The sequence below is a fragment of the Melanostigma gelatinosum genome (genome assembly GCF_949748355.1).
Source record: "Melanostigma gelatinosum genome assembly, chromosome: 7".
NCBI classification, from domain to species: domain Eukaryota; kingdom Metazoa; phylum Chordata; class Actinopteri; order Perciformes; family Zoarcidae; genus Melanostigma; species Melanostigma gelatinosum.
Window position 1 is genome coordinate 18620156 of NC_136640.1, and position 144179 is coordinate 18764334.

The 144179-nt window shown below is 41.9% G+C and overlaps 4 protein-coding genes across 8 annotated transcripts in view; 1 reads left to right on the forward strand and 3 right to left on the reverse strand.

Annotated features, from left to right (window-relative positions):
* Positions 1-5422, reverse strand: part of LOC306779403 (uncharacterized protein) — a 5937-nt gene extending 515 nt beyond the window's left edge. The window contains exons 1-12 of one of the 2 annotated variants that reach the window (XM_079271298.1): positions 5339-5422; positions 4288-4834; positions 3435-3496; positions 2652-2754; positions 2439-2524; positions 2252-2352; positions 2076-2146; positions 1878-1985; positions 1696-1766; positions 1492-1609; positions 1237-1401; positions 1-1152 (exon numbers count right to left, since the gene is read on the reverse strand). The exon at positions 1-1152 is cut by the window's left edge and continues 515 nt beyond it. In XM_079271298.1, the coding sequence (XP_079127424.1) occupies positions 1-1152; positions 1237-1401; positions 1492-1609; positions 1696-1766; positions 1878-1985; positions 2076-2146; positions 2252-2352; positions 2439-2524; positions 2652-2754; positions 3435-3496; positions 4288-4647 (2397 nt within the window). In that variant the 5' untranslated portion in view covers positions 4648-4834; positions 5339-5422. Of the gene's footprint in view, positions 1153-1236; positions 1402-1491; positions 1610-1695; positions 1767-1877; positions 1986-2075; positions 2147-2251; positions 2353-2438; positions 2525-2651; positions 2755-3434; positions 3517-4287; positions 4835-5338 lie in introns of those variants that run through there. The other variant, XM_079271299.1, reaches the window with a different exon arrangement.
* Positions 5423-6823: 1401 nt separating this feature from the next.
* LOC306780198 (arfaptin-2-like) lies at positions 6824-12538 on the reverse strand. 3 transcript variants are annotated; one of them, XM_079272457.1, is made up of 10 exons: positions 12310-12538; positions 12092-12200; positions 11428-11536; positions 10906-10968; positions 10323-10409; positions 10085-10188; positions 9774-9995; positions 9533-9690; positions 9240-9414; positions 6824-8247 (listed from the first exon to the last, which is right to left on the reverse strand). In XM_079272457.1, exons 2-10 carry the CDS (start codon positions 12188-12190, stop codon positions 8092-8094), a joined length of 1173 nt encoding a protein of 390 aa, XP_079128583.1. In that variant the 5' UTR covers positions 12191-12200; positions 12310-12538; the 3' UTR covers positions 6824-8091. The 3 variants fall into 3 exon arrangements, with proteins under 3 accessions (XP_079128583.1, XP_079128584.1, XP_079128585.1); XM_079272458.1 differs by lacking the exon at positions 10323-10409; XM_079272459.1 differs by lacking the exons at positions 10323-10409; positions 10906-10968.
* An 18671-nt stretch (positions 12539-31209) lies between these two features.
* On the reverse strand, positions 31210-100127 carry LOC306779915 (protocadherin-16-like; the record flags this gene model as incomplete). Its single annotated transcript, XM_079272013.1, has 20 exons — positions 31210-35536; positions 36012-36153; positions 36283-36569; positions 36862-36992; positions 37136-37287; positions 37568-37779; positions 37861-37974; positions 38082-38948; positions 39067-39276; positions 39461-39586; positions 40229-40468; positions 42944-43790; positions 45159-45316; positions 45673-45769; positions 45859-46046; positions 46971-47999; positions 48412-48648; positions 48793-49024; positions 49728-49916; positions 98328-100127. 20 exons carry the CDS (start codon positions 100125-100127, stop codon positions 32943-32945), a joined length of 9852 nt encoding a protein of 3283 aa, XP_079128139.1. The 3' UTR covers positions 31210-32942.
* A 21810-nt stretch (positions 100128-121937) lies between these two features.
* On the forward strand, positions 121938-135572 carry urb1 (URB1 ribosome biogenesis homolog). Of its 2 annotated transcripts, XM_079272068.1 has the most exons (39): positions 121938-122130; positions 122323-122462; positions 122549-122700; positions 122807-122936; positions 123024-123120; positions 123198-123283; positions 123369-123494; positions 123594-123724; positions 123810-124005; positions 124117-124254; positions 124377-124550; positions 124641-124767; positions 124875-125000; positions 125118-125230; positions 125354-125473; positions 125769-125885; positions 126021-126159; positions 126253-126411; positions 126625-126824; positions 126924-127142; positions 127223-127408; positions 127526-128363; positions 128489-128693; positions 128776-128962; positions 129042-129100; positions 129207-129394; positions 129500-129610; positions 129692-129755; positions 129842-130007; positions 130145-130247; positions 130345-130505; positions 130594-130705; positions 130899-131005; positions 131196-131339; positions 131474-131583; positions 131695-131901; positions 132044-132285; positions 133634-134212; positions 135060-135572. In XM_079272068.1, the coding sequence occupies exons 1-39, from the start codon at positions 122007-122009 to the stop codon at positions 135248-135250; spliced, it is 6774 nt and encodes a 2257-aa protein (XP_079128194.1). In that variant the 5' UTR covers positions 121938-122006; the 3' UTR covers positions 135251-135572. The 2 variants fall into 2 exon arrangements, with proteins under 2 accessions (XP_079128194.1, XP_079128193.1); XM_079272067.1 differs by having other exon boundaries at positions 125118-125473.
* Positions 135573-144179: the final 8607 nt, after the last annotated feature.

Consider the following 144179-nt stretch of genomic DNA (forward strand, 5'->3'; position numbering starts at 1 on the left):
ACTTTTCGGGGGAACAGTTTCACTATTCCTCGGCGAGGGTTTGTCCATGGGCTCCACTGATTTGCCCACTTCGTTTTGTTCCCCAAGACCATCATCTGGAACATGGGTTACAGAAACATTTGGCTTGCTTGGCTTTTTTCCTGACAGAGAATTCTGGTCTTGAGCACCAGATTTTTGAAAGTTGTGAGACGTGTCAGTAAAGTCAAACACATGTTTTGAGGGATTTTGTTCAGCGCCTTCTACTGGTAGTGTCCCTTTTTCTCTTGCCACAGAATTAGGAGTTCTGACTGGAGGCGTAGTGAACAGATTGTCTTCCTCTGCTTCAGTTTTAGGGAATTTGGTAGGTAGAGTACAGCGGCGGCCAAGGTTACATTTGGAGGACTGAGGATCTAAAAGTCTTACTAAGTCCTTATTGGTGGGGTCTTTGGGATATCTCTCTGTCTCCTCATCGAAGGTGCGTTGACGAGGCAAGGTGCGAATTGGACCAGGAGATTTCTCATTGTCCCGAGAATAGTCATCAGATGAGACACTGCTGAGGCTGTTCTGAAAGTGCAAAACTTTTTTAGATGCTTCTCGCAACCTTTGAGCCTCCTCCTCGTTATTATCCTGTAGATCTTCCTCACTATCATCAGTGGCAGCTGAGAAAGATCTGCCTGTGGAGGAAATGTCAGTGGTCCTATTGACTGGGTGTATAAAACCTTTGGAGTCCTTTTTTATGGAAGTTTTCCCCTCTTGTTCATAAGGAATACCACATTTTGCCTTGTTTTCCTCGCCATTAGACCGATCTTTATTTAGTGAAAGGTTCTCTGTGAGTTCAACCGCTGAATTCCACTCTTTTCTGCACATGTCCTTAGCTCTTAAAGAGATTCCTCTTATTTCTTTTCCAGTGGGGAGGTTCACCTGAATTTCTAATAGGCTCCCGTTGTTGGGGCTGCCAATCGTGGGGCTTCCATGAGTGGATGAGGGCCGACTTCCGGGTCTCCTCCGAGAGACACCCTTCGTAAGGAAGTTCTGTAGTATTGACTGCAACGCAATTCCATCCATTTCCTTGTCTCTACTGGAGCAGGTAGCTGTGGACCTACGTTTGGCGACGCTCTGCAATCTGTCTCTGTGTCTCCGCTGCACCTCTGCCACCTCGCGAGCCTTGTTCTCCTGCAGAAAATCAAAGTTAATAGATCAAACAGGACTTTTTTTTAATACCTCAGTCAAGGACAAAATAACAGTACACAGGATTACCTGCATGGCCCGCATAAACCTCTCACAAAAGGAGTTGAAAATGGAGAAGCACTCCTCCAATTTGAACATGTTTGGGTTTTCACAGAAGTACTCTGCCACAGAGTCACTCACTGACTGCAATTCCTGAAGATCAGACTGTATTTCTTGCAAGCAGACCTCAGTCTCCTAAATGGAGCCCAAATCAAAAAACATTAGAACATCACCATTACAATTCAATACAACTGGGCTGAATTCCAAGACAAAAGGCTTCCTCACCTTCAGATAATCCTCCATCTGTGCCTTTAGGTCTTCTTGCTTCAAGGTGTCAGCTTTGGCAGCTTGAACTTTCCTTACCTGTTTTTCAAACTCTGCTTCAATTTCACCTTTATTCATTCTAAGAATAAAAAAAGATACATTGTGACGTTACAGCAGATAAAAAGAAAGATTATGAACATATATGCGGAGTGCCAGATTGTTTACCTCGCTGCAGCTTCAAGGTGTTGGAGTTGGTCTGTAAATTTAAGCAGGTCAACATCTGCCTTCTGAGCTTGCTGTGGTGAATATCAAAGTTTGTATAACTTTTTTATTTTTAAATCATCATCACAAAGATTTCTTAACATACAGAAAAACTCAAACAGATTAAAGTAATAAAAGCTACTTGCCATCACAACATAATGCATAAGATTCATTCCGGGTTTGTTTGCTTTGGTGTCCACAAGCTTTAACAAAGAAGCCATTCGGAAGCCAATTGCACTGCCTGCATAGCCACCCTGTGATCAAACAAACAAAATCAGACTCAGAGATGAACAAACACAAAGGAAAGTTATCCAAGACTCCACCATCCCATATTATACACTCACAGCATTCATGTAATTGCCAGTCTTCAGCACCAGCCGAATGACAGAATGGAGATTCTCAGACTCCAACAGCTCTGAAATAAGACACACATGGTGAATTCAAAGTCGAAATTGGTTTACAACTCTGTTTTTGCTCAAAATCTGTTCCTAGTCCTATCAATTAAAAATCCGAACGTTACCCTTTCCAGCTGCTGTCAACGTGCCAATGCATCCTTTCAGTTCATCCATGAGGGGGAAAAATTCCTCTTTGAGCACCAAGCTGCTAAGACGCTCTTCATAGCTAACAGACACACGTTATCCATCATTAGTGAACGACTACTGACATTTAACACTTGCAATACATGGAATTCCAGTCAGACAGCTTACCTGGGAATCTTAACCAGCATTAGCATAAAGAGATCCGCTTCAGGGAGAGTGGAGGAGTCACCCTTAAAACCGAGCAGCTGCTTCCCCTGCCAAAACAAAAAAAAGCCAAGCATGAATCTTAAAATAAGAAGGTGTTATTGCGATTAAATCACAAGCAACAAGGTTGTCAGAAGACAGACATGTGGGGAAAATATAGACAGCTGTCACACATACCTCCCCTTCATCTGGCAGCAGCTTGACCAGCTCCCTCAGCTTTCCAGAACCAAAAGTGAGACTACTTCCGGATTTGATTTCTTCAATCATGTCTTTTACAGGCCTGCGGAGTGAGAGGTAGAGAGAGATGGGGTTGCAATTATCTTGACGTTTTTTGTTGAGGGTTGGGACTGCTCAGGAGCAGTCCACACTCGTTAATTCCACACTTTTGCATAGTTGGAAAAGTTGGGCTGCTGACATCAACAAGCCTCTACCTGCTCAAATAGCTTTGCGAAATAGCAACACTTCTGATGTCTAACCTCAGAAAAACACACACGCTGTACAGGACATTAGAATGATGCACTTTCTTCGACAAGAAACATATTTGGAACACAAAGACACACACATATGACACTTGTTTGGAGGGAAATACAGGAGACAGAAGCTTGGAATAGTTAGATGATTGTGTTCGATACATATGCTGTTGCGGTTTGTTTTTTTGTCAGTTTACAAATGCTTGAGGATGTCGAGTATGTTTTCCATTTCAAGTACGCCAAATAGCCTGAGGCAGTACATTTACAATACTTCTCTATAGTGTATCCGAGTGTTACTAGGGAGGCAACCTGCTGGAGCAGTAGAACAGTGTTGATCAGACCTGCCAGGACATGTTGGCTTCCAAGGGTTAGTGAGTATGATGCAGCCGTGTTGCAGACTAGTCTGTCTGCCTCATCCTGTGTTTTACACAACATGACGAAATAATTGTGCAAAACCAATCACACCTTAAGAATACCAACACTGACTCACCGCTTGAATTGCTTTAGGAAAATTCCAATGTTCATGCTACTCTTGGAGTTGAGGATGGAAACCTGGGAATGGAAACACAGACCTGGATATAATCAGCTTCTCAGTCGCTAAGATAGTTTCACTGTCTGCCTGAGCAATGTGTTTTTGTATCTTATTCCTTTAGCTTTGCAAACAGACAGTTGATTCCAAAGGTTAAGGATTCTTGGAGTTGACTGTATTGAACAATGAGGGCAAAGGTACCATTTTGCATCAGCCAGACATTTTGTCAGTGTCTCTCTTAGAAAATGGGACACAGGTCAAAGCAAACGTTTGGTAACAGAATTTAACCAACTTTTGTGAGACAAACGACCTTGAGTGTCCCATAAAAGGAAATGACAGATGAAGGTCATGAATGGTCATGTTTCGGCTTAAAACTTGCCTTTAATTGAATGGCAAAGCAGTTTATCCTAAACAGCAGCTTGAATGCAGAGCACAAGTAGGCTACAATACAATACTGTGTGAGGACACAAGTATACCTTCCTTTAGTAAACAGATATGAAGAATAGTGAGACTCCACCCATGTATTGAGGGATTCTAACAACACATGTTCAGAAGACAAGCAATACATTACTGTGTTACTATTCTGGTGATGCAATGTACAAATAAATTGATAATTTCTCTGACCTCACAAGGGAAGAAATTAAAATGTGATGTTTCTAAAATATAACTAGTCCCATTCCCTAAAAATCACATGTGATTAATGTCATAATGGAGAACATTTCAATATATTGCTACAAACCCTTGGGGTTAAAGAGTTAAGCCTACTCTGATACATTAAAGTGTGGCACCTGAATCCTGACGCTGGAAAACTCACCATTACGCCTCCTGAGGCAGCAGTCGGCAGGCCCCTCAGACTCTGGCGGTTCAGGGCCTTGAGTTGTTGCTGGCCCTGCTTGTGGCTGAACAGCTCCTCCATGTGAACAGTGTCCAGCTCATATTCCCCATCAGCCTTATCTTCCGTCCAGATGTTGTGCTTTCCTACCACACTGTGTTTAGGAAGGGTTTCCCAGTTGAAATTGCGCATCCTGGAGCGCCGGTGCTCTCCCTTGGCAATGAGGCCAGCGCCATGTAGGGATGGAGGGAGGCCAGGGGCTGGAGGTGGTGGAGGAGGTGGTGGAGGTGGCGGTGGTGGTGGAGGTGGCGGTGGTGGAGCGGGAGGACCTCCTGGTTGCATTGTTTTTCAAGGAGCTCTCAGCAGGTTTGGGATGCAATCATCTGAGTCACACATACAGACAGGATTAAAGCTTATAAAAGAAGTTGCCGTCAACTGTAAACTACTCTGAATGTCTTTACGGGATTGTGCTGTAGTTGTCGTGCTGGAGGGACTTGTTCAAAAGGTTGTCGGTTAGGATAACTCCAGACTGAAAGAAACACAAGATGGTGGACAGATTAAAAACAAAAAGCCTCATGTACTATGACTTTGACCAACAGTGATTAGCAATGGATAAAGCATTCACTTTCTCCACAGTACTTACAATAAATGACTGTAGTGCTTCAAGGGTTGACAAAAGCATAACAATAATATACAATACACTTTGGAATCATATTACAGAAGTTACTCAAAAACTATCACAATACTCACACATTGTTATGGGATTATTCGTGGCAGTTTATTATAACATTATACATAAATATCTATGAAGCATGTTAAATGTATCCCCTTAGTCTCTCTTGAAGAAAAATATGTGAATATACATGGTTTTAAATAATAAAGGCTTCTTGTTGCTTGTAAAGACCTTGTGTATTATTCAGTATCCAGCTAAACGTATCCACCTTAATCGATAAACTAACCGAACCACCGTTTGTTACAATGTTTGTTTGTTAATACACCAACGTCATCATCAGGAAGTAAACACACAACATACCTTTGTTTTTTATTCAGCCGCTGCCCCGTTATCCTAATTTGTTGATTTGCCTTCTTTTTCCGTTGACTTGTTGAAGCTTTGCCATACAAGCAGAGAGTGGCAATGACCTGGATAGCGCGAGGGAAGAGTGTCGAAACTACCTGCGTAAACGACACGCCCAGACGTCATGGCAGCCCACACCTTCCCAGCAGGAGGAACTCTGGGATTTCACCCACACATTGTGGCTTGTTGGCTTGTGTTTGTGGCCACGTTGTTTTCTGTCCAGCTGTCATGAACTTATGTGAGGAGTTCACTCTTTGTATAGACTCTTCTAGCGTGAATAAAGTCCTGACTGATAGCGACATTGATTTGTTAAAGGTGTTTTGTTGTAGGCTATGATTTTACCACGAAGACCGAAACTTATACCGTGAAGAAAACACTTCGTCCGTTTTAGAGCTGGCGTGCTGGACTGCCTTGTTTGTTTTGTCAGCAATAATAAATAAAATAGTAAGTGAATACATGAGTGAAAGGAAACCACATGCTTTAGTTAAACATTAAGCCATTCCACCAGGTCACACTGCAATTTGTTTGCATGTGGGCTGGCCTAACTGTTCACAGTGGCGTCAAGTAGCAGCAAGCACTTCAACTCTGCCCCAGACACGATAAGTCCGAAGAATGACAACTGTAAAACCCTGAATGCTTTTGTATGCAAATCAGTGGTTGTCTACAATCAAATACTGAGGGCAAGTCAAACTGTTTCAAATAGACTCATCTGCAGTATACCCAAAGGAGAATGCGGGATCTGTTGAAGAAAATGTGTGCCTAAATAAGTCAGGTATTTTGGGAAAAAATAACAAAACTGCTATGTGCCATGTATAGCAATTTTAAACTTACTTCAGTTAAAATCCCATACCTCTAAGATTAATGCTTGTCTTGAAAGTTGCAACAATAGCAAATAGCTAGCTGTTCGCCACTCGTAAACAGAAGTTACTCATTCAGCAGGAATGTCAGTTTCACTTTTGTTTGCCCTTTCTCCCTGCAAATGAGCACCAAATGAAGTAATGAGTGACAACAGGGAGACACTAAATCAGTGAGGGGAAACATGATACACACAACAGATAAACCCAGTGACTGCATACAGCAGGCTACGGGATGTGATGTGTATTTGTCAAACCCATCACAAAGTCCAAGATTGACCAATTAACTGCCTGGATGGGCAACAGCTGAAACTAACTGTGCAACGTTAACTGATACTGTTTAAATGGTATATTTTCTCAGACGTTTGTTAACACTGGTGCAGTAAAGGAATCAGCTCGGTGTGAATAGTGCTGTAAACTACATGGTCTTATCTCCAGATTGTATTTCTAACTTCATATTTGGGCCAAAATAACCAAAAAAATAGATCAATGTGCTTCACACCTTAAACAATTTCGTATAATTTCATGATTATGAAATAAGATAACAAGTCATGGAAAGCATGTTAGAGACATATCAGATTGTATTATCATGTACATAATTAATGGTGCAAACATAAAACATATATTGTGAGCTTCTCATATGAAACTGACAGACGTGTCGACGGCACAGTTTGGTGAAAACAAAACATCCAGCAGATTTTATTGGAAATGCAGAAAAAGACAAAGATAATCAGCTGACTAGAATGGAAAAGAAATGTACATAACATACATTGCTATGTCACAAACAGATTGATAAAAATAAAATATGAAAAATGTGCGGGTACATTCCGTCCTCAAAGACACTGAAATTGGAATCGTATCCTATAACGCATGTGGTATCACATGTATGCGGTGAAATCATGTTTCAGAATATGAGACTTCAAGAATGAGTCCCAGAGGTTGTTTTTTTTAGATACACACAGGCACCTCCAAATAAAACATAAATCAAACAGTGTGTTGCATTTTGATTTCTTCATGATAGTCCAGATGTTTGTATTTATAATCAAAGGATCCAATATATTAACCGCTTGATGATGAGTTACCGAGTGTAACATCTGTTTTTCAGGTTTCTGAGTGTAAACACGACAGACACTTCATCAGGACAAAAAAATAAATCTAGAAGAACAAATAATTATGGATTGTATATTCAGTTAGAGAAAATGACTATATTCCCGATATATATTTTCCCTTCTATGTGTGTAAACTGACCATTAAAGCAGGTATACCACAAACCAATATTAGAAGCAAGTGGGATAACTTTGAAAATCATGCTGAACCCTGATGTCTTTGATCTAAATCTGTAAAACTAAATTTGAGAAATGTGGTTCAGTCATGCACACTCAAGAAAAATAAATACAATTCCGAGGGTTTTGTGTCACGATTTTTGACATTATCCCTCCAACTTGCAAATCTGATTTGTGGAATTCCTCTAATGTGATATACTCTGAAATATAAGAGAACGCTTTAAACATTTAAAAACAAAACATAATAATGCATGTGCAAAACTGCCGTGGGATCGCTCACCAATAGTAGACTATACTGTACATGAAAAGGAAGTGATATGCACCTAAAGAATAAGTAACAAAAGGTCATTTTGTGACTAAACCAAAAAAACAATCTCTTGTTGTACCATCTATGTAATACAGGATAGTGAAAAACAGACAGGAATATCTCATGTTTTTCTTCCACCACTGACCGTAATTGATCCTACTATGTACTCCTTTATTTCATTCTTGTCCATCTAACCACAATGTCAGGATCTTCACGGACCAGCGCGTCACTGTACATGTCAAGACTGCTGAACCCCCCGGGCGCTCTTCACTGCTCCTCCAGCCAGGATGGCTTGTCTGATCCCGGGGGCTTTAACTTTACATTGAACTGTATTAGAGTTTGTTCCAACTGCTCCTGGTTGCCAGCAAAGTAAGCTGAGATGGCATTATGGAAGAGAAGCAGCTGCTTGTGCATAACCTTCACCTAGAAGAAAAGGAGAGGGAAATTCTGCCATTACAGTACAAAAACAGTTTCAAGTGTTGAGGAAAGTACAGGCCATTGACATCTATCACGATGACATTCACTAGCTGCCCAGAATAGTGTCTGGGGAATCAGTCTGAAAGCAACTTTTATATTCTGCTAAGATGTATTCCCAAGCTATTTTAGGCATGCTAAGTCACACAAACGGTGACTGTTGTTTTTATCTTTGTTATTTTCATTAACTTGGCAAAACTGCTAAAATAAAACACACAAAAAAATGATGTTTTGCTTTTCAAACGGTGTGGATCATGGGTCTGTGTTTAATTTGACAAACTGAGGCAGTCTCTCTCTTTAGCGTAATTATCGACAGCATGAACGTGCTTGTCTCTGTAGGTGAAGAAGTCAGCCTGCTTCCTTTAGTTTGAGCTGGTCTGCCTCAGCAGATGCTTAAGGGCAAAGGAAGAGGTGCATTTTCGACCTTAATGTGGCAAATCAGTCCTAAACCACTGATGCAGTGTGCGCTACTTCAAAGCTCAGGACTTACTTGACACTTAAATTAGGCATCATTTAACAAATCAATGTGCAGTGAAAGCAACAACAAATCAGAATGCGACACAGCATGCTCAATCTTTTCTGAACATCATTGACTGCACTGGTATTCTCCCCCTTCAGGATGCTGTCCAAAAGCAATTTTGAGTGAGTGCTTTTAAGGAGTAATTGGACACCCTGCTGAAAAGCAGTGTTTTACTGGTTTTCCCTGATTGACAGTTTCATGCCTGTTTCACCTCTGACCACGCCCACCAACACTGATACCTGGGGTCAAAGGTGAACATGCACCTGTGACCACAGGGTCCTGGAGTACATCTAAACATCCCCGCAGCAAAGGGAGAAGTTAACCCACTGGAGATTAGCAAAAACAAGATTTCACGAGGTATTGAGTTTCTATTTATACAGGCGGACATTTGAAAGGAAATAGAAAATTGTAAACCACAAACCTTGTTTTCCTCCAGGAATTTGAGCTTGATGGTGACATCACTACGCAGCCTTTCATATTTGTCTCTGTAGATCTGGTAATCATGCTGAGCCATGTCAATGCGGACCATGGTAGCTGCATCTCTGGGGCCCAAACTCAGCTCCTCCAGATCAGAGCGATAGGCATCAAACTCAAGTCTACATGCAAAACAAAAAAAAAAAAAAAGGTTCAGGCTGTCTCACTTTGCAGGTTTTCACCCTACAGGAATTAAGATCATATTCCTCAACTCCTAACCGGGATGTCAGGGTTTGTTACCTTGTGTTTTCATACAGCTTAATAGTAGTCAGAGTATCCTCCATTGTTTTGTTGACCAGGGTGTCGACGCTGGACACGAAGAAGTTGACGGCACTCAGAAGAGCCTCGCCATTCCTGCACAACAGCTTTTGTGTTTCTGCATTATACCCAAACTCGTCCTGTAGAGAAACAAATTGGTTTCACCTGCTAACTTCAGCTCCACGTCACATCACACAGGGAGCTTTTTTGTACTGTACGGTACCTGCAGCTCTGGGGACTTCTGGCTGAGGTCGGCGAAGGTGTCTCCTAGAGCCTGTTGCGTCTGCACCATGCTTTGAAAATGACTGGTGAGTGCAGTGGCCAGTCTGAGGATGTTTTCATACTTGTTCTTGGTCTCCTTTAACACGTCGATCTGAGCCTCCAGTTCCAAGTCTACTGTTCTTGAACCTCTGCCAAACCTCTCTGAGAACATCTGCTTTGTACACTGCATAGTGGATATAAAGACTACATTAATAAACCTAACATAAAGACAACGTCATGACATTATGGTCAGCTCGACTGAAGACACAATACCTTGTATGTGTTTATGCCCCATTTCTTTACACTGTCCAATTTCTCCACTGCCACACCCCGAGAAACTTCTTCAGTGGAATTACCACCGTTATTGTTTGAGGACCCTAACAAGAGACAAAAAAAAAGCAAAATGTCCACTCTGATGCATGTCATCCTATCAAAGTTTACAGAGGGCAGAAGTTGCATGGGTCATGACAATGAGTGAAGAGTGTGGACATGGTGATGAGCCATGTGATACCTGGATGCTGGTCTGTGTGCTGGGCAAGTCGACTAGCTGCAGATTGGCTTTTAGGTAAGCCAACACCCCTGGATTTCATGCGAATGTCTGAAATGAGCATGGTGATGATAAAAAAAAAAAAGCGAAGATGAGAGGAAGGTGTGAAATAGGTATCAATAAAAGTGTGCCGTTGAGATCGGCAGCTGAATAGCAGACTGAAAGAAAACAATGTTCGGCACTGTGGTGAAGGAAACATGCAGGTTTCTCATGCAGAATAAAAAGATTTACAAAAAGATGAAAATGGACTTCAGGGGATGAGAGGTCACTAACGAGCAATGTCAAAACAGTCGCCAAAAATGCATTTTACAGGACAAAATAGGACATTCTTGTTAGACATCAATAAGTTAGATCCCTGTAATATCAGGTTAGTGCACCACTAAGTTTGAAAGCTGCCAAAACACTTGTTGTTGCTGAAGCTGTGAGTTGAAGAGGTACAAGCAAGGTTGCATGAAACTCCCTCAGTCAGGCAATCTCTTATACAAGGCCAAACAGCAAAACATATAGAGGAAAACCAAAAAAAATGGTCGTCAGACTACACGGCCACCTGGTCCTGGTGCTGGGGCTCGTCTTCTGTCCAGATACTCGGGGTTGAAGCGAACTGCAGGCCCTATGGGATATGGATGTTTGTAATGTGAACCAGCAGCCTCTCTCGTGACACATCAGAATACAAGGAAGAAAAGCTCTCGGTACGGCTTCTTTAAGGGGTATTGTTGAGTATCAACCTCTCTCAGTGATTTAGGGATTGCAACAACATTGACAGATCTCTCACATGGCAGTCTGCACAGCCTGTCGGGGGGAGTGGAGGGGGTCAAAACAGAGAGTGGAATGAACAGGGAGCTGTGTTAAGCCAGAAAAGTCAGCACTCTGCAAAATAATTGCAGGGTGATTTGTATTGCTCAACAACCCTCCTATACTGATGGAGAGTTCTCAGCATGACTTACGGCTTTGGTACAGCAAGTACTACGCAGAGCTCCATTCGTGATGTCTTTGCAGCACAAACTGTATCTGCACTGTGAAGAATAAACAAAAGAAGCGAAAAGATGGCATTCAGTTGTTCTAACAGCACCTTTGATGCTGCTGGTAGGAATGATGCCCCCTGCAGGTCCTCCATAACCTCCTGAGACAATGCTGGTTTCATTCAGGTTGGGTCCAGACACCATCACCTGCTGCAAATCCTGATGGATTCACAACAAAATACAGATAATACATGAAGTTAAAAAGGCAATAATTATCATCACATTTGGGGAACCAGAAAGCTGAAACTTCCAAGTCATCCTGAACACAGACCACACAAAGAAATTGCTTATGTGGCATTGTATTATTCCACATGATGGCCTTCAGTACTACTTTCCTCAGACAGACATATTGTTCATGTAGGACCACTGATACTGTTTACCAGAATGAGACCAAAACAATGTGCTAGTTACGAATTGAATTGATTGCTGCCGATAGTATTCAAAGGCTCGTATGACTTAAGCATTCTACACAGTAAACCTACTCCCTCTCCAATGTTCTCAACACATCATCCCCAGTATCTGGTGCTGATGGTGGTAAAACGCTACAGCTACAGTACATAGCAGCAGGCCTGTGTATGATAGGTATCTGCTGGCCTGGACAGCCTTAGTCCTAGACTGTGCCATCATGTGGAAAAGGATAGAGAAACAAACACAGAGTACAAAAAAACAAAACAGATGTAATAAAAGGACATTGAATAAATGTGACTGACTGACCTGCTCCAGGCTGTCATCCTCCTGCAGAGTCCCTGTGTCGCCATTGCTGTTAATGGGGATCTCCATGGTGGCAGCCTTGCTCATGATGCTGTCTGCCATGACTCAACCTCTGCAAGACAGCACCAAACACCGACACATAAAGATGGCATCATGTTTGACAAAACAGTAACCACACAGCCTTCTACTCCACCTCGACACAGAGATAACGCCTTGCTTACATGGATGCTAACGTGGCTGGCTAGTCTCAGCGGTGCTGATGTGGCCCCAGCTACAGTAGCGACCCGAGGTCTCGTCGTCCGAGGGAGAAACAAGCCGTTGTTTGCACAGACAGCAGGCTTGAAATGCAAACTTGTTTCAGCGGGAAACCACCGTTGTCTTTAATACTCATTTAATGCTAAAAGTCCATGATTATTTTTCCTGCAACGGTTATCTGCCTTGCCACGTAATTCAGCCAGCAAATCCCTGCATAAAGCTTGCTGACAGCTTTAGTGGCACCTCTTCGAAATAAAAGCTTCTGTGATTTTTATTCAACTCCAAGTCACATAGCTTGGTTTTAATAGCAAAACACTTCGAGTGAAATATATAGTATAAACTGTTTAGTGTGTGTTACTTTACAAATGAGAGGCTTCAAGCGTATACTGTGAATATATGCTCTTATTTTGAAAGATAATACCTTTAACGTAGCATCATCGTCAAGCCTCCTCCCCCGCTACATCTTCCACGTCGTGCAGTGCTGACGTAGCTTTATTTATCCCCAAACTGCAGTACCATTCTGCTCCTGAAGATGTCCCTAACAGCCCACGGACAGTATACAGTAACTCCATCAGTAACGTCATTAAGGCGCTGGCCCATCAAATGCTGTGATTATTAATCATGAGAAGGAAGGCTTCTGCGTCCTGTTACCTTGATTGCAATATCTCTTCAAATCAAACTGTATAAATACAGTCGTTTGTTTTGAGATGTGAAATGCCTCGAGATAGACCTCACCCTGGTAAACTGACCACACTTCCAATTATTTGCCTCATTTGTTTCAATCAGGGATGCGAGGGAAGTCCACATGGCCTCCAAATGTAGTTTGTGTAATTACTCCTGGTCTGAACAGAGAACCAACCACTCACACCCACAATTCCTACAGTAAAATGGCTAATTTCCTTTGATGTGTTGATTTTCTGCAAGTGACATATTTTCCAAACATCTAAAATCTCATGTTGAGAATACCTTTTCCTCCTAGTTTCTTTCCCTTCATCATCGTCCCCCTCCTCCTCCTCCTCCTCCTTTTTCAGGCTTCTGCATATGACTAGATTTTTCCCCTTAATCAACAAATCAACGTGCCAAAGGTTTTTGGACCGGCATAATACATGCTCTGCTTTTGATCCTGATGTCAAAATTCACAGAATATTGCGTTGAACAAGGTTCATATGTTGATGTCACATGTAAGTTGTTGAAGTCAACGTTTACCTCCCTGACCTGTTTATGTATCCATTTGTCGCCATCATTTGTATCATAGAATCAACCTATTTTGTTTTATAGTTATAGTTCATGTAACATTGCCTATTATCTCTACATTACCTGATTGCAAATATGTCTCAATACCTTCAATGCAGGATACCAGTCTACCTAGTAAATCCCTAGTGAACTGGTGAAAAAAGGTATTCTATATGCATACTACAAGTCTTGTCAACAGGAAGTGAGGTCACAGCAATGTAAAGATAATGAGGTTGTTGCTGTTACCATCATCTAAACGTTAAATATTCCAGTGGTTTGCTGGCTACTTTAGTTCCAGTTTGGTGAGTGAATAATTGTATGGGTATGTTTTGACTTACTATTTGAAGAGAGCGACTGACTCAACATCCTTTAGCTCCGGTACCTTTGACCTCCACATTAGTCTCTCATGTTTCAGCTTCATGACAGTCAACAGTTTTAAGTTTTAACAAGAGCAGCGGTGGAGGGGGGGGGGGGGGGGTTGTACCACTCTCTACTCTAGTCATTTTAGAACACCAAATTCTCACACAGGATAATGCACATTTTAGTGTTGCCTATAAATTTAGAACAAGACCAAATTAAATTTTAAAGGTCTCAGGCGCGGCCTCCTCTGAGACTGCACTGCATGCCACAAAGCCAGCATGTGAGGGGAGCGTGAGATTTAGACCACAGTACACCCCTCCCGCTGTCATTTGAGATAATAGTTCATCTCGTTTTTAATGATCATTAAGCAAACTTCCAGATGTTGGGAAGTGAATTGTAATGTATCCTCACACAGCAAACAAGAGTACTGGAGTTAGAAAAGAGGAATCCAGAACAACACAGCAAAGCAGTGCTGCCTGCATCCTTACTGCATGGCAATTACAAACGACGCTCAAGTTTTACATTATACAGCAAATGGAAGTTATTCTTTACAGTTCTTTACAGTTAATGTGCTGTTTCAAACGATCTGTCAACATTGTATTCCCAGTTGGCGTTTCTATCAATGCTCTCTCAGAGAAACAACAAGTCATCATCATGATGGATCCTCGGATGCCGTGAATTTCAGTTGTAGAATGCCTCAAAAGACGACACGTAATCAGGACAACACATCTTTATGTGCTTTTCCTTTAATGAACAGCAGTATGAAAGGTTTAGATTAGGATCTGTGTGAAATAATGCATGAGGGGAGAATTACATTTCTAATGATAGTAAATACTATTTTGACTGGCAGATGTGTTTTCAAATGGATCACTGTTGACGTAAAGACTCTTTGTTCCAGTTTCTCTGCTATCCTCTTCATATTGAAAGCTGAGCAATAAACAAAGAGCCGACAAGAGTATTTATATTATTTAAATCAAGTCGCAAACACTGAGGAAAGTAATATCTTAACACACTAAAAGAAAAACAATGACAAACTTCAGGGTATTATTTAGTAAGTCTGATACATAAAGCATTGTTGAAGTACAAGGTATTTTTGTTTTCAAGACAGATTTTTAGTTTTATGCATACAACCTCTGTGGCAGTGAGCACAGTAACCTTGAGTATATCTTGAGTGTATGGCGTGAGAGCAACGGCCTCCAGAAAATACAGGCTTTGCTATTGCTCTGATGTTTCCACTTACATTCACCTGCATAATCAGAGGGACAACCAGTCAGAGGCCGCAAATAAAATGAGTGGCCAATTTAAGAATCGTAAATCCCACAAGAGCTTGTTGGCATTTTCACTGGTGTTAAAGTAGTTGTTAATTTTGTTTTCATGAACGCTAACTTTGGTTGGCACACACAGGCTGTGGTCAGGATATGCACGAAAGGGCAGTTGTTTAGTTTCTTTCTACTGTTTACTTACTCGGTCATGCAATTTCTGTTTTGCAGGTCTCCAATTTTGCAATCTCATTCATTTTAGTTTCAGGCATTTTCTCAAACCATGAATTACTGTGGGACTGCTACCTATGTGAAGAGATTTGAACTCCACGTTAAATATAACAATATATACTGCTACAATATAAATATAACTCACACGCAACAACTTTTGAGAGAGGCCATCATAAGGAGTTTTAGTGAGTAAGGAAGTATGTCTTGAAATCAAACTATGTGAATGAAATCTTGATTTTGAGCCAGGAGGTACCCCTTGACAGAACTCACCTCAATAAACTGTGGACACAGTCAATTGGCCAACAAATGCAGAGCAATGTCCATGGTTACCTTTCATGTCAAATAGAGTCCTCCTAAGTCTATTCCTCTCTAAAATGTTTGAAACTTTAATTTATGAGGAAGATTTGTTCAGGCTGCTGCATGCCTTGTGCTCCTCTTCATTAAGTAACCATGTAGCTTCTCCAAGGGTGGAAAATATCTATGGCAATGCAAGAAATGCGAGGGTGTCTTAAAGTTATTCAACTTCTATGCAAAAGAGAGAAAAAAAATGGTTGAAAATCTGGACAAGGCAGGGTGATTTGTTTTGACTGAAAAGTAGTTAGGAGAACTTTTTTTAAAAGTTTTGACAGATTTAATTACCATCATGTGAATATGTTGCTTCTTGGAAAATACATCTGAAACCTAGATTACATGTCATTAACACAAATGATATGAACATTATGAGCAAAACATGACAAATGCACCACCGGAGCCAATGTTTTTTTCTCCAATTGTCTATATCCAGGTCAGGGTTCCAGTGGCAACAGTATAGACAGTATGAATTATGCCCTATTCTCCAGGAACTTCCTCTTTTTCCTCCTGAGGGATCCCAAAGTGTTCTCCAGGTCAGCTGGAAGACATATTCTCTCCAACATTTCTTGGATCTCTAGCAGGTCCGCTTTAAATCAGACAAGCCCGGTACCTAATATGCATGCCTCTTCAGATGACGACTTATATCTGCATTCTCATTTTTTGTTCACAATGTAAAGCCTGTGAGCGTATGGGCACGCAATAGAGATTGAATAACTGGTACCAAAAGTGGGTGTTAAGTCCAATTTAGAAATAATAAGCTTGCAGGTTGAGTGTGGGGGTGTCCAAGATACAGCACTTTGGTGGGGTGGGGGCATGGTAGCCTGAAAGCCTCTTGATCTCACTTACCTTCACTCATGAGAACATCGTAGATAACCTACTGTAGCAGTTGTTCAACCCCCACCTGAACAAGACATCTATATCAACGAGTTTCTTGGGGGCATCTAGAGCTCATCTTTGGAGATAAACATGCAGGGATGTCAAAACAAAGTGTTGTCTGCAAACAAAGAAATACCACCTGAGTGGCAACGATTTGGACCCTTGTAGACTTCAAGTGAGTGTTGCTATCTTGTCCGTGATTAAATTACAAGTAGAGGCGTTGACACGGAGCATTTCACTGAAAGCTTAATGCTCACATTGAGCAGGTCGTAAAAATGCTCAAAGAATCATCACAGCTCTGATACAGGAACCAAACAGAACATCTTCATCACTCAAGATACTTTGGGGAACTTGGTTGCAAGCTTTTTCCAAATCCACAAAACACATGTAGACAGGATTAGCAGACTGTCATGATGCCTCAGTTAGCTGAGAGGATAAAAAGATCACCATCCTGCAACCAAGAACGAAGGAATCCAAGTTGTGACTCCTGATAAAAGCTTAATTACATCTTATCCACTTGTATTGACAGTCTGCCCCCCCCCCCCCATTCATGTTTGCTAATACAAGGGTGTTTTAAAAAGCTGTGTCACACTGACTGAGATCTACAGCATCCAACAATATTTAGAGCATTAGTATTTCAGGTCAGCTCCAATGTCTTGTAGAGCTTTGTTTAACTACATCAGGGACATCTGCCAAGGATATGTGTTCAGACCCTCCTGAATCGTTCTGCTCTGCTTCCTGAGCAGAAAGCATGCCTATTGCGTGTAATATAGAGGATTAAAATAAGACTGATGTCTTATCACCTGAAATACCATAACATATCATAGGGATTTTTAAAACTTTTAAAAACTTTTTAAACACCATTGTTCAAATAGGCACTGCACAAAGTGTAAACGTTTATAATTTCACCGACGGCTAAAATGTAAAATATATTGAATGTTGTCTTCCATGTCTGATTGTCATGCTCATATTAAGCATGACATTAAACAAAGCCATCAGCTGAAGTTTTACTTCATCTATTCTGAAAAAAGAATACAGCAAGCGTCACACAAAGAGCAAATGTACCGCACAGTTGTATATCTGACCTCTGTTATTCTTTCTTTTCTCAATCACATGGGACATGATTCCTCCGGCATGCAGTAAGTGGAACAGCACCTGTAGGCGTCCTGCCCACTAAATCACAGCAACAGGCGAGATGTGATAAAGCAGATGTGGAGCTGAGCGACATGCGTCAATTAAGATCTGTTTTCACCCTCTGTCACCATCAGCTCAGACCTCTGAGTCCCTTCAACCCGGTTCCCTTTCCGAAGCCTGACACACCGAGCTAACTCTGTCACTCATTAAGGTACAAGCTGCTTCACAGATGTGCCTGTGTTGGTTAATGGCTCTACTACAGACCCTATCTGCACTGCACGAACAGCTAAATCCAACTTTTGCCAGGCGTCTATACTTTTTACGAGGTACAATACATACTGACTGGTGTCCTGCAGTGTTCAAAGTGGTATGTAAATCTGTTTAAAATTAAGAATCTGAAGCCTGATACATTTCGAAAGAATCCACGGCAGAAGAGACATTTCAAAAGGTCACAGACACTGGTACAGTAACTGTAGTAAGCTTGAATATTTAACATTTTAATAATAGTGGATAATGGATTAACTACGGATAGAAAGGTACTTTATGTTCATTATGGTCCCCATGAATACACCCTCTTGTTTCCTAAAAGCGGCAAAACCAATATGTGAGACTTTCTTGTAGCTCTGCTTTGTACTGATATATTCTGAACTGCATGTGTTGCAGCACAGGGGAGACAGGTGAATGAACCAGTTTGTTTGTTTGTTTGTTTCTACCCACACAGCACTTTTGGCAAGGACAAAAACCACGTCACAAAAGAAAGAAAAGAATTTGGTTTCTTTTTTTTCTGGCATTCAACACCATCCCATAATCGACATTATTATTTTCTTGGAAACGGTCCAAAACCTTGGTAACGGAAGAGCCAATTACATTATTTTCCGATGGGCTTTAAGGGAAGAATCATGATTCAACCCCCCCCCCCTCTGTGAATACCAGAGGATACTCTTTGAAGTTTTGAAGCAGACTGGCAAATCAGAGCACCACTTTCTCATCAACACCATCCAAGAGAGGATCACTGAGGCCTTAACAACTTTAGGAAGTTCAACTCTAACTCTGCTCACCCCAACGTGGGTGTATAATGCACCCACGTTGCACCTAGATTGATTTAGCATTTTTCGATACAATAATCTGGGCCTTCTTTCACAGAGGGATCACGTACACGTTTTAAAAAGGGTTTTTCGATTTGATCATCTTCGACACTAAACATGCATTGACTGATTAGTTGCTAAGCAAAGTAAAAGACGACAGACAAAGAATCGCAGTAGAGGCACAAAAGAGTGCTGCATTGCAGTGTCCTGCGATACATTGTGCAACAAAGAAGATAATTTAAAATGATTAGAAAACAATAAACAGGCTTTTAAATATGACCTGAAAAATGAATTATTCTTCTGGTTTAACCTCCACAGCATCTTTAAAAATGATCTCATGGTGGCCAGAAATAGCTGACCATGCAGACAAATATTCTGCAGGCAGACCCCTCCACAGACAGCCTGTATTGTAATAAGCAATTCAGAAAAGATCTTGAATGTAACCTTTTCAAGTCTGCCATCGCCAATTTACATTACAGTACATTATTTATGATTTTAATACATTATTTTCCTCACATATGCCTTTGATCTGTATCTTATGGCATCTGGGTCGTGGGCTGAACAGCATCAGTACACTGGACTTCTTTCATGTCTTGCCAAATAGACACGATAATTAAACCTGACCCAACCTTGAATATGTACAGGTAGCAACCATCTCACACAGTGTTAAATCCTACCAGTCACCTGTGAGACTGAGTTGGCTGTAGGTGGTTTGAAAATGTATTGTAAGGGTGATACATGTCTCCGATTCAGTCACAAACTCATTTTGTGTAAGACAGCTGGAAAGATCTTTCATTTCTACGAGTTCAGGTGCAGAACAGAGTGACAATCCACTTGCCCTGAAGTACACAGTAGCATTTGGCAATATTTCCTGAGTTACATTTTTATACTAATACATATTTGGGTGGTGAAAAGCTAGGGTAAATCTCAGGGTTAGCAATGATACCTGCCGCAACAGCACACCATAATAGAAACACACACACACACACACACACACACACACACACACACACACACAAATGATTAACATTGGGCCTTATTCATATGTATAGGCTTATGTGTGTAAGATTAAACTTCACTCCTCATGTGGCTTATTTTGCTCTGAAGTCTATTTTATGTATAGGGAACAATTTCTGAGGATATCAATGACATTCTTGTCTGAGTTTAAAGTTTCAAATTTAATAGTTTCCTAAGAGCAGTAAAAACTTTTGCAATTATGAGCCATAACTTTTACGAGATGTTGAGTGTGTTACTTCAAGATCCAAGCAGACCCTGCGCAGTGAGCAGCTCATGACCATGAGAGAAAATCTCCATAACATCAATATTTTTGAAGTGAATTGCAGCGTAAAAAACACATAATCGTCCACATGCACATAGACACTATCTATTTAGATGGGGAATTAAAGTGAAAGCAGATGGGACTGTAGGCCAAAATACTTTCCACTTGAAGTAGGCCGCTCTTGTTCTGAGCTCTCTCAGTAGCTGGGCTTGTTCCAGACGCCTGGCTGGAGAAGGCTCCCTCCACTCTCACCACACTGTCGCTGGGTAGAGCGTTGATTTACGACACAAGTCCTCCTACTGGACTGGACAAACCCAGGGCAGTGATGAAGAATGGCATCCAAGAATCCAGACACAACAGTGATTTTCTTTTTTTTTTGTGCGTATTCCAGTATTGTCGCATGTTATACTCGTATAACCTACAGCTGCCTACAGGAAAGTAAAGTACTTACCAAGAAGGAATGCACAGAGTTTAAAAGTATAAACTGAGACTAATGACATGTTGGTGTATGTTGTTATGGTATATATGTATGATTTCCATTTCTGACTTCATACAAATACTTATTTAAAGTATTTATGGGCCTTTTTCACAGCAGACATTTGGACTTGTCATTGGAAGGAAAAGCACAGGTGTTACTAATAACACTAGCTATGGCTCTGTGCTTTTCAAGTGTTCAGGTGAGAGTGACAGTAAATCAGCATGCACGATACCATGGACATAAAATTAAAGGAGCTCAATGAATTTCACCCCTCATTAATTCATTTATTTACATGTGCTTTTTGTACTATGACGAGTCAAAATATCTTCTATGAAAAACGCCTTCAATAACATACACAGCTTTTGATTACTGTCGTCAAAGCTCTGCATGTCAACACAGATGTTTTCACTTATTCTGACTAATTAGATCTCCGTTCAAGTTAAAGTTAGGCGGCACATTGAATTATAAAACTTTTACAATTTGATGTTCGTGCAGCGCCTCTGTGACACATGGATTCTTCCCATAAAGCGATTGTTTCGGTGGATTTTTCTCGAATGGAGATGCCAATATAGCACAGTCTGTACACACACACACACACACACACACCTACACACACAATAAATGAGGTCTAATCAGCCAAAATAAGCCAAAACACCTGCGAGACATGTGTGGGGCCTTCGATAGGCTTCGTTCAGACTGCAAGTGTTTCAGTTTATCAAGCGACTCTGTTAAATGGCGACTTTTAGCCGAATGCGTCTGTGGTTGTTGTAGTTACGAAAGCTGTCGAACATATAGGAAGTGAACTTGTAGCTGTCCTCTTCAATGCCCAATTGTTAAATTTTTCACAGAAACGTCAAAACATCACACTGTTGTAATTTGTGGACGTAGCATACAACTACACATACAGACAGGAAGCAGCCAGTTCAATTTGTGACCAACCTGTACGTGTAGCTGTACTTGAGCCCATTTTGTCATCTCTGCGTTCTTGGCTGGGTTGTAAGCAGCAGTCCATGGATGGACCTCTACTCTATCCATTAAAATACCAAAATGGAAATCAAGGTCACAAGTTGATCTGGCGGCCTTCTGCCGTCAAGTGCGACTGCTGACTGTTTGTTGATTTGTTATATTGCACATCTACAATACAAACAAACAAAAATGTGTGCATCGTGGCATGCTGGGATAGTTCCTCGTGACCAGTTCACACTGGCATCTGATATTGGCCACATTTAAAATAACATAATGTGAAAAGCCAAACAAAAAAAGGCTTGCAGGCAATGTGTAAACTCTTGCACATCTCCCAGAAGTTGCATGTCCATGTCCATGTTACAGCTGTTTCAGCTGCGCCTTTTATTCATTTTATCAACATTCATTCCTTTACACACACTCACATTTGCCGTCATTTGAATTGAACTCTTTTTAAATGATTATTCATATCAAAGCAATAGGTCATGTTTTAAGTGTTTCTATGTGCAACACTCAAGCACAGTATACTGTGACCTTTAAACTCAGCCAACCGCTCATGGACAAATGAGGTGCTGGAAGCATGTGGAAAGTGGTTTTATGATGGAAACTGGAGACACTCTTTGATCCCTATCTGTGATACCCACATGTGAACAGCTATCAGAAAAAAGATCAGTGCTCCTGACCCATCCACAAAGTGAGTGCGCAGAGGGAAGGGCAGTCTGTGTTGGGTAAGATGGGACAAAAAAAAGCAGGTATTAAATGATATTTCTGACATGCTATTGATGAATTTGCTTTTCTTTTCAGCAGCTAACTTTATCTTCTGCTAGAGTATTGCTTGTTTAAAGCTGTTAATTGCAGCGAGTTGCATTCACCTGGCATCCCAGCTGTATCTCAGTTCTTGAATTAGAACGAAAACCACCAAAGCTCTTGTTTCCTATGACAGGTTCCAGTAGTCACTCTACAGTTGTATGTGAAGTTTAAACGTGGGAAAGTTAAATGAATATTTTTCAACAAAAGTATTTGAGCTCCATATTTGGTGTTTACTGAATGAAAATGATCATGAAAATAAGGGAAATGTCAGAGCTTTTACTGAGGAAGGCTCACAAATCATTAACTTCTGTGTGACTGTGCACCTTTGTGCTAACATCCCCATACAATGTTAGCAATCTCACCACTCATTGAGCTGTGAGGATAGTGAGCCATAGGAAAGAAAATTTAAAAAACTCTTGGCAGTTAAGCACTGCCATATGTTCTCCATTCATTGTGTGCACCGTAATAAATCCTCAAAGCGGTAGAGTGTGTGTATTTGATATAAACATCATCGGGGATCATCATAAATTATTGTTGCCCATTTGGCTGCAACTTTATTATTGTACTTCACCTTTTTCCCACAGCCAAGTATCATAATATGCAATGAGAGAAAGTGTGCAGTGACTGATGAGGTTAAGTATGTCAGTACACTGTTCAAACCTCAACAATCGCAGCGATACTCATATATGGTGGGACCGTGCTGGAACCCCTGTGGCTCAAAGGAAACACAAACACAGCCGTGCTTCACTGTGCTCTATGCCATCAACACAGCGCAGAAACACAATTATTAAAAGCCAGACCCTTAAAGGCAACGGGTTTAAACAAAGATCCAGATATCTGTTCATCAGCCGGCTTGTCGGGTTTAAATCCAAATTGCCTGGAAGTCCCTTTCAGGCCTTCGCGTATGTTGATGCCAAGAGGTTAATTAGCATCAGAGATATTTCTTTAGTTAGGTGGTCGAGTGGAAAAATATTGAGCCTTTAATAACTGTGTTTGCCATTGGAGCCAGGCATGGGAGCTTTTTTATTAACTTTTAAAAGTTACTAAGCCTATTGTCTGGCATCAGCCAATTAATATATATTTTTTATCTATATTTCTCATTTTGTTTAAAGGGTCATCCGTCACAAATGGGTCAATCTGCCAACAGTAAAAGTTCAGCATTTATGAAGCTCAGAATACGCAATACTACAAGAGTCTGACTATAACCGTGAGTTATTCCCAAGACTGTGGAAAGTTTGTACTGGTCTGTAAAATAGCCGTCGGAGCAGTCATGATCATATCAAACATGTCTTGTATTTACAACGGTTAACCAGGAAAATCTAAACACAACAAGGTTTCAGCTGGTGATCAATGGAGGTCCAACTGAGGCATGTTTGTCTCCAACTGTAATTTAAAGAAGTCTCTTTTTAAATGAATGAGACAAATTGTAGTGAGGAAGGTTCCAATCGAAGCTCAAGGTGTTCGCCACATTTAGACAGATTATTTGAAATACACAGTTTGTTCTTTTTGTTGTCAGTCCTATATAAAACTGAATGAAGGATATTAGGACAGTCATTCTGATACTTTCCAAAGGAAATATGCACAGTTTAATATATGATAGTTTAATGAGAAGAAAGATGAAAATGAGTAATGCCTTTTATAGTCTTCTTACTGCCAGTCAGCGCATGTTTTCATAGTCCCAGATTTATGTCCTTTAGATGGATGGTGCTGGAATGTAGATATGTCTGTTGAAGCAGGTGTTGAGTGCTGTGTGTTTATGTGCCACTACGAGGCCACTTTTCCCCCTGGATGATTTCTGATCTTTCTCCCTCTGCACCTGTACACTCTACACGAGATGCAGGTTGGCTGATGATTACCTCCATATGGGGATAATTTGGAGATTTCTATATTTTCAAAGTTTTTCTCTGAAATTGCCTGCGGCCGTTATTATAGCAGAGGTGTATACTAACCACTGTTTTCTCTCCATGTTTCTATGATTCACTAAGAACAAGGGAGCTGGAATCTGTTTGCATTCAGTCAATCAATCTTACTCTCCTTGGTTTTGGCCAACACAGAGCCAGATTCCCACAGAGATAACAAACTAAAGAAAATAATCCCAACTCGCACGAACAATATCAGATCAACATGGTATGTTCTCGAGCTACAAATGGGACAATACAACAATTTCTTTCAGAATATTATGCAATGTTGTCAGGTTGAAGATTTGATGAAAAATATATTTATGTTTGGTTTATTATTTGGTCTGACTTGTGACTGCTTGTGCTTGCAGTAGAGAGAGAGAGAGAGAGAGAGAGAGAGAGAGAGAGAGAGAGAGGACATAGCGAGGAGGCAGTGGTGCTACTGCTTCATCTTTTCCCAAACTTTATTCAAAGCTTTGTCTTTCATAAATCTTACCAAAACACTCCTAAACAAGTCATTCTGACTTTGATTTGGACCTTGCCATTGACTAATTAGCTTATTTACCAATATACAGAACAAGGAAGCACTCAATAGACTGCAGACATCGAGTACTTGTTTAGCCTGAAAGAGGTGCCAGAGAAAATGTCACAGAGTCACATGAATCAATACTAACATCAATACATGTTTTCTGTCTGCTCGGGGCATCATCATGCATAACAACTGCTTTGTGCTTAGGAGTTACTGGTCAGGAGATACAGGCTTTTGGAAATTGAAGGTTTGGCCTGATAGATGTGTATCTAGAATCAGTAAGGTTCTTTGGTTTGGCAGTGTGTAGGTGCACTAAAAATGTATCTTAGACATGTACATACACTAACAACTACAATGTTGTATTTGAGACTTTTCAAGTGGATAACAATGGAGCCATGGCACTGAGCTCGGATAGTTTAAACCGATATTCAAGATATTCAGCCATGTACTTTACAGTGTATTGAAATAGGAAAAGAGGCTTTTCTTTTGACTGAATCAGTTGAGGGCACAGCGCTTTTCTTAAGTCTCTACAAGAAATTTCCCAACACGGAATCAGTGATGGGAAACACTTCGTCATCAGCGCAGCAGCACACTGCTGTAACTCATTATACTGTACAACCACAAAGCTCTCCATTTTCATTCATGCCATCATGTTTTGGCACGTCAGACTGCTGCATCTTTTGCCTAAATTGGTGTAATTACAACTGTTGTAATTTTAAAGTCAGATTAGTTGTCAGCCTTAATGGCCCTTTATTAAAGTCTAAGAAACAGTTACATCATCATCGTTTTAATTGATTACAGTGTTTTTCAGACAAGATCCCGTGTCATTTTGTAGCCTCCTCTTAACAGAACAAAGAAAAAGTCAACTTGGCATCAACAAACATCCTCATCAAGAATCAAAGAGTATAGCATATGCCAGTTGTAAAACAATGCTAAAAAGAATGCGTTGCTGTCAAATAAATTAAGGGCTGGATTTTTTTGAGGGGTATTCACGGTGCCGGTGATAATTTTGTTGCTATCCAACAGCATCATCGCTGTTTTGCAGTCGCAACAATTGCTTCATAGAATAGAAATATCAATGTTACATCAAAACACTGACTGAAGTTAAATGCACAACATTCAGTGCTGTTGTAACCCTCTAATGTAAATGTAATGCTCTACCAGCTAAAACACCAAATAATACATTCACATTCATGAAACAATAAAAGCCTCATACATCATTTATTGAATTTCTAGCTTATTGTCTCCTCTGCAAACCGCTGTACACAATAACTGCAACAAATCACAGAGGCAGAGTGGAGTTAAGCCATGCGCTGCATTGCAGTAAATGCTTCTGCAGCAAGGCCTAATGCACAATGCCTGATGAAAATGAATAAACAATGAAGGACGAATTTAAATGCAGTAATTTAATCATGGCGAATTAAAGACAAAAAGTTAAAAAGGGGCGAAACAAATCAAAACAGAGTAAAGCCTGAAACACAAGCAGATGGCCTTGTAATGGGAAGCAGGTTGGGCTGGTTACCAAGTGAAAAGGGCTAAGATGAGGTTCCACAGTTTTGGCCGTGGTTTTGCAGGAAAAACACTTCTCCTCCCTAGTCTGAGCCACCCTCTTTCCTCATAGTGCTGTGGTTGTGACGCTGGCGGGAAAGGACAGGAGGCAGGCCTGGCCAAATGAGAAACAGACCCCCTTCACCCCAGTATTGCCTATTTCTCCCTGTGGCTTTTTTGTTTTCAAAGAAAAAAAGAAGGCTCTCCAAAAATAGATTTGGGGCTCGTGTGCCAATGGGTTTCGAAACCTTTTTTTTCCACTCCCTCTAGTCACGCAAGTAGCCTGTCAAGACCTTGAAGAGAGAGCGGGGGGAAAAAACAGAACTCGTAAGAGACAAGAGGATCGGAGGGGGAAAAAAGTGTTTGGAGAAAGGATTGTGGTAAGCTGAGGATGGAGCATCCCTGGAGCCTGGCCCTCTACTGAAGGAACAAGCGGCCGAGACTTCCGTGCAAGCTTCAGGTATGAGGGGTTTATGGGTAATCCAAGCATGAGCAGAGAGACCTCTCTCTGGTCTGGCCTCATTTTAGCTGGACTGTAGCCTGGGCTTCTCCAGAGAAGAGTCTGATCCTTACCAAAGGGCCTGCAGACAAAGCAGCTCACACCAGAATGCAAAGATTCCCATTCCTTATGCCCATAAGCCCACAGCCGTCACTCTGATTCCTTCCCTTATTGACTGATCTCCGCAGCTGGTATTCATCTTTTTATCTGTCACATATGTCATCAAGATGAGATCACTGGCTAGATTATAAAAAAAGAGAGACATTATCTTGCCCCGGTTAACTATACCTCTGAAAGTCGGCCTATTTTGGTAGCTTCATTATAGAAAGTGCTTTTGAACATAAGACAGTGTGAAGGACCCATGGCACAAGCTCTTCTGCAGCAGCCATGTTAAAACCATTCTATCCTCCGTCGTTAAAGTCATTATGCCTTCAGGGATCCATAAGTCCTCCACTGCTAAAGAGAGTCAACGTTCTCTGGAACATCTGAGTGAGGGTTCACGTTTTGGCTGTACCTTTAATGTCAGGTATGGCATGCTGCAGGAAACTCTCGGCCCTCTCTCTATGTGACACCGTGGACCTCATCCTGTGTTCCAGTGCCTTTATTAATTGGCAACTGTACAGAGGGATTTCTATAGAATTTGTCTCAACAATGTAGTAAATTCCCTCATGTAAATGATGTCAGTCAGACAATTAAAGCACAGTAATTATGCTAATGGTTTCGCTGTAGTTACACATCCCCGAAGCACAAAATGATTGTGATACATGCATTTGCAGTCTATTGGTATGTTTATTTTATAAAGAGCTTTGGCTCAGTATCTCTGTTTGGGAATTGAGATTCCCACCGAGACATGTTTAGCATTTCTGTCTCACCATATGTTTCACCAATGTAAGAACACAGGACAATGTCGCAAGACCAAAAAAGGATAAAAGGCCAATTTTTTTAACCAAAAGTCAAACATATATTACATTATACATTACTAGTCCTTTGAGGAGAACGGTACGCATTAGATCCAGGTCATTCGCTAGTAATTCCAAGTCAACCACATTTGACTGCAGGTCTGTTTCTGAAAGGAGACCCAAAAGATTGTCATCTTTCAGGTTGATTAAAAGGTCTGACCTGTTGCACTCTTGTTAGCCAATTACTGTTTTAGTCACCTGCCAATGCCTGGTAACATGAATAAATCACGATAATCACAATTTTTCACGAGTTCAATTAATCTATCATACTTTTGGTAGAACTACATTGCTGCACCCATTTCCAGGTGGTCTATGATGTAAAAGGTGATTCAAATCTGGTGTTGTGTCTTGAAGTTAAAATTGCTTACTCAGTTATATAATGGATCGAGTTTGTAATTCATCATGAAGTGTAATTGTGCATAGCCAGACCTCAATCATGTCAAGCTCACAGACGTCTAGAGAAATTCAAGCTGAGAATTTATAAGGGTTGAGACAAATACTGTGTCCCAATTCCATACTACATACAAATTGAATGTAACATGCAAAACAACAATACGATTTGCACCAACGGACAACTTTTACTGATATCAATCCCTTAAACTATAAGCTAGAATGCTACCATTAAATAGGATTTAAAAAGAGAAAACAAATGATTGAAGCGCCGTTAGTGATTACTGATATGCAAGGCATGACAGTTACAAAGACAAACATTAAAATCATCTTCAGACATGAATTCCTTTTGTTTAGAGATGAAGAAAATAAAACATTATGAGACTCATCAGATGTTTACCAATGTGGCACCGTCAGAAAAGGTAATCGTGTAATTATGCCAATTATAGAGCTTTCTGCTTGCACATAATTCAACTGAAACAAGCAGCACCTGGATCGTGAAGCCAAAAAAATGCTTCAAAGATATTGCAGTCAGTGAACAGCATGAGCGGTAATAACTCATTCTCTCAACGAGTTGCAGAAAAAAGAGAATATTACATCTATTCCGAAGGCTGCTATACCACTAACAAAGGAAAATCATTTGACAATGCATGAATTGAGTTGATTGGCATATTCTTTGATCAAAGTATGGAACTGATTAATATGAATAACAGCACTGCTGTTCCCCAGCAGGTTTCGTATTTCAAAAGCTGAATGCTCCATCCGTGAAACGCAGCTTTAAGCACGAACAGCATGAACACAGGTAGCTTAATGGCCACTGAAATAGAATACAAATGAGCTTTCCAAGTTTAAAATGGAAATGATGCTGTTTTTCAGCCTGAATGTTCTTCTCATATTCATGTCCATTGTAACTATTAGTCATGATAACAAACAACCTCTAGTGTAGAGATTTGGGACATGTGAGCAGCAGGGGTCATGTTCATTTGGTCAAGGGGTGATAGCCTCTTATAGTTTCACAAAAACTTCAAGAATAAAAACCTTTTTCTTTGCTTCCAACTGGAAGTAAACACAGAACGTAGTCCCCTGGTAATCGTGGGTTGTGGTTCACGTTTTATCAGCAAAGGCAAGAAAATGTTTTTCTAGTTTCCAACTAATGCATGACAGCATTGACGACTCCATAAGACACACAGGTTGAAGGGAAAAGGGCACCCTGGCACTGAAGATTGCACATTAACAGAGCAGCCTCCTGTGTATGCACTTTGCGTTGACGGGGAAATTATAGATTTCATTTGGTTTACTCACAGCCTTTAATTTAAGTTTTGAGTAATGACTTGGCTTTTGCCCTCTTACTCATATCATCTGAGTTCTGTTGTGTATATACTGGCCTCCGATCCAAGGTGCTCGATTTGGGTCAAAGCATTCGTCTCATAACCTGACTCTGCTATGACACTCAAGCTAAGTGCATCATCAACGGGCTGTCCAATTCAGCCAGCGCCGCCCATATTTCCAGTCCTGGGACAAAAAATACACACATGAATTCACCTCGGAGAGCGTGTATGTGTGTGCATGTGTGTGTTATTTCCTAGAATACCACAGGGTTTAGGTTTCAGCTCCACAACCAGTTAGAGGCAGGCCGTGGAGCCGACAAACACCGCTGTTTCAGCTCTGTTTCATCAGGCAGCAGGACTGCCTCGGGCAATATGAGAGTGATGCAATGAGCTCCCGTGACAAGTGGGGTTGGATACTAAACAAATAACACCAATTACTAACATTGTTGACTTGCATTAATTCTAACATGTTCAAAAGTTCAAAAGAGCTTTGACAAAAGCATTTCTAGAGAGAGATTATTACACTATTGAACTTTCTGCTGTTCAATGAACTGTTTGTTGGGATAAGACAAGTGAAGTTAGTCTCTTTGATGTTTGTGTTGTACCATTATATAATTTGAGTGCTAGTATTAAGATTTAAAAATTTAGATTTTATGTAAAATCTGAAAATATTGTCTTCATACTAAATCCTGTAGACACGTGCCTCAACTTTGCTTTACTTCAGGATGCTCTTATCTGGGGAATAGAAATTGAGGGCAATTAGTATAAACATCAACCCAAACATTTGTAAAGTAGCAAAACAAAGATAAGTACAAAGACAATAACAGAGAAGTAATAATAGTTTAAGAATTGTTGAACACCAGTGGCCTACGCCTAAAGATATAAATGTGAGATCTGACCTGGGAATCGGTGTGGTCAGTGTTACATCATGTGAATGAGATCTTTGGCAAAGTAGATGAATGGGCATCAGTACACAAAAGCAGAATAGAAATAAGTAAGGCTCCATGATAATGTGCATGGTGCTAATTTGAACAAAGAAATAAGGCTGATCTGAGAATTGAATGCGAAGGAACTGAAGATTTATTTATGGCTTCGCCGTGCATTTTTTTTCTCATTTCAAAGTCTTGTGTTTTGTCGTCATCCATGCTGGAAAAGCTTCAGCAAACGCATTAACTGGACTAAAGGGAACATGCTGTTTTTGTTGTTCAAAACAATGTTTGTTTGTGTCAAATAAAGTGTATTTGGTATTGTGTTTGGATTACATCATACATGCCTATCAAGTTCTAAATAACACTTACTGGCTATCATTAAGCCAGATATTGTACATTTGAGATAGGTTTTCTTAAGATTGGGACAATACTGCGACTGAACTGGGCTGTTTAAGGCCCACATTTGCCCAACTCCTGAGACAATAAGGAGTTTTGAGTTTATACAAGGTATACGCCTGAGGTTACAGAGTAGTGAAGTGACTGTAGCTGTATTTACAGCTTGGAGGTCTTGACTTGTGCTTTGGCAAATGTCACATCACTGACTGCTTATAACCCATATTGAGTTTCAAACATTGATTATTTGTGGGACCTTTCACTTGCTATCCAAAATCATAAAGCTCTGAATAATAACTGCTAACAGCTGAGAAATATGTGACAGAGACAACAATGTGTTCACATAAGTACTTTATTCAGGCACTTTTTGCTCAAAAACATTTCTATGGACGAGTCTAGAACATTTGTGTGAACATTTGGAGGAATTTCTCTTCTATGGCACTAATATACTCACAGTTTGGACAAATATGAAACTGAAATGGCTGGTAACACTGTTCAATACAAAAAACAAAACAACAACAATACCTTTTATCAAACAGGTAGTGTTCATGTATATTTGGCTATGGTCAAAATAGCATCCTTGTAAATAATTTACCATGCCTCTCATTTTCCGAGGTCTACCTATATAATAAATACAAATACTTCAGAATGTTAGTGTTGCTTATATAATGTTAGAAAAGGGTCTAAGACTGGTGATTAAGCAAACAGAATATGTTTTTAATCATTTGAAAGTGAGAGGAATCCACATTTAGGCCACAGTGGGGCTCTATATGTACTTGTACATTATTTTATTTTATAAAGGCTGCCAAAACACAATTATGATCACGAATGTATCTATGGTGTCGGCATTATGTGAATTATGGCATGAATTTCTTCTCATTTACTAGGAAACATTCTCTGGTGGTGTTTGAACATTCATAAACATGTTGTTTTTGTAACATTTGTTAGTATTACTCTTAATTCATATCATATTCTTTATAGCACTATTAAAAAGAGAGGGCATATGTGATCCAAAACAACATTCATTACAGTTTGTCATTAAATATATACAAAGAAATCTGGACAAAAATGAGAAAACCTGTTGCATTTCAGTGTCCGGATGGCACTGATTTAGAGCTTAAGTAATGACTGAGGGACATTTGATCAGTCGATAAATGACCAAGACCTGCTTACATTCTCTGGAAGGATTAGGCTGCTAGCAATTTACCATTAACCATGTAGCTGCTCAATGTTCTCCCTCACATTAATTATTTCCACAATGCAAAATGAGAGCAGTAAGGCTCGTTGTGAGAATTAAAGCATGGGCACCTGAAGGATGAGATCATTGGATGTCATGTTCTGTTTTCCTCTTGCAGAAAATGAAGGTATGTGTGTTGAGGACAAAGACAACTTTTCACATTCATGATTACCTTTTGATGTGAGATCAAACACTGGACAACATCTGATCACACAATAATCTATTCCGACCGATGTTTCATTTGTTTAAGCATAGATGTCTCGTCCTCTATAAATATTTACAATAATCTGTTCAAAAATCCCAATCGATAAAGCATTGATGAAGAGCTTCACTTAAAACCACAAGGTTAAGAATTACAAGAGATAAAACCAACTTACAGTACAAACAAGTATACAGTACAAACTACAAATATACAAATATAGAAATATATTCCGAGGTTTTAACAACCTTTTGACACTTTAATGCCATTTCTTGTCAGAAACCACATGTGAATATAAAAATATAGACAATGCTTTTGTACAAAATATTGACATCATGTATGAATCTCCTTTCGAATGTGCAAAATAACACTGATCAACAGAAAAATGAGGAGTTTCTTAACAAAAACACACAAAAAAGGCAAAGTCCATTTTGGCCTGTTCGGCGTATAATCGTGTAGTTTAGTTTTTCTTCAGTAAGCAACACAATGTCAGCTATTTGGACTTCTTAGTGTAACCTTGTGTACTCTGAAAGGAGAGAAAATAGCTTTGACTCATTTAAGGTTGCAGCTCCTGTGGTCATACAGTAGAACAAGTCTGGGACAGCAATGACTCAGTTTTAAATCACCAATTTTAAATCCTCAGCTCTGCCTCCTCACTGTGTTCTAAATTGTGTTCAGTTGTGCTGATCACTGACGCAGAGGGGCCCTGTGAGACACTGAAGGGTGTGATCGCAGGAGAACGTGCTGCCAGTGGCGAGAGAGAGGGAGAGAAACTTGGAGACATGGCGACTGAGGAGATGGATCCCTCTGCGCTGAGGGGAGACCTTCGAAAAGAAGCCAAGTGGGGGAACGTCCTCCCCACAGCAGGCTTAGGAGGTACAGTTTTGGCCCCGGGGTGGGCCACAGATGTTATGAGAGGCGGGGGGTCGATTCTTGACTCTGCCTTCGCTTTGTGATGAAATGACCTGCGAGGATGAGGAGGAGCCGTCTCATCTTTTAAACGTGCTATTTCAGTAAAAACGTTAGCTAAAGGCTGGAACTGGGGACACCAGTTTAGCAGGTAGTCCCAGTTATAGCTGCCCCTCAGCTCCTCATCACTGGCCACGATGGCTGTCTGGGAGCCATCTACAGCAGGCTTTCCATCCTCTGGGAAAGTATAATCTTTAGGGTGGGAGATGCTGAGTCCCCGTCCCACTCCCACATACCCACCCCCCTCATCCCTGTAAACTGGCACCTGGCCAGCTAATAAAGTACCATTCAGACTGCCCAGTTTCTTCCCTTTGAACCAATCGATGGAAGGCTCACAGGACACGTCTGACAGCTGATCTGCATCCTGCTGGATTCCTGAGTCCGGACCTCGGGCAGAGATGCGCTCCTGCATCGAGGAGGAGATACTTGACACCCGAGGGTATTCATTAATCATTCTGATCTCATCATCCTCTGCTGCCTCTGCCTCCGCAGAGCCACGCCCACTGGAGTGGGAAGGATCCAGGGATCCTCCACGAGTGTATGGACCCCCGGAGCTGCCACTCTGATCGGCCGTGTATCCAGGAAGGGCCTGATGGTAAATCATTTCACTTGCTGCTATCTTTGTTTCCTCAAACTTGTGCAGCATGGTGCCTGACTTGGCTTGAGTTCGTCCGTGTGCCTTTCGCTCCTTTCTCTGACGCCTTAATTTAACAAAAAAGAGCGCCACAGCAATTATTATTAATATAACTATGGTCCCAAGTGAAACTGCAACCACGCTGACAAGCAGCATATTCATGTCTGTGGTGAGACCAAAAGATGTATGGGTCACATCTACGGAAACTTTGACCACTGCTACGCGGGACGTCTCCAGAGGGCTGTGAGCGGTCACGTTCAGTGTCATTAGACGCACCTCTCTTTTAGAGCGACTCATATGTCTACTGTAGCTGTCCATCTTTAAGGAAATTGCTCCTGTTGATTTATTGACTTCAAAATGAGGTGAACTGTCTGCTAGAGAGTAGAGGACAATGCCATCCATGCCTCCGTCCTCATCTCTGGCTTGCACTTTGCCAATGATCTGACCTTTCTTTGCTCCCTCAGGCACTTCAAATGAGAACTCTGAGGAGGTGAAAACAGGATCATATTCATCTTCCCCTGTAACATAAATCTGCACTGTTACAGTAGCCGAATAGTTGCCAGCATCCATGGCAACAGCAACAAAACGGAAGGAGTTTACCCTCTCAAAGTCAAAAGTAGAGCGAGTCCGTACTTCTCCTGAAGTTTGGTTCATGAGGAAGGCCTCTCTTCCCTCTTTAGGGTTGTCTAACATGTAATACCTCAACTGTCCAAAAACACCTCTGTCATGGTCGATCGCATGCAGCATGGTGACTAAGGCATTCTGGGGTTGGTTTTCCCTGATGCTCGCAGTTATTAGTTTGAGGGGAAAGAAGGGCCGGTTGTCGTTGATGTCCTTCACCTCAATACTGACTGTGGACAAAGCATAGTGACCGTGACCGTCTGTAGCCTGGACAACAATCATATGGGACCACTGTCTCTCATTGTCCAGAGGCCTCTGCAGCCTCAAGGCTCCGGTCCACTGGTCCACCTGGAAAAGGTCTGTCTCGTCCCCGGAGCTTATGGAGTACTGCACCTCTCCATTGGGAGCAGAGTCTGGATCTGTGGCAGACAGATGCAAGAGCTCTGTCCCTGCTGCCGCACCCTCATTCAGTATGACACTGTACTCTGCTCGGCTGAAGGCTGGAGGGTTGTCATTGGCATCTGTGACACTGATGAGAATGGGAACGCTGGAGCTGCGCTGAGGGATTCCTCGATCTGATACCACAACAGTCAGGTTAAAACTTGGCACTGCTTCAAAGTCAAGCTCCTCCACCAGGATCAGAGTCCCGACTGTCTGGAAGCCCTGTCCCTCCAAGAAGTGCACGCTGCTCTCAATCTGGAAGGTATTACCTGAGTTGCCACTGGCAATGGCAAAATCAAAACCACAGTTGTCCCGCGACAGGTCTCCGTCCACAGCTTCTAAGGTCAGAACAGTTGATCCGGGAAGCCCATCTTCACACACAGTGGCTCTGTACTCTGACTGGTGGAAGATGGGGGCGTTGTCATTGACATCGGAAACGTGTACCTGGACAGTGGCAATGGATGAATGGGATGGAGTGCCCTGGTCCCGTACCTCAATTACCACCAGGATGGAGGGATTCTTAAAATCAAACTCTGTTCGTTGGTTGACAAACAGAGTACCTATAACATCAAAAGAAAGTGGTTATTGAAAGAGCAACTTCATTTTAATCTTCTGTCCAAAGCGCATCATTTAAATCGTCCGAGTTGGATTTGTGGCTCATTGAAATAAATAACACTGTAGCAGGTTTGGGCACATGCTGTTGAATGGGACAGTATTAAAGGCAAAGGTATAGTATTTGAGAATAGGAGACAAAATGAGGCAAACAACTTTTATAATGGACTTATATGTAGATGCTATCTCAAGCAAAACATCTGAGGCAAATAACTTTAATAAATAAATAAATTTGGCTTTGAATGACTTTTAATGAACAAAATCATTAAATACATTGCCAAAGCCTGTTGCAAATATGTCCAAACCACAAATGTGCATCCAAGAAGAGCCTTAGGGGATAACATTTTTATGAAGGGTAATTAAGGGGAGCTCTAGCTAGAGAACAGTTCTGAACAACTCTAAATGTGCACACAGTAATCTCACCATTGCTTGGGTCGATGTAGAAGACTCCCCTCGTTGATGACATTACTCTGTAGCTTATCTTCCCGTTCTCCCCAGAGTCACGGTCAGTGGCTGTTACTGTGATGACTGCACTGCCTGCTGGGAGGTGCTCCGATACAGTGACCTAATAAGAAACACACCATACAGATTAAAACAGATTATATATCCATTACAAGTATACTTCAACAATTTAACAAACATGTTAATTATCAAAAAGGTGGTGGTATATGCATGTGTGAGGAGGTAGCTGTACCTGATACAAGTCTTGAGTAAAGGTGGGTGCGTTATCGTTCACATCGTCCACCAGCACAGTGATGTTAGCCTCGCTTTGATGTATAGAGTCGGATGAGCGGACAGTCAGAGTGTACCACGTCCTGTCCTCATAGTCCAGAAGGCCAGTCAGAGACACCCCTCCCCCATAACGATGAATCCCAAACATGCCTTGAATGTTTGTATCCAGGTGTAGTGTGTAGGAGAGGGCTGGCCCTGAGTCTACGTCATTTCCTGTTACTTGGGTGATAACTGTGCCAATCATAGTATCTGTTTGATAAAGAGTTGCAGAGGCAGAAGAAGAATACATTTAAGTTGCAGCCGAAATAAAGCACAGAGATTCTAAGTAAATAAAAAAAGACGTTTTCTTTATGAAGAAATATCCTGTTCTTGAGAGCCTTGATCTAATAGACAGGAAATGAACAGAGGAACTTGGCAATAGCCTGTTTCATAATAGGGTCCGCCTTTTCCCTCTGAGCCCACTGAGTGAGCTGCCAGGGAGTGTGATGTGAGGCGTTATGATAAGATCACTGGACTGACTTCCACTGTGAAGCTGACTTACCCTCGGGCACTCGGATCTCCCGATGGAGAGGAATCATGGGACTGTTGTCGTTGAGGTCGATGATGAGCACAGTGAGCGTGGCAGAGCCAGCCAATCGCGGGGTTCCCCGGTCTGTTGCCGTAACAACAAGCCTGGTGGCAAATATACAAAACAAAGGATCTTAACCATTAAGTTATCACAGTAACAAACATTGAACAGGCTCTTGTCACGGGCAGAGATGAGTCGAGAGGAGCCACATGGCAGGATGTGATAACAGACAAAGAGAAAAACTCACTTTGTTTGCGTCCAGATCTCTCTGTCCATTATGGCTGCAGTGGTGATGCTGCCGGTCACTGGGTCGATCTTAAACAAGCCACTCATGGATGATGACCTGATAGAGTAGGTCACCTGACCATTTTGTCCCTGGTCCAGGTCATCTGCAGCAACCTGAGGAAGTGACCAACCCATTTTGGAAATTAAAATATGGAAGTATGTGCAGCAGCTGTTTCAGTGTAACATGAACCAGAGAGCAATATTGGATTTGGAAGTCAAGAGTTAATAAAAATGGCCCTGGCTTCATGCCATAAATGATTCTCTAGTATATTCAGATGGGACACTGACAACACATGCAATTGAACAGAGTCATTTCTTTACGCTGCTGAAACAATCCAGGTTTCTGAAGCACGAGTTACTTTTTAATAGACGTGTAGGGGACAGGCTACTGTACCTGAATAATGGGAAAATCATAACCCTGTGCCTCTTTAATGTAGGCCACATAGTTCTGGAGTTGGAAGCGTGGCAAGTTGTCATTGACGTCCTGCAGGATTAAGTTGACAGCCATGTAGGAGGTGGAGGATGCTGTCTCAGCTTTCACCACAAGGCGGAGTTTCGGGGTCTCCTCAAAGTCTAGTTCTTCAGATTTCTGGACCCATATTTCACCTAATTCACAAAAACTACAATGAGTCACTGTAGGTTTGGAAAACATTGTTTTACAGGGTATGCTGCCATCTCTGCACTTACCAGTAATGGAGTTTATTCCAAAAGATTGCATTCTGTTTCCACTGAAAATACTGTAGCTGATACCAGTTCGAGAACCTTCGGGGTACTGGGCCTCAGTCTGTGTTACTACTGTGCCTGTAAGGTGAACAACACACTTGGTTGAAACATTTTACTTCCAGTTATTATTTCTACTACACATTCACAAATTCCCAAGTAAAAACATTGATCTCTAATATCAAAACCTTTTGCAGCGTTCTCCTGCAGACTGACGTCTCGAGCCTTGCGAGAGAAGCGAATCCCTCTGTAGCTTTGTTCCCTGATATAAACGATAACCACCCCCAGGGAAGATTGAGCGGGGTTGCCCTGATCCATGGCCTGAACTATCAAAGTTCTCTGGCTTTGGGTCAGAGTCTGTAGCTTCTCTGTGGCCTGGATGTCTCCCGTCAGTGAGTTGATGGTGAAGCCCCTCACAGGGTTGGCGAAACGATAAAACACAGAACCATTAGCCCCGAAGTCCTTGTCCTCCGCCCTCATGGTGGCCAGTACTCGGCGGCTGGACACGCTGCTGACGGAGATGTTCACAATAAGCGGGTCCTGAATGAAGAAGGGTGCATTGTCGTTCACATCCTGCATGTAGACGGTCACCTGAACAGTGGAGTTCTGTGGGTTTGCAGGGGAGGAGTCAGTGGCACACACATTAAAGGTGTAAGAGGCAGTTCTCTCTCTGTCCAGGGGTGCTGCTGTGATGATGCGGCCAGTGTTCTGGTCTATGATAAACATGCCCTTTGAGCCAGTACTCAGAAAGTACAGCACCTGGCTGTTGGGGCCCTGGTCCAGATCAATGGCTTTCACCTCTAGGACCAGTGAGCCGATGGGAACGTCTTCCGAAACGTCTGCAGTGTAGCTGCTACTCTGAAACTGGGGGCTGTGATCATTGATGTCCATGACAGTCACCTCCACCGTAGCAGAGCTGCTGAGGGGAGGGTGGCCCCGGTCCTGAGCTGTGACTGTTAGCGTGTACCCAGCCCTCCTCTCTCGATCCAGAGGCCTTGAGGTAGACAACACACCTGACTGTCGTTCCAAGAGAAAATCTCCCAATGGATCTCCAGCTGCAAGTAGAGTAATGGCAAACGGTGTTTTTAAATGTTTAAAAAATGCTAAATCATGGTACCAGTTGAGCTTATCATTTAGAAACTCAATGGTACAATAAACAAAATGCCAAATCACCTGTAATTTTGTAGTTCATTTCCCCACTGTCTCCTGCATCCTGGTCTGTGGCTTTCAGGGTAAACAGAGGCAATGTCGGCAGGTTTTCCGGCACCTCTATGCTGTAGTAGAGACGTCCAAAGAAAGGGGCGTTGTCATTCTCATCAAGCACTCTGATCCTCACTGTGGCTTTGGCAAAATTGGGAGGAAGGCCTTCATCTTTTGCATAAACTGTCAAAACATAAGAAAACAATCACACCCATTATTAACAGCAACAGTATTAATGGTGACTTTAAAGATTAAGATTAAAGAAATTTGAAATTCGCAAAGTAACTCTTAAATATTTTTGATCTCAAAGCAGTCATCTTTGGGCATGTTTTATCTGTGATGGTGGACATCTGTCAGAGGGCAGTACCTGTCACGGTGTAGTACTCCTGGAGCTCCCTGTCCAGTGACTTAGAGGTAGTTATTACACCTGTCGCTGGGTTGATGCTGAAACCCTCCTCTGAGATTCCACCATATGTCACTTGCCCATTGGTTCCTACAGAGAAACACACAGTCATTGTAAAAACAAAGCTACCAAATGTCACCAAAGCTTTGAGACGAAAACAACAGGTATTTGTATTTCTCTTGTTACTGGCTTGTATACCTATTTGTTTGTTTGTCATTCGTTTTTGCTGTCAAATCCTCCCTCAGGTGCCTGGATGCCAGATTGCGTGCTAACAGAGAGCAGCCTGGCAACCTCACCTGTTTACTTCACTAATTACTTTTGGAGAGAAAGTTTATAATCCTTCGGTTTTACGTGCTTCTGACTAAGCCAGAGGGAATGCACCCTTTCTGTAGCCCCGCCCCCACCCTACTGAGTCTTCAATTAAAAACAACTCTTAATGTCTGTAATGTGTACACATAACCAGCACATGAAGGCTGAGAAGAAATACAGGCATTTTTTCCCGTCTTGATTGCTGATGCAGCACAAAAAAGCACACGGAAACACAGAGAACACACAGCATGCTTTAGATAATTAATTCTATGATGATAATTCATCATGTAGTAAGGACGTGTTAGTAGTATTTTGACCTGCAAATGACCAAATTAGTTCTCAACGGGAAATAATTGTTGATTTAAAAGTAGGATTACATGTGCAGGCTGCAGTAACGAAGTCAGTGCACATTGTATGTCTCACCTTGGTCCAGATCAGAGGCGGACACCGTCAACACACTAGTTCCTGGTGGCCGGTTCTCAGAGATCTGGCCTTCATACTGGCTCTCCTCAAACCATGGCACCTCATCGTTAACATCAATCACGTGGACACACAGCAGCTGGCTGGACGAGTGTTGGGGTATCCCATGATCCTCAGCGGTTATTGTGAGGTTAAAGACGTCCTGCTCCTCACGGTCCAGAGGTTTGAAAATAGACAGAGAGCCTGTAGAGAGATGAATCAGGGGCGAAATGTGAGGAGAGGTTTCCTGTATGTGTGTGTGTATCTGTGAGTGTGTGTGTTTAATTATAGCCTGTTTCACAGCGGCAGTTACACGCGACAACTTCGGCACGAAAGAATGCTATCAGAGGCAATAAAATATGCCACTTTCCATGGTTGTGTGTCGTCAAGTTATTTAAAAAGCAAGTGTGAAAAGTTGCCGTGTGAGGCCCAAATCAGAGCTAATTTACTCCACACACACAGCTTTGCCTACCTGAGCGCTACCACCACCACTGCTCTAACAGCCCAACGGTCTGGCCACAGTTTACGAGATTTTCCATTGGAGAATGCCGCAGCCATCGAGAAAGAAGCAGTAAACACACGCTCTAGACACGCAACAGCCAGGCCTGCCGTGCTCCGTAGAAATTAGGGGCACCCTTGCCTTTTCATTGTCCTGCCTTAAGATGGTAGAGCTTGCATTGATTCAATTTCAATTTCATGCTTTAAAATGAGCTGCAACTGTTAAATAAAGAGGTCCAAGGCTGTTTTGGTTTTAACTTTTTTGTTCATGTTTTTGCTTTGTATCTTGCTAGGACTGAGATAACTTGCCCCTAAGACTTTAATCTGGTGGGAGTTACAAGCTGGAATATTTTCACCAAATTTGACTCCTCTGTGATCCTGCCGTATCCCTGGTCACTGATAACACATGGGCAGAAAAAAGACAGTTGGAAACAGGAGAAAGGTTTTACTTTGGATGTTTTCAATTCCAAAATCCTGACTCTATGTGAGGTTTGTGGCGCCAACACTTTCAACTGCTGTGTGAGGGTTAGCTGAGGTTTCTCAGACACATTTTTCTTCTCTTATATGCAGATGTCGTTTATCACCATTTGATATGTTAATCCCAGAATGGTGCCGTCTTTTGCAAGGAAGCAATTCGCCATATCACCGGTGTATTCTCCCTTTGCTCCAAAAGTGAAATTAATAACCTCCCCTCTCACAATGAGTGATGAGAATGTGTCTCATACTGTGACTTTATATATTCCTAATCATACCTTGATAGTTCTCTCTATTGTGGTCAACTGTGAGCAGAAGTAATGAAAACAGAGTGTGCAGAGATGGTACCTGGTCTCCGGTCACTGACCCCAAAACGGGAGCAAACCAGGTGCTCAGAGGATTAACTCTGTCAGTGTTCGAACAAATAACCAGTGTGCATGAAAACACTTCAAGATGGGAGCACATTCAGGGCTGAAGCAGAAGTGGCATGCATGACAGACGTTCAATGTTTCCATCCCCGAGCTGCTCTAACGGGCATCCCGGTTGGCGACTTGAAGGGGAAGGCGGAGCCAAAGTTGACACGTGTCTCAAACACCACAACAAAGCCCACAGGACCAAATAGCCCAAGGTCAATGTTGACGAAGTGACAGAGTCTCATGCAAGCACACAAGCACATATGTGCATGCCTACACACACACACACACACACACACACACACACACACACGTGCGTACACATAAACACGCGTAACTGATCCCTTCTCTAATGGTTCCCAGAAGCCCAAGCAGGAGGTTCTTTGGTCTTTCATGGGAATAGATCCACAATAACAGATGATAGGTTGTGTGTGCGTGCGTGTGTGTGTGTGTGTGTTTAATATTTGGCAGGCTGCTCTGTCTGTCTGGCCTCCAACTGAGAGAAATAAGTCATGAAAGGCGAAGCAAGAGTTGTGCAGCACAAAGATTTAAGCAGAGTATTACAAGAGTTTGTGTGTGTTTATGTAGCGGGAGGTTTGGTAATTCTGGTGGGGGGCTGTGTGGAAGCACATGGAAAGGTGAGTACACATGCTCTGCATGTGTGGAATTCAGAGGTGGCACAAATGCTTTAAAAGTCCATGAAAAAACTCAAACAGAGAACAGATGCAGATTCGCTTGTCTGTTTAAAATGAAAATATTTCAACATGAGCAGGGGATTTTTAAGACACAGCAATTCTTAAACACTGGAATTACCAACAGGTGCAAGAAATATAAAATAATAAATGACAAGCTGAACATTTTAACATTATTAAAATGAAAACACAAGAGCAAAAAAGAGTGGGCCTGGTGGGAAATAAGTAAACAACTGAAAGTCCAAGATTTTAAAACCTTTCCTGATAATACCGTGCAAACTGATTGCAGTAATCGTCTGAGCGGTGACAAAATGGGGCTATCCGATTAAAACAAGTGCTGTACATAATTGCATATGCACAAGGAGCAAGGGAAGACATTCCAGACTATGAAATAAAACTTTTTGAAAAACTAATCATAATCATAATTTTCTTCCAAAACGTTCTCTCAGATATATTGACTTATGCAACACTACCACCAGCCAGAACATGATGATTCCCCAAATGATGTTCAATAACGTTATTTTTCAAATGATCTGATTCTACAATATCTGTGTTTGGCAACTATCAACATTTTGACTGCATTGGCACTGGGCTGGACTTACCAGTGTTAGAGTTGAGGCTGAATGTCCCCCCAGTGTTGCCTGACTGGATGCTGTAAGTCACTCTGCCATTCTCCCCCTGGTCTGCATCTCTGGCCATGACATACAGCGCCACAAAGCCCACCGGCTGGTCTTCCATCACACTGACAGCTGTTGGCGAGCTGAACACCGGAGGATTGTCGTTCTCATCGGTTACGTACACCCTCGCCGTGACAGAACCCCAGCGCCTCTGGTTGGCATCGTGGGCAGAGTCTGTTGCCTTTACAACCAGAATCAGGTTGGACGTGACCTCATGGTCCAGCTCCTGGCCCAAGGAGAGAACCCCAGTGGAAGGGTCGAGGGTTAGTAGGCTCGGGGTGTTTGGCCACTGGTGGAAAATGGAGTACTTCAGCTCGCTGTTGGGACCACTGCCATCCTTATCTGTGGCCTGGAAGGTATAGACAGAAGAGCCGGGCTCCATGTTTTCAGAGATGACAATTGTGATGGGGTCCTCGGGGAACTGAGGGGCGTGGTCATTGCTGTCCTCTATGTCAATGTCCAGGTGGACCAGGGTGCTGCTAGGAGGGGCGTGAGAGAGGTTATCCACCTCAATCTCCAGGGTGTAGCGTGCGTCTCGCTCATAGTCAAGAGGACGAGCTAGGTACACGTCTCCGTTCAGACGGTCCACGACAAAGGTCCCATCTCGGCCTGTACCCCCAACCACTGTGTAGGTCACCTCCCCTTCTTCAGGGGTTTCTCTGTCAGGAATGCGGACTGAGCCAATAACAGATCCAGGCTTGGTCTCCTCCACAGAGTTGAAGGATATGGAGAATGAATTGGTCTCAGAAGTCAGGCTGTTAGTGCTGAGAACCTGCATTGAAGAAGAACACTGTGTGATTATAGGAGGACACAGCTACGTATCAGTGGATCTAATGTTTCATTGAGATGCATTGTGGCAAAGTTTATAAATGTCAATACAAATTAATATTTGATGGATTTGGGGCAAAACAAAAAGAGATTTTGTCCTCTCGTCTCTCTTGTTCACTGGGAACAAATGAAACCCGTTACAAGAGGTTTTTATAGACATGAATAACACGTCTGCTAACCTTAATCACACTTAATCTGATACTCATGTCGCTGCCAGGAAAAATAATAAATGATAAAAGTAACACAATCAAGAGGAGGAAATGGTGAGAGGGTTTGAATCCAGCACTGGGACATATCCCCGTACTGTGTATAGCTTTACGCTCCCTTTGATGAGCAATTCAAGTGTCCTCCAAGACTACAACATTGTTACTTCTCTCCTTTGTATGGAAAGAGCACCATAAGTAACACACATGACACATTGTTTTAATAAATCATAAGCAGATGTATAGGGGGAGGTAAAGGGAGCGGTTATGCTGATCACACTTTCAGCAGCATTACTGACTGTTGTTTAAGCTGAAGGCGTGATCATACTCAGCACTGCATCCTACAGAACACTTCCCACAGTAAGCAGGCACGCAAAACAATATGCTGTGTTTGTTGTGAAATCTTACATGACAAGCTGTAAATTGCTTCCATATTTAATGGAAAAAGCAGTGTTCCAGAAATAAATAGTCCCATCCTATCATCGATTTAGAAAAGATGATTAAAGGAAATTACAGAAATGCGCCAGCGGGCAAGAAAAACACTGTTTAATCCAATTAACTAATAATTGTGACTTTCATTTTTTGTTGTTGGAAGGGAGGAAAAACTGAAGTGGCACTTAATGGATCTGTTTACATGGCAACTCTATTTTCCTGGAACCTATAAATGTTCCTTCGAGGGTCCTTCCATCGTGTCCCTTTTCTGTTCTATATTAACTATGAACGGGATTACCTTCAATGCTGTGTTTTACGTGAGTGTATAGCCCTGCTGCTCATTGCAAAAAGGGCTACTGTAATAAAAACGTGTTGAAGTCATTGAGTATGACCTTGATCAGAGCCGTCTACAGCTGGCCCTCATCACAAGCCAGCTGGGAGTATTTGATTCAGACCCACTTTTCCATTTCAGATAGAAATTTCCCTTTTTGAAAAGTCACAGGGGAAGAAAAGGGAGGGGATGGGAGGGAGGCTTGTCAAAAGTGAGGGTGATATGTCTGCAACTACTCTGAGGGGCCCACAGACATGGATCCTCTCAGCCCCAAGCCTATTCTTTGATATTAAATAGGTGAGTAGTGTGGGTGTTTGTGCTGGCCGCGCTCCAAATAAAGTCTGACCTGAATAGTGAGGGGGCAGGAGGTACTGCGAGGGGGAAGTCCTCTGTCGGTAGCTGTCACCGTCAGGGTGTACTCGGCCCGCTCCAAGTGGCTCAGAGGGGATGATAAACGCAACTCCCCAGTGTTTGGGTTCAAAGAGAAACGCTCAGCTCTGGGACCTGGGAGAGAAAGACAGTCCTAACTTTAACTGGAGACCATGTACGTGGGGGAGCAAAATGCACTTTAATTCACTTCACTTCAAGTGTATCATAACAATTTGTACAGTATGTTTACAGTATTTACACACATGGACACCGATAATGATCCATTTTATTCATCTAAAAATCCTACAATAAATGCTTATACCATGGCCATGGGTGGCAGATAGCCCTTAAAGGTGTCCCGATATGCATTATTCTCTTCCTTTATTATCAGGACACCTCACTGAGTACTAGCACTTTCTTAAAAGACAACATGTACTACATTTACATATATATATTAAATCTTTTGCACATATAAGTACTCTCTTTACTACCTGACAAAGAGTAGAACACGGTTCCATTCTCCCCTTCATCGGGGTCTTTGGCTTGCAGCGTGCCCACTAAAACCCCAGAGAACTGTCCTTCCGTCACCTACGGGTTAAAACACAAATCGATGTCACCAAAGCCATGAAAGAAATTTCATTTTCTGCCTGTCTGTGTGTCCGGTCTTGTGGCATCACCTGTATGATGAGATTTTTGCCCGACTGGCTGTGGGTGAAAGCGGGGTCATTGTCGTTGTCATCCAGGACAGTGATGAAGGCTGTGCCTGTGGCGCTGCGAGGGGGCGAACCTCCGTCTTGAACCACCATCACCAGCTGGTAACTCGACTGCTGCTCTCTGTCCAGAGTAGTCCGTGTACTGATCTCACCTGGGGGGAGAAGGGGGTGGATGAGAGGGATTTTCTGCCTAGGCACTAGTCCAGAGCACTGGAATAATGATGAGAGACTTCAGAGCCAGCAGGCTTCGATCAATGACACACAAGTAACAGACATGCACAGTGTGCAGATGTAGGTGTGTATGTGCACACACACAAATGGGAATTTTGGAAGACTGGCAGATGCTGTAGAGAGTCACAACTCAGCCAGAAACTAATCACAAATTAGACTGTGAGTCTCCACCCACAGACGAACGGGCCCAGCAGACCAATTACAGCCCAGCAAGATGCTTAGTGCCACTGTCACCATCATCTGACTAATTTATGACGGCAGAGAAGAGGCAACTGTAGTCTCTCATCTTTCAGAGATGAATAAACATTAAATTAGCTTTTTTCACAAATCATTTACATTTTCTATGACTTAAAGACATTCTTGCAGAATCATGACAGCTTGTCCTTTACACTGATGGAGGATATTTGAGCCCAACGACTTGCTCGGTTATTTTCGGCTCAATCTACAGAAGAGTAATAGTAAAAAAAAACTGAGTATTCTGCATTTTTGGGGTAAATTGCCTCCAAATAATCTGGAAGACATCCAATATCCAACAATAATATCTGCAGTGCAGCCTTTCTTTTCTTGTGCTGACCTTTGTCAACAGCAGCTTCATTAAAACATGGCATTGCAGCTCTTAAAATTGTATTTCTGCCTGCTCTGTTCTTTAAGCATCTCTCTTAAACATCTCCAAAGACATCTTTACATAAAGTGTGTAGTTTTTCTGCATAAAAGCAAATACTTTTTTATTTGCCTAATTAAGTAAAGCTAAACTATCACCACTCCACATCACTCCAATCCAAGAGACAAGCAGTGACTGCTGCTGGGATTCATTTAACAATTAGTACATCACATTTTCAATTAACCTGTGTGGGAGTTAATCTGGAAGTGGCGATCGGGGTGCAGGAAACGGTAGCTGAGGCGTCCGTTGGGGCCACTGTCTCGGTCTGACGCCGTCACGTGACCAAAGCCTGTTCCTGCAGGCAGGTTTTCTCTTGCAGCCATGAATACCCTCTCCTGTGTGAGCCGAGGAGAGTTGTCATTCTCATCAGTCACCGATATCCGCACTGTGGCACTACCCGTCTTCTTCAACTGTCCATGACCTTGGCTGGCCAGCACTGTTAGAAGATACATGTCCTTGACTTCTCTGTCTAGGGAATTCTTCACAAACAGCCAGCCACTCTCTGCAGCAATGCCAAACCCTGCAGCATCTCCATCTGGACGCAGGTGATATGCCAGGGGACTGAAGTAACCTGAGCCAGAGATTTCTCTGTTCAGAGCTCTGACCTGCAGGAAGCGTGTGTTTATCGGAGTCCCTTCTTTTAGCTCCACGCGGTAGGTGAGGGTATCAAACACAGGTCCCTGGTCATTCTCTGCCTGGACATGAACCACAAGCACAAAGGTGGCACTAAGTTGGGGTACTCCACCATCCTTGGCAATCACCTGGAGGTCATAACGGGGAGCAACCTCATAGTTGAGGCTCCCTACCAATCGGATCTCTCCACTGCTGCGCTCTATACTGAAGGTCCTCTGGATTCCACTTGGAGAAGAAAGGTCAAAGTTGAGTTGCCCATTGACTCCGGAGTCTCCGTCCTCAGCTTGGACACGATACACCACTGTGCCCATTTCTGTATGTTCCGGCAGCAGCAGGGACTCGGAGGACGAGGGCAGGAAAACGGGCAGGTTATCGTTGATGTCTGCGATGGTAATGTGGACACGGGTCTGGCCAAATGCAGGGGGGTTGCCACTGCGGGCCTGCACCTCCAGATCAAGAGCTGACTGGGCTTCATGATCCAGGGTCAGACTGGTCCTCAGGGCCCCAGTGTCAGGATCCACTGTGAAGTAGCCTCCTGGGTCCCCAGCACTGATGGTGTAGGAGATATCTCTAGAGGTGCCTGAGAAGGGGAAATAATGACAAAAACCAGAGACACGTCACCATGGCTCAGGAGGCTGTGCTAAAAGCACTGAAGTAACAGTATACTCCAACGATGGCATTTTTCAATTTTCATTTGTGGAATAGAGCCCTAAATACTCAGAAAATGAATACATAAACACAGTTGGGAAATGGTATTTTTGATTGATGTTATTTCAAAGTAAAGTGTGTATAGTGGCCCAGTGCCTATTTGTACAAGTGGTGCAGGGAGCAGAAAAGAAACTCTCTGAAGCCTGATCCAGTGTGACTGATTAATGTATTGTGAACTAGTCAATATGGACTGTGAAGCTCAATTTGGGTGTCTGTGAGTGAGTCAGTAAGTCAGCAAGTGAGTGAGTGACGAAGAATAAAGGGCATGTGTTTGTTGTCCCCACCTATCTTACTGCTGGCCTTGACGCTGCCTACGACTGTCCCCCGCAAGACATCCTCTGATACAGAAAAGTAGTACTGAGTCTGTTCAAAGACAGGTGGAGCCACCAGCCCCGCCACCACGCTAATGTTGACTCTGGCACTGACGAGGGCAACCAGACCGCCACCGTCCTGAGCGGAGATTACCATGGGAATGACAGAGTTGGCCTTCCCGTAGACAGACCGAGACAGGGAGATCACTCCTATGAAAATAAAGCCGTAGACAAGGTTGAGACAAACATTGCACAACTTCATAAAACACGATCAATAAAAATAACGTGATGGAAATGTCAGAATGAAATTGCAGGACAAAATGTACAGTATACATCAAAATGACTTGTGCCTACCTGTGTCTTTGTTGAGAGTAAAGTAAGGGGAGGCCCCTCCAGCTACTGTTTTGTATGTAATTCTGCCATTCTCGCCTGAGTCTGGGTCATAGGCGGTCACTCTGACAACAGATGTCCCAGGGGCGCTCTGCGTGCTCAAACTGACAGCATAGCTGACCGGGTAGAAGGCGGGTCTGTTATCATTAATGTCAGCCAAATCTACCTTCACATAGGCTACTGAGCTCAGTCCACCCTGCAGAGGAAACAAAAAGCTTCTTTGTTATATCTTCACATACATTAAATCATGTACAGGAAAAACACACCTGAAAGCAGGATTGAGGCCACATTAATATTGCAAGTAGACCACATTAACAGCGAAAGTCAGTAAAAGTAAAAACCAGCAGTAAACCCTGTTAAAATTTCAATGTATAGCAGCGGCCTCTAAAATCGAGTCCCTGCCGGTTTGTGCAGGGATACAGATTGATAGTTTCCCTCGGGAAAGAACAATATGTCATGACCCGTGGAGGGTGAGAGGGCCCGCCGCAACAGAACAATCTGCTTCATAGGCTTTTCATTTGCAGAAAATACAGTGCAGGCTTTTCATTTCGACCAGGTGGCAAAAAACGAGGGAGGCGGTAGCCCAACTTGTTAAAATATTACTGCCTTGACAGTTGAGGCATTTCTCCATCTGATTGCTTTAACATGGCTGCAATAATTTTTCTTTCATTTTAAACCTTTTATTTGGCGTAAAGTGAACAGGATATACTCATTTGAGTCAGCCATGGAGATTCAATATTTAGTTTTTTACTTGGCTGCTCAAATCAAATTTTTTCATGCATGGTTGGCCATGTCTCTGCTCTGCCTTCTGTATGAAAAGCATGGCTGCTGTGTTTATAGGATTACTCTGCGGCTCAACGGATTCATATTAAGCATGATTTCAAAATGCGGTGGCTCACCCCATCCACTGCAGTTACAGTAAAGTCGAAGCTGGCTGGCCCTTGATCTCTGTCTAGTGCAGCACTCGTGCAGATCCGGCCAGTCTCCTTGCCAATGGTGAACTGAGATGGAACCATGCTGGTAACGCCAGAGCCAAGGGAGTAGGTAATGGAGCCAAAGGAGCCGCCGTCTGCATCTGTCGCAGTCACCTACAGAGAAGAAAACATGCTATTGGTTAAACATTCCAACATCGTGCATTAAAATTTTTATTTATTAAGTTGGAAGGGAAATATCCTTCTGGATAAACTCAGCAGTTTCCATACTCATTAATAATACTACTCTAAAGCTGCAGCAGATCAAATCTAAATTATATTAGAGGGATATAAGAGTGATGGCGATCCACAAACTGAAACAAGAGCACCATACCAGGTGCCTTTTGAAAGCATCTTTGGACCTGGTCTTTGTTGTTTATCTGAACGTGAGCATGGGCCAACCAGGCCCTTTGGCAGAAAGGGGCTCAGAGGGAATGAAGGAGGGTGGCGGGGAGGAGGATGACTTCTACAGACTCTGGGAGGCATGCCAGCAGGGAAAATTGCCTGCTTCAGGAGTGGCGTCTGTCTGCAAAGGAGAGTGACAGGGACGGCTGCGCAACAATGGGATACCACACAGTACGCTTCAGTACAGCGCATTAGAACCCATAATATCCAACTTGCGGTCTGGTTTTAATAATGCCGCATATCTACAGAGGGCTGCAGCTATAAAGGCAGCTCACAAGCCATCAGCCAGGGAGCCGACTCAATTACTACAGGATCTCCCAAGACAGCGCAAGAGCAAATACACCAATCAGATTGGGCCCCTAGGTACCAGCAGTATAATTGTTTGCAAGTGTTGGCGCTGGATCACAGTTTGCCAGAGATTACAGTCCTCAAACCTCACAACTTGATTCGAATTCTCCTTCCTTCCATCTTTTATAAATGGATCTTTTTAGGAAAACGCTAATTGTTAGAAAAAACCCGAAAAAGCTCAGTTCATGCTCTGGTGCTCCGCAACACTCAGCAGCAGGGAGCCTCCTCTGCGTATGACGGAGTAGTTCTCAGGAACATTGCCAAGAAAAATAAGGCAAGTCATGCTTATCATCAAGAGCTGACTTTTTCGAAAGATGGCATTGGCATGAGTGTGAATAGATGGAAATCATTCATTCCAGGCGATGAAGGTTTGGCTACTCCGTCTCTTTCCTGAGCAGATGGCAGACGGGGGACTCAGCAGAGAGCATGCTCCACACTCTTGACTGTAACTCCTAACAGAGGGTGAGTAGTGTGTAGGAGTGAAGGGAGTTGTAAAGCTGGCAGAGACGCAAGCCAAAGAGAAGAATAATAAACCGCATGAGGAAAGGGGAAACCAAGAGCAATACAAGAAAGCCACTCCATCTCTTAACGTGCGGAGGCTGCAGCTTACTGTAATATTTTATCATTTTGCAGGGGGACAAGTTATTTATAACAAGCCCGCAGCTTTATATGCTTGTTTTCTTTCACAGTGCTGTGATGAGTGTCAGCTGGAGGGAAAGTTGAAGGAGCATTCTAGCAATACCTAGGTTTTATATATGTTGCAAACATTTCAAAACAGATCTGTAGTGGAATATTTCCCCCATTGTGACTGACCCGCGTGGCAGGCATTGGATGTACGAGCTATTTGAGGAGACTCCGTGTTGCTTTCCATTTAAGCCACTACCATCCATAAAAACTTTTTTTTACAAAGTACACCCATATCCAGTTAAAGAAAATCCAATGTAAAAAGCCCACATTTATATTGATGATACAAAAACTTGAAAAAGGAAAGAAAAAAAGATGAAAAAGTGAAAGTTACTTTTGGTGGGGTGGGAGTCGGAGCTCTTTTGAACTCTATGAATCCATAATGACACACAGTAAAACTTACTGGCGTGTTCAAACTTAACACACAATTACATTACCAGTAAGGGTTCCCCAGTAAGTTTAAAAAGTTTAAAAACTTGAGCAAAGTACAATGGTACAGTGTGTGCACCAGAGATACTGAGCAAAGAGACAGGGGATTGAGTGATGCGTACTCCGTGAAATAATTGACATGAGGAGGATCCGGTGCTTTAACAATTACCCTTCTCCCAGTGCTCAGCACTGCACAGAGTATAGTATTATAGTATATATATATATATAAAGATATTTGGAGCCATATGTGGTTTGACCAATGTGTTCCATGAGTTAAGTGTATGACTGTGTGGGGGGAAATACACTGTAAAATAATAAACCACACAATCATATTTGCATAAATCCTGACCACTGTGAGTAAAATGCCTCAAGCGATCAGTCTATTTTGGAATCTGCAGACTGTGATTTCAATTCCACTGTCATTTCTGAGTTAATAGCAGCCTATCACTGTCATCTTGCTGGATCGCAGACTTCTCTATCCAGGAGATTATAATTTTTCAGCCACACATATGACATGACATATGAGGCCATATGCAAATGAAAAAAAAAAATTGAGCAGGACAATTAGCCAAACCCCAAACCATGAAACCAGAGAGATGAGGATAACCTAACAAAATGTGGCCTCTGGTGTCAAAGATTAAGATAAATCAGTAACAAAGCCAGTATAAATCTCAACAGATGAAACAAGATTCCCACAGGATCTTAGATAAAGACTGAAAGTTACTTGGGATGTTACGTAATGCTGCAGTTCAGCAGCAATGTAACAACAAAAGGTCATCCGTCATTCATTTCAATAGTTTGACAACACACTTTGTTCATCTTTTGACAAAAACAAAGTATAAGTACATTACGATTATTGTCTCCTCTACATCTGCATACTGTACATTTTGAGGAAAAGGACATAGCTATAACCAAGAAAGTTTTTTAAGATGGGCAGTCATAAGTAGGAATTCTCCACCCTGCAGGGGGGAGAAAAATAACATTCACCACTTTGTCGTATCCATCTTGACATGGATACTCGAGGCCTCTCTTTCTGTTTCCCACTGACTTTCTACACTATCTACTGCAATGTATAGGTATTATGCAAAGTCTCTATTTCTATTGGATTAAAAGTTCAAAAGCAGGAGTAATCTTAGATCATCAGCAGCAGCCAGCAGTATTCTCCCTTCACTCTGTGTGTGTGAGTGAGGCATGATGGGAGCTGTCTTATCAGCAGGGGAAAGGCAACGTTTGGCCGGGTCCTTAGTTAAACAAGCTGGGGGGATCCAAAGATAACTGGGGCACTTGTGGTTCTCCCATTAGATTCCAGGAGCCTTCCACAGGAGACTTTCTGACTGACCGACTGTCCAATCAAGAGAACAGGATTCACAGGAGAGAACATGCATTTGTATGTTTATGTAGAATATGTTGAAATGGAATAATGATCCTGAAGCTTTTGGATGCTCCAAAGTGTTCTGGGCCATGTCCTCACTCTGTGGTCTGAGAGAGAGCCAGGCCTGGAAAAGAACATGCCCAGGATTTAGGTGCGTTCTATTTTTAGAGTTGAATTTCCCAAACTACCAATTATTATTCTCATACATGATTGACCACCGTGGATTTCTAATTCTTGTTCTTATATTTTTGTGGATAAGGCAGAAGCACGTATGTCAGCATGCCCAAGCTGCTGTGCCTCTATTCATCTCCGTTGTGCAGGCATGCAAAACAGGTCTCCCGTGGAAAGAACCGGTGCGAAAACCTGTGAGCAAATGAATGATGTAGAGCCGACACCAGGCCAACAAGGGGTGAAATGAAGGCGATGTAGTTTTTAATCATGCTCCCCGTATTTTAGAGTGCCCAGTCAAACAAATCTGTCTCACGTAGTCCTTAGTGAGACCAGCCAATCAGGACTGCACCTGTGCCAATCCAAATAGGCTAGAAATGACGCAGTGCGCATGCAAATGTTTGCCAAATGGGAAATTATCACACACATCAATCAAACTCTGCATGCACGCGTCCTTTGAATGTATCTTAGCAAAGACACCAACCTACAAACACAAATTTTGCACTCTGACTACACACCAAAATCTTCTCTGTATTCACCGGGATATATATATATATATATATATATATATATACTGTATATATGAAATACTGGATGACATTTCTAAAGCCAGTTGGCCATGCAACTGTGATGGGCAATCACAGAAGTGATTCAATTGTAACAATTTATATATTTTCAGATCTGTGTCAATGTTGGACAAGAACAAGTTTCCGTCTTTAAGGGTGTAGAATAAAGAGGACTATATTTGACAAACTCTGGAGACTTATAAAAGTTAAGGAATCTGAGTACTCCACCCAATCGAGAGAATTTAGTTGCCATTTTTTGGATAAAGGATAAGGTATCTTAAACTCCAGTAATGCCACAATGTATGTCAATCTGATCTCAGATTCACAGCAAGATCAAGCCCAATCATTTGCCTTTTCTCCAAAAATGGAAACTATCCAAATATGAATTTAATAATGCCGTAAAATCAAAAGTGACAATTTCACAGACATGACCAATTAATCCTGTAATAGCAGGATTATCGCAAAAGCAATTACATGCAGGTCTGATAGATTGATGGAGTGGCATGAAGATCATTAAAAGACAGTGAAGGCAAAGAGGAAAGCGTAGGCTCAAAGAAATCAAAAGAGTGGGCGAGTTGTAAAAGTCTGGACTGAGAGTTCCTTTGAGCTTTCACAGCTGGTGTGAAGCCGTGCACACTCCTCTCACTCCATTGTCCTGGCATCACTTCTGAGGACAGCAGAGACGAAGAGAGCAAGGCAGAGACTTCCTGAAAGCCTCATTCACGACTTCACTAACGTAGCAGACAGACAGGATAGAGACTTTGTGACATGTCCACCACCACACTAAAGACCCAGACAGAGACCACACCAGTCCGGTGGAAGGAAGATGCCCACACACTGTTGACCAATCTATCCAAAAATATAAACATTTTCCCCACAGACAGTCTGGATTCCAACCAACCATATGTGAGAGATTTTGATGGTAACTCAGGAGACAAAAAGCTGAAATCTTCACGGCATAGTTTAAGACGTATGTGAGGTCTAGAAAATGGTGATACTAAATACTACCAAACTTTGATGTATGATGTCTGGCTGCTTTGTACAAGGGTGATAAAAGTAAAGACATTTCAAAAGATGTCCCAGCTGAAACAGAATGGAGGTTGTTCATGAAGCATTCCAGCAGCCTTATTGTGTTCATCAGCTCGTCTGGTGTGAGAAAGCCAGAGTAGATACTGTGGTCTTCCTAAAGCTCTACCTGACAGAAGGACTACTGGATGCTATGCTACACTCTTCTGTGTTGTCTGAGGAGCACTGGCTGTGAGGTGAACGTGACATAAAAAGGTCTTGAGACTTTTCTTTCTTTTTTTTCTTTTTTTTAAGGTGCTCCGCTTTTCTTTGTATTCCACAGATTTTTGTTAATGTTAGTATATTAAAGTTGTAAGTCAAAGCTTTGTCTGTGTAAAGGAGAAGGGGCAGCTTACATTGTAAAGTGACAGTTTCACTATCGGCTACATGCTACATGTTTACATTTAGAAATTACCTTTTTTTAATTGGAAAGTTTGTGGCACTAGAGAAATGTCTTGAGCTGATTTGACACCAACACGCTTCAACCTCACTGCTTTTGGGGAAAACAAAACATCCATTTGATGGGAGCAAGTCTTTGCGTGTGGCCCGCCAAACAAAGGCTATTCACAGGAAACGCTCAAAAACAGCGATTCAAGCGTGACTCTCAATTATCCTTTGCATAATTTCTGTTGTAAAAGCCTCAGCAATGTTACACTGGCATTGGAGCAGCAACATATACGTTATAATCACATACCAAGCAGCTATGTAGAGCTGTATTATTAGCAATTCAAATTCACAAAACTTCCTACGGTATCCCTGCATGACTTCACATGAACAATCTTTTCCAGATTTGTCAATTGCTTTCTGCGTCCAGATGTCCATTAAAATACATCTGCTGTATTGGGGTATCCCTGTGAAACACCATATAACTGTCAAGGTCAGTAACCATCTTAATCACACTGATTTCTCTAAAAATATACAGTTATGTGCCAGTTGCCAAATCATCTTGTCCTGAACTGTCCTTTTACTTTGTAAATGATTTCCAAGTCTAATGAGTCGACCAGACTAGAACTTTAGAAGAACACATCCATTACGCACATGCTGAAGGATAAACATGACAACAGATAATATTTCACAGTACATTTTCCAGGATTACATGGTCTTGTCATAAGTCAGCTAAGTAACTTTTGGCTGCCTTTGGAAAAACTGAGCAGCTTTTTTTGACCAGTCTGCAGCAACAAAGCAGCATCTTGCCAAGCTTATGATCCCAGCAGGTCTTACTGCCCTAGTTTCTTAGAATGGGATCGTCTCAGTTCAGGACATAAAAGAAACACGTTCTGACACGAGGAGACAAAAAAAGGTATTGATTTCTAAATCAACAAGGGTCCCATGAACTGCAGCTTGTCATCTTTCTCTGTGTAGTTCACTGACATAAATGTGGAGGACTTGGGTTCAGGGCAGGTTAGGGGTTAACCCTTAACCCTTAACACCATACCAATCAGCAGGTTGGTATGGTGTTAGGGCCACATATCTGGCAGAGGAACAGAGAGGAGGTAATATAGCAGAAAGGGATATAATGACGGTGCTAGAGTGCAGACACAGGACAGGATAAGGTTTCTGTCTCTTTCCTTTCTTCTCACACATCACTCACCAGAACTACTACACGGCAGGAAAAAGGCAGTCAAAACATTCGAACAGTTTCTGTGTGAAGCGGGTAGTAGGTCAGTGTGTTGATTAATTCAATGTGATAGAACATAAAATGTAAGAACATCAAAGCCAGAATGCTAACAATTGTTTATGTTACCAAATGTTACGATTTTGGAAGGCCCTCTTCTAAAAAAAAAAAGGCATGTTCAATAAATTGGCTATTTTTAGTTATCACCAAATTTTCTTTTGAGAAGAACTGTTCCCCTCTTTTAGTATTATAAATGATACTGCTTTGGAACAAATGCACTTCTATTGAGTAATGATTTCAAGAATACCACATATTGAGTGGCATCATAATTTAAGTTTCCAACACAAGACTGAGTGGAGTTTTAAAACTCAATGTCTTATCAAGCTGCAGCTTGGCAGTCATTGTCATAAAGTTGCCCAAATGAGCCTCAAGTAAACAAGCAGCCTGTCGGTGGGTCTATATCTAGTGTAATCTAGCAACATAAGCAATGTAGAGTCTTCAGAATGAAAATACCTCTTCGTTTTTTAAGTAGAATTCAGACTTGACTCAAAATGTTTCTGAACCTGTCTGTGTTCACCACACGTTTTTGAAGTCTCACTTAAAATATATCCAGGCTCTCTTTGTAGTTTGCAATTTAAGAGTTGTGACAAACTTCAGTTGTTGGAAGTTAGGTGGCCTGCCTATTTTTTTAAAACTTTCATTAGACTTTCTTCTAAAAATGAAGCATCTGTCTTTAATCTAGACCTTGCACCTGGAGATGGTTAAGCATCAAACCATTTAAGGAGAAAAGGGTTCCAGAAAAGCAAAATGAGCAGAGAGGAGAGATATTGTGCAGCTAAAGAAAAAAAGGTGTAGCGCTATGTATATGAGCTGAACAGACTGGAAGCTGCATTCAAGACCAGACATGCAACACTTCTTCTTAAGCTTTCTAATTATTTGCGCAGGTTAATTAAGTACAAATGATTGCAATAATAACAACAAAAAGCCCGACTGAGGGCAATAGGCTAGCAGAGTAGAAGAAACACATATGTATCTGCTCTATAAAAGGATTCTGTCTACAGACAGGTCTGTGGTCATCAAGATGGAATGCAACTTCACCGTGAAAACAACTTAAAGGTGTTTTTAAAAGCCCTTGTGTGTGTACTAACCCAGTCAATACTTGATATGAGCCGTGATCCCAACAGGTAAACTGGGAGCATTTGATCTGTAACTCTGATTGAAAATGTCCTGAAGATGTTGAAAAAAACAAAAAAAAACATATGCAATTTAATTTTGAAAAACACGTGGATGAAAGGTGAGCAGGGGGTCCCGGGAAAGGCCTGCATGCCAGACATGATGCTGACCTCGGTGTAGGCTCACAGCTAGGGAGGACTTTGCCATATTGTGCAGCATTTGCCACCGCTGACAAACACAATATCTGGGATAATTCTCAATGAAGGTCTAGCTTTGGTTGGACAAATAAATATGACAAAAACTCCTCTGGGAGCGTAAGCGTAGTGGTGTGTGCGGCGTTAACCCTTGGCCACCTGGAATGACAGAGGCAGCTCAGTAACCTATCGGAGAGTCCCTGCTTAAATCATTAGCCTGTTTATTTTCCAAAGGTCAAATGGGAGAAACAAAGCTGCCACTATTTTCTCATGCATGCTGCCCACTAATTATCCAATGGAAAGAAAATAAAGAGAAAATTGCTAGTTTAAGAATGAATAATCGTTTTGAATGACAATCTCATAACAACATTTGGAGGTTAGAGGATTTAAAACAACAAGTGGGTTGGAGGAGCTTGCGATTTTATATTTCTAATCGGTGTAAAATTGTTTGCCATTAGCTGCCTCGCAGATGTGGAATTCTAGGTGATTTGGAAAAAAACACACTTAGACATTATTTCAAAGGCCACAGCACTGGTAAAATGCTCATTTATGCCACATTGTTTTTATGCAAATGCACTAAGTACAAATAATGCATTTTGCAAATCTGACATACGATTGATTCTCACTTGATTATACATCAGCGCACTCTGCTGAGGGTCATAGCACACCTCTGAAGTGACCTCGAATAAATGCAGAACAACACAAAGCCACCAGTACAGCCAGTTAAAAGCCTCTGAGACCTGCCCAATGTCCAGTGTGGAATGTGAACTGATGCTAGATCGCTGAGCAGATTCACTCTCACGCGACATCTACCAGGGGAAGTGACCTTGCACCAGACACCCATGGAGCCGCGCCTGTCAGTCTCTAGCTTGGCTCTGTTTCAGCACGTCGTCACTTTCACAGCCATCCAATGGCTGCGCTGAGCTCTGGTCTGCTGAGGCAGGCCAGGCGGTGGATCCCAGGGTCTGGGTAGGTGGGAGGGGAGCTAATATGAACCATGCACAGTGTGTGGGGGTGCAGGAGCACTGATGTGGGCTAGGCTAATGCTACAGCTGCCTGCAGTGGGTGGGAGAATGCCCCACTGAGCATGGCATGCACAAATACAGTGCAGATGCAGTATCAGAGCCAGATTGGACCCTGATTCCCAGGGTTCCATGAGCCTGTTTGATGAGGAGTATGGAGAGACTCAACGCTGGAGTTTGTCCTCTCTTCTCTGTGTGAGCCAGGTCTACGGTAAAGGCTGCTACATTCCTGTGATCAAGCTGTCTTTCAGTAAATTCGTGATCACAGCTGGCCACAAAGAACACTGCATTCATCAATACAGAACTAGTGGAGACATATCTGCATAATCCCTCTAGGAAACAGTAACCTCTCTTAACATGGATTCATATCCTCCAATAGAGACATTTCAAAGCAAGTAAAATGCAACCACTTGCTAATTTTATCTTCTTGTGGTCAACTCTGAGTAGTGCATATAACCGCTAATAATGAATAACACACTGAAGACATCAGATTAAATTGTCTTGCGTGCGCTGATGGTTTGGCTGATCATGAAGCAGAGCTTTCTTTTCTGCTTTGATATTATTTCAATGAGGATTTCGATTTGCATGAAGAACTCTCCTGCACAAACAGAATCACATGCAAACGCTGACCATGCCGACACATGTGGACATTGATACCGACATGTAGACACAAATATCCAAGTATTCACTTTGTATACTGGACAGTATTGTGCCTGAGGTCAGCAGTTAGAGTAAGATTGGGATGGTTTGGTTAAGTTTCCCAGCGCAGCAGAGGGAGCCAGATCTGTGGCGTGGCAGGGAATGGAGTCTGCAGCTCTTACTGTACTGTACAGGACCAGTAGGGCCATCATGACACACCTTCATCTTTCAGAAAATGGAAAAAAACATTGCACTATGGGCAGCTTCCAAAAAACACTGACATTTGTTGGTGGTTGATTTTATAGAAGTCACTCAGTATGAAGGACATGTTTATTGACAGTTGTATTGCCATAGTAATTTAATGCGCGCTAGCTGGAAAACAGTAATTAAAAAAGATCGTTTGGAAAGTGTTGTGTCACTGTGTGTACTTGCTTATGTTGGAGTGTCTAGACCTGTCCAGTCTCGTGGCAGGACCAAACAAATAAACTTTCAACGGGAAGATTTCAGTGATAGTACACAGAAAAGGTTGGTACTTGAATAAGCTTGACAGAGCCACTTACTTCAGTGTGCAAACGTAAATAAATCAATCGATCATCAGCACAGTGCTTACATGTTCTCTAAATGCATTAGGTAGGAACTCCACGATGTGACATTTTACATCATCACTCAGACTTCTCACAAACTGCACCATAATTAAGCTGCCATGTGGCACCAGCATTTCATTTCATGTTTAGTTGGTGAAGAAATCAGTCAGCCATTCTCCTTGGAGACCTAAAGACCTAAAGACTGTAATCCTACTGTTGAAGGGTTGTTCTTGTTTCTCCAGTGAAATGAAAGCTATGTATTCACACATGTAAAGAGTTAATAGCACGTTTAAAGCAGTACATGTTCAATTGCTTTATTAAAAGACTTGATACCCCACCCCAGTTTATCAATCTTTTCAGTTTGACTGTCCTTAAGTCCAACTCTATTAAAAAAGTCTCATGTTACTATCACCAAGCATATTTTCAGGTTTCACGATATTGCATGTACTAAAGTGTGGACACTCATTTCATCACCCATGTAAATGTTCAAGCATATTCGTGAAGGCCTCCTGATTAGAAGTGGGTGATGATAACCCAACTGCCACAGCCACCGCTTTACTGCGCTTTAATCGTGTATTAATGAAATCCATCCAGAGAGAAGAGAATTGAACTCACTCACTCTCTAGCGTCGCTCTCGAGGCGAGGAAGAGGGGCTGAGTCAGGGCATCGGGGTCACGAAGGCCTACTGGAACCGTACACATAAACACTCCCTGTCACCGACTGATAAACACTGCAAACAAATGAAGACTGCCCAGGCAGGGTTCTGGCATGCACGCGGTTTCTCCAGTAAAGTCTGTTTAACTGTAAGGCCAGTCCTGAAGGAAGTCATCCCTGGCTCAGACGTGGGTTGGACACATAACACGTTCTGGCAATGGAGGCGGCCGCGGAGAGCTGAGTGTCTGTTTGGATCGCTTTCTTTTGTTTCACCGAGACACATAATTGTGAATCAACACAGATTCATCCGGAGAATCGTGTATGGATAGACGAATGAGAGCACGCACACACACAATATATGTACTGTAACTTTCCAAACAGTCCCCTGCCAACCACAAACAGCTGCTTTTTACATACAACTCTGTCTCCGTCACATGGAGATGGATAGAGATACTGGCGCTCTGTCATCGTTACACCTTTCATCTTGTTGTTAAACTGGAAAAACAAAATGTGATCGTGAGATTTTCCATATTTCCACATGTAAAACTGCGTAACCTCCTAAACTGGAGCACTTTCTGCTATGGTAGCATGGTTCTATGTGATATTTGTATGTTTACCATCTCAGCTGTTCAATCTGATTCATGAGATTTTTTCTTTTTTCTTCACACAAATTCTTTTGAAAGCAAAGCAATACGTATGTTTCATTTCCTCGCAAGGATATTTATTTAGTTTCCAGCAAAATATTTAGGTGATAGAATAATTATATTTTATCTTGTATACATGTCCAGTCCCCTCCTTCATGTGATTCATTTCAAACAATCCCCTCTGAGTATACATAAGGTAGTCAGTGAGCACTTTGGTTGTTTCTCAGCGCAAAAGGGACTTCCACAGTAAACATGTCCTCCGATAGATTACACTCACGCAAGCTCCTAAAAGGAACACACACAAGTCTGAATCAAGCATATTTCATCTGTTTGAAAGAAGAAAAAAAACCTGTTTGGGTTTCACAAAAAATGAGCTTTGGACAGGACTCCCCCCCCCCCAATGATCCCCATGTTATACTCATACACACCTCAAATTTACCCCTCACACACTACGCAAGAGCACTTATCCATTGAGTCCATTCAGTGATTACATTTCCTGCTTTTAGCTTAGCAATGAGACTTACATCGGACAGGGTTGTTAACATCAAATGTCTGGACATCTGCTTCAGTATTAATTGCTTGTCCAGCTGTGCAAGAGAATGCCTTCTGTGTGCATTTGGTGGAGAGAGGCTCAGTGATGAAATTCCACAATCCATCAGTGATAGCAAATCAGAGGTTTAAACGTATGTTGCTGTATTGCCATTTCCCATTCAGTGGTATTAACAATTTTTGTTGAAAGAAAAAACTGACTGACTGTGTCCCATATAGATTCTGCAAAGAAATAATTTCCATAAGGCTGAAAGGAATCCAAGTTATGATAGGAGCAGCAGATAGCCCATGTGAGGCATGCAGAGGTCACACCTAAAAGATTTGTTTTGCTTTACTTTGCCAATATATGTATGTATTTACTCTGATATATTATGATATATTATCTAGTTTTCACTGAAAATGAGATATCCAACACTCGAGAGAAATAATGAGAATGTATGGAAACTCCTTTGTTAACAAAAAATTAAAACACATGAACAATGGATCTCTTCTTTCTTCCTCTTTAAGGAACTCAATTGAAGAAAGTTTGTCAGACTCAAGACCTTATTCAGCGCAGCGTGACATGCCATGAGATGAACAGGAAACTTGTCCTGAGTGTTGTTTTTTGCCCTCTACACATTGCATTCTGGGATATGCTACAGGCTCTGTGACATTGAAGTAGACCGATATATTAATGACAATATTAAAATCCCACTGTACAAACCACCTACAGTTAAAATGTTCTAAAAAACAGCAATTGAGGGCCTGAACACTACTACTAATTTCTCCCAAAGTTTCGTCTGGTTTTCCCATTTTATTCTTGTCTTGATATGTAGGTGATTAAAGCTAAAACTACATCTTTTCTTTGTTTTGAAATGTACTAAACTAGTTGGCAAGCTGTTAGTTCCGTGTTGTTCTTTACACTGTCATGTGCTTGCCCTGTATACAACAGCAAAATATTTGATTCCTGGAGAACAGATCAAATTCAAGAGACTGGAACTCACCGATTTTCCGGTCTTCAGAGGTCTCAAGTGTCGACCCCATCCCACCTTTACACACAATACTTGATCATGTTTGTGAGAGTTCGTGCATCTGTGTCTGTGTGCTTTAAAGGGGTACGAGGCATTCCTAATCTAATCCAGTCAAACAAAAAGTTCTGGCTAAAGTGAGGTCCTGGGTCACAGGTCAGCCAAACGTCCAGCTGCCCTCCGTGACCTTCGGACTGAAAACCATCGAGTCTGTCTTTCATCTAGTGGCCAGTCACCCGCCACTTTTGTCAGGGAGGCAGATGAGGTTATTCTGCCTTCATCTCTAACCATGATGTAGAGGCAGACAAGTGAATCATAGCACAGGAAAGAAAGGTAGGGTAATATAAATCACAGATAAATTGGCACCTAACTTCTCCCTCGAGTCGTTTGTGTTGTTCCATGATCCAAGTAAATGTTGCTCTGGCTTTGTAATTAAAGACTGCTCTGATGTTCTGAGGTCTGATATTAGAGAGCAACTCAGACCAGCAAATGAGCTTCAAATAAGCCACAAGAAGTAACCCACTTATTAAAGAAGCGAGTGAATCCAAAAGACAACATTTCATCTAATGCTTTAATACGCTGGGCTAAAATTCTGCAGCATTCACACTCTGTCATTTAGATGGTGGAGTCAATGCTTCACTGGCGATGCTAATACCCCATGTCCAGCCGTCCTCTATGTTACATTTCGTCTAAATTTGTGGCTACTTGTTCTTTGAGTGATGAAATTGCAGAAACGATCCGAACAAACTGAACTGAGCTAAACTGACCTCAGGACCACAGCAGAAAAACATCATCATTGTGATTGAATGTATACATCATACACATAGAAGAGGGGAAAAGGTCATCATCTGTCATTTCCTTATCTGCAGACACATTCAACAAGTCCAATGTGAACTAGTTACTTTGTTTACGCTAGGACAGTGTTCCAGCAAAACATATGTCATGGTTCTATGGTAAATCTCAAATCCTTTTCTTGGGCGAGAACAGATTATCTGTTGCCAGCGCAGCTTCACCGCAATCAGTTTTGTGTGAGTACCATACTCTGCAGAATCAACCATCGTCAGACGTACCTCCTGGAAGATTTCTGTCTGCTGAAGTCAGTATCTCTCTCCCTTCTCTCATTTGATCCACAGGAACTTCTCCAACTCCAATAACGCTGATACAACTCAAATTCTTCACTCGGCCTTTTTGAACAAAGATATAACAACTGCTGCTTCTATATGACTGAATCCATGACATCGTGCATGCAAATTAATTGCAAAAAATTGCTGCAAACCCATCACGGCAGAGCTATCAAACTTGAAAGCTATGCTTTGAATGAAAAAATGCCACTTTTGATGTCCATAAACATGATATATCGACGAAGATAACTTACTCATTCGTCTTGGATCTAAGATTATTTGTCAAAAATCAGTTCCGAAGATGTATCTGTATTTTCTTACTGCCAGCAGGTTCAGATAAATTAGATTTCAATGGAATTTTTAATGCTGCTCTATAGTGTAGTATAGTGTATGTGGGGCTGTGGAGGTCATTGGCAATGCATAAAAAATGTGCAGTTGCCAGCTTCAAAGCATGAAAGTGTGTTTTTAAACGCAAACACACAACGTGGACAACATGCCCTCCTCATCCTGAATATACTCAGCAGGAGAACATTCAACATGTCTTTCTTTTGAATAAATATTGGAGTAATAAGTTCTTCACAAACTCAAAAAGCATATTTCATGCTTCACTGAAGCGCCTTAACATTTAGAATAACCCAAACTATGTGAGGCTAAGGCTGGTACAACCAACTGGCAGTGGTCCTGTGTGTGGTTGAGAAACTCATTACTCTGCATTAGCTCTTGTGTCTTGCAAACGCTATTGTTCAGATGAACTAATTATTCATAGTCATGCATATTAGTCTTTCAACCATCCCCATAATAGTAACAAATTAGCCCATTAAAGCGGTGTTAGAGGACATACCGCAGGAATTGAATGGGTTAATGAATCATATCCTGCTGGTAGACCCTGGGCACTAACCTCTGTGACTCCCTGTTGAGCGCTTTGACTCTACACCCCTGTGACAATGGCAGGAATAAATCAAAGTTCGATTCCTGAGGAAAGATTTATCGTAAGGAGTGGAATGTGTCACAGGGTGTAAGAACGGCCCGACCTAACAGACACAACAACAGTCAAAGGTCACGTTTGTCTTCCTTGTCTATCAGACTTTTTAAAGAGGAAGGACGGCAAGGTTGTTATGGTGCAGTCCGCGAAGCACAGAAAAGTAGGATGAAAGACCAGGAGTGAACTACAGGAGGCTGTTTTTAACAGCAGCAACTGTAAACAGCAAGATGTAAATGTTTACATTAAGAGGCAGAAATCACGTAAAGATATTTCATCTTTTTTTACCAACCGAGCTGCACTGTGATTACTCTGTGTTTGATATTTTGCCCATTCAAATCTCACTCCACATAGGTAGCAGACTGTCCATAGGCAAACCAGACTTGATCTGTGCAAATGTGGCTTTGTGATTAAAGGGGATGTGACTTGTCTCTAGCAGCCTCTTTGATAAGTTCTATTTTCACAGCTTGAAAAGATTTTCCGTTGCAGTCATTCTTGCCCTTTTTCGTTCTTCATGTCTACTGTAGCACACCAAGGGACTAACTATGATCAAATGTGCTTCTCCTTACAGGTATGTGCTCTTGCTTCTAAACTGACTGCAGATTAATCCTCATATGGTCTTCATATTAGAGGCAAAAATGTGAACAGATTCTCTCGGCACCTGTTACATGAAAAATGGCCTGAGCATGTAAAAGTCTGCTTTGTACTTCTGAGGAGCCTATTCCTGATATAAAACTGTCAGTATATTTAAGCCTGATGTTGGTGTAGAAGCTCGTTTGGAGATAACATCAGTTGCAGTGATATTTCTGCACAGGGATACAGGAGAGGTCACGAAAGCAGTAGAGCAGATAGACAGGGAGGACACAGACCTTGACCAGATCAAAGAGAGTAGGCTGTTTAATGACCAATGATGGGGACTACTAGGCAATTCAAGTCCTGTAGGGAGGATAAGCTGTCCGAACGACACATGCACCCGTGTCTTACGTTTCTGGTGCCTTTCTGAAATGGGAGACGAGCCAAGGCGTACACAGTGAGGCTGCCCTGGGGTCACCGGTTTCGTGGATAGTGGACTAGCTGGTGCGAGTGGCAGAGCAACTCTAAGCATGCCAGACAAAGGAAATAGTGCTGAAAGACGAGCTAAATAAACAACCCAATGAAAATAAACAGCAGAAAGAGATTGTTCTTGGGATGAAAAAAAAATAAGAGATGTTTTTCCATTTGTGACACGAAAGAAGGGGGTCATTAGATGCTTTCGCCAGATTTTCTTTTAAAAGGGAACATTATTTTTCATTTGATATGTCTCTGTTTGCAGCACTGAGTGATCAATTTCAAATTAAAAGTGAAAAGGGCCAACTGCTCTCGAAGAGCAGATGTGGTTTTGAGGAGAAGATAAACGTGGCCCGGTTTAGCACAAGAGCAACTGTGCAGGAGAAACAGACGTAGCTCATGGAACCCCTATGGTGCTGATTAACCCTGCCTTATGACACAACTGTCTTAATGAAAACACTGCAGCTGATCCCTGAGATAGATCACATGTCATAGAGTATTGTCTGAGATATTAATGCTTCGGCGTTGGTGCCATCCATTGTTGTACATCCTGGTTTTGGGAAATCATCAAATTTGGGATGTGGCATGGAAAAGCTTTACAGTTCTCTCCAACTGTGGACCTCAATACTGAGATAAGCATCAAGCTCACATGGCAGAGTAACAGAATTATGGTTTGAACTCTATTATGGTTTAAAAACTGCTGATGTCTGCTCTTTATTTAAAGCACTGGGATTGGAAAATAAAGCCACATTAAAGAACATCAACAACACTCAAGATAATACGTAACCATTATGTGACCGCGTGCTTATAGTTTCAGTCTGAGGTTCCCTTCTGAAAATTGAAGGGCATCTATGTATTGATGTCCTCTGTTGTATTGATTTGGGTCTAAAAACCTGAACTCCAAACTGATCTGAGATCTTTCATTGTAAAGCACTTCCATTCTATGTTAAGAAAACATACAACAGTAACTTACATCTGACAGGCATACTTGTCTGTGAGTGTAAAAGGGTGCATTGTACGATGAGGCCAGGAGCAAATTTAGTACCCCTTCACAAAGAAAGGAAACGGGGGAAAACTGTGAGGAAAAAGTGGGGGAAAGTAAAGCCAAAGTCTGAAAAAAAACACTCTAATCCTCCAACCCCCTGTTCCCAGTTTCCTCTGAGGCTGGGGCCTTCCAGGGCTCATTCGGCAGCAACTATACAATGTTTTCCTTCCCTTTAACAGATTACATCAGCACACTAGAGTCTATTCCGTTCAAACAGTTGCAGGATCCAACAAAAGTGTCTTTAACTGCGGCTGCTGTAAGGGGCCCTGTTTTTTTATAGATCAGCATGATGGCAGAGACATAGGGGAGAACACACAGGTCATTGCAAAAAGCTACTAAAAGAGGCATTATCTATATGTTATATTGCAGATGCATTGGAAATTCTCAACAGTGAAATGCTGAATCCACTAATCCAGCTGGACCACATACAAGGCTTGCTAACATTTCAATGAACGACTGAATGTGGGGTAATGAGGGATTAGATGTGGCTTTCATAAAGAAACGCAAGGCTATGTGGCATGTTTTAGTGTTAATAGCAGAAAAGAAAAACGGGACAAAGAAAACATATTGTAATCCAAAAAGCCAATGGGAAATGGGGACTGTGGATTATTGGCAAATCATGGGATCTCTCGAACTGTGCTTCACTTGTATAACTTAAGCTCATTTGATGGGTTAAAGATTCAGATGTCACATGATAGATTCTTTGGGGGAGAAACTGGCTTTGTGTCGCAAAACGATAAGCAGATCAACGACTCCTCAAAGGGATTACAGCTAATTTCAGGGGGCAAAGGCTCGGAGAGGGGAACTAGTAACACTGAGAATACTGGGTGCATGGCCAGAGTTGGACTGGTTGATCTTATATTATACATTAAGTGAGAAAAATAACTGCTGCCGCCAGCCTCTGAGACACATCAGTGTCATAATATACAAGCGCACCAGCCTTTGACACAAAAGGACTGAATACAAATCTGGTAGTATGAGGTGTCTGCTCAGCATGATCAAATCGGCAGATTTTCCTCATTTATTGTAAGATAAAATGCGCAGCAATAAAATATTTTACAAAAATCTCTCTCCGATCTGTATATCCAAGGGTGAAAACCCCCAATCCAGTAGCTTTTCATTTCTAATGCTGATTTTAAAGTCAGAAAGCGCAAATGATGAAAAAGATCAACTCTGAGCAAAACCTTCAATCAGTGATCAATAATTAATGAGAAATTATATCAGCATCGGTTTGCACCATGTGTAAATAATAAATCACAATGCCAACAAGCTGTTAAAGTGCTTGTGGATGAGGATTACTGCCTGTTCAGTTTTTACCAAGCACTCGCTTTGGAGATCTAAGTGTCAGTTTTAGAGATATGTTCAGCACGCTGTGTGGCCTTTGGTTAGAGGTTTAAAGGAAAATACTGTTGGAAATCACCCTTTGCACATTTGAAGTCTTCCGCCTAATTATTAGGAGTGGACTTAAGACCTTTTGGATGACCAGAGGCTGATTTTTTTGTAAGCTTTTCTTTGTTTGATATTTCACTGCGGTTTGAGTTGAGGTGGGGGGAGCTTTCTTTCTTTCTTTTTTTTTAAATGAAGGCAAGACTATTTGCAGACATTCCAGAAAATATTTAATGGCAGAATTAATCTAACCTCAATGCACCTGATTCGTAATTAATGCTGAAATGAACAAAGAACAGATACCGCAGAGCTATTTAAACCAAGTTATAATCAATATCTTATTGTCTTTATTGTTTTCTTTATCATCTCTTAGATCACTGTCACTCCAAAGACAATGACTTGGTGGATGGAAGGGCATAAGCTTTCCCAGACCCGACCTCAGTCGAGCAGTATGTGTTTATGAGGTGCTTTTGAAATGTGATGATGTCACGCACCGGCTGTGAAAACATGTTAGCCAGCCGTCCCATTGGTCCTAATGAGAATATTAGCAATGAACACGGAGGAGCGTGCGGAGTGTGTGGCTTGTTATCACTCCCGCCTCTTTAGATGTAATATTAGAGATGGGTGGTACCAGACATATCTCAAAGATACTGTACCATTTAATACTGATTCAAAATCAGTTTACAAAAAGATGTAATATGATAAATATGTTATCATCCCTAAAAGAGGAAACTTCTATATATTTCTTAATCATTATTAATGTTATATCACTGTGTTGCATTTGCTTCATGGTTATTTTATTTCTGTTTGCCTTTGGCTTCTGTTATTTTTCTTTTTCATGTAAAACACACTGAGTTTCTCTGTAATGAAATGTGTTCTATAAATGAAGCTGCCTTGCCTCGCCTATTTTATTTCACTAAGGGTTGATGTTCAAACAGGTGGGAAAGCTGACCCTAGATCAGACTTGAAAAGTGACTTTAGCGCGGAGTGGCTTTTATAGCTTATAAACAGTACAGTATATGGTTTATGCTGGATTTATATCAGACACACAGTAGGTGCATGTATTTATTTAAGGGTCTTGTAAATCTGACAGCCTCGAGAGGATCATGTCAGTAGTCACAGATAGATAGAGTTTACGTTCAACAGCAATATTTAGGTTTGTTCTATTTAGAATTCAGTGAGTAAGGAGCATTAGCTGTGACAATTGTTTATCTCTGCGTGACTTTGACGTATCAATGAGAAGAAACAATTTTACAGCCACTTTGATCTTGTAAATCCATGATTCATAGCATCTTGAAGCTGTTTCACGTCTCCTTAATAGGATTTGATTATTTTCATAAAAGGAAGCATTATCATTGCAGAACATATCTGTGATTTAATCCCGATCAAATATTCGGTTCCTTTTCTACACATGGACTTGGTGTTGGCTTTGTTATTTTACCTACTTACAGTTAATAGTCTGAATCTAAAATTGACATTCACAGTTATTCCGGAGGAGATTTATCTCCTCAAACTCGAGGTGGGAAAACCTATCCCAGATTTACATATAAAACATATCCCTTTAACGTTTAAGGACCGTGGATAGACCTGAGAGGGTGAACACAGCATGTGCCACTTAAAACACCACACCTGAAAACATATTCCTTTCCACCAGCAATGCCCTTCTCTCGTTCTACACACTTTGTGTTTTCCTGGAGTTTAATTAACTGTTCAAATATATTCAGCTCATCAAAACATTTTATCCAAGACACAGAGTCACACTCATCAATTTCACACCTGAGTCACAGCTGTTTTTAAAGCAAACACGTCTGCATCAATGTGTCGCTGCTAAGCCTATATGCAGGGACACTAGCACTAAAGGTAGCTACAGAATGGGATGGTAGCGAAGATGTCAAGTATAACCTAAAGCCTTGATGCTACATCCTTTCTGATTCTGGACCTATTTGTTTCTAATATGTTTTCCGGTGGGAACCTGTGAGATGATAAATGCTTTTCCTCTAGCTGACACTTTTATGATGTACATTTTAAACAGCAGGTCATTGCTGTGCTGTACGTGCTGTTCCTACCCTGAGTGTGGTGTGAGTTAAAAATGACCACCGGGGGAATAAAGCATATTCACGACTACTCCCATCTTGATGGTGTTGGACACAGAATGTAGAGTTCCTGTAGTAAAAAAGTATTTTCACACAAAATTAAACAAAAAAGGGTTAAGGCTGAGCATGGCTGGGTCACTGTCTGACCTCACAGAAACCAGGGAAACGTTGAACAAAGCAGTCTGGCGTATAGTTAAAAAGAAAGCCACCACACATTATGAGACTCAGTGATTCAACCTCTGCAACCCCAAATAAAAGAATCTCTCGTCAGAATAATACACATATTCGATCACAGGATTTTTTCCAGTGATAACATTTCATGCATATGATGATCAATACATAATAATAGACTGCTGTGCTCTGGTGATCTTGTTAAAAACCACCAGGCATGACCCTCGAGCCACGCACTTTGTGACCATATGCTCTCGTAAGAATTTCCCCCACAGCAGACCCCTTCACTCATTAGGATCTTTCCGATCACACAAGCCTACTGGAGGGAGACCAAAGAGTTCCCCGCCAATCTAATCATGGGGGAAATTAAAAACTATTCCTGTGTTTATGCTGACTTATTTTAAAGTCTGACGAAGAGGACCAAACAATGGAAGCAAGATGTTGTTTTGCACAATATTGTCAGAATTTTTCACTCTCTCGGTATCCACTTGTGTGAAGGTAGAAGCTCTTTCTGTGTGTTTGTTCACCAGCACTGCATACAGTACCTGCTCAACACTGCGCATCAAGTTTATAATCCACACAAATATCTTAAGAAATGCTTCTGCACTCATAGAACTTAAAGCTCACTTGTATGGGCAACCTGCCCAGGAACCCTGGTCGTAGTACTATGAGGCGAGTAGATCATTTGTCTTTTAGTTGTTGTTCACCTCCCTTGACACTAGTCCAAAACGAAGACTGTCAAAACCACACTTAATAGCTGAAATAAATTCAAGAGGGGATCTAATAAATATATTACTTTTTCTTCTTCCATTATTTCAATTGTACAGCTCAGTGGCTACAAAGCAGCAAATGCTTTGCTCCATTCATGCTGTCGCTTTATTTTCTCCTTTTCTTCTAAAAGAACAAATGTTGCAATAAAAGACTCAATATATAATCATAAAAGATGGAAATCAAGCTGTGAAGAAATGTCCCCTGAATTAACCAAACCAAAACTTTACCTCGGAGCATGTCAAGTCAGTGTACCAGATGCAGTCAAGAGCTCAGAGACTTCAAGATCTTTGGAAGCCAAGGAGAAATTTGAAACCACGAACTCTTGCGGGGGGAGAAGAATAACAAAAGGCCTTCATAGAAAAGCAGTGAGGAGAAAGAGGCACTTTTCATGCTTTACCAAATTTCAGAAGAGATTTAAAAACATCAAAGAGGAACTTAAAAAATAAAATGCATATGTATTAGGGGGCCTGGTAAAGAGTCTCGGACACAAAGAGTGGGTGAGCATTTTCTTTAGAGTGACACTTATCTAAGCTTTATATTTCTGAGCCCCAGTGGCTAGAACAGTTTACTTTAAATCAAGATTTCTACGAATTCATGTTGGTTGCTGTGTATTCCTTGAGATTTTAGCTTTTTTCTTCTTGTTTTGTTTTCTCTTACACAGTCAAGTATCAGAGTTTAGTATATATAGTATATTACAAATGACCACAAATACACAATGTGAAAACTACAAATCATCGAGGTCGATTCTACAGATTGGACGGAGATCATGGTAATCTGACAAAAATCACTCTTAACAGAAGGGAGTTCTCCAGAAAGGACACTGCTCAGATTCCTAACCATTGCTTGGTCCGGTGCCTGAGGACGTGACTCTGCCACTGCTCTACAATAAGCTTTGCTTTCATGTCGGAGTTGTCCTGTTCGACGTCTATTTGGTGGACAAGAGTCAGTCTGTCTTCTACCGACTGCAGACTCAAAGCACACCACTGTCTCTGACACATCTTTATCTACATGATGAGTGGGGGGGCCATTGGTAATATTTAGCCACTCTCAGTAAGTGTTAGCAGTGATTGACACATGAGGCTGTGGAGAGAGACTGACAGGTGTGGGCCTAAGCTGTCTGCATGTGTGTGTGTGTCTGTGTGTGTGTGTGTGTGTGTGTGTGTGTGTGTGGGTATTGTTGGTAAAGTTAACTCAGAAAGAATGTTTGAGACACCATAAAAAAATATATAATATATAACGTTCATTAATTACTGTAATATATTTTGTCTTTCCGGAAAAACTTTGTTACTGCGATTGTTAAAGCTTTCAGGATGTGTAAGGTTTTTATGGTTTACTAATTCAACAAAAACACAGTTTGGTTGTCTGGGGAACAGGTATGCAGCATTGTTATTCTAACATCTTAGTTGGCAGTCGCAGACCGGGTCCGCTTTGACTGATCCTGCTGAGATAATAGGAAGAAGTCTTTGATTTGAGGTAATTCAGGTAATAGTTTCCAGAGAGAGCCATTCACCACTGAGGAATGCAAACTAATCTGGTCACATTGGTTCTGCTGAAACCTCTCAGAAGACCCCGCAGGGTCGTCACCCTCAGAATACCAGTCCACATTTACATCCCTCTGCAATAGAAAGATAAAGGAGGAGGAATGAAAGGAGGATGGAAAGAGGGAGGGGCTCACACATCATCAAGTGAACCATAGCCGCTGTTCGCATGTGCAATGAAAGCATTGAACCGTGCCATAATCTGCAGGTGTGAGTTGCTGGTTGGCAAAATGGAAGACGAGTGAAAAGGCCCAGCTGGCACTTAGGCTAAGTCAAAACTGGCTACTTTTACTTACAAATGCCATTTAAGATCCTGCTTCTTTTTTACGACATTCAAGTGAACTGCTAGTGTTTAAAAAGTCACCACTGCAAAGCGAATGGAAGACAACATCCCAGCTGCCAGGGCCCTTCTGTAGTGGTCTAAGCCAACAAATTAAGAACGCCTGGCATACTTTGTGAAACCCTGTTAAGGATACTGTTGATGGGCAGGGACTTTGTCACTGTGCAGACAATGGCTTCACTCTCTGCCCCAGGGTCATTTTCATTAATTAAGCAACGTGGCGCTCAAAAGCTAATCCAATCACAAAGCAGTCTTTTCTCACGGTTCCAGGCCTGGCTTCTGGATGACTTTGGTGGACCTGCTGCTTGACACCACAAGGGACACGACAATAAGCGCTGCCAAACAGAGCAGGGACAGGGAATGGGGATATGGACAGAGCGGCGGAGGCAACGGAAACAACAAACCACCCATACATAAACCAACAAAGCCAAGGCTTAACAGTCGCCTAAATTCACTGCAGTATGTCAAGATTTTGTTTAATGCTCCATGGCAGTAACTCTGGACAAAAGATGAAGTAACTAATACCTCCTTTCATGTATTCCGGTTTTCCCTGAAATAACCACTGAATGTTGACAGCAGGCGTCATGAGTCACTGAATTCACAAATACTGAGTATTATGTTGAAAAGGACTTTCAAAAGTAAAATCTGTTTTATTGTTGCATCTTGACCGTTCTCCGTTTCTGAAAGAATCATTTGGACATCAATGCATCCCTTTGGGTCAGGCAATTTTCTAGCTATGTTCAGCAAAGTGACTTCCTCTGCAGAGAACACATGCTCTGTTTAAGGCCTTGCTTAAAGCCACTGTGATCTGCTGTTGGTCATCCAGTTGAAAATTCTCAACCAATTATATAGCTTATAAGTTTTTCCTGCTTTTTAGTCACTGATTAATGAGATTTGAGAAGTGCAGGTGCCTCCTTCATGCTCCTTTTCTCTTTAGCTGTTCAGCTCTAAATGCAAAGGCTTCAGTGTTTTCCTCAGTATTGGTTCTTAACACTTCTCAGAAAAACAAGATTGTGCCTGGCATTAATCTGCAAATTACAAATGATTACCTTCTGTTTTGAAAGCTGAGACAAATGGTCTCCATGGTAATTGGCTTTTGGAATATTCATGTTGTCTGTCAGGCTTTTAGCGATTTCTCTTTTGAAGTGCATGCTTCAATTCTCTGCTTGATGTTAAGTGCCAATAGGCCATACACTGCTAACAGTTTGACATATCCCTTCAGACGGGAAAAAAAAAGCACCACAGGCATCCTCGGACTAATGGATATAACAGATCACACCAGACCCAGATGAAAATACAAAAGTTGAACTGGAGACAGCAGCAGAGGTGGAAAACTTGGGGAGAGACCCTCTCAGTGTTGTATTTCTTCTTGTTACCGTTTGGAGCTTGGATTGGATTGGATTGAGGATCCTGGAACACAGCTTTGAGTAGTGAGTATGTGTTTGATTTACGAGTGTTTCAGGCCCTGCAGAGTTGCTAAGCCTGCTGTTGGCCATCATCTGACCCCTGACCCTTGGCCTCACCCACCTGATGACCTGTGGCCAGACAAGAAGAGAATAAGTGCATCTTACAAATATTCTACTATTTCATGCCTTTGAATAACATTTAAATTATGTTTAATTATGTGTATTTTACCACTGCCAGAAGTTCATGCTGTCTTTTATTCTGTTTCCTTTTCTCATATCCGAGAGATCTCAGGCGCCCAGTGTTTTAAAAAAAATCAATTAAAAACAGCTGCCAGTAACATGCTGCCGCACTGACTTCACTTTACACTGTGTTGTTATATTTTCAGAGCTTGTTCACCATGAGAAAAAGTAACACGGTTCAAATTTACGTTCATACTATGACCAATTTGTTTTACATTTACAATAGTGGTATCTATAGATCAATCAATTCAAAATGTTGGTTTTGATGACAGCTGTAATGAAGGATGCATTTGTTTTCAATCAGGGGAACAACTGCAGGATTAGGCCAGCGGACGTCCACTGACCGAATCAATGAAGGGAGATGTACTATATAACAGCCCTATTTTTACAACTGTCGGCTTCAGATTAGTGCAGTTGACAGATGACATGCGGGTGTTGATGGAATTCGTGCTAAAGCTGGCAACCCAAGTGTGCCGCTCTCTCTTCAGTCTGGTCACGGATACTCCCACCTGGGCATTGGGCAATCCTGGGCTGAGACAGCTGCCAAGAGAAACCACCTAGCCAATCCAAATCAGTTGGCCACTGGAGGTGTGCATGATTGCCCACAACAACTTTCTCATTTGCTGCTTAAGGAGGAGGAAAAAAAGAATCAACCATGGGAACTATTGGATTTCATAGCATGGGTAATGTGGGATTGGGTAGGCCTTAACCTCCGAACCAAACAAGTCCTCATTCATGCCAGCTACTAAAATCACATTCTCTAGTTTCCCATGCTATAGATTCAATGCTTTGGCAGGAAATGTAGGACGTTGCTGATCTTTTGTTGAGAAGAAATTATGCAGCCTAATTTACCTCCAGTGAAGCATTTCTTGGTGGAAAACGTTTAGTTTATTGTTATGAATGGATTCTCAATTTTTTTCCAGAAAATAAAATCTGCTTCTACATCTGATGAGCTCAAACAAGCCTGAAATGGAATTGGGCTTCGTGACTTTGAGAGAAAGTCCAGTGGGGTGTAACATGAGAAACTGCACAAAGCACAACTGAAATTGATTACACATGATGCTTGGACAATTGTGTGCTGGAGATATATTATATCTTACTCCCATTAAATGCACCACCCTTCAGTCAGACAGTATTCCTGCAGTCTGCCTGGTGCATCCTGTAGATAAGGATAAAAGTATGCAAACCTCACTGCAGTTCCCTGTGTTAAAGGGGTAAAGTGAGACTGATATGCTGGCACAGACAATGCATAATAATGAACTGGAAAATACGCATAATTTAACTTACATACAGTAAAGAGATCGAGCAAGAAAATACCATGCAGAGCAACAAGAGGAATGTGCAGAAGTTTAGATGGCAGCATCCCTCCATTTGGCTACTGGCACTCCAGGGCAATCTTGGAAAAATATTGTTCTCCAGTCTAGCCAGATCTCAGCAGACTGCTGGACTAACTCAATGTGACATCTACTTGTAATGCAAAAAAGCAAAAAGGCCCACCCTCAACACACAAATGTAAAGACCTCTCTCTTTCTCAGACAAACACACACACACACACACACAAGGAGAGCGAGCCCACTGTTAACTGAGCCGCTGGGGACTCTGCAGGAACACCGAGGTGAGGGGGCTGCAGACCTTCCCTTCTCTGTTACGTCCCAGAGGAGTCCCGTGCTACTTCCATTTCACAAACAACCCAAGGACTGTCGTGCAGGATGAGGGAAGTGGAGGAGCCATGTAGAGGACCAGCTTACAAAACAGAGAAACACATAAACCTGAGCCTGGCAAGCGACCAGGTTTATATTTGAGCAAGTGACCCCTGACAAGACGAAAAGGGAGAAAAGCTCTCAGTAAGATGGGATCGCTGAGAATGGAGATGTCATATTGAATAGTTGCTATCCAATAATGGCAAGCTTACACAACAGAGTTCACAAAGTTGTTCCTTTGGGCTTTAGTTGAACTCTTTAATTAAATTTGAATTTTTTGGTTTTTGTTTCTGACATGCAAGATTGGAAAAAGTAACTGACCAGCACAATTTTATGCCATTGTTATTGCAATACGCAACAGTCTAATTAAAGAAAATTCAGTATTTAGGATTACGTGTAAGGAAAACACCTTGAATTTATTGTGTTTCCCCCTTTACTTAGAAACTTGTTTGTTTCATTTACTGAACAAAACTATAATTAACTAGGACAGATTTCAAATGTATTCTGCCATGAGCTATTCTTTAAAATGCAGATACCGTTGCGTTAATGAAACAGCCAGTGCCTATAGCCCAGTCTCAAAGGGCTGAGGAGATACAAGAGGGTTATGTGATACCCAATCAGAGTGGAGCCATAACACACACGCTTGTAGAGCGAGATGAGAAGCAGCTGCTTACTGCTGGCTACTTGCTGCGCCTCCCTTCAGCCTGGTAACACCACTCACCGTTATGTAAATATGAAACCAAAGAGGACCACAAAAGTCAATCAATTTCATCAGTGATGGTCAGTGTTGGTCAGGTTCTTAAGCTTTTACAAAGTTTTCTGTGTCACCTCACTGTGAAACATAAAGTCCCCTAAAAGCCCAAAAATCACCACAAACAAAAAGTAATTTTGCTGATCACATAAAACTGGTGTTGTCTTTGAGACATCTTTATGTTTTTACTGTGACATGTCTGTGGAAGCATAAATGATCTTGATGCAGTGTCTCAATGTACCCCTCCCAGGGATTACTGTTAGTCTGGAAGGAAGAAGAGATTTAGCTGTTATTATTTTGTGTCTGTTTTGCTTTCTAATGTGGACAGACAATTTTATGAAAACTAAAGATTAGGTGGAACCCCAGTGCTTTCAGATTTAGCTGCATTAGTACAAATACAAATGTAGCACAGATAACATTTAAGAAGATCCATAGTCCTCCCTCAGAATTAATGTAATTCCAGTAAATTGAGGGTTTCAAGCTGTGGGACATCTTGAAGATAAAATCCATCCACCCATCCATTTCCTAAATCAAAATTCCTGATCAGGGGTGTCTGCTGGAGGTCAACAGCCATGCAGCTTTAGCCTGACTCTTTCCTTTAGTGTAATGATCTTGTAAAGGTATCAATCCAATAATGTTATCTGATATATAATATGACAAAGCAGCAGACTGGTTGAAAATAAAACTGTTTGGCTTCATTGTAGTTCCCTTTTGTGGCTCTGTCCGAGGGACACTTGAACCCTACAGCCCTCATTGCTTCAGAGGAGAAATTCAATAATGTTGAAAAAACTGTTGAAACAGCTTTTGTTTTCAACAGCTGTGATTTGCAAGATCGTATCTCCCTCTCTGTTGCCTTCGTCTTTCCCTTGTGTTGTCTCTCTCTCTGCATCCCTGTATCATCCATCTCAGTGTGTAACTTCATCTCATCTCAAGCCACAAGTCAATGGAGCATGTTCACTTTTCGTCTGACTCATTTTAACTGGCTTTATTTAGACACCGCTCATTTCCTTTTCTCTGTCTAGTAAGGGCAGGTATCTTGCATCCCTTAATCCCATGATGCAGCGCTTCATTGACCTTCATGAGACGACGCACTGCACCGTTGACCGCATGCTCGGTCAGGAGTGAGAAGGCTGCATGCTCTGACTGCTTTTCATCTTAGACAGACATTTAATATTGCTTTTTATCCCAGGTCTTACTCCTTAGTTCAGCGGATATGATGTGTGGGAGATAGCTGAAGGCTGTCCTGTCCTTCTATGACCTGCTTTGCTGCTATCATCTGTCCACCGGCTCAAGGCAATGTGAATTGAAAAGTATGGAACCAGTTAGCCGGCATAGGTAAATATGGCTGTGATGACTTTGGGAGGAATTCATAAAAAAAGGAAGTACGGTCTACTCCCTTAAAGGAATACATATGAAGCGTATAATCTGGCAACAATCCCTAACATTGCATGCACACAGCACCTATTTGCCCTGTTTGCATTGGAGTTTAGGCAATCTGCTGCTCATTTTCTACATCAAACCCAAACACATTGTGGTGACAGTCTCATAAAACATAAAATGAACCAACGTGTTGTGTATGTATGAAATCAGCACATTTAACCATACTCCCGCTGTTATCTTAAGAGTAATGAGCAGGCGAGTTTAAAAAGAGACAACTTGTTTTGTTTAATGCTCGGTGTTCATCTTGAAATAAATAAGGGGTATTTTGAATTCATTTCCTTATTTTCCTGTTCTTCCAAAAAGCAATTACGCACAAATGAAGTTTAAACTGGTATTTTCCATTTTAAAAGAACATTATGCCTCTCTGAGTTTACACTCTCTTTCACGTTTCATTGCGGCCCATGACAGTGGCTGATGGATTGGGCTTTTGGTGGCTGAAACTGCTCATGGGGAGATTGCTACCAGATGAAAAGGTCTCAGAGTGCAAACGGGGCGGTTTTGAATAAAGCTATAACTCCACATGCTCCCTGGACAATTATCACAGACCACACTAAATGAAGAACACCAGTGTGACATGGACAGAAATTGAACTTAATTTGGTCTATGGTCTGAAAATGAGAATTTTGAATTACAAAAAATGTTTATTGGATATTGGAGGAAAAGTCCTCTCCTTGTTTGCCTAAAGCAACATATTATGTGGCATTGGCGGTATTTTGAGGTTAACCATTTTGATAGACAATTGAAAAATTGAAAAAAACAATGATCTTTGCAAACATCTTTTTCAGCTCTGTCAGTTGTTGGGTGAGTTTGTACATGGATGAAAAAGCATTTTACTTCACTTGTGGGTTTTTACTCTGGCAGAAACGTACTCTTGTGAGATACATTGGTAAAAAAGATTTAAAAAAAACATTGATAAACAAAGATAGTGTGACACAGGAATTTGTGCATTCACTTGTTTTGATTACTCATCTTCATGGGATGGTTTGCACTACCTGTTTTTACTTATATATCGCCTTCATAAACAAAACCTATTTAACCATATTTAAATTACTATTTTGTTCACAAAATAAACAACGCTTCCGTATAAACTATGGTCAGTTTGCAGCAGTTGGAGAAATATCAGACGCTCTATGTATAGACACGACTGTATGACTGTACAAATTATGGGCACATGCTTGTGAAGAAAATAGTTATAAACCTGCACCTTCAAAGGCAGATGCTAACAGAAAATTCAGTATTTTATTTTAGTCGTCCAACATCAACATCTTTGCTCTGTAGTGAAAGGAAGTGAGCGATAGATTCAAAGGCAACTAAATCAGACTGTAATCTTGCAGTTCTTCGGTAACAAAAGAAAGACTCGACTTAGAAATTCCTGGTATAAAACTGAGCAACATAACCGTTCAGAAAATGTCGAACTTCTGTGGCTTTAAAAAAAAGTATAGGCTTCAAATCATGGCCATCTAATTATACTGTATGTACTTGCCTTAAAAGGGGAAATGCAAAAAGAAAAAAACTCAACAATAGATTGCCCTGTCTATTTGTTCATATTTCCTGTGGACTTCTTTGACTGTGAAGTGACAAATCCAAAGAAGCACGATGCTCAAACACAACTAATGTAATCCAGATGTTCTTTTTTCAATTTAGGGAAAATGTGTGTGTACAGTCCCCTTAATCTGCCTAATATGTAACATTTTAAACAGTTGTGAAAATATTTTTTCTCTGAATATCGTTGATATATAGCTGAGAGAACACGTCCCTTCTTTGTCTTTCATTATTTCCCAGATGACAGAAGACTTCCTGATAGATCCGACTGAAAAATTGAAAATACATAGAACTTCATTTTTTTCATGATTCGACTGCAGTCATGGTTCATAAATGGGCAATCCTTTGCTTGCTCACACATCTGATAACCTGTACAAAAGTGGCGTTGATTGTAACTCGTACATATCAGAGGACTGGATAATGATAAAATATTTAAATTTCATTTAGGTGCATCACCTACATTTTCAAAATGTCTGCTACACTCTCATTTTCAGCAGCCACATCCACTGGAAAGCTCTAGATGAAAGGAAGGGATGGTAAACCTGTGGAATTTCACTCTCAGGTCAGTGACCTCCTTCCAGATTCACGTCTGCTCCGTCGGCCACCAACTTGCTGTGATTGATGTGACCCACCCTGCAGCATGCGGTCATATTGCCAGGGCAGTTCAAAAGTCAGGCTTCTGACCCAGTAGCAACCAGCTCACACACTGAGTCAGTAACTTTGCTAAACCAACAGAACCATCCCAACAGGCGCAGACATAGAAAAAGAACCCTGCAGGTCTGATGTGACACCTGGCTGGGAGCTCATCGCTCTGAAGCGCGAGGGGCTGCCCTGTCATCCTGAGAGGGGAGCTGCGCTTTGTTGCCTTTTCAAAGTCTCAGATGCTTGGCCCCTCCACGACCAGACAGAAAGAGAGAGAGTCGGCCTGGCGCTGGAGCCTTGGCAGTCAGAAAGATCTGTGGTGTGGCCCCTCCTTTTCACTGGGCTGGGATAAGCCAGGGAGTGTGGCGCCTCTGAGGTTAGTGGGCTGCCTCATCGAGACACCAGCTCCATCATGAGCCTATTTTTATTCCATTTTCTCGCTTCCTTTTTTTCTTATCCCCTATTCAGACCTCTCTTGCTTTTTTTTTGTCAACTCTCCATTTTTGCCTTCCCTTCGTCTATCTCTTACTACTGTCCTCTTCGTCTTCCATGGTGTTGGGATGTGTTTCAGCCTGTATGCATGACAGAGGAAAATAAAAAAACCTACACGGCTCAGTTTCTGGTTTGGATCCATATATTCACTTGCTTTTTTCCCCCCTTTCTTTCTTGCTGTATTTATTTTACGCAGATGCTTGCCAAGATGGCAAGAGCTCCCTGTCATTGGTTTGGCAGTATCCATGCAGTGTATATATTCAAAGTGCTTTAACCCATATAGACAAATGCTATTTATCTGTATCTACAACGGAGCCATTGTAAACCAAAAAACTGTCCTGTTTCTCATGTTTGTCTCCTTCTAATTTTGATTTAATCTCTACATGTAACCTCTTCCATCGAGTCACACTGAGAAGCATAATTAACATGCAGGTGGCTATTTTCCTCACACTGGGCCAAGTATAAACAAGTAAAAGAAAGCCCTGAGAAAGATTGAACAGTCTTTGTGAGTATCCTAATGCCCTAAATGTCAGGATTGTACATCTGCTGCAAATAATCACTGTATTTGGCCAGCTAATCCAACATGTTGAGTCAATTCACGTACAATGTGGTTATGCTGGCGAGTTAGCAGGGGGTCCTTAGCTTTCAGGAAAGGGGTTTACCATCAGAAAGCAGCTGTCCCACATCAACAGTCCCTACAGACACAGACAGTGCCGTGTTTGTGCCATAAGCCATTCTATACAAGCACATTGTGGCAACTCCTCCGGCATTTTCTAACAGCCTGGCAACAGCAAGCTCACAGAGTGAAAGGGGTCTAGACTGGTCTTCTAAAGAGACCCTCAGCTCACATTAGCACTCTGGGTTAAAAGAAACATTGCAACAAGGACACTGATGTACTTGCAAATAAAACCTTAATTAGGACAGGTTACCAGAAATCTAGATCAGAACAAACAGTAACTACAGTATGTTTTGTAAGTATGGTGGTGAAAATGGGGGCATGACGACAATTATCAAGGTCCCAAACACAACTGGAGCTATCTATATATCTCCAGCACCTGAGGCAAAGTTTTTGAAATAAAAGTCGAAGGCAGAGTCAGAAAGTCCTTGGCAAGAGATAAAGGAATTATTTGATTTATTTAGAACCAATCTGCTTTCCTCTCAGCATCACCCATCACTCTGCTAACAACCATAGCTAAATGAGCTCTGTATCTCAAAAAAGGAGTTTCGCACAAAGTATTCTGTGAGCTGTCCTGGCTCAGTTGAATTCATTTGAATAATTTACTTTGCAGAATAGCATGAACATGGGGAAATGGTTGATCCATCAATCTAATCTGACACTCGGCTTTAGAAAAACACTGTTTCCCCTCTGTTCTTTGTTTTTGTATATCTAATGAGCTAAGAAATAGAAAACAAAGGTAGTGGGTTATATAATAAAGTCTTCTTTGGTGAGCCTGTAAAGGATTTGAAAACCCTGAATTCGTTTGGTGCTGTATGAGCAAGCAATTTCCTCTCGCTCATCCACAGAGCACACCGCTGCCACGGTGTTCATTTCCACTAGCTTCCCTCTGTGCCCACATCTGAAGATTCCCAGGCTTAAGCAGGGATTGGAAACTATAGTGTCCAGCATGAACACAGCTATGTGAGCATATCATGCCACTCTTTCCAGTCAGAGCACTCTGACGTCACACCGTTAATCCCTTTCACCATACCACCCAAGCCTCGGGGAGACCACACCAAATCCTGCACTCACCCCTTTGGAGTGAGTGCAGAGGAGTGAGTACCACTGGGATCGAATTAATGAGGCTGATTAGATACTGTAAACCAGTAAGGAACTTCACAGAAGCCAAAGCCCTGAGAGCTGCACCAGCAAAGGAGAGATCACATCAAAGCTACCAGTTGTTTGCCAGTTAGGAGAGCTCATGCAAGAAAAACTCTCACCCCTACAAAATCTCAAAAAGTTATGATTCATGTGCAGAAATGTAATTACTACGAAGTGACAAGTACTTGATGTCACATGCTTTTGCAAATCCATTGGTTTCTGTATACACTAGTATGGAAATCAATGAGCAGACTCTTGAAAGTTGCTTGAGTTGTGTAATCAATCATGTCTGAAGAGGTTAAACTCTAGCAATGCTTGTAGTATACAGAACAACTTTATTGTTACACCAACGTGTTTCGGCTTGTGGTCTTCTTCAGGGTCATCCGATGGTATTCTGTCTACTACTACCAATAATAATGTTTAATAGTGTTGCTGGAGTTTTACCTCTTCAGACTCCATGCACCTTGGAAGTAGGTGAAGTTGTGCCGGAAATCCCAACCCTGCGTCTACAATAATCAATCAAGTCTGCAATTTGTATAACGCTGTGCAAAGTTTTCAAATCTATCTGCATTTAAACTCATTTGTATGTACTCTATTGAACTCTAATGCATTATACAACTCAAACTAGTTTTCAGGGTCTGCCTATTTCATTATTGTACTAAAATCAATGGAAACCACTGGCTGACAGGAATGAATGAAAAAAATATGTGAAATGAAAATCTTAAACAGTATTGCATAGATTAAAAAACGGTAAGCGATATTTGAAAGTGTGGAAGATCGGTTCAGAAACTTGAAAACATATTTGTTCGGGTCATTTAAATCACTCTATTTGGCAAACACATCCATAGGAAGAATGTCTGAGAAATGAAAAGACAGACCCACTTCAATAGGGTTTATAATAAATCATCTGAGTATTTTAAAAATTTCAACAAAGGACTGGTGTTTCAGATGGTAGCGCTGCTCCTACAGATGAGAGGAGGCTTTCTAGAAAATAACAAATGGCCGAAGTGGTTAAAACAGTCTACAAAGGCCTGGAAGCTGCAACACCAACTCTGAAGCAATTGCCACAGCTACACAACATATCCACTGGGGCAGTTTTTGTAAGTACTTCTTTCCGCATATACTTATTACCATAATGATGGCCTGCGACCTAAAGGAGATCATTCCCTTCAGGCAGAGCCCAAGCCAAAGCAGGATGCAGACAGTGCAAAATCCTGCTGCAGGCCACCATCGGCTCCCACAACTTAAAAAAAATAATAAACAGCCATGAGGGCTGTTTTAAATTTTGCTCACTCGTACTTAGTTAGCCTCTAGCCTTCATAGCCTCCACTGGCCACCAGGAGACATGGCAACATCCACAGACGTCCCTCTGAATTTAGATTGCTGAGTTGTCTTCTCTCTGTTGAAGTGTGTAGGGTGCCTTGCATCAAAGTAACCTAATTTCCTTCAGTAAGCTTTGAGTATTTGCCCTGTCATATAATATTATTAGCAGGCCAATTTCATGATTTCAACTCAATCATAAGCACTCTCGCTGAAGATTTAGGTCAATTAAGTCATGGATCGCTTTCAGATCCCAGCGGTCTCTGGGTATGGATCTGCCGTGATTGAAGCATTGTCTCTTGTATGTCCAGGCCAAACATCTTTCCAGCTTGTGTGCCTTGGCCTCATCCTGATGCACCTTTTCCTTCTGCACAAACACTAGCCAAAATCCTGCAGCTTTGTTCCACCTTCCCAGACTGGGAAGAGAACACACTGGCCCGCAAACGGCTGCACAATTCATCTCTCTCATCCCCTTTAAAAACGATTTGTTTCTTTATATTTTACTGTCATTTTAAAATGCATCACACAGATATTACTTAGTTATGCAGTTGCTTCGGCTTCAAGAGGGGAAGCTGCTAGGAAACTCTGCGCCGTCCAAATACCCTGACAACATATATCATTACTTTATAACTTAAATTCATGATTGTGAAAACGGTTAGACCCAAACTACTTCTTTGAGGTGGTTAACAGGTTGCAGCATTCATGGAGACTGCAGCGTTTTGCTTTCAGAACCTTTTAATTTATCACTTCCTGTCATGCAGTAACGATTTCCTGTCAGTAACCAGACCTAATACCTCAATTTAATTTTGACAAATAAGGTGAAAATAAAGTCAAACGAGCACTCCTCTTCATGCAAACCTATGTTGTTAATTAGACTAAGAATCTGTATTTTAGCTATTTTAACCAAAATGTAGATCGCAGGCAAACACATCCTCTTTGCTCAGACAGACTCCCAGCAGTCCAATGAAAGCTGTCCTTGAGAGTTTACATTGTTGTCCACACTGCCCGTACAGGCTCTGTCCGGTCTGAGATAGCAGATTCGTGTTTGTTTCTTCACATGGCTAAACTGGGAGATAAAGGCCGAACGTTAGCAACAGTCTGGCAGCTCCAGTAGGTGTGGGATAAGTCTGTTTCTGAAGGGAAGTGTTTTTAGGCCTGATAGCTTTTCCCTCCCAAAGTGGAAAAAGAAGGGCACATTTAATCTAATCATGCTGGCACTTTATTAGGATGCCCCCGATCTGTTATCAAAACCCAGGGGAGCTGAGTTGGACAGGGTGAAGGGAAGCCCCTGCAGCAAGACAAAAAGCACGGACAAAGACGTCTAAGCAGAGCTGGAGTTTGAGAGAGAGAATACCTTGCAAACTCCCCCCCCATGTCTGTCCCTCATGACAGATGCAGAGGCCCAGCCACTGACAACATGCAATGGTGGGGGACTGAGGAGGGCGAACATGTTGAATAAACATATCCAGTCCTCTGCTAGCCCCCTGATTCCCCCTCCAAATGAAAACCTCAGTTGATATACAATATAGATTCATCTGATAGCTCAGTTTATACTCTGTGTTTATACACCAGGATAAATGTACCTTCTCTAGCCAGGAGGTCATGATGTTTCTATCTCCAAACAAACATGCTAAGACCCTGCTACATGTTCCCCGAACCTCTAGAATATGTTGATAATGTCGTGCGATAGCCGAGACAGCGGGACAGTCCAAAAAGAATCAGCGATGAACTCTGGAAAAAGGACAGCTTAACTCTTAACAGTCCAGTACCTTGAAAAAACAACTGTTTGTAACAGCTGCAGAGTAGTTTTCAGGGTTTCATGAGTTCACCTCTTCACAATTAATTGAATGTAAAAACTCTACCACAGAACACAGACAGAAAAACAGGCACTTGGGATGATGATGTGCCTGTGAATAGATGGTGTTTCTTGTTTACAGCTACCTTGTTTCCCAATATCGCCATGGTAACAAACCACCACTTGAGCTTCATCTGCACGCCACTTCTGCACATACACTGCATGAGGTAAATCTCCTCCTTTTCCCCCTCAGCATCTGCTTTCTTTTTCAACCTTTTGTATTCCATATTCCCCATTTATTTCAATCCTTTTATACTTGCTTGATTATGTCCCTGCGAAAGAGTGCAGGTCAGAGTACTGACTCAGATTTTCATTCAGCATCGTAATGGCTTATTATTTTCTTTACTCATTTGCCCAATGTTAGAAACTCAAACGTTATATAATGAATAGCTGCATGTTGATATTGATATGTATGTAGATATGTAGATATAGGCCTAAATGGTTACAATTAAAATGTCATAATGAAATGATTGTCTTATTTTAGAGCTTTAAATCATGGACAATCAATCACAAACTACATGTTAAACAGGTCTCACTAAAAACATTGTTTGTTTTTTTTCTAAATAATTTATTTCTCGTATCTCTCCTGCACTAACAACTTTCTGCAGTGTGTCAGAGCTTGGCCCAGTCCCATCATAACAGCAATGGTGCCCTTCCCCCGGCTCTTTAGCAAAAACATTCACAATACTTCTATGTGCATGTGTCCTAGTGTGATGAATAAAGAGCGGAAGCAACAGGGCGAAGGGTGACTTCACACTTAAACAGCCTGTTTACAAGTCATTTACAGAACTGCAGGAGGGAGAGAAGCTCAGAGGAGTCTCCCAAAGAAAGCCCTCCTTTCAGAAATACACAAGCAGAGTGAAACAAGGCTGCAGAAAAAGTTGCCCCACGTTAAGAAACGTTACATGAGCAGAAGACTTCTGTGCAGTTCATTTCATATTGAGGGGGATGATAATTCAAAGATGATTCCGCAGAAATAAGAGAAGAAAAAAGGCATAGATACCACTAAACCTATTCGAGTGTAGAATTAGTATGCTTGAGGTAAAAAAGAAAAAAAAAAAAAACATGGGAAGGGAGGCCCATAAATGGTGCAGTAGCAGCGATGACAGGAATGGTGACAGGGGAAGAGCGCTGAATGAAGCTCGATGAGATTTAAAGCCAATCATTTTCTCATCATTTTCTCATCATTCCCCTGCATGATGTAATTAGTACATCATTGTAGACCAAAAAGGTGACTGCCAAAGTATTGTGGCAGTGCATTTAACTTCTCAAGCGACAGCTTAAAGACTCAAATTAGTTATGAATGAAATGCTTTGTGCTTGATAGAGCTAGGATGTTTAAAGTCCTCTCAGACATTTTAATTTCTTTCTGGCACCACGATCATTACAGGTTGCTCATAGTGCTGATGAGGGTTACATTTTAGAGATGCAGTGCAATCATAATGTATCAACCTCTACATTAAAACATGACCATGACATAAGCATTTTTGCACGTACTGTTATCTACCATGCAGAAAGTGACTCTACATCTCAACTGTCTTATCAAACATTCTGTTTGCTTTGGAGACCACACGTCCTTTGGATTAAGCCCAGAAGACGTTTCAGATGTTATCAAAATCAACTTGAAACATCACTCAATAGCTTCCCTGGGTTGAAAACATTATTTATAATTAATCAAAGCTTTTGTTATACTTGTGATGATGAAACTGCCTGTGTCCTGTATTCACTGTGTTGTCTAATCTGCCAGGGGACCAACAGGCCCATGTGGGACAGTTCGCACAACTGAGAGACTGGGAAAATGTCTGTGAAAATGTGACTAGAATAATTCTTTCCCCTCCCTCAACACCTTGACCAAAAGCTGTGCCCTTGACCAAAAGCTGTTCAGTGACCAGCAATAGAAGTCAGTGGGAGTAATCGAAAGCTATGAATGGGACGCAGGAAGGAAGCAATACAATCAAATAGCCATTGGTTGACATATCCTGAATAAATAAAGAGTTAAAAAGACAAACTACCGAATCCAAGGCAGATCTTTGAATGAGCTAGTGTTGTTCCAGCATGCCGTGACTTCACATACAAAAGGCAAATTGCAGCATTAATCACCATATCTGCTGTATTGGCTAATCAGGTCCTGTAAGCAATACATTGTTGATAGTACAAATTGGGAGCAGGTGGCTCTTCAATTTTCTCCAGATTATTCACATCTGCACGCCCCCACAGACCTCTTCTGTGAGATTACATGCGAGTACCACCGCCCAATGTATGAGTGGAAGGTCATACTCAAGCCCATCCAAAAAACTATGACGCAAAAAATAAACCTCTGAAAGTTTTCTGTTACTGGAGCAGCACTGAGATAACAGGTGATTAAAAAGGTTACTTGGTTGTAAAGATGGCAGGTGAATCCAGACGACATGACAGAAATGCCACTGGGATATTAAGCTTTTGTGGTTGGATTGGGAGTATGATAGAATACACTATGCATCATTTCCAGGGATCCTTTATAAAGACACAGCCAGGTTGGAGAGGAGACGGCTTCTGAAACCAGATGTCTGGATGCCTTCAGCCATGATGAATTGGTTTGTTGAAAGCATCAAGAACTTGTTTCTCCATTATCCCAGCTACTGACCAGCTCCTTGTCTGCATCCATTTGAGTGGTGATTAGACTTTGCCGAGGCCGCTGTAGACAATGCATACTTTTACTGGGCACTTAACCGTGACATATCTTTTTCATGGATCCTATTAGGGTGATCAGCCTCGCCTGAAAGAGAGCCTCTGTACAGTGTGCACAGGCCACTCTCAGTAAAAACACAAAAATGTAAGGTCAGTACTTTTCACGTCACATTCCAAGGTGCTGCAAGTCAATATGGTTCTGCCTCGACTGGATCATATTGGCTGCATGTCCAGCGTTCAACCTATACTGGAATAGAAAGGTGGTGCAGAGCACTGATGTACATCATTTTAGTTTGACCTTGGGCATCCACAACCACATGTGCTTCATAAATGTCCCCACTCTCAAATCTCCTGTTTTGATGCTTTGGATCTCACAAGATACATTTGTGAAGCAATCTGGGAGGAAACTTCCTCAAGGCACTGATTAGAGAATTTCTTCCACCCTAAAGCCCCGTCTATACCAAGACAGGCATATACATACACCCCAGTCCCTGGCTTTCTGTTCGCCTTTTCTGATACCACATCACACATCTTGAGTCCTTCACTCCTGCATACCAGCACTGCCTAATTACAGCAGAGTCCCACTGCTCCCCACGCTGCCTCCGGGCTCCTCACAGCACCAGGCTCTACACAACAATCTAAACAAAGACTTGGCCTTTCAACGCGCTGGTTAAAAGAAGCAGCACACCACTTCGAACATAAACTCTGCAGCACCAGCCCAAATTAACATTATTGATGAGTTACGAAACTCTGTGGTAATTAGTTCCCCCACTAAGTCTTTAAATCACCTTCTAGCCCTCAGAGGAAGGCAGCTTTAAGCTAAGCAGCTGTCTCCTTATTACAACTAATCTGCAGGGTGAATGCATTACCTTAGAATAGATAAGGCATAACAGATGTCTTCCCTTATAATAAGAGGGGCGTTTCTGCGAGATGTGGCGAAGGCTTCAAGATATGCAACCAGCAGTGTGAGGGTGGACCACCATGGAGCGTCAGTACGCACAGACTGGGAGTCTGGTTGGAGCAGGCCTGGGTGCCTCTCTGTCTGAAGCCAAGACAGACAACGTTGGGTAACCGCAATGTGAAAGTGGAGAGCATCTCTCCCCACAAACCTCCTTCTCCGTGTGGTTTGTCGCCCGCTCCCTCTTGCTATCTTTTTCTCTGTCTTACAAAGGTTGTAAAAGACCTACTCACTAGAACAGAGCCAGATACGAGTACCAGAAAATGCATTTTTGCTTGATAAATGACAGATTTGAAAAAGAACATCATCTAAATATAAATACCAAAAACAAAGTTTTCGTACTTTACTTTGAGGATTACAACTATGTTTTTATGTGTTTGACTTTTTCCATGTAAGAAAATAACTTCTTACATGCAAAAAGCACCAAGCTTCTCAAATGTTAAACGATGTCTTAAAATAAGCAGCCGTACAACAATTTTGTCTTAATGAAATGCCGGCTGAAATTGTCAAAATATACATTTAAATCTAAGAAAACGTCTGATCAGAGACCAAATAAGGGGGAACAAAAATCAAGCATTTTTGATACAAGGTGCCCGTTCATATTCAATACTCAGCCCCAAGCACTAATTTGGTCCACACAGGAGCTGAGAGCTTTCATAGCATTCTTACCGTTAACAAGCATCTGCAAAACATCCTGCTCTAACACAGAAAGATAGCCTTGGCTTTGAATTTGTTTCCTCCGGCCTTGTTTGTATTTTGCATGTTTCCCCCTGTTTTACCACCTCTTTCCTGAAACACTACCCTCTGTAACCTATTTCTCACATGGGGAGCTGAGGTTTTGACGAATCCTTTTGCTCGGCCACCTTCACAGCCCCGACCAGACCTGTTCGTAAACCAAAATTGATCTAATTGACAGCAGAATTAGGACGATCTGACCATGCGCCCGGAAGCTGAATGCTCTACTCTTTCCATGAGCTTGTTGAGCTCGGTAACATTCTTCTCAACCGTTATTTCAACTGGCAGTCAGTGCAGCAGCAAGGCTGGAGCAAGAAGGGGGGCTGAGGTTGCTGGCAGACTAAAGCGATGCATTCTTTGTAACAGACAAGTTCTGGATACAGAGACAATTTGCTCAGTGGTTAAGATATGTTAGGGCTGTGTATATATAGTGCATGCTTTTCTAGGAAGACGCAGTTTTGTCATGAATGTAAAACACAACATGCTGCCGACTAGCTACCATCACAATACCTGCACTTCGTCAGCACACTGAAGAAATGATTGGTTGCCGTTTGTTTGGGCCTAGTTTCCTGGTTACTGATTTGTGTAACCTGGCAAGCTGTCACTCAGCGTCTGCTTTCCAGTCTGGTGGCTTCTGATGGACAGCAGGGGACTGGATGGATGATTTAGCACAGATTTGCTTTGGAACAGAATGAATATCGCGAGCAGATGATGCTTCCTGATGCCCAGCTTGTTTAGCAGTGCCAACTGCCTCGCACATGTGCAGGGGGACCACGGGCTGTGAGAACAGAAGGCCTGGCAGCCCTCATCACAGCGAGCCTCACGGCCTGCTCCCCTCTTCCCATTCAGTCGTCTCAAAGGAGGAGGGAGGCAAAGTGAATAATTGTATCTATTTACAAAGGTCGAGAAAAAGTGCCTGAACGCAACACTGTGACAACGTGACCGTGAAGGCACACACACACCTGCAGTGTGACTTCACTCAGTTGGTAATTTACAACCATTTCTTTCTTGCATCATCAAATTGGATAAGCCTGGGCCTGGTCGGACTGGGACCCACAAGGCAGTGTGTTCGCATCACTCCAGGGAGGCCCGAGTGTCTCCAGGCAGGCAGATGTGCTGCTCTCACCTGCTCCGGTCCACATGTCACCACTCCGAAGGGAAACAAGGGGAAGTGAAGAGGTGTAATTGGATCACGGAGAGGACACAGCAGTGTGGGAAAAGGAAGTGGGAAGAGATAAGATGTCTGGACGGACAAGGTGAAAGAATATAGAGAGACAAACAGAGACAAAGAGATAGGAAGAGTGAAGGAGATCCCACCCCTCAGACTCAGAGGAGAGATCAGCAGCTGGATCCAGCTGCTGAGTCTGACCTTTGTCACAGCTGCCAGAGGCTGACTGTCCCTCTGGAGGCTCTCGACTGTTTTCTTTCTCCCTCTCTCACTCTCCTTTCACTACACTCACATCCTTTCATAGAAACTTAGAAGTGGTGTTGAGAGGTCTGCCCCACCAGCAGCAGACAAACTGTATACTACTAATGAAATGTCTTGTCCCTTAAGAAAGGCATATAAGCCCATCTTCCTTTCTTGCCAGATGTGGGCCGGAAACCCCATCCAGCAGAGGTTAATCCCTCACACCTCCCATGACTTCATCAAAGTCTATACTGACCCTTTACAGTCACCCTGAAGTCTTGTAAATACTGCTTGCTTTACCACTCAGCACTCACATAACAGACAGCTACCAACAAAGAATTCAGATTTAATGTTTTAAAAAATATCACGGACTTGCGATTTTACCTGCATGACACAGTAACAATCTTGTATAATTTAAAAGTTCAGCAGGTACAGACATATAGTATAACAATATTACATATGTACATTATCCGTTTAAAACACAAGTTATTTGGATAATAATGAAAGGAGACCAGTTAATTATTCCAAGGAAAACTATCAGAATCAGACATACAACTGCTGGAACATTTCAATTAGCCAGTCTACAGTACACTTTGTGAATGATGTACTCTTTAAGTCATTTATCAAGCAGAATATGTTCTCTGGTTCCAGATTCTGAAATGTGAGGATTTAATGCTTTTCAACTGAATAGCTTTGGGTTTTGCACTGTTGGTTGGACAACACAGCAATTTGAGGTATCACCATTGGGCTCTGAGAAATAGTGATGGACTTGTGAATTTAGTAACTTTTTATCTACAAATACCAAAAAAACAGTATTTGCACTACAGTGGTCTTTATATTATCTTTCACAGTCTGGTGGTCAAACATCCACAGCTTAGGTTTACTAATGAACAGTATTTGCTCCCAGTTACTGTATTAAACCATATAACATGAAAATTGTTACCGCAGCTTTCACCTCCTCCTGTGTGGGTGGAAAGAGAGAAGCGGAGAATTTGCTGATGGACGTCTGAGCAGAATAAAATGCGTTCAGCTGTCTCAAGCACAGCAACTTTGACCTGGACACCCACACTCTATTCCAATGTACATCAGTGTTTATGTTTGCTTCAGTGCCCCTGCAAGGCCCAGGAGTAAGTGTTCAAGGAAGTATTACATTTTCGGAAACATTAAGTAGCACATCCAGTTTCCTGCAATTTTACCATTCCCTGAAAATGCTGTTATACCGCAGAGCCACAGCGACGCTTGGTAGTTAACAGGAGGATAAAAAGAGAGGGGAGACCAAAAGCAGAGTCAGCTCTCCTCAAGCTAAACCAATTTTACAGGGAGACAGGCCAGTCTGGTATCAAAATAGAGAAGTGAACATTTCGTTTGACACAAACCATCCCCAGAAAAAGGTCTGGTGAGAATTGATGACATGATTTGTGTACAAAAATACCAGTCTGAAACTGGCAATTTCACTTATCACCATAGTTCGTCTTATTTGGTCGTTGCATTTTACATGGAAGGTTTGCAGAACTTCAGTGTGGGTGAAATTTGGGTGAAAAAGCATAATGGTGAACTGCTCGCAAATGTGGTTTTGAGACATGCAGCGAAAAGCTGCAGTGCCCTGCAAAACATATATGTTAAAATTTAGTCTTCCAAGTGGACCCTGATTCTAATCCCATGTGACACTTTACAACAATTTACAACAATTTACTGTCAGAGAGTAACTTTCTAAATAATATTTCATTTTTCTAACATGAAGGAATGGTAGGTAGGTCTATTCTACAGGGAATGTAATATCGGTCTTCTCTAACACAAAATAATAAAGGCAGAGATTGTGAGAAGCAAAATGTACTTCAGCAATGCTGGCTTTCTAAAAAGGAAGCTCGAGCAAAAGCAACTCCTGCAATCAAATAGCAAACACCAGCTCTTCATGCTGCCTGTACTGCAGCGAGCATTATTAACATTTCTGGGTTAGGAAAACTATTACACTGCCCACCACATTTTTTCATCAGGTAATTACAGCTCAAGGACACCATGGCTCAAGGTATTGGAATCAGTGTTACTAGCACCTGCCTGGTGGTCACTAGTGTGTGGTCTCTGTAGTACAAAAATACTCTGGAAATAGAGGGACTAGTGTGAAAGAAATACATTTTTTCAATCATTCATACTTTATCTCAAGGGCAATTATGAGTGTTCCATTTCCCCATGGATGGTTGCTTTTATGTTGGCAGGAATGTAGAGGCGATTCAGAGTGCCACTTCACTGAGGTATCTCTTTCAACTACGCTGGCTTTCAAGAATTCAGAGAAATAATGAATGTGCTTGAGTGGCACTCTGCATCTGCAGTTATCTAAACTAAAAGCAAGCAGGCTTTGCAATGTTGCACACAAGAAATCCTCGCCAAAGCATAACAGTCCTACACAATATCACCAATGTTTTTTTTCAAGAGAATTGATGTGTTTAGTCAAAAGGTTGCCAAGACATCACTGAGACGGGAAGCAATTTGGGGCGGCAAAGGAACTGATAGATGCAAAAGTTTGTTTTTACAGCTTCAAGAAAGAAAAATGGAAAAAATATTTGCTCCTTCACTTGCAGCAATCACTGTTGGTCTCATATTGCCAAGGGGGCTGCAGCGATGACAAGTGGCCCATTCTGTTATGAACATGGGGGAGGCCGGTTTAAGAATTAGGTCTGGCCTATCTTCACACCCGGCTAATGAGAAATGATGTGAGATCAGATAAGAATTGGGAGTGGGACAGACCAACAGACAGACGAGGAAGCCCCCCTGCCCATGTCACCTCCGCCACTCATGCCAGCGCTTGTCAGGGCTCATTTCCCCCTCAGCTGCCTGGAGACCCCCTCTCCACTTTCTGCTGGAGCCAGAACGGGCCCCCGAAACAGACAGAGGGACAATTCTTAGCAGAGCCACAGTCCAAACCAACCAAAAACCACAATGATATAAGGTGTAAATTATTCCCCAATGCGAGATTCTGCCAACTGGAGAGCTTCATTACTTCACAAGTGAAATAACACATAGGGAGAGTGAATGGCAAATAACCCTCCAGGCCAAAAAAAACAGACTTTGCTTTAATGATTTTGTAGATATTAAGGCTGGCTGATGGGCCTCATTATCCCTAATGACATCTTGTATTACTCTTCTTCCTCATTGTCAGGAATCAAATGCATCTTTGCTTAATTACCTAATGAATGACCCGTGAACGAATGATTTTCCCTTTCCTGTTATTCTGTGGAGACACATTTGTAATAAATCACACAGGCACACATACCGTACAAACTGAGATATGAATTGGTGCAAGAGAACATCATTTGCCATATAAATAGATCAAATAGATGAAAACTAAGAGGAAAGCAAGCTATATATTTATATTTATAATATATTTAACCTCTACACCAGGGGTGTCAAACTCATCTTCACTCTGGGCCACATCAGATCACGGTCGCCCTCAAAGGGCCGGTTGTAACTGTAAGACTGTATAACTAACTTCTCCCTAACATATTGTTAAATAACTCTCTCTGCATTTGATGATTGTTTATTCAAGTGTAAAAATATTGTACATGCAGTTATATAAATGAAAAATGATATTTAAACACATTTCTGTTATTATAACATAAATCATTTTAATTGAGGGTTAAGAAACCCACATGACTATCAAAGATCAAACTGTTAAAGAAAATAACAAAGACAAATATTAAACAAGTTATGACAATAACTTTGTTCAAAGCTGTTTGTGTCACCTCTCTGCATCACTAATGTTCCTCCCTGTCGTCGTCCTGTGCATGGCAGCTACATCCAAGAGCTGCTCACTGAGAGTCAGGTCTGATAAACATGGGTAGATGCACTGTATCCGTGTTGTCTGTGCTTTCATCAACAGCTAATGAAGAAGACGAGTACCTGCTCGTCTCTTAGCTGCTGTGTTGTTAGATTGCTGCTAGTTCATGAACTCGGTCTGCGATGGTGTTTCTTCACAAACTGACATTTGTAAAAGTCTGTATCTGGTCGGAGCTCTGCTCACATACCTTTAGCATGCACTGGGCTGTAGCTGTGTAAATATATTCTGCTGTGATTGCACTCTGCTTTTTAACTTTTAATTATTTTTCCAAAATAAAAAAATCTTTTTTTTATTTTAATTTTTTTTTTGCTGGCGGATTCGCGGGCCACATAAAATGACGTGGCGGGCCGGATTCGGCCCGCGGGCCTTGAGTTTGACACATGTGCTCTACACCATCCCAAAAAACTAATAATAAAGAATACAATTTGAAATGGCCAATGAAACACATTCCACAACGCAGATCGTGGTTTTTAAAGTGTTGTTTTTCATGTCGTATTTGATTTCCTCTTTCAAAGATGACCTATTTTCTTTGCAGTAGATCTTGTATATTGAATTACAAGACTGATTGCTGTTAATAGGCTTAAGTCCTTTTTTTAGTTATCTTTCCCCTCCACACATCTCATTTTAAAGTCATCCATAAACCAAGTGATGTACAGCAGAAAGTGACAAAGTATCACAGGCACAGCACTGTGGAGCCAGACTAAATAAAAGTAATCACAAACTGCTGTGACCTGAGGAGGGGAATAAAATGGACACGCTTCAAACGCTTGAATTGATGATCACAATACATATATTGTAATCTTTTTTTGGATAGAATGTGGATGGAAAAAAGGGGACACTGGGAATTTCATCTGCAGAGAAAAAAAGGCAGTCATCCGATGTCTTGCTGAGATGTTTGGATGTAGAGCTGGCCCCCGGAGTAAGAGCAGTCTGTTCTCACTGTTCTCACTGATCAATGTGTGATACTCTCTGAGTTGTTTGAGAGGAGGTAGTAATGCCCTTTGGTGGGAAGAGCTAAGGAAAGACAAAATTCTGACCAGTTTAAAAAACAAATATGGGTTTGAGATATATTCAGAGAACATGAACTTCAACCCACATTGGAAATAGTGAGCCAAAGAATAATTAGAAAATATGTATATTTTGAAGAGCTGTAAAACAAAATGCCATAATCAATTTTAGTACATTGCTTTGTCCATTATAGTTCCTGTGATTTATAATTTGGGGACCTCTCACAAGGAGCCCTCGAAGCTTCTATTTCTGCATTCAAGCCAGTAGTAGCGGTAAGGCCAGCATCTCCCTTCACCCCTCCCTCTCCCATGGCCAAACCCTGGGCCAAGATCCCGTCTGCTAGGCCCTCTGTCAGAACTGCACTCTGCATCCAACTCCTTGATTCATTCAATACTACTGCAGACACTTGTGATAACTGTATGAAAGTCTGTACTTGTAAGAAAAAAAAAAAGGCTTTCTGACTTGAGGAATCGCTTGAATTATTAAAACAACTGACGAGCAGCCTTTTTTATAAGATCGCCAAAAAAGAACTTGAGAAAACAACATATTTCAATGACACAGGACTGCAGTCACTGGGGGTGCTGTAATTTGTTTGAACTTTAATTCATCTTGTCGTCTATAGACATTTTTTTCTCACGCTCAACTAGCCTAATTAAGGTGCCTTTTGAGAGTGAAGTGACATCTATTTCTTTGCATAAAGCCCTGAATTTGTCTCTGCCTGTGAGTATGTGAAACCCCCCTTTGTGCCTGGGCTGACAGAGGACTTTACACTGGCTCTGTTACCCTGGAAACCTTTGGAGAGGTGAAGGGGAGGACAGCCAAAGAGGAGATCATCTTGGCCCAAAACCACAGGTAAATCCTCACTAAGGGAGTGCAATTTACACAGTTTTACCATTAAAAATGAATCTTTATAGAGGAATGAAAGGAATCAGCAAAGTCCTGCTCTATTTTTCTTATGAATTTCCATTTGTTATGCTCTTCACAATTGCGACCAAGTTAAGTTCAGGCTCCTCCATGAGCTCAGCGCTAAAGTGTGGGAGTGTGTTTACATAATCAATCAATTCACAAACTTTTAATGGAATAAATCTGCAAGAAAATGTCCTACCTCAAGAATGCAGGTCCCTGGAGCTGTGTTCTCCTTGATGGACACATTGTAGAAGTTTCTCTCAAAAACAGGCTCATTGTCATTTATATCCTGAAGCACAACGTTTACCACAGCAGTGGAGGACAGGGGTGGTTTCCCTCGATCTGTAGCCACCACAGTTATACTGGGATTGGGGTTCTTTTCATAATCCAGTTGGGTGAGAGTGGTGATAATGCCCGTAATGGAGTCTATACTGAACCAGTTGGAGTAAGAACCATAGTCTTGTAGGATGCTGTAGTTAATGTCCCCATTAGGCCCCTGGTCTTTGTCTCTAGCTGTCACCTGTAATACAAAGCTCCCTGGGAACACCACTTCAGGGATCACCTGCCTGTACACTGGCTGGTCAAACAGAGGAGGGTTGTCATTGATATCAATCACCTGGATGATGAAGGAGGACTCTGCCCTGAGAGGAGGAGTGCCTGAATCTGTTGCCATCACCCTCAGCTCGTAGTTGTCTCTCTCCTCACGGTCCAGAATCTGGTCCACACACATCAGATAGATGATGCTATCCTTAGTGGTCAAAGCAAACTTTCCATCTCCTCCCTCTAGCGACACATTGACGTTGGCGTACTCCCCATAGTCTGGGTCAGTGACTGAGATCCTGGCTACATACTGGCCTGGCTGTGCACCCTCTGAGATTCTGGGAGATCCATCTTCACTGAGAAAGATGATGGTCATGGTGGGCTGGTTGTCGTTGTAGTCTCTGACGTGGATGGTGACGAAGGCATTGGTCACCTCTGGCTGGGTAGCGTTGTCTTGCGCCTGGACCACCAACTCGTGCACTCTCCTCATCTCGAAGTCCAGCGGCTTGTTGAGCGTGATGATGCCCGTGCGAGAGTCAATGACAAAGTAGCGGTCCGGGTCGCTTTGTCTCCTGTTGATTTCATACAGCACCATCCCATTGTCTCCTTCATCAACATCTGTTGCAAACACCTGCAGGATGTTGCTTCCTGGCTGGAGGTTCTCTGATATTATGGCATGGTAGCGGCTCTGGTTGAAAATGGGAGCGTTGTCATTAATGTCTTGTACAGTAATATCTAATGTCATTTGATCAGTCCTTTTGGGGGAACCACCATCAAACGCCTCCAGAGATAAAGTATATGTGGATCTTTTCTCTCTGTCTAGAATGGCATTGACCGCCAAGTCCAGATAAAGAACCTCATTGCTTCCCCTCCTGGTCTCCAAGGTGAATGCCTGGCCAACATTTCCATCTTTGATAAGGTAACCCTGTGTTGTAAGCTGGCCGTTATCAGCATCAACAGCCGGCTCAAGAGGAAACCTGGTGCCGATGGCTGTCTGCTCAGGGATTTTAAACATGGCCCTTTTTCTCTGGAACATCGGGGCGTGGTCATTGATGTCATTCACCTTGATGGTCACCTCCACAGTCACACCTGTCATGGTGACTGCAATGAAGTTGTATCTATCCCTCAGTTCCCTGTCCAGAACTTTGGCAGTTTTAATAATGCCTGTGCTCTCGTCTATGTCCAAATCACTACCCACGCCGGTGCCCTCATGGTCTGAGATGAAGTACAAGGATGCTGTGATGCCAGGAGGAAGTCCCGCACTGATGTCACCTACAATTGTGCCTGCTGGCTGTTCCTCATCTAGCTGTAGTTCAAGAGTCCCCCGGACCACAGGCGAATAAATTGTTACAAGCTCCAAGGCCACATACACCATTAGCACAATCCTTCTGTTCCACCAACCCTCACGGTGCGAAGGGTCCATAATAGACTTCCCAAAACCCTTGGCAGCTGTCTTCATTTTGGCTCCTTCTTTTTAAACCTGGAGACACACAAAGAGGAAAAGCTGAGCAATATCAAAACCTGAAGGCAGCAGAAACTAAGAAAAGGTGTATTATGTCTGCGTTGAAATACAGAGTAGGTTAGTTTAAGAAAAACAAGTGTATGCCTTGAACACTTTCCCATATGTTTTATGGGCCGTGTTCCCAACCACAGCACATGCAATACACCCAGCACATAACACTTTCCTATACCTCTTCATTCACCTAATAAGTCAACACCTTGTTCCTCCTACCAAGAAGGTTTCCTTTGCTAAAGAAACCACCTCAGACAGGGAGTCTTTGGCTGTGGCTTTGATTAAAAAAGATGCAGGAATCGCCACCCAATGTGTTCACCATAGCACTCCCCTCTCGTGTTAGTCCCGGATTTAATATTTATGTGTGCAACCACATTAAGCTCTCATAGAGTGAGCAGTTTTGAAACACCCTCACGAAGCAAGCATTGCTATCTTTCAATACTTGTGAGAGTGAAATTCAAGAATCAAGTGTTGAATCAATGTGGGAAATATTCAAATATTGATATTTAAAAGTAAACGGTTGTTAGAATTCCTTGCATACACAATAGGCACACTTTGGCAATAGACCCACACCACTGCATAGGATCTGTAACTGAGACTGAGAGACACTTTGGAGCAGTGTGGAAATAATTCAACAAGACTGTCACCATCTGCAGAACAATCCAAAACCACCAAGTTTCTGGCATGCAGAAAAATATTGGGTCTTTTTTATTAAATAAAGAGAGAAGCTTCCAATTGTCTGCGGTTCTGTCTAAACTTAGGTAATTCATAACTTCTTTGACTTGTTTGAGAAGTAAATCTAGCTTTAATTTTGAGGAAATATATACAGAATCACATTATACAGATTCAATTTTGAGAAATTGAGTGTCTAATGAAAGCTCTTCAAGGCTCCCCCCAGTGGTTCAACTGAGACCTGCAAGGAAACATTCACAAAACATCTGTGTATCTGCATGTGTGTGTGCGTGTGTGTGTGTGTGTGTGTGTGTGTGTGTGTGTGTAGGTGTGTGTGTGTGTGTGTGTGTGTGTAGGTGTGTGTGTGTGCGTGTGTGTGTGTGTGTGTGTGTGCGCACTAAATGCCTCCCATGTGTCCATGAACGCAGTGTGGCGATCTGTCTCAGCCATGGTGGTGACAGTGTGTTTGAGCGACAGAGCAGTACAGTGGAGTTGAAGGGCTCCATGCAGTCTACCGCTCTCCCTTTTTCTGGCTCTGCAGCATTGTAATTGAGGGCTGCTGGAAATTGGCCATAAGCACACAAGATCCCAGGGCTAATTTCAGTCTGCCGTGATTCAGAGCCCACAACACTGAAGACGCTGAATTTAACTTGAATAATTGGTTTGCATTCAAGCATTACTAGTTTTGAAATATTTAAAAGAAATGTGAAAATCAGTGCTGTTAACATATTTTTGTTGAAGATTATTTAACAGTGTAGGAATAGAAAGGATCTCAAAGAATTTACTCCATCAATTCCTAATTCATATTACCTTCACAATGATTATAATCAGTGCAAATGACTACTACAAATGTACCATTACATACCATACTTTGGGATGCCTCGTGTGTGCTGGTCTTGGCAAATGATAAGCACATCCATGCCGGCCTGAAAATCTTGGCAGCACTTGAAATTTAAAGTCTCAGTATTGATTTACTGTACTGCAACACTGGGGATGCACTTTTACAAAGTGTTCTTTAAAGCAGAAAGTTAAGCTTTTCAAGGCCAAACTTTTTGTCCAAATGCCACAACTGAAATAATGCACTCTCTGGTAGAGCCACAGTGGAGGACCTCTGCCGAGCAGAGCAGCCTAATGGATACAGCAGACGCAGTCGGGTAGGCTAATTGCAGAATGTAAGGCTAAGAAGGATATGGTTTTAAAAGATTCAGTTTGAAGTTAAAGAGAAATGTCTGCACTTTAAAGCTTAGACATTCACCAAATACATGAAATATACTGTCACCCACACACCCACCCACCCAGGCCTCCATTGCTGAGAGTTTCATGTCAGAAAGTTAGTGGCCAGTTAGCAGAGAGGATATAAAAGGTAACAACCTATTCATGCGTAGGGCTTCGGGAAAAGCAATCCCCAAAAAAACAATTAAAAATAGCTGCTGAGGTTGAGAGCTGTTGCATTTATAAGCCGATCCCATTGTTGCTGCTTGGTTTCAGATGTTTTCCTTGCATCACTGTCCAATATCATGGGGAGTCCCTCGGCTCGTAGTTAAACCTCAGTGAAGAGTTGTGTTAAGATGATGCAACTGGTGTGGTATTAAGTACCTGCAGCAAAGTCTATAAAATATTGTATGAATTCAGTTTTCTAAAATCAGCACGTGTTTGTGTAACACGACAAGTACATCTCATTGTTAGCAATGACTATAGCCTTGACCCACTTTCTTTTGAATCCTCTAAACCAAGTCAACCAACCAAATCCAAGGTTTCAAGGATTTACATGCAGAATGAAACCTCCGTTTGAATGCAGTCGATATCATGGGCACTTTGCTAGCATAACTATAATCAGCATTAAAATCCCTGGCAGCAGTGAATGTTGGGCACATCAGGGCTGCATATGTCTCCACTGTGGGCTAGATCACATTTGGCAAAATGTGTCAGATGTTTATTTTTCATGATAGCTGAAAATTCCTTTGCTTATTTATTGTGTGCTTTACAGTTCTCTGTGGAGTACTACTTGTCTTTCTCTCACTACAAGATGAAGACAAGCAGGCCTTTGGTTTGGCAAAACTTACAATAGACAATACATCTGACCAAACAAGGCTGTCTCCCTCTTTCAGCCAATACCCTGACAGAGAAAAATGCCAAACCTCTCATGAAATATAAATATGAAGTAGAGAAAATGATTATGTTCAACATCATAATAAATACAGTGGATTTGCCACAGATCAAAGTGACCAAGTCATATCATTTAATCCGAGAAGACATATCCAGTAGATGTTGAATAATTATCACATTCTTATCCAAGCTAATATCTGAAACTATAATCACATATGATATTAGTGACTGATATGTTGTGCTTTTCCTGATCTAACCAGAATATCAGATGTTCAGGGGTTTAAACTAAATATTGCTTAAGATATATCCCAATTCATCAAAACAACACTGTTCTTCACCTGCACTACATTAATTAATACCACCAAATAATTTTCCCCACCAACAGGCCAAGAGGGACGACTATAGTGACAGACTATGTAAAATGAGCTCCTAATTCCATGTCATGATTCCAGTTAACTCAAAGAAAACTTCTGAGGTTTCGAGAACATGCGATGCTGCCTGAGGCTCAACGGAGCCAGAATGGAAACCACAGACAGAACTGCAGATTGACTGGACATGAGGATGACAGGCTTAGCACAAAGCAAACTAAAAACCCCTGAATGTTTGCCAGACTATTGCCTCTCACAATTGCAGAGTTTCTGTGCCCTACATTAGCCTTTGAAACGGCATGTCAAAATAAAAAAACAGGAAAAGCCATCACAGGCCTGAGATACACATGCACTTCCTGGCCATAACAAACACGTTATTGGGAAAACACACCGGCTCCTTTTTCACGATGGGCTGAAGGTTTCTGAGGGTCCGTGACAAGAAGGATCATCTCTTTCCCACCGCAAGAGCAGCATGGGTTGGTTCAGCTGTTTGTGTAAGATGTTCCAGATAAAAAAAACACACACCTTATGTCTTTGAAGATGACGCCATCTGATATTGCGCTTGGGGTACTAGTGGTTGCATCATTAAAAACACATGTGCATCGAGTTACAGTAGCAGGGGTGCAAGGAGAGTTTGGACAACTTTACTAAAACTAAGGTCAAAGTTCACATCATAAGTTGACGGTCACAGAGATGTGTTTAAAAAGGGGGGGGGGGATTTTAAAATGTGAGGGTTTCCTGCTTTCAGTATTGATGTAGATTATTTTTTTCAGGTCACAAATGACAAAGCAAACTCCAGAAATGACCTCCTTCTGGCATGACGCACTGAAACGTCATGGTTGATGTTCACATGACTTATTCTACTGATGACGACACTGCAAGGAGATGAGTAAAACCGCAGTGACCGCAGCCAAGCAATCTTCCGAAATGTAAGACAGCAAGAAACTGTCTGGGTGGTGTTGGTGTGGCCGTCCTGGGAGACGCATATCTTGTGATTTTCATTCTTTTATAGGAGTCTGGAAAACTAGCCTCATCAACAGCATATGCAAACTACAAAGACAAGAGCAGTGAAATGATTACTTCATGCAGCGCACCAAGGGTTTATGACATAATCTTTGGATTGTTTTAAAGGCTGCAGTGGAGGTCCACATTTTGGTGGTTTAGTCTGTCAGCGCTGCTTTTTTGTTTGTTTTCTGTGTGAATTGCAAAATATAGCTCCACCCATGGAGTCACACATTATAATAATTCTCTGTATAGCTATTATTACAAACACTTAAAAATTGCCCTAAAAAATATTGCATATGGATGAATAATTGCTTAGATGGGTGGTTGGATGAAAAATGTATTCATTTAATTAAGACAAAAGTTGTAGTAGTATCCACTGTTATGGTATGGTCAGCCTTATTCTGTAAAAGTATTCAGCAGACTGGCAGCAACAATGTAACTGAACATTTGCTAACTTAACAATTGTAGAGGTGGAACTCAAATGGAACAAAAAGCAAGACTCCCCCGTGCACCTCAAACTGATGACTGGTGGGGAGTAAAAGCGAAAGGAGGAGGAGCCTCCTTCTAGTGTCTGAAGTCAAAAAAGGCTGCATAATTACGCAGCAGCACCATGGCAACCATCACAGTCACAACTAAAGTGCGCGCTGATCGGACCCACTGGAGACGAAATGTATGTATTAATTGAGGGAAAGGAACACCTATTCACGGTCAATGAACACAAGTCTGCCAACACAATAACTGTGCCGACATGTGGGTAATCATTTGGTATGTGTTCCACTGGAGGAAGAGGAAGGCACAAAGGCTCAGCGGCAGCGGCAGCGGCACACGGAGGACAATAGAATAGCTCCATAGGTTGACCTGTTTGAGAGGAATGTCTCAGAGGGGTTTCAAAAAAGTGTGACCTGACAAGCAGCGAACATATTTGGCTGCTTTTCAAAGTATGCGCACAAGCTGAGCTCGTTCTGTGCAGGGCTGCTTTCGATCACAACGGAGTCGAAGATGTCATATCCAAATGAAAGAACATCTCATGCTCGAACTTGCATAATAAACTTCATCAACAGTTTTTGCATGTAGACGATTGAGGATGAAAGCTGGAAAGTAACACGCCACATATTGTTTAAAACTTTACAACATGTTTTCAAATGAATGCGTAAAACTGTATAGTCCGTTACCGCTTCAGAGAAGTCTGACTGAGAATGAAAGAGCTAAAATAAAAACATACCCTTTTATTAAAAAATAGACTATAACTGCACACATGGGATCCACGAGTAGGTTGCAACGCGTTTTAAACATTAAACAAGTACAATAAAGGTGTGGTTATTAGATGACCTCCACTGATGGACAACTCCATCGCATGTGAGGAGATCTGTGACATGGTGGATACTCACATTCATCTGTTGCTCTGCTGTGTTTAACAGAAGACGAGCCGAGTCCCAAGATGTTCAGGTTCTTCTCAGTATTCCTTTGCGGAGTCCAAAGTGAGAGTTACATCCATTTCAGGACTCGTAGCCTTCGCCAGTGACTATTGATTCCTCCTCGTTGTTTCCTTGCTAAATTCCGATTTAGTTCTCTCCGATTTCTTCCCAGACGAAATGTTTAAAAGTCAAATCGCAAACTTGTGTCTCGTAAAAACTTTCCTGCGGTCCTCTTCGACCTTATCAACTTATCGGCATCCACTGTTTGTGTGTGTGTGCTGCTGCAGCACGCTGACTGAAGCCAAACAGTGTGGGGCTGAGCAGTGGACGTCCCTCTCCAAATCTGATTTATTCAACACGTGACTGACGGAGTGCAAACTCCTGCTCCTCTCCTCTTTACTGCTGCTGCTGCTGTGGCTGCCACATGGAGCCACGCCGACTGCAGAGTCAGGACCAGTTATTGCTGAACTTTGGTGCCACCATCCTTTGCAAAAGGGAATTGTAAATCAGTAAATAAATTGTCCAAAAGTTTGGATGAGTGTGCTGTCGCAATATGCATATGGCAACACATTACTGTGTTTAAAACTGGGTGGAGTGGAGCTCTGAAATGTCAAACATCACAGATTTTATCTGGCAAAGCACTTGCAATATTTACATTTTATGTTTTTAAAATATTACGTTTCTTTTGGAATAACTCTACCAAAGAAAACAGCAACATAAAGACATAAGTATGAGATTGAAAGTAAATATCATATTCGGACACCTTCAGGCTCTCGGGTGTCAGAGTAGGCTCGCCTTATATCCATCTGATACCTTTGACAAAACAACCTCAACAAATCCACAGCATCACAAGGAAGCCTATCAAACCGACAGCCTTTTCCTTCAGATGTTAGAAGTCAAGAAACCTCATGGGGATATTTTTCATCTCAGTCAGAAATAGAGAGGAGACAATGCCCCGAACTTTTCCTCACATCTTGTGACTCTTTAAAGAAGCATTGTCTGCTTCTACCATCAACTCCCAAGAGGAGCTCAGCTTTTACCTCTAATAGTGCTGGAACCATAACCCTGCTTCACTTTATTGTCAATGTCTGAAAGCTCTGAGAGTTATTAAATCCTCGTCACTTTGCATTTAGAAGTTATAGACAAGGGAGCAACAGAGAGGTCCTGCTGTGTCAATAATAATATTTATTGTGACGGAACAGTTGACATAACTGGAGTAAATGCGTGCAACTGATCATCTTGCTTTCATTCACTGTTTCTTTTGTAGGTTTATTGATCTTTGTGTTTATCATCATTAAATAAACATATTTTACGCACCCTTGGCAAAATAAAATAAAGTCATATGATTTATGTTAAAATCCTATCAGTATAATATACCGCTGTATCGTTCCTTTTGTGTTGATTAAGAAAAATACAACTTTTGAAAAGTTTGGTCAGTGTCATACCTACAGTTCATTATTTCTGCAGGCTGAACCTTTTTCCCTCCAAGCAACCTAGTTATGTCTCCCCACTCTCACTCTGAACCGCTATATCACCAAGTGAAATGAGTCCCAGCTCTGGTAGCTACTCATTATTACTGTGACAGCAGAGCAGAGGAGGCAAACTCACACAGACATGCACACACATTGGCGCCAAATCCACACAAATGCACGTGGACAAACACAATCACAAAGTCAGATGACATTTATTTATTTACTCAGTCAGAATAGCATACAGCTTTACCTCTTCAGGGACAACTGAGAGAATCATCTGCATAATCTGTCCCTTATGTGTTTAAATGTCACTTATGTGAGTTATATAGCACGTTGTACACAAGATAATGTTTCAAGATTGAAAAAAAAATGAAGGAAATAGACAATGATGTGGAGTTATAACGAGTGTCTAATAAATAGCAGCCTACTAAGATGTGGAGTTGTAAAGAAAACAAAGGAGTTTGTTTTCATTTCTCTTCTGAGATAACATGTAGGGCTGTTTCACATTATCAACTCCAGTTATGACCTTGTCTCACTATCTATGTAGTCTGTCACTGTGTTAGTTAAACAGAGAAAACAATAAATTCCTTGTCTTATCATGAAGCATTTCATTACAAATATCCTCTGTTTTTTTAAATGTTGTATATGTAAATAGAAACTGCCTGTTGACAAGACAATGGATTGTCAAATATCCTGTTGACGGCATGCTAATCACGTGAAATTTTCTCGAGACAGAATTCTATTTTCAGTCTATTCTGACATTGATAAAGAATGAAAGATGAGCTGATGTATTGAAACTAAATGTAAAAATATCAACCTGATGCATTTGTGTATGTTTTTTAACAGCAACAAGCAGATTAGGTATTTTACTGTGGATTGATGAATTGCATAAAAACATCAGAGGGGCATCTGTTGCTCATTTGGCACCAGCACTTTAGTTCCATACATAAAGTATGACTTGGGTTTCAAGCTCAGATTTTGCACTCAATGTCCTTCCGCACTTTCAATACATTTTTCATGTATTTTATTTCAACGCACAAGTGAATAGAATCCACTGAGTTCAGTGCCTCATCCTCACTCAATGAGAGAAGCTTGACTGCTCCTGTGAGTCATAGGAGACCCTGGAAAGAAAGTCAAGGTGCTGTAACAGTGGATAAGTCTGCAATTTTACTTTGAGGTTAGATGCTGTCCACATCACAACGCTGTGGTCTCAGTCATTTTCCGGTGATGGGTATTTTAGTGACATTTGACCATGGAAACCACAGAGCTTGGCTCCTTTAGTCGTGCTGAAACTCCGTGGCAGAAATAATAAACAGATCCAGTTTAATCGAGACTAAAGTAAAGTGTGTGACAGGCAGGAAGAATTATTCTCAGCCAGAAAGAAAAGGGCATCCAACCTAATGCAATGAAATGAGAATAAATATGTAATTAATGAGCTTGCCACGCATAATACAGTGGGAAGCTGAATATGATTCATCTATCTTCCTTCTTTAGTATTATGACATAGCAAAATGATGGGTGTGATTTTTCTTGAGAACATTTTCTTGTAGTTCAATTTGTATCTTGCTTACGTACAGCGGTTGACCCACAGATCACTGAAGTCTGTGTTGTGTTTGTTACACGTACAAGCTTTTTATTGTTTGCATTTGCAAGTGTGCCTTGGGTAACAATAAAATACACTTTAAACGTTGAATATGAAATTCATCAAGTCTTGGAAAACACAGTTGAAGAAACAGATCATGATCTTACCCCATTGTGTAGATTCACAACAGTGAAAATATTTGGCCTCCGCTTATTTTCATTTATCAAGATAATGAAACAAATAACATGGATGATTAAACTTAAGCACCAGTTGAAGAAACATGCTCTTCCTCTGTTTCTGAAAACTGTCAAAAACAGTTGAGCATTTCTTAAATTAAATCAGACATTACTTTAAACCAAAAGAGCATGCATTTCATTTCTCAACGTATTCAGCGTTCATTGCTGTCAAAGTGCTGGATCAATTTGTGTTTGTAAATATAAATATTCTGTAAGCCAGACTTCAGAGCAAAGAGTGATTACAACTTGCTTCTCTACAACAGCCTGATCTAAACATAATGGAGGGTCTCGGTATGAGTTGTAGGCTTTCGTTAGCTATGTCTCCAAAGTGGACTGAGTAGAATATTTGATGCAGAAACCTGAGTGGGGGTTTTGGGTGGTTGGGCATGTGATTGAGCAGGAGTCTAATGTGCACCTTTATTGAGGCAAAACACTAACCAGAAGCACAAGTGGACCATTTCCTCCAGATTGCTGTGCATTTGAGGAAACATGAGCTTTGGTGTGTTGAATGTAACTTTTGAAAGAATGTGCTTCACACGCTTGATGAATGAGAAGACCTGAGATCAGCGCTTCATCAAGTTAAAAAGTATTTTCAGTTGCAATGTATTAAGGCACACTTGCATCATATCTGTGTGTATGCATTGTGTGTGTCTACATACTCTAGCCTTACACTGTGTGATCCTTTCCAAAGTGTATTAGATATTAAGTGCACAGGTGGTTTTAATTTGGTTAAGAACAATTGTGGGAGTACTAGCTCTTTGTCATCTTCTGGTTAATCGTGATGTAAAAGCTCTTTTATCGGATCCTGTTTAGTGTTACCACTGCTTCCTGACTCCAAAACATGCAACAGTAAATCTTTTGTGTAAAGAGAAGTAGTCTAAATTCTAGCCTGGACCATGAAATCAAAGCCCACAAACTCATTATATATCAAACAATGAAATATTCATGATCTAAATTTGCCTTAGGATGAAAAACAGACAGTATCCAGTCTCCCATGGTGGTATATACTGAGTACATATAAGTACAGTTGTTATTGATAGCCACAATAAATTCTCTTTCTTTGCACTGAGGGACATACAAGAGGCCAGACCAAGTCTATAAAACTAAATGGAAAACAAAATTTGGTTTGCTATTTATTCCATACATACATGTATAGATATGTGGATATATAATTTGTATTATTTTTAAGGATCCTTCTTTCCAAGTCACTGCAGAGCTGATCCTGCCATTACTGCTATTGCCGGGTAAACTTTTATTTGCAGCTCTCTTTGAATTATAAACTGTGGTCCCATATGCCACACTATAACAGAAGACAAAGGAAAGCAATACATATTTATTTTCATAGTATTTTCATTGCAAAACAGCTGTGGTTATGATCAGCAAGTCCCAGGTGTGAATCTGTAACATAAATACAAAGCAGGGCTCTGCTGACAAAGACCCAGTCTGCTCTGCAAATGCTTGTGTGGATAAGAATGGCGACTAAACACAACAATATTCTGTTTCTCTGAAGACAAAGCCAATAAGTAAGCCCTGCAACTCTTCTGTTTACCTCCTACATACTATGTGTAGACGGGCCAAATCTGTCCATCGACTGCACAATACGGGATAAATCAGCTTAATGATGCAGCTAAACAGCTATGGGCTATGCACCCGGTATTCCTGGGCCCATTTCGGTTTTTGTTGGTGTGTCTTTAATAATTCATGCATTTAACCGGTCAAACTGGGAGAACTTCCCAACAAGGCTTTCTGAGGGCTAGTGGGTACACTTCAACACAAAATGGATCAATGATGAATGAAAAATAGTGAACAAAGTAAATCTTTCCGTCAGTAGATGTCATGCTGCTTTCACCCCTCCGCAGGCTGAGAGCATATACAGCTGCAATATGTAAAGACTCTGACATTACAGGATGGAATCTGTCTCCAATGTTGGCACATGGTGTTATGGTTTCACTTTATTGGAGTCAGAGATTTCTGGGACATGTGATGCTAAATAACCAACCTTAAATAACTGTATTTTAATCATGTGACCTTAAACAGTGTATCTCATATTTTCGATTAAATTACTTTTTTTTTTTTTTTTTAAACAAACAGCTTCAATACATAAGAAAAAATCTCCATATGAAGTTTTTGACACCAGTCTCAGGAGAAATAGAATATACAGAATGTATTCGAAAAATCAAGAAAACTGACATTTTCCCTCAAGCCAAGCAGTAAAGAGTTATTCTTGTCAGTCTAAGGAATGAACTCTGCTAAAAAAAATCTACCAAGGTTGAGAACAAATCGAGCATTTCAGCAAAAGGATTTCTCTTGTTGGAAAATGCAGCTCTAAAGTGATTTGGAAATTGAACTTTGGGAGCTTCTGCTATTTAGAATTTACATAAATTGATTCCCTTGCTCCAACCCTGAGCATGTGTATTCACAGTAAACATCCAAATACAATCATTTGTAATATTCTTTATCCTTTAAATTCCATCGCTTCTAAATACTACACAGGACAAGATCTACCTCTGACTCTTGGCCAGTTAACAGCCGTCTGGCTGATAACAATCACACCCACTTCAAAAAAAACAAAATCTTTTGGGCTGTCCAGTGTGAATGCTTTCTAATTAATACACTATCAATCAAACAGGGCAGTGTGTCGTTCTCCTGCAGGACGAAATTCCTCAGACATTGTAGGGAGTCTAAGTAATTCTGATGGAGATCACTTTTATTCTTCAGGAATGCATTCTGTTGTTCGGGGGAGGAATGCACAGCATTGAGAGGGCTGCCCTGGAATTCCCAAAACAATTAAATTGTTCAAGCAAAAATTTCTTTCAGGAAAGAAAAAAAAAAACTCTAATCCCATTACTCCACACTTCACAATGCCCTCACTTGAGAAAGTTTAGACAACTGTTGACTCTACTTGGTCTGTGATTTTTGAAACACGCCGTAGCAATACGCTTTGGCATTGTCAGGGTCAGCACAGAGCAACCAGGGCGAATTCCTTCCCCTCTTCAGCCTCACTGAACTCTTACAACTGCATGTCCTGACCACACAGATCACAACCAACATGGCTAAAAAAAGGGAGCGCGTTCAAATCATCCTGCAGATGGAGTGACAGAATCAACTGAAATAATATTACCGTGGAAACTTTTTTTCTGCCATGAGTCAGTTGCTGTGATCATTTTTCTTTGGCAGATGTGAAGCTTTCGGTTGGTTCCACAGGAAACATAAATGACCCACACCCTCCTATCACCAATAAATCATACTCCCGTATTCATGGCAAGAGGAGCGAATGTCATCTTATTTGACAAGTTCAAATTGTGAGTCAACATCAACACAGAGTCAAAAGGTAATCAATACTGAAACCAAATGATTTGTAGTCCACGTATAATTAACTTCTTTAAATCAGGCCCATATGGGGAAGCAGATATAATACAAACAGTGGCTCAGTCTCATTATGCTCCACATGAACTAGAAGTTGCCACGGTTCTTCTAAGCAATGCTATTACATTGATGGGCCAAGGTTTTCTTGTTAAAGACAGCCGTAGGATATTTTTCAAATCTTATTCTACACTGTGGTTATGCTTTCAAAAAAACATGTATCTGCAAAGAATGTTGTGTTATGTATTGAGGGGAGAGGCATCAGCCCTCAAGGCTGCCAACTTCACCAACAATTTGTCACATCATCATATGGTCATGCTCATGAGCAAATAGTTACATAACAAGAAACAGGACTGAATAGTTAGAAATGGTGAGCAGCTCCTTATGGGGATGCAAATACAAAACAGCTTTCTGTATGACGTGTACAAACCAGTTCAAAAGACACAACTGAGGATTTCCATTTTTTTTTGGTGACTCAAAATGAGAAAAAAACATCTTGAAAACAGCAATACAAAGGCTGTGTATAGTCTTATTGTTTGGCAGGGTTGCAGTTAAGAAGTGTTCACTGTTGTGTTTGTGAGAATGTCTTTGCTTTGAGGATCTCTTTACAGGTGCATTACACAGGATTCTGAGCATTAATACAGCAGCAAACTACATTTTTGGTAGTGGAGTAATGTCGACCTGAGCAGAGAATGAAGTCGCTATCCCTCTGTGAGTTGTTATCCAAGCTCTGTTGGCACTGTCGCCAGTTTGCAGCGCTGTTAGACTGTTAGCTCCATCAGCTGCAAGTCCACTGCTCAGACATCGGCATGTTGAGAGCTGTTCAGAGGCAATAGAAATGCTCCCAATACCATATATTGCACCATATAAGAGAGTAATTCACCAAATACCATGATGGCTTCTTGATTTGTTTCCAAAGTTTTGTTGTGATCTTTACAAAATATGCTCATGCTCAATTTATTTGTTCAATATGAAGCCTGTATTCAGTCAAAACTGCGTTATTTTCCATTAAGATGTGGATCCTGGTTTCATAAGAATCAATACCAGGTGCACAGCTAAAAAGGGAGTGCTATTGTCATTCAGCTACAACCAGAAACGCAACAGGAATATGGGATAAGATTTCAAGTATATCTGGCCAACCGTCTGAGGAAGTGTGCGCTGGAAAAACGTCTTTTTGGACAATTTATTAAAGGCCATCCCTCTCCAGCCCCCAAAGTGATGATGGAAAGCAACAGAATTTGTTCAAAACCTGTCAGCCAGGAGAACTATATACATAGATGTATACATCCTCAGGGCTTTCTAGAGTCCCTCTGGTAGGGTCAACGTATGAACCAATACACTTACTATATATATCTGCTCATCCTTTGTCTGTCATACATTTTCAGTAATTCAAATTCCTCAGGTCTGACATGTGCACGTGTTCACAGGTTTTCATTTGTATGAAGTACAATAAAAGTGTGTATGTCATAGAAGGTGATTTTATGCGTGGAAAGGGACATATTTGTCCTGTAATCAAAAATACTAGTGGCAGGTTAAAACCCTAAAACACATGATGAAATCGTTTTTAGTTTCTTATACTTCATGCAGAATATACCATGGCCTATTTGGCAATATCATATTGCAAATCTGTTTATCCCCAAAGGAGCACGAATGTACTTATGGTTACCATTGATAATAAGTTCTCTCATTTTGCTTCCTCTGGGCATCACAAAAGGAAATATCTAGCAAATATAAATATTACCGAAGTGATGATGTACTTAGGAAAATGGAAAAAACATCAGGCTGGCATCCTTTCTGGCTCCTTCGTGCTCTTGAGTGTTTAACATAACTGTTCGATAAATACCATAAAAACATATGACTCTCTGCGGTCTAATGTCTCTGCTGTATTTGTCCTTGGGGCAAAGCCTTCAAATTATAAAGACTTATGTTTCATATTGGCCAGGGTCAGCTGCTAAATGTTGGAATCTTACCTCGTATTCATATAATCATACTGTGAGAATCTCAGGAATATAGCCACATCTAAGGGTTATAACACACAGCTGCGACCATATATATCTATTTCCTGAAGTCTGAACAGCTGGTCAGTTTTGATCTATGACTTTAAATCACCAAAGTGAAAAGTGCTATAGCATGCAACGTGTCCTGTTTTGTAAAATAAGCCCATCTTGGGAAACATAATAAAGGCTTGTCAGGAGTTTAGGAACAAAGCTAAATAGAAAAGCCATATAAATCCATAGCACACTCAAGAAGAAAGATAAACAATGAAGGTGATGGGGAATAAATCTCATCTATAAATGGCCCAAATGGGCCGATCCTACATCAGCATGTCACGTTTCAGTGTTAGTCATGCACAGATGTTTGAGACAAGAACTGCTCTGATACTGTCAAAGCCATTATGTGCGTTGGTTTGAACAAACACTATAATCAGAAGCACTTTATAAACCAGCTGCTGAGCCCACAACTAAAAATACGCAGACAAGGTTACACATCAGAAACTAGAGATAAATATCGCGGTATAATCATTTTAATGGTGAAATTAATTATTATGTAACCTCAGATATAGTAAATAACCACATCCCGTTTCTTTCCCTTTGATGATCTACTGAGGTTTTGAACCCAGATCCTCTTCCTAAAGCACAGGCAGTCATTTTGTTCTCTGACTCATTAGTTCAGGAGCCTAGAGCCACCGCCTGTAGCCAAATAATTAACAAATGGTGAGGCTGTCGTAAAAGATATAGAAGTTGTATGATCAAGGAAGAGTAGAAGAAGCTTGGGATGCAAGATAGGAGAAAGGCTGAGGCTGAAAACTAGACACCCAACAAACGTTTGATTTTAGTTTGAAGCTCAATTTTTAAATTCACATGCATGCACTTGCCTGACCACTTGCACAACACTTCCCATACAGTCAAACAGCATGCAAGTCAAACAGGAGATTCTCCATTTCCATTGAGAAAACTCAAGAAAACCAATTGCTAAACCAGATTAGAATGGTCTGTTCCACCTTCTCCCTCTTTGGGATCCCAGACACCCCTGCTAAAAGTTATAGTTCTTGTTTTGCCCTTCCAGTCCAGCTCTTGTGGACATTCCAAAACAACACTAAAACTAAAGCAAAACTTAACTGACTGTTCTTTATAGTAATTTGGTCTTTATCCAATCACATTGGAGCTTCTTATCCCTGTCAGCGTTGTAACATGTTTTGCCCCACCAGTTTCCTCAATCTCTTTATTTTGGATCCCCAGGAAATCCCGGGCTAGCTAAAAGATGTGATCCCTCCAGTGTCTCCTGGGTCTACTGTTTGGCCTCTCCCGGTTCTACCTAAAACACCTGCCAGGAAAGGGAGACACTAAGCAGACCTCTATACCAGGTGCTCAACCTATTGCCACACCCAAGGCCCATTTAGATCCATTGCCAAAGTCTGCTGTTAAAACCAACCTGACTGCAGGTTCTACTGCAGAGGTATGCATTTACATGAAAAATGTGATGGCCCTTGGGTACAAGCATGGTCCCACTTTGAAGACCACCAGGCAGCTGGAGGATAAGCTAGTGACGCAGGGACAGCAAAAGCAATAGTGCAGACATGGGACCCGTGATATGGGTCCCATCTAAATCCGAGACAAAAAAACAAATGCATATCAAGGGCACTGATGTTATCCCAACCCACAAGTCTTACAAGAAGGCTCTAACTCATCATTCTTACACTGCATGGAAAATTTGAAGAAGAGAGATACAGAAAGTAAAAGCCAGAACAAATCGAAGACCTTCCTTTGATGTACAGAACACAACCATTTCATTCATGAGAATGGGGAGGAGGGGGTCATGGCGAGGGTACATCACTAAACTTTACTTCCTATGTCATGCTCGGTGAGCTTGGGCCAAAGATGTTGTTTTAATGGTGTGCAGAGAGAGGGAACAGGCAGAGACAGCAGAAGGATTGAATAACTGTGTAATATCCACCAAAGTGTTTTTCTAATCACCACAGGGAGCCTGCAGGAGCGGAAGACTCTCTCCAGACCATCTCAGGTCTGGTATTAACATCATATAGTGCATTAATATGTCAACTCTGCAATCACTAATCGGTGTCTTCATGTCCATGTATCATGAACTTTACATGTTCACAGTGGATTCTAATGTAAATTGTAAACTGACACAAAGCCACTTGTTATTATGTTCTATATTCATCTCTTATTGCATATCATACTGTGTGTGTGAAAAGTTTCTTTGGACCATTTTCTTTAAACATCATAATAGCAGATTAGCTAATACTGTCAGTAAATATGTAAAATCCTAATAGCTAAAATATGTAAAACTCTCATGTATTAACTCATAACCTTTCAAACTCATAAATTTTAGCTGGAAACATTATGTGAAATTTAGGCTGCACTTAGTCACTTTGTAGTTACACCATTTACATAAAAACATATCCGCTCACACATTGCCCTAGTTTAAACTACTCAACATTATATACATCAGTGAAAATCAGCTCCAGCTGAACCGGCGGACACATTAATGCATCAACAATTTAACACACAGAATGGACTACACTCATCCTGAGTATTTTCTACAATTCGATTTTACAGCTGATACTTCTGTATTCCACCACATATGTTTTTTGAAATTTTACTTGCATTTAAGTGTAATTTCTGAACATGATCTGAATTTTTCTACTATGTGGGACGATCACAGCAATAATCGAGTGGAACAGCTGTTGGGAATCGACATTGAGAGGATATGGGTTGTAATGAAGTGTCCTGTGGTAAACATTTCTTCAACAAGCACCAATTTTAGGCAGCGTATTTCCAGAACTGCAATATAAGTGCTTATTATGTAGAATCAAAAGGTTCTGCAACATTCTCGCCTCTATATCATCAGTAGGGTCAGACTAGGTGATATTTAGTGGTTCACACTCACCCATTTGGAAAAAAATCGACATTTTTGCACTGTTTTCCAAAAGCATTTTTGCAAGCAGCACTGTTTTCAATCAGCGTGCTGAATAGTGACAACCCACAAGCCAGTGGCATTTACCAAAGCACTGAACCCAATCTGGGTGCAGTACAAACATTCTAAATATAATAGGACTTCAGAAAGCATCCTACTTCTCCTTGGGGTGAGGAGCAGAAACATCTGTACCTGACGTGAGATGATCTCCACATCTGGCCTGAGTCCTGATTGTTGCAAGGGTGTGGGCATGCAACAGCTGCAGCCAACCACTCCCAGATGTTTCTGACAGGCCAAGTGTCTAGCTGTTTGTTAGGCGTGGGGTGATCTTTGATCCTTCGACAGCGTTGGCCGTAGTGTTATCGTGAGGAGGGCCTGAGAGGCTCTGAGAGGCACACAACGGAAGCACTGCAACCTCACAGAAGGGCCTGTGGTGCACTGTGGCGGAAACAGGCATGGTAAAGTGTCTTCAGCTGTGGAAAAGAACTCTTTGGAAACCACCCAGCGCCTCTATCTAGACTGCCATCGTAATGGAGGAAGTAAACACATAAGTACAGCATATAACCTTGTGATTTACAGTTGCACCAGTCAAAGATGAGTGTGTAATCTTTAGGTGTTTTTTATATGAAAGAAATGGAAATCTCTGAAACTTTGTAAGAAAAACTTTTGAAAGATGTTAACATCAATGTTAATGTATTCAGCTAAAATGATGCTCAATTTCTACGTTGAAATGTTTTTTCCATCGTATATCAGTGCTGAGTAGTGTAGCACATTGTGGCATGGAGGACACCGATGTCATAAATAACCCTTTTTTTCTTTTCCAGAAGGGAAGAAGTTTGCCCTTCTGCTGACATGATCACTCAGCCTGAGCTACACGTGGCTAAAACCTGTTTGAACTGATGAACATCCTGCTCCTACATCCCAGGGCTATAAAGGCCTGACCATCCCTGTCAGCGCTGTGACAGGCTTTATACACCCACCATTTTCTTTAAAAGACAAGTGGTGCACACCAGAACTTAAAAAATAAACATGGCATTTACGGACCGGAAAAGGCTTTGCATAGCTATGCCACTCCTGCTTCATCTCTCATCCAGCCTGGCTTGGTTGGTCCCACTGCAAGAGCACTTCAGCAAACAGGTCCTAAAAAGGCAGCACGGCAGATTTCTCTCCCATACATTAAATACCCATACCTTGAGGTTCAGATACACCAGTTTAGAGCATGTATCCAAGAGTAATAACGAACTGGAGAGACCCATGTCTCACCAGGCTGGACATGCCACCAGGAACAGCTTCCCACAAGAAAGGCAGGAAACAGCTTACGGTCAGAAAAAGCATCCATGCACAAAGTGGATGGAGTTAATCAACTAACAATGTCAATCAGTTTTGTCAAGTAAGTAACACTAGAAGCAATCTCAAATCAAATCTCAAGCCATACAAAGTCTCAAAACTAGCTGGATTGAAATAAAAAGTTCAGAAGCTTATCTTAGATGTCAACACACAATATACCTTATTTTCCAAACAACCAATCTCAACTACCGTTCACATACATGTTACATTAATCATGGGATTCAATCTCAGACTATAGCCTGAGGTATATTTGGAGACTTTTAGTTGGAATTGACTGTTCTGACTTCGAGCCTCTTCCACAACTGGAATCTCATGAAGAGCATAATTTATGAGTGCAATAAATGTATACTGTGAAACAAAAGTTTGAGAATGAATATTCAATTCATAAAAAAAGAGTTGTACAAAGTTGAATTAATTTGTGCAGCTCAACATCACAACTCGGGCTGTAAAGTCAAGTCCAGACTCCCTGAGAAAAGAAGGAAAGAGTTAAGATAACAGAAATTCTGCCAAATATTGTAGCCTGAGTCAAAATGAAAACAAATCCCAGCTTCCTGTGTATCAACAATGGTAATAAACAAAGATTATCAAACATAACTCACAAAATCCTTGAAATCTGATCAAAATTTCAATTTCATATTGGCATTGTGCTTCTATTGTCATTCATTTTAAAATGTAAAACGGTATGTGGTATTACCGCCATGTCTGGCTTATTCAGACCCCTAAATCTTTGCTCAGCCAGGGCTCAGATAAAGGTTCCTCTTTCCACGGGCAGCCCCCTGGACAGCTGCAGGAATTAGAGGATTTGTGGAAATTTAAAAAATCAGGTGTACAACCTGGGAAACAGAAACAGACCCCTTTATACAATGAATTAATTATATGAGCAAAGACTTCAATGCTTGTTCATTGTGCTTGTTTGTTTAGTTGCTCTTTGCACACATTGTTCAACATCTTAGGGATCTATAATTCTAAAGTCAAGACACAAGCCAAACATTACAATGTTACTATAATACATCATTGCATCATTTCAATTCCTCATTCATCATGTTGTATTTTGCACTTTACTCTTTTTTTAATTTCAGTCATTTTTATATTATCTAGCACAGTTTGACATCCCTGCACCATGATTAAAGACATATTTAAATCAGTTATGCCATGCCTCGCAGGCATTCATTCACGAAATATTCTGCTGTGACCAAGCTAACTATCACTCTTTGACTATGTTGCATCAGAGCAGGGTATAAAGTTTTCGCATTCATTAATATATATATATATATATATATATATATATATATATATATATATATATATATATATATATATATATATATATATATATATATATATATATATATATATATATATATATATATATATATATATATATATATGGTCACTTTCACTTTTTACACCTTAGAACTATACCACTTGAGAGAAGGCAGGTGTGGGTCTAAGTACTTCTGCTGTTTCCACAGAAATGTAACATTTGTTAAATGAGTTCGAATTCTTTGGCGCAAGTTTGTTCCGCTGCATATTTACAGGAGCTCTGTAATCAAATTGTGAAAAGAGAAGCATGAACTCAAAGTGACGCTTTACTATGCTCCGCCCTGGCATATCGCAGATAGTTCAGAGTGTATTGCACCAAAGGCAGAGCCATATTTGCATAGTTTAGGACCTTTATTCTAAGATGCGTTGTATAGCATGCGCAGCAGTGAGCTGTAATCAAATCACCAGAATCTCAAGTAACATCCCAGACAATAGCAGACTGCCTGCAGGCCCAACTTCACAGTGGATCTAAAATAGTTATGTCTTCACATAGTGAATCTGGAGGCTCCTCACAGATTCCATCATCAGATTACAACATCCATCATGTTGCACCTGCATCCAAAAGTGATTCACAGCATGTCTGTCTTGCTGGAGTGTATGTCTATTTCCCTTCTTCAATACAGCTGCAGAATGCTCATGGACCAGTTCTCAATCAAAGCAAGGATGCCCCCTGGTGGCCATAGAACTGAACGGTAACTAAAAGAGTACATTTATTCTGGAGAGCACAAACTGTAAAGATTTGATGCTGCTATTCCTTTTTTAGTGGAATATGTTGCTATGTCATTCAAGTTCATTCCACTAAATAACATCATTGTTGTCTGTCTAGCAGTCATTGAAATGCAGATGTGTGTCATTTGGAAAAGCAGCCTTTATGTGCCGTGTAAGCCTAATTATTATTATTATAAAAATGAACTATTTTCTAATTGAGCATTCAGTGCAATCAGCAGATGTGCTCTTTGATGTTCCCTCTTCATGATGGTGTTAAAATACATTACATATTAAATAAATATTATTATTTATTGTATACAATATACAGGTCACCCCAACTTGACAAAAATAGATTTCATATTTCAGAAAATCTTTTCAAATGCTTCACTGAACAGCATTGGGTCGTTACAAAGTTTGATATCAACTTTGAGATCTGGTTCGGCAGTGTCTGCGAAGGTTTGTCTAAAGAATAACTGAGAAGAGGCTCCGCTTTGGTTGTAAACCACACACTCTTCAAATAGGCTACAAAGATAAACCACAACTATGTCTACACGGTCTCAGCAAAACGAGCGTTTCCCCAAATGTGTGTTTCCATGCTGTCATGGAATGAAACTATAACAAGGGTGTATAAGCGTATATGATAATCTGTTTTGTTAAAACTTTACTGAATGAAATACAGTTTGTTATAAATTGTAAATGCCAGAATGTGAATGTGAGAGAGGTTTCAATAAAATGGATCAAGTCTGTGTTATCTTGGCTATAGCCAAACCTAAACAGGATGTATATTAAGAACGTGAAAACACTGGATGTGTTTTTGTTATGCCTGGCTATGTTACTTGTATGCTTTGCACCATTATTTAACTGGTTATGTTTATTTTTTATTTTATTGAGTCTATTCTACTTTAGCTCTCTCTTGCAAAACGGATCACTTGTGAGAGGAGATATACTTAGAACCAAAAATCAAAACGCAACTTAAACGTTATCAAAGGTAAGTTCAATTCAAACACCTCTTCTTCCTATGTAGGCTATATTAGCATTTTAACGTATTTTTGCCAGCTAATTAGAGAATCACTTTAAAATAGGTCCTTAAGGGGGACACGTTTCCTTTTTTAGTAAGAGGAACACAAACAATGAGGAACTGAAGTTCGGGAGCAAACGTTTCCGACCGGTTGACAATTTCGTTGGACGGCTTTCTGTATACAGCCCAACGTGGGTCACTGTGACAGCACTTGTATGGCAGGGATGTAAGAACAAAACAACAAGTCACTATTATCTGTTTTTATTCGTATTAAAATGGGTAAAAAGCGCCAAAGCGAAGACTCTGCGGAGTCAAACACTCCGGTGAAAAAAGAAGTCCCGGAGTTCAATGGGACCGTATTTAAAGCCATGCTAAAGGAACCCACCACAGCCATGAAGGGTGAGTGTGCGGTCTGTTCCACCAACTTACAGAAGTGATACTCAGTCACATTAGTGATTCGTACATTTATTCACATATCCGTCCATCCACTTTTGTGCAGTTAGTATTTCAGCATCACGTTCCCGACCCTCGGCGTCTGAAGTGCTCTCCTCTGTTTTGCTTTGGTTAATTCTTACCTTTTATCTCCTGCAGGCCTGGAGACATTCATTTCAACCGCCAAGAAGCTGCCGTGCCCCGACCTGTATGATGTGGTGGAAGGTTATATTAAAATCTCTATGGAGTGTGCAGAAATATTCAAATTGCTAGAGGGAGAAAATCACACAGAGAGCGAGGTAAGTGCTTTTCTCAGTGGATGGGACTGAATTGTTAGGTTGCCTGTTTTTGTACGTGTAAAGCTCTGAATCCTGCTTCTGTCCAGATGATCCCGATTTTTGAGAGCCTGGAGATGATCCTTCTAAGGACAGCGAGTGACTTGTCCCACTTCAGCATGGTTGGCAATGCTATTGTGAAAAAGACTGTTTCTAGCTACGTGAAACTTCTGCAGGGATCTTTCCATTCAGAAAATCACAGGTTAGTGGACAGGCTTCACTGCAAGGACATCAAATATCAGTCCTCAGCACAGTTTGATTTTGTCTTCTGCCCATTGCACTAATCTTGTGTTGTCCTTTGTGCACAGGTTTGTCCGTCAGTGCCTCAGTCTCCTGTCCGCCCTGGTGTCTCAGGGTCCAGAAGCTGCCAGAGAGGTCCTGAGTCACATTTACATCAATAAAGCTCTGTCTAGACTGGCAAAGAGAAAGGATAAGAGGGTGTGTTGTCGCTTTGGCCTTTTCTTCAGGTTTCAGAATGGTTTGTTGGGTTCCGTATGCTTACATTCTTCTCCGTGAATTCTCCAGGGAAGACCTGATGTCCGCATGGCTTTTATCCAGTTTGTGCTGTCCTTTCTGGTGTCTGGAGATAATGCTACAGTTGGACAGATATTAGAAAGCAAAGGTAATAAGTAGCTATGCATTACAATTTACACAACATACTCTCATCTTGTTGATGACGTGTTCATTTTGGTGTGTCAGAACTCCTGCCAGAGATCCTGAGTACGGGTCTGAAGGAGGACAGGATGTCCATAGTCAATCTGATTTTGTCCACGCTGAAGACCAGAGTAAGTGCTCAGCAGTTTACACCTTCCATTTCAAATGAATTCATGGATTTAATGATTCTATGTGTTGGTATTTGTCTTGCTGCAGGTTGTGCGTAACAAGGCCATAAGTAAAACACAGAAAGTGCGTTTCTTCACACCTGCTGTGCTGGCCAACGTAGCGTCTCTGTATAAATGGAATGGCATTGTGGATGCAACCACTGATGATGACCAAGTGAGTTATTTGTTTTTTCACTTCTTGTTTGAACACAGGCTCTGTTGTGTAACTTAGCTTTTCAACCTGTGGGTCTAAATGTTACTTGTCGTCTTAAAGATGTTAGAGGACTCGGCGCATGCTGGGATATCTGTCATCCGGGAACTTGTCCACGGTTTCCTTCTCGACTTGTGTTGCTCTCGTAAGCATGGCATCAGCTTTCATGATGCCAGCTTTGGCACAGCTGGCAGGTAAGTACTCGGAGAATCAAGTTTACCTCACACTTTTCTGGAGACTCCTCGTGCCGATGAAAGGATTTCATTTTTTTTTTTACAGATCAGGCAACATTGTCTTGCTTCAGTTCTTGGTGGGGCAGAAACAGGCGACAGAGGATGAGTTGGTGACGGAGCTGGTGGTGAATGTGCTGAAGGCTAGCCCTGACATGCTGGCCAGATACTTTCAGGAGACTCAGTATTCATACACCCCCCGCCTCAAAAGTGCTTGGCAGGACAATGTCAAGTTACTTAAAAAGGTAATACGTGATAGTAGATTTGATTTTAATGAGGCTTTTTCAGTGTTTGATCATATCTAGCTTGTCTATTTAAGAAAAAAAAGAAAGACCCTTTTTGAATTCATGTGTCAGATCTACGAGGGCCAGCCAGAGATTTCCACAGTCTTCCAAACTCGTGAGGTCGTCCCCCTCCCTCGCCTGCTGTCCATGATCATGGTGATATCCCTTCCTCCGGTCTGTAACAAGACATTCTTCACACAGGGCCTCAGTGTAAGTGGTGAAATGAATCGATCAATGCTGTAACTGCTGTAACACAAAACAATGAAAATGAACAATACTTTGTCACGTATTCCAAATGTCACGTATTCCAAATATCTCTTGTATCTTGACAGCTTGCCAACACAGCAGTGCAGCTCACAACTCTGTCCATGATGAATTTCATCTTGAAAAGAGCCAATAAGAACATGGAGTACCTTTTGGACAAGTCTGAGTGGCACAGCTCGGATGTATACACTATTTACATGATGGGGGATTTGGCACTGCAGTACAGGGAGACACTCAGCAAGGTAAGCTCAGCAAAGAGGCTGTATTAATACCCACTAGTAATGATGCACCATTAAACAACTCACGTCCCCACTATTCATGCTCCGTTCCAGATTTTACCCGATATCACGAGCATAGTTGCAAAGTGGCAGTCGCTTAGCAAGAAGGAAAAGACAGACGGTGAAGAAAAAAAGACCAAAACTGAAGGGAGTGCTGAACAGACGGATAATAAAGTGCCTGGTAATAACAGTTACATTACACGTGTATTGCTTATTCTAATCCGTCCTGTAAAGTAAAGGGGATGACCAGCAAAAACATTTGATTGAGTTAAGTTCCTTTGTGTCCAGCGGTTGCAGAGACAGCTGAGGTAATCCTGCTGAAGACTCTGATTCTTCAGGTCATATGTCTTTACCAGAAGGTAGTGCCACATCTGGTAAGCCAGTGCAAATTTGACTTCAGCAAGCTCTTAAAAGGTGAGGCTTCATTATGTATCATTGAGTTCATGTTACATGTTTTGAGTATGATGCAGGTGGTTCTCCAACAAAGCCTTCAAAGTACGGTGTATATATATTTTTGTTTTACCTCTCCAGGGATTGTGTCAGAGAAAGGAATGAGAGAAGAAGTTCCCCCAGTGCTGCAGTATCAGATACTGCAGTTGGCTTTAGATCTTCCGGCAAGCAAGTTCTCCTGGTTTCGCATACAGGTGAAGACGTTACACTGTTACTGTTTTATTTTTAAAAATTGTCACAGCGATTGTTGTTTAGAAGGTGTTGCTTTGTTGTCGACATTGTTTCTAATGTGTTGCGTATTGCTTTGTCGTCCCCAGGATGTTGCGGATACAGAATCATCATCTGGAGAGAAGTCGGTACTTTACCTGCTTCTCAAGATGTTTGTCAGCAGCAGCAGCAGCCACCTGAAAACATCCACACGGATGCTGGTTCTAAAAGTGAGGACTTTTTTTTTTTTTTTCTTCAGCAGAGGGCACAGTATCATTTCTAGAGGATATGTCTTCAGTTCTTCCGCAACATTGAGAAAACTAGTTTGTCATATTACTTGAAAGAGCCTGAAGCAAAATGATTCTGTGGTAAACTGCATACCAGTTATTTATGAACTTCATTAAGTTAACAAAGTAAAAGCTGGATAGGCAAAAGCCTCTGTTAATAATTAGCTGCCGAAGATGCTCAAACTGAGTTTTAGGAAAGGAAATGGCCGCCGTCTTGTAATTCTTGCCTCGTATTCAGGTGCTAAAGGACAGTGGAGTGTTCGAGTACACCTGGACTGAGCTTGAGCTTTGGCTCGACCAGCTGGCCAGAGTGGAGGCACACCAACAAGAGACTGTCATCCAGTTCTTGGAGAGGGTGAGCCCGTCTACGTAACATCTGTGTTTACGTGTCAACATTTCTGTCTGTTACTGTTGGTTACAGACAAAAACACATTGTGTATAATGACATAGTCGTTATAATTGGTAATACGCTTCTGGTCTCTTTCTCTAGGTATTAGTGAAGCTGGTGTGTAATTCTTACACATACACAGATAAGGTTGCCAGCCTGGTCCAGGAGGCAGCTTATCTGCAAGCTAACCTGAGCAGCCAGGAGGGCGACGCTGCCAGCATCCCAATCTCACACATAGATGGTGAACATTTCAAGATGGAATCTAAGTCAATTTATTTCAGCCATAAGCATGCCTTTTTGTTTTTTAACAATCTGACAACTGACTGTCTTCTAGATGTCTTGGACATGCTGGATGTCATTATGGAGGGTAATGAAGGTGAGCTGGAGGAGCTCGGGCCATCTCTGAGTGAAGACCTCATTATCCAGACATTCCCCTTCAGTGTGATGGTCCCTGCTGCTCTGGAGGCCCGAAACAAACTTCCAGTAGACAAGGGTAAAGCACTTCTGCCTTAATTGGGACAAATAGTAGAATGTTCAGAGTACATATTATAATGTACATAGATTGTAAATTGCAACGTGACAATTTGCTGCATTAAAAGTGCAACTTTACTGTTTTAAAAGTGATTTCTCCACCCTGATAAGTATTTAGTATCTACTTGTGTCGTATGTTGTAATGTTGACAACTACATGTCTTTTCTTTTCTCAGGGGTGGTATTTGAGTACTTGTCTGCGGTGCTTTCAGATGTCACGCACTGTCAGAGAGAGCCTCTGCCGCTCTGTTTGGCTCTGCTGCAGTACGATAAAGAGCTTGTGTCCGCAGAACTCTCCGCTTCTCCTCATCCCTCCGTCATACACCTTCATCAGTATTACTCCAAATGGCTACCACAGCAGTGCCGGGAGCAACTGGTCCGTTTTTTGTTGAAACCAAGGCATTGTTTAACTGAGAGTGACATACTTGTTATTTCTTGATGTAGAAAATAGCAGTCGTCTTTTTTTGTGTCGCAGTTCAAGGGCTCTGAATGCCAGTCAAAAGGATTGTCAACCCCCGTTTCCTTCACTGCACTGATGAAAGCTGCGTATAGCCAAGGACCAAACACTTTGCTCGAGGCCACCTTCAGGGAGAATGTGGAAGGAGCTCTAGCTTCCATGTTGATTGCTGATTTTCCAGTAGCTATCAAGCAGATGTTACTTTACATAAAATCAACAGTGGAAAACGTTGGCACGGTAAGAGCACAAAACAAGTTTACTACTCAGTACATTACTAAGTTAAAACTAAACATGGCACTTCATATCATTCTGCACAGTTCTCCAAAGATATAAGAACTGCCCCTCTCAAGACCTTGATGGGGATACTCCTGGATTTGGTGACCAGGCTACAAGGCTTTGAGGAGAATACAAGTTCTGAGCCAGCAGCAGAGAACTCCCAAGAAGGATCTGACCTCTTCCTGGAAATCAACCGGTCGTCCACAGTGGAAGGCAATAAAGAGCAGGTTTGGAGAAGTTCAGCTTTTTTACAAAAATATGTTCAAACTATGACCAATGTTATCAAGTTTGATCTTCCTTTTTCCTTTTTTTGAATTATTGACTTTAATCGAATCTGTGTTTAGATCCTGGTTTCTGCCCTCGGCTCCATCTTCAAGCATCCATGTTTTGAGCAGTGGTTTCTGGCTCTGGAGCTGGCTGCTTTGCCTCCTCACACTCTGAACCCCGTCAGGCTAAAGCATCTGTGTGCTCAGCTGAATGATGACATTCTGGCCTTGCTGAAAACCAGCACCCCCACTCTCTGTGATCTTGGTCACCTGGAGCTCATTAGTAGCTACATGGGGGCTATAGAAAAGGCTGTGCTCAAGGAGCTGACAGAGAAGGGCTCCCAGGCAGCAAAGAAACAGTCCAGACCTTTCCAGGCCCTCCTGTCTTTGCACAGCTACATGGACTCCTGCAATCTCAGAGAGGTGGTTTCCAAGTTGCTGCTCCTCCCCAAAGAGAGCCTAATCTCCCCCAGCAGTGAGGACGCACAAGCCGAGCTCAGTGTCTACGGTCACGCAGCGCTGCAGATCCTCACAGAGTCTAAAGCCAACCCTTCCCAGGAACACGGCATCTGTCTATCTCAAGCACACTTCCACGGCCTGAGCACCCTGCTGCTGTCCTGCTCCAGTTCTGCTCTGGAGGCCTTCCTGCTGCAGACTCTGTCCGGTGAGCCTGGCAGTGCTAAGCTCATCCACACAGATGTGCTGCTGCACTGTCTCCAGTGGCCTCTCCCAGACACTCATGCCATCGGCTCTCTGCTGCTGCAGAACTGCTCCACACACCGTCTCTGCTTTGAGATGTGGTGCTTAGAGCCCGCGAACACGGAGAAGCTCTCAGATCAGACGGAAACGTTCCTTCCATTAATCAACACCTACCTACAGGTGGCAAGTAGAGAGGATCCTGCCAGGCCTAAAGATGGTTTGTACTCATACAAGTTCCTATTTATCTTGAAGCATACAGCCCCAGGATGTATGCCACTCTTTTGTATCTCAACACCACCTGTATATATTAATTTAGAGATGCTCATTTGCTGTGTTTTGTAGTGCAAAATGAGGTTGTAAAGGCCTTGAAGCAAGCACTGCTCGCCAAATTGTCCCAATGTGTTCTGGAAAACCTGACGGAAGAGTCTGGAGCCCAGCTGGCGGAAACACTAGCCAATCTGATCAAGCTCTCTGCAAACATCAAGGACACCAGGGACTTGATCAACACTCTGCCCAGTGCTCTTCAAAAAGTGGACAGTTTTGAAAGGTAGTAATTCACTCTTTATACTTTTATGTACATTATCAGTGTCACACGGTGTTGGCTGAATGTTTTTTTTGTTCTCTTTCAGATGGCAACTAGTAGATGTCATCACTGAGAAACTGGCGGATTGCCCCGAAGAACGAGAAACCTGGAGGAAGTCTGTCACCGCTGCTGCCCTAAAGTGTCTCATAGCCGCTTTCAGTCACTCTAAAGATCAGACTACTTCATGGTCACAGCAGGAGCAGAGCATCCTGGGAAGACTGCAAGGACTCCTAGTGGGTTTATCTTCCTCACACATACTGTTAGGTTTGTGTTTTTATGTAATGCATTTCATAATATATCTTCATTACACAGACATCAGCTGAAGACATCACTGCATCTGAATGGAACAGCTTTGTCAAGAATGGACTGAAGTAAGATATTTGTCGAAAATCCAGTTTGCTCGATGTTTGTTCAAGAGCGTCTCATGAGATGATATTTTTTTACATCAATGACCTAAAAGCTGTTCTTCCGCTGTAGATATCGCTACAGAGATCATCACTTTCTGAACACACTGAGCAACCTGTTGGAAGTGATGTACGGGGGCAGTGACGTCCAGAAGGATCTGATTCCTTTATCCACCCTTCACATGATGACCAGCAGCCATTCTCTGTTCCTGCCCACCATGTTGGACTGTGATGAAGAGCCTAGCGGGTGTCAGGCTAAAGGTACGTATCTAGCAGAATAGAATGGAGAAAAGCAGTAAATTACTTATCCCATAATTGTTCACTTTATTATGAAACACGAATACTCTTATTTTATTGTCCTTTCAGAAGCGCTAGTGTCCCTACTTCTCTGTTTGGTGAAGAAAAGCCCAACAGTCTGTAGCATGAATCACTTTGTTGTCCTGCTGGGAGCGTATGGAGTTACACTGAGTACTTCAGGTAAAACAGGAAATCTAAATGTCGCTGTGTGTGTGCGTCTGTTGTCCTTCTTTCCTCTCACACCTTGATTTGGTTTTGCAGATCAGAAACTGTTACTGCTTCTTCAGGAATATGAAAGAAACAATGTCAGCCTCCTGAAATTTCAGTAAGTTCCATACATATTTGTAGTTTGCACATGCAACAATTGCACTCTTTATTTTGCAAATGCTGAATGTTTGTTTTCAACTGCAGGTCGTTCTTGTGGGGCCCAGCGGCTGTGGAGCACCACAAGACCAGGAAAAGCCTCGGGGCTTCTTTGTGGAAGCAAGCGAGCTCAGACGACCTGTTGGCCCTGCTGAAAAGTGACAGGATGCTCCAAACGATAGCACACTTTCCCCAACGCAGAATCATCCTGCAGGTCTGATGTTTGTCCTTTTTCAATTATTTGAGCATCACAAATGAAAGTCATTCTACGTCCGTTGTGATCCGATAAAGGAAAAGGGATGAATGAGAAACACATTTGTTGGTATTTGGATAAACCTTTCTCTCTCATAGGATAACAAGGAGCTGCTGTACTGTAGCAACGCAGTGAAGGACCTTGAGAACTTGTATGATCCTCGTTTCCTTTTGCCTCTATTCAGCGCCATACTGCAGCCAGGTGACTATATTTCATTGATGTGTCATCACTCCAAATCAGCTGAGGTTATCACTGCTTTATGGAGGTTACATTTTTTTTTGCTTTTTCTGTGTGACAGAGTGTGTGATTGACTGCCTCAAGTTTGTATCCAGTCACGCCCTGGGTGTCACCGTAATGGCTCTAAGTAGCTATGACCCAAAAGTGAGAGCGGCAGCGTACCATGTGCTGAGCTGCTTCTACCAACACCTGGAGGGTGCTCGGTTCAGAGAGAAGAGACAGGTAGGGTGTGAGGCAGGTGGTGTGTGAGTATTTTATGTGTGGGAGTCTCCTCCAGAAACACTGATGAGCCTTTTTTTTCATCGAACAGTTGCTGTACTTGATGGACATAGTGAAGAATGGAATTCGGCAGCAGAATCAAAGACTTCCGTTTGTCCTGACCTCTTACATCGCTAAAGTGGCTCAGCAGATGCTCAGACCTGGTGTGTAACTCCGAAAACTTGTTCTGACCAGAGTGATTTGACTCATAGTGTTTACACAAATATTACTGAACTGATAAAGGACTTTTTGAAATTGTAATCTTTTTGAATGTTCTATTTGTTGCATTTCTACATACAGTATATAATTAAGGATCAGGATCATTGACCCGTTTCCTTGTTTTTCCTCTTTCCCCAGAGGACCACATGTACATGGTGTTAAACAGGTTCCTGCTGTCCCATCAGAGTTTGGACTTCAGAAGAGTCCCTGAGTTCTTCAAACTATTCTACGGCTTTGACCTGGAGGTAGTCCAAAGTATCTTCTCGTATATTCTATAAATAAATGATTGTCCAAATAAACTCTTCTCGTGTCAACAACATTTAACCTTCATCTGTTTGTTTTGCTCAGCTCGTGCTTTTTCTAGACTGTTATCTCTTCAGGGGTGTCGGCCGTGAGAGTACGACTGATTGTCTGTCTGTTTTTTTTTTCCTGCAGCATAAAATGGAACGGGAGTGGATCTTGAGTGTGCTGGAGGAAGGGATAAGTGACCGACACTGCTATGAGTTGTGTGAACAACAGGGCATCTTTCAGACCCTTTTAGGTTTCGGCAGCAGCCCTCTGTGCGATGAACACTGCCAGGTACGCACTGTGGGAATCACGATGATGCAACACAATCGCAGTGAAGTCGAGATGCTCTGGGATGCACTTCATAAGGAAAAGGCATGAATGGAGATGTCTAATGTGCATATATTTCACATATCTCTCTCCACTAGGCCCAGATTATCAGGGTGTTGTGTCAGGCCGCCCGTGTGACCAGAGCAGCTTATAACCTCACCAAGAGCTGTGGGCTTTTAACCTGGATAATGCAGATGGTGGAAAAAAGGCAAGGTCCCATCTCAATTTTGACTCTTTATTTTGACATGGTCATTCATGTTACTACAATAACTCATTTCCATATTTTCGACTATACGTCTGTACTTATTATCCTCTTTAGGAATCTAGACCAGCGGCTGCTGGGTGCCATCATAGGTCTGCTCCATGTGCTGTGGTTTACCAACCTTGGGCAGAAGGAGAAACCGGTGGATGGAGCAAAGACGTCCTCATCTACAGAGGAGAAACCTCGGAGCTCAGTGAAGTGTCTCCCACTCCCACTCATCAGTGAGTTTCTGTGTGTGGCATCAACAATCAGCAGTCACCTCAGGTAACTATCGCAGTGTAAATGTAACTTAACATAACTTTCAAGTCACTCTGCAGGCACTTGAGCCGAGATCTTAATAAAACATATATATGATGATATGTTTTTTTTGGTGAAGGATGTCAGTGTTTGTTTGATCTCCTCTCAGGTTGCATGTGAAGGCCGCTCAGCTCAGCTTGTTTCTGCAGACTCTTTGCTCCATACTGAAGCATTATGGGACAGCTGTCAATGCAAACAGGAAGGCTGACTGGCTAACACTCCACCCACAGCCTCTCTCTTGTACCGAAGCCCTCACTCTGCTTCAGTGTTGGGCCTCCCTGTCCCGCAACACGGCACTCCTAACCCAAATACAAGCCGTGTCTGAAAAACACAGAGTGCGGGAATTGCTGGGTGAGTGTCATTAAGTGTCATACCGAGAAGGTTTTGAGAATGTGGTCATGGTTGTCTTTCTTTCAAAGGGGTGGACAAAATACAGTAAACACTTTATGGAAAAGGAGATAGATTGCATGCTGTTAGTCAAAACAAAGTCCTGCAGTAATAAGCCTTTTGATATGTGAGTTTTCACAGCAACAGGAGACAATGGGGTAAAGGGGCAAAACGGATCTCTGCCGAACTTGCACTGTATAAATCTGTCACAAACGCATACCAACATGACAGATGTATACAGTTTATAGGTTTTGACATATACTACCACAGTAATTGTCATGAAAACCTTAATATGACCCAAGTTGTGGCAATGCTTACAATTGAGGTTTAATTACTTCATAATGAATGTTTTTCACAAGTTATTTTGGATACACTATTGCTCAAACAGGGCTTTTGCGTACTGTGGTGGAAAACTTATTTTACCCGCTGTTGAGTCTTTTTAAGCTGAAATGAAGAATATTGTCAAACAGAACTTGTCTTTCAAAAGTATTTATTCTCTGGCCAGAGAAGAGGCACAGTTACAGAGTCACTTGGAGTCTGCCGAAGTAAAAATCACACGAGTTATATACAAGCTTGATCAAGAGTTGGGGCCTGTGTACTGGAACATCCTGTTTCAAGCCGTGCAGGCTATGGTAGTAAAGTACGGTATAAGAGGTGCTTTATCTGTGTTACAGCAGACACACAGACATATACGTTCTATCCTTAAGACATGTGAATATACAATAGGTACTTGTTATCCAACACAGAGAAGAAGAGGATATGGGTACAGGCAGTCAGTTGCTGCATGGATCACAACAAGTAAATAAAACAGTTCTACTCATAAGAATATAAAATACTCATAAGAATATCAAGTTTCTATTACACAAACAGCAAGATACATTTGAGCACGTATGCTAATGTTACATTCAGAGCAAAAGTACAAGCACTTAAGCATTTACACAATATACTAAGTAGAAATGTTCCATTACAGTACTAAAGATTGTAGATTCTGGACAATGGAAAACACTTTGTAATATATCACAATTTGTTTGCAATTAATTCCTTTCTGTTATAAAGTTTGAACCCTGCAAGATTATATCGAACAGGTCAGTAACTGCTCCAAGATGGCTGCTCTGTTGCTGACCCTGTGTTCTCTTCTCTGTAGGGGAATTAAAAGAAATGAGCCTTTTAAAAGTATCAATTTGTTACATGTGATGATGACATTACATGCTGGACTTCTTAGAATTTAGATTTCTGTTCTGCTTCACAGTATCTAAATCATTCCTTGTATCTCTAATGGCATAAACATGGTTTTGTTCATCTTGCTCCTCAGGGATCAGGAAGGATAAGACCAGAGGTAAAGGCTCCTTTCCCCAGGTCCACACACGAAAAGAGAACCTGGCAGAAGATGCTGACACTGAGAAACAAGAAGAGAGTCTCCTGACAGAGTGTAAATTGTACCTCGGCAGTATCCTTGTTCACTGGGAGCCTGCGTGTCCCCTCTCTGAACCCCAGCCGGCTAAGCCAAGAGACAAACTGGATCCTCGTCAGTTGGCTGGTGATACTGCACACCTGCTCACCAAGTGGTCTCTGAGGTGCTTGGTGGAGGACTCGTATGATGAAAGCAGAACAACAGAGTTCTTGCACTGGCTCGAAAAGGCTGTGATAAAACACGGGGAAATTGTGAATGCTGTGCTACTGGATTCTGGCATGAAAGCGGACATCCTTCGACTCTACCATCAGGCCTTTGAAGCTCAGTGTCACTCCAGCATTTCAGCAAGAGTGGAAACCCTCCAGCTGTTTACCACCGTTATGATGCGTTTACTGGAGACCCAAGGCCACCTTCCAGAGCGGCATCAGGCAGTCGTCTCCGCCTGCCTGCCAGAAGACACACCTGACGTGTCCAGACGTGGTAAGAACCTGCCACCTTATACACAGACTCTTTCTATGACTGCTAGTGTGCATACCAAACCATGCCATGTCAATACTGTTAAAATACTATGCCTCACTTAAAAACTCACTTTTCCACTCCATACACTTAAAGATCTCTGTTTCATTGAAACACTGGAGTTGGAGACTTTTAGGTCAGGGGTGCCCAACTTTTGACTAAGGAGGGCCAACAATTATATTAGAAGGGAATGCCATCAAGTGGTATACGATATTAAGACGTAAAATTACTTTAGGGTCCCAGATCCTCAAAAATATTTTGCAAAAAGTTGGGCTATGCCCCGATTAACACATGATCAGTTTTTGACGTGCAATTGGATCCAGGAGTTACATTTTTGCAATTTATTCATGAGATACTAAACTTATTTAATTAAAGAAATGTGACCAATGACTGTGTATCACGATGTGATCCAGATCCTGTTTTTTTGTGTTTGTTTTTGTTTTCTGTGATTAAATGATATTAACTTCGTCCACTTCAGCGGTGGACTATGAAAGTGGTCAAGGACATTAATGTTTTTAACATTTATTGTAGTTCCCATCAAATAGCAAGTGTTGGTGAGGTGGTGCTTGTACACAACAATGGAATCAGTTGTTACACGTTGCTAGAAATCAGTTTAATTATGTAGCACTATATGTGACACATTTGCAATAAGCATGGAGGAGAAACTTGACTTTGAGAAGATATACCTACTCGAAATGCATACTAACTCAAATATTAAAAACACGAGTAGATGCATGTTTATTCTGTAAGATGACCAAGTATTAATATGTTACATTGTGAATTAATTAAGCCTCTTGTTTCCCCTTTCCAGTAGCGGGACTGTCTCTGTTTTCGTCGTACGTCCATGAGTTGTGGAGTGGAGCCACGTCAGCAGAGCTGTTCCTGTCTCATGTCAGTTTGGTGACCAAAGCCAAGTGTAGGAGACAGAAAGCGTCCAAATCATCACAGACTCAAGCAGCCATCAGGGCCATCTGTGATGACATCATGACCATGAAAAGTTAAATATGTCAAGAGAATATGACTGTGTTTGCTAAAATAGAGAGAATTCCAAGAAATCATGTCTTCATTTATTTTGCTGATTTTTTTTTTTTGGTTCTTGTAAAACAATTTAAGGTATTTTGTAAAACCCTGTTATTAAAAACAAAAAGTTGATTTACATTTTTTTTTTAATGGTTCTTGCATGACCTAACTTATTTTATACCTGCATGTAATTGTATCTTAAAATGTTGTTTTATAACACAAAAGTAAAGCTGCCTTCATGATGAAGCACGATAACATACACTCAAACTACTAGAGCAGAGTTCACAGATACACAAACTGCAGGTTAAAGCAAACAATAATTGTTACATAATCTGTTCAATGGGAGAGGTAGTCTTGCACTTTGTAGATAATCAGGGAAAAATGAATAATTGCTACTCTTTCTTACACACTGCCTCAAAACCTCTGCGCTCACATTTATTTGTTTCCGCTAACGCCTTAACAGTTGTGTTTTCATAATTCAGATTGTCTCCCATCACCTACATTTTTAACATTTCTGTTCACATCCATAAAAAGTGCTCTCATTCAGATTCCGTCCCACGTCAAGCAGTTGATGTCTTGTGGCTTCCTCTGAATCTGAATCTGCGACTCCTGCAACAACAAGACATTTTTAAAGTTCAGTAGAGCTTTGTAGCTTGGCCTAATTTTGCATAGATGACTGTGTGTGTATACACATATGGTTGTATTAAATGTTGGTGTTGGTAAACACTTCCCTCTTCCTCCATTCAAGGTAATGAGACTTTTAAAGATCATGTATTACACTTACCGTAGAAAGTTTCCACTATGAGACATTAGATTCAAACTGAGAAAGAGGAATCCAACAAAAGCAGCCAGAATGATCCAAAATATTATAACAATTGAGTCTGAAAAAGGAAGAAGAAAACTTCTGTTATCTTCATTAACACAAGACGGCAAATACAAATATCCTATAAAGCATAAAGACTTACATTTGTTGTATTTCAGCTTGCTCTCATCCACAATCACAGGATCGAGGTAATCATAATAGTATTCCCATGCAACCGTGCTGGTTGAGTTCTCCATTACAGCCATTGTCTCAGGTAGGAAGTACCAAAAAGTTGGTAGTGAAATATAGCCACGAATCCAGAATGAAAAACTACATCACAGTTGTTTCTAACGTGTATATCATTGGTATTGCATATTTCAGCAGGCCTAAGACAAGCTCCCTCACCCACATGGATGTCTGCTCAACTCCAGTTGTTTTCCTCTTCCTGGCCTGCTTATATTTCAGCAGATGCATGCAGTGTGCAGGTTTGACCACAGGGGTGCATGATATAACCTTTCAACAGGGATCAAGATAATTCAGGGAAACTGAAATAGGGCCGGGTAGGGAAACGACTAATAAAAAAATGCCTAATGTTGTGGCTTAGTGCTCTGTTTTCAATTAATACGTGGCTTATTATTGTAGTAAATTATTATTGCTTGGTTATTTATATTGTTATATAAGAGTTGATGGATCGTGTGCGTTTGTTTTCAAAACTCATGGTACTACACACTCCAGTACACGAGGGGGCGTCAGTGTGTGATCAGCGCAAAGTTTAAGGCACGATCTTCACGCTTCTGTATTTCTGGTCCAGGCTTCAGGTCTGAACAATAAACTGGTTCAAATGAAACATTGGTATCACAGCTACACACGTGCAGTTTTGAATCAGCTGCTTCAAGAAAACATGGATACATGGAGAGAGAAAGTTTGCAATCTAAATTCAACAGGAGGCACGAACTATGGGCTAGCTAGCAGAAATGCTGCTTTCAAATACTCTGGGAATCTGGGAATATGGAGTGGTCTAACAACAACAAGAAAAAACAAGTAAGAGAAGGCTCTGTCATCTTGAACGTCACTATGTGAAAAACATGAATGCAAGAAGCTTTCGCAGTTGAGAGCCACACACACACACAGCCGTCAGTCATTCCCTCTGAAAGCACTGCTAAATTCATTTGTAGGAAAACACGTCTTCCTGTAAATCCTATAAATCTAAACAAACAAAGTTATAGTGGTGCCACGGTGCCTCAACAAGGAGTTAACTCCATTAATCATGAGGCTCACTTCCAAAATGAGAAGTCTGTCCGCCATGCCAATGAGTTCAATGTTTAGTATTTCTAGTATTTCCTAATTCCTCCGAGAAGCAAAAGTTGGAAAATACTTACGATATCTCAAAATACAGTTTGAATACCAGAACCACGAAAAATAAAGTTAAAATTGGAAAACACTTAGAAAAATAACGCTATGAAAATGCAGTTGGAATACCAAAACCAAGAATCGATGGTGCATATGCCGACTTCGACCCCGTCCAGCATCGGCTGTGGGGCTCGGTTTATTTGTCTGACAATTTCTCAAGTGAGAGCACGTCAAGGCCGACAATTGAAGGGGCTTGTCCCGTCTGTGCGTTCTATTTTCGGGGAGATATTGACCCAGTTAAACCCGTGCAACCCGGAAATTGTGTCCGTTGTACTCCGAGACCCGCGAAACGTTAAGTTGTAAAATACGAATAAAATAACCATCCAAAAATGAAGTTGTGATAGCAGAACCACCATGAAGATGTGGACTACCAGAAGCACCGAAAGAAATGAGTGAAAGTTGTAAAATAATTCGAAAAATAGCGCTATGAAAATCGAGAACCACGAGCCTCAAACGTCGGAGTATCGAGGGTGCACACGCCGACTTTGACCCCGTCCAACATCGGCTGTGGGGCTCGGTTTATTTGTCTGACAAAAAATGTCTCTCTGACGGGGAGATATGGCCCCGCAAAACCCCGAAATTCCGGCCTTTTGCCGACCTCGTGAGGCCGAACGCATCTCCGATCAACCTAGACCTGCGTGTAGAGGGCGATGAGACCTACAATTCAGTGTCACGGGCGAGGCTGTGCGTGCTTGTTTCGCGGAGATAGCGCGTGTGGGAATACCAGATCCACAAAAACAAAAAAAAAGAATAAAAAGTCAGTGTCGCCACGGAGGGGGAATCGGGGGAATGGGCGAAGCGCTGACGGGTTCAGCGCTTCGCCACTCCCCCGATTTTGGTAATTTTCATAGGTAGTCAAAATCGGGGAAATGGCGAAGCGCTGACGGGTTCAGCGCTTCGCCCCTCCCCCGATTTTGGCCATTTTGGGTCAAAATCGGGGGAATGGGCGAAGCGCTGACGGGTTCAGCGCTTCGCCCCTCCCCCGATTTTGGCCATTTTCATAGGTTGTCACCAAGCCACCTTGCGCACGATTACAGAAACTCAGTTTTCAGAAAAGAGCTAACCAGCGAAAATTTTCGAGAGGTTGAGCCGAAAACTGGTAGAACTGGTGCGGACCAGGGGAATCCGACTGTTTAATTAAAAACACCAATGGCGCGCAGGCCGGTCGGGTGATTGAACAGTCGGCTGGATCGTACCTCCACGTGGTGGTCCGCGGGCAACATCGTTAAAGATGGCGAACACGATCCGTAAGTGCCCCAAACGGCCGGAGCCAAGAGAGGAACTTGGACTTCGTGAATGCGTATGTGACCCTGGTGAGGCCTGTCAAACGGTAACGCAGGTGTCCTAAGGCGAGCACCTGGCTTGGCTTCTGGGCGAGCGAAGGGGCCCTAGGCTTGTTGCAGGGCGTAGGTAGTGTCCCTACCAGGTTGTCGGTGAGTTTGATAGTATGGTGTTGGTCGTGGAGAACCATCAGGTAACCATCAGGTAACCATCAGGTCCATCAGGTAAGTAACACGTTTTTATTGTACAGGCTTATGAAGCCAGGAAAGAGGAATGGAGCCTCTTTCCTGGGGTAACATGTTTTTATTGTACAGATGCAGAGATGCAGAGTCCAGGGAGGTGTTGTGGAGGTCCAGGTGCATCGGGGCGCCTGGGTTGCGTCCATCAGGTACTGGTCACGGGCGAGAAGTGCGGAACCTCGGAACCTCGGATCTGCGCGGATGGGCCTGTATACAGGCTTATACAGGTCCCTACCAGGTTGTCGGTGAGTTTGATAGTATGGTGTTGGTCGTGGAGAACCATCAGGTCCATCAGGTAAGTAACACGTTTTTATTGTACAGGCTTATGAAGCCAGGAAAGAGGAATGGAGCCTCTTTCCTGGGGTAACATGTTTTTATTGTACAGATGCAGAGATGCAGAGTCCAGGGAGGTGTTGTGGAGGTCCAGGTGCATCGGGGCGCCTGGGTTGCGTCCATCAGGTGAGTCTCCTAAACCATAGGTGGGCGTACTGGTCACGGGCGAGAAGTGCGGAACCTCGGAACCTCGGATCTGCGCGGATGGGCCTCGGGGCGGGAACCTGGCTTCGGCTCCGCGCGGATGGGCCTGTATACAGGCTTATACAGGTCCCTACCAGGTTGTCGGTGAGTTTGATAGTATGGTGTTGGTCGTGGAGAACCATCAGGTAACCATCAGGTCCATCAGGTAAGTAACACGTTTTTATTGTACAGGCTTATACAGGCTTATTGAAATGAAGCCTCTTTCCTGGGGTAACATGTTTTTATTATACAGATCCAGAGATGCAGATATGCAGAGTCCAGGGAGGTGTTGTGGAGGTCCAGGTGCATCGGGGCGCCTGGGTTGCATCCATCAGGTGAGTCTCCTAAACCATAGGTGGGCCTACTTCGGCGATCAAGCGAGCTTTTGCTCGCTTGATCTTGATTCCCCTCCGGTAGTGACTACCAGGGCTCCGAAAACACTTAGAAATAGATTGGAAAACTTGATTTCATCCAGGCTCTGTCTGTGGTGAATGAGGCCAAATTTGAGGCTCCTGCAGCGGATGAGCGGATTTTGTGATATTACCAGTATTTCAGCCTGTTTTAAGCCCAAATTTATATTTGGGCTTAAAATATTTTGGGGTTGCGATGCAGGGTGGTCCAGGGTTGTCCAGGGAGGCGTTGTGGAGGTTCTTATTCGGCTCAGTTTGGACTTAGCATTCTCCTTCTTCTTCGCGTTGCCAAGCGTTGACCCATGCAGTTTCATGTATCGGTCCAAATACTAATCTGTGAATGAAAAGACAAAATACCTCCATAAAGTATCGCTTCGCCGAAGAACCAGCCCAAAATGTCACTGTCGATCCGATTTAAAGCCACTTTAGACCGCGCAAATACGTCCATAAAGTGTCGCTGTCTTACCTATTTCATGTGGAAGTACAGGTGTCCCCCAGGTAGAGGATCTGCCCTGCTTCAGGAACGCTCTCGATGCTTTACGCCTGGCCAGTGCACCTTGGTTGTCGTGAATTTGCCCTGGCTCCTCCTCGTTCTTTGACCCCTCCTTTGAGCCCTACTCGGCCCTGCATCAGCTTTGCCTGCCCCCACTTTCTTAATCAGGCGTCGGTCTCTTTTCGTGAGCCTTTGGAGGAGTTTTAAAGTCCTCTGCAATTCAGTTTCAACCACCATCAGCTTGTGTTCTGAGCGCTCCAGTTTCTCAGTCGTCTGGATGCATTGAGGCAGGAGGCACGATGCCTCCTCCATCTCCTCTGGCTGGTGGTCAGTCTCCTCCTTCAGGTGGATGTCCAGCCCTGTGACCATAGGGCACAGAGGCTCTGTGGCTCTTAGCGTGACCAGGGAATGCCTGCTCCCACCATCTCGCTCTTGAGTTCGCCCAGCTTTAACGCCACCATATCACTGTCTAGTTCAGGGTGACCGTGGCCGAGATGCCGATCCAGTCGTGTGCTATGATATGAACAGCCCAAGACTGGGCAAGGCTCATAACAAATGTTCACTCGGCCTGTTGCCATGCTAAGCAGTATCCTCCGTTCATCCACGTTTCTGACCTTGTGTGTCCCCCGCAAGTGCTGTGTTAGGGCAGCATACATAGTCCCGCACACCGGGCAGGGGTTACATTGTCGGGTAGGTGTCATTTCTGAAAGCAAAAACAATACGTGAGTGGAAAAACATCCACAATATCAAGTACACGTTTCTCCAGTAAAGACAGTGTTCTTAAGCTAGCTGCTGACTGCCTAATTGCTCAGCCGCGTAAGACAAAACAATACGCGAGTGTAAATACATCCACAATATCAAGTACACTTTACCCCAGTAAAGAGGCTTCTTACCTGGCCAAAGTGCATCAAGCAACGGGAGACAAAAGCGTGCCTTCCAGCCACAATATCCGTCGAGACAGTGTTCGTTTTACAGAGTGCGACAGTGGCAGTGTGCTTAAGCATGCTGCTGAGTTCCTGATTGATCAGCCGTGTAACCTCATTTGCATTGAGGCTCATTTTGTACGGTGGCCGTGTACGCTCATTAATTTTAACTGGCGATACGGACATACCCACTCGTTCCATTAAGGCAGCGGTTCCCAAACTTTTTAGGCCGCGCACCCCCTTCTACATCCCGACCGGGTTCGCGCACCCCCCCCCCCCCCCCCCCCCCCGTTAATAAAAAAAAAAAAAAAAAAGAAGCAACAGAGCCTTTTAAGCCTTCATAGCGCATAAGAATCGGACCAATGAGAGAACAGTTTGCTCGCGCGTGGCGTTAGTTTACAATATTTAGTCCGCTGTTAAATGTTGCAGTGTGAACACAAACTGCAACATTGTATCATATTAATCCCTGAATCAGAACAAAGCAAATGAACTGAAGGTGTGAAAACGCCCTGAAACACTGCAACAAAGTTTCAATAACTTTCAGTGACACAAGGCGTCACTTTTAAAGAGCAATACTGATGGCGAGCACACACGCACAGGCTCAGAGGCAGATTATCACATTTAATTTACAATTAATGAGCGACTAATGTAGCCAGGATGTCTTCGGACAAAGCATCGATGCGGCGCGACACAGTGTTGTTGGACACCGGGATCATGTCCAACTTTTTTGCTTCTTTCTCCCCAATCATACATTCCACCATCTCTCTGGCAGCTGGCAAGCTCACGTCTTCGGCGACTGTGTGCGGTAGCCCCTTTCTCGCTATTCTGTAACCAGATATGAAGCCCGTAGTGCGTCATTTATAGACCCAACACATGAATGAGACTCCAGTTGGTTTTGGCTGTTTTGTAACTCCTCCAATTTCGATATAAAGAATGTAAGGGGCTTTTGACTTGCACTGGCATGCTTGGTGTTCAGGTGGCGACGTAAATAAGAGCTTCAGACTGTTAGCCAGAACCTCACTGCACACCACGCACTGTGGCTTTGGGGAATCTGCGTTGCCAATCCAAGTGAAGCCCAGACACACATACTTTTCATCATATTTCCTCTTGTTTTCCCAGTCTGATGCTCACTCTCGTTTCCTCTTTTTTCACCTTGACTCCGCGATGGGCCGATGTGCTCCCGATGTGTCTGTGCTATCCCTTCCTCCTTTTCGGTCTCCTCCGTCTCATCTTCCTCTGACTCTGACTCGATTTCTTCTCCCGGTCTCTCCCCAACTGCACCTCTCCGTTCCCCTCGCCTCCGATTCCTCTCTCTCTCTCTGTCCCTCTCCTCTTTTACGACTGATAGCTTCAGATGTCCCGCCTGACAGTTTTTAAATTAAAATTACATTTTTTTTTTATATTTAATATTATTACACCATCAGACCGCCATTACACTTTTCCTCTCGCGCACCCCCTAGAGGCAGCTCGCGCACCCCCAGGGGTGCGCGCACCCCACTTTGGGAATCCCTGCATTAAGGGAACAAAAGATGCTATTTTTCAGAGGCCACTGGCCGTTTTGTAGACAGTGCCACTTTGCACTGGGAGTTCACGAGGCTTTAAGATGGTTAGAATTGACATGGCGTCTCTTACAGCGTGTCTATTAGGCACTGATTCAATTTGGGGCTGTATATTTATAGTCCCTGAAGCAAGAACAATGACATGGCCCTCTCTTTATAATTAGTTGTGTCTCTGCCTGTCTGTCATCAGATTAAGTTGGAATCAGGCGCTCAGGGTCTGTGCTTGAAACACTACCACAAATGGGTTAAGGCAACCCAAAATGTATTACATGAGGTTCATCTGGTAGATAACACGTCTCTCCCTCAGGTCAGTGGATACACACACAAGCCATTCACTCTAAATTGCATACGATTTAAAATACTGTCAGAGCCTTGTGTGTCTGTCTTTGACTCTAAGTTCAAAGCTATGAAAGCATTCCATTTACGCCATTCACTGAGCTCACTTGAACCAACTCACTTGGTCTGTTGTGGTGTGCCACAAAGCTAAAGCTACTGAAGTTTGACTTGTCGCACAGTCTTGCAGTCCCATCCACAGAATATACTGTATATATCACGCTGATATAGTCACCGCAGTGCCACCCATTGGTTTGTGGACTACGGTTTTGAATTCTCGAGTCAACATCTTGGTTTTTAGTCGTCGACACCTTTTCTTGGAACCTGAAGTGACACGAGAAGGTGAAGATAAGAACAACCGAACACTGAGCAATACAGTTGACGGCAACCAAAATGTTACAATTAACACGGAACATCATGCTTTGTTGAAACTAGAGACTGAGACCGTAAACTCATGTTTACAATGTTTACTCAGGTAAAAAGTAATACGTGTACGCAACAAAAAAATTAAAGGCATTTAAAGCATTTTAACCTCATTTGAGTTGTGCTTTTTCTAATCCATTACAAAGCCAGAACAAAACAATATGCCACACGTCCAATACTGACTTACAGCATTATATTTGCTCTGTTTTTGCACTGATTGTCTATATTACATATATTTTATAAATGATGTGGCGTAAATGCCTCCCACATATGCAGAATTGCTCTTCAGTTATTCAATTTTAAAAAATGTCCCTGAATATATTTGTTACTGTTGAAAAAAAATGACATTAAAAAAAGGACAATAAATGCAATGTCCCTTCCCATGGCATGTGTATCTTCTGCAAATTATAGTTATAACAAAACAAATGTGGGCGCTCTAAGATGCAGAACAAAGTGTCCAATAGAGTTTATCATCTTTACCCCTTGTGTTGTAATGAGCCACATTCACATTCCACTCTGCTG

What these genes read in the sequence shown, in the direction of transcription:
- LOC306780198 (XM_079272457.1), bottom strand. Translation starts at nt 12,190, where the DNA reads ATGGCAGACAGCATCATGAGCAAGGCTGCCACCATGGAGATCCCCATT. An exon ending in AGCCCCAGCACCAGGACCAG is followed by an intron (nt 10,410 to 10,905) that starts GTGGCCGTGTAG and finishes TGCTCATTTCAG; the next exon opens with ACATTCGCATGAAATCCAGG. An exon ending in GGGGCATAAACACATACAAG is followed by an intron (nt 9,996 to 10,084) that starts GTATTGTGTCTT and finishes TCCACTATGCAG; the next exon opens with TGTACAAAGCAGATGTTCTC.
- urb1 (XM_079272067.1), top strand. Translation starts at nt 122,007, where the DNA reads ATGGGTAAAAAGCGCCAAAGCGAAGACTCTGCGGAGTCAAACACTCCG. An exon ending in TCAGCAGATGCTCAGACCTG is followed by an intron (nt 130,706 to 130,898) that starts GTGTGTAACTCC and finishes CTCTTTCCCCAG; the next exon opens with AGGACCACATGTACATGGTG. An exon ending in ACAATCAGCAGTCACCTCAG is followed by an intron (nt 131,902 to 132,043) that starts GTAACTATCGCA and finishes ATCTCCTCTCAG; the next exon opens with GTTGCATGTGAAGGCCGCTC.